The 107,579-nt window shown below is 45.2% G+C and overlaps 2 protein-coding genes across 9 annotated transcripts; one reads left to right on the top strand and one right to left on the bottom strand.

Annotated features, from left to right (window-relative positions):
- Window positions 1-4,170: 4,170 nt before the first annotated feature.
- Window positions 4,171-32,465, top strand: LOC306644250 (ashwin). 4 transcript variants are annotated; one of them, XM_079111026.1, is made up of 5 exons: window positions 4,171-4,360; window positions 6,295-6,461; window positions 9,272-9,704; window positions 11,289-11,363; window positions 32,447-32,465. In XM_079111026.1, exons 1-4 carry the CDS (start codon window positions 4,262-4,264, stop codon window positions 11,343-11,345), a joined length of 756 nt encoding a protein of 251 aa, XP_078967152.1. In that variant the 5' UTR covers window positions 4,171-4,261; the 3' UTR covers window positions 11,346-11,363; window positions 32,447-32,465. The 4 variants fall into 4 exon arrangements, with proteins under 4 accessions (XP_078967152.1, XP_078967151.1, XP_078967154.1 ...); XM_079111025.1 differs by lacking the exon at window positions 32,447-32,465 and adding an exon at window positions 16,383-18,562; XM_079111028.1 differs by lacking the exon at window positions 32,447-32,465 and having other exon boundaries at window positions 4,184-4,360; window positions 9,329-9,455; window positions 9,582-9,704; window positions 11,289-15,022.
- On the bottom strand, window positions 21,153-92,905 carry FHL2 (four and a half LIM domains 2). 5 transcript variants are annotated; one of them, XM_079111021.1, is made up of 7 exons: window positions 92,723-92,884; window positions 67,219-67,299; window positions 48,826-49,004; window positions 36,964-37,138; window positions 28,629-28,798; window positions 25,939-26,125; window positions 21,153-21,775 (listed from the first exon to the last, which is right to left on the bottom strand). In XM_079111021.1, the coding sequence occupies exons 3-7, from the start codon at window positions 48,979-48,981 to the stop codon at window positions 21,624-21,626; spliced, it is 840 nt and encodes a 279-aa protein (XP_078967147.1). In that variant the 5' UTR covers window positions 48,982-49,004; window positions 67,219-67,299; window positions 92,723-92,884; the 3' UTR covers window positions 21,153-21,623. The 5 variants fall into 5 exon arrangements, with proteins under 5 accessions (XP_078967147.1, XP_078967148.1, XP_078967146.1 ...); XM_079111022.1 differs by having other exon boundaries at window positions 67,219-67,311; window positions 92,736-92,871; XM_079111020.1 differs by lacking the exon at window positions 67,219-67,299 and having other exon boundaries at window positions 92,736-92,905.
- Window positions 92,906-107,579: the final 14,674 nt, after the last annotated feature.

Raw genomic sequence — 107,579 nt, 5'->3', positions numbered from 1 at the left:
CATTTATGAGGAATGGGCTCTCACCAGATACTGCATCTGCCAGCACCTTGGAGTTCCCACCTCGAGAAGCATGAAGAGTACATTTCTGTTGTTATGAGCCACCTAGTCTATAGTATCTCAGCATAGCAACCTGTACAGACTAAAACACTGGTTTATGAGAAAGCAAGTGGCTACGTAAGCACATCTATATTGTACCCTGATCGCAAAAGGGATGAGAAATGACAATAATCAAAAAATATGATTATCGTTTTAAATAGCAAAAATCACAAGTGCAAAATGTGAAGTATCCCCTAAACTGTTTCCTTCACGTTAAAACCCCTTATGTTCAGATATATTTCTGACAAAGGATGACAAATGTGTGACATAATATCTTAAATACTACACTAGCAGCAACAGATATCAGCACCCTAAGTCCTTGGTGTACATTTTGTTCATGACTTATTCATTCTTACAGTGAACAGACACGTGAGTGGTGGGACCGTGAGGGAATAATTCTACAAAATGGGTCTACTGCTTTCACTTTTAAAAAGCAATTTGCCTGCAGCCTTGCCTGGCCCAGGTGGACAGGATATGTCACATTCCTTAGCAGACTACTTGTTATATGCAGGAGAATTTTTAAGCCCCAAATAATGTTGATAAGAGGAACCCAACTTACCCTGAAAGCAGAGACTTTTGTGACTCAGATAGAGCAGATCTGATAAGGATAATTCTACCTATTGCAAAATCTGTAAGAATAGGTTCCAATTAGAACCAGTCAGCATGGGCCAAAGTGACCTAGAGTTGTCATGGTAGTGGGGACTTGAAAGTCTGATGTCATCCTGCTGTCAGTCAGAAGTCAAGAGGTGGACCTGGGCTGAACTCTCTGAAAACTTCCCTGTGACTCCCAATAAACTGTAGGGGGGGAGAGGTACACTGTCCCCCTCCTTTCTGAGGACCCACTCCCTCCTTTGAGAGTGTCCCCTTTCTGCTTTCCCATCCCTTCTAATAAACTCAGGCCTGTAACTCTGAGCAACTTGTCTGAAATCTCTGACTTCATTACAAGAGTCAATCAGTGTTGGAAGAGGAGCCTTCGTGCTGCCTGGGTTTCCTGGAAGGCCCCAGTGCTGTTCCTGAATACCTACTAAGTACAAGCAGGGTGACGCTGGGGGACCAGGTGAGGGATTCAGAGGAAATGCAGGGAACCTGCCCTGGAGGAACTTACCAGCTGGGAGGTGATGATTCCAGGGAGCTAAGGTTGGTTCCCCTTAGTTTTGTTCTTGTCATCTATAGCTACCAAAGAAAAATGTTAATAAAACCTCACCATCTGTGAATGATGTGAAAATTCTCATAATGCTTAGCTTCAAGTATAGAGTGACTTCTGGTTACTATCTAAAACTAGCAGATAACATGAATAAACTACAACCTACAAACTCAAATGTATAAAATAATTTTTTTCTGTAACTAAACCTTCCTTCTCTTCGAAGCCCATCTTCTGCTGCAGTGACAAAGATCACCTCAATGTGAGACTCTCCCCTTTCCTCAGGGTTATGTCTAGGTTGGCATAACCTTAAGAATTCAGATGAGAAGAGAGAGACATCAGGTCCTTGAATCACTGGTCCCACAGGAATCTGAGTTGTTCTGCCCACCCTGGGGTCTGGTTTCCCATCTTTCGGTTTCAGGCTTGAGGGTTGGGATGTCTGTGGCTTTCTTGCCGTGCGATATGGCTACCATCTCTGTGACGCAGCCTTTTCACCTGGACGTATTTAAAGAAATGCAAATTCTAGGGCCTCCTCACCAACCTCCTGAGACAGAAAACTCGGACTAAAACACAGTCAACAAACTTCAAAATTCTCCAAGTTTCCACTCGCAGAGACTCTGCCCAGGAAAGAGTGGGCAGGCATTACAAATAATTTCTTTCCTTTGAAGGTGGAAGGGGGGTATACAAAACTCATTCTAGTTCCTCTTTTCTTAAAATTATTATTTTGCCTCAATTAACAATGTCCTCTATACCTAGATTTTTGCTTCAGAGTCATTTAGAATAATATTAGTGGATTTGTTCTAAGCAAGGAAGTACTTTTAAACTGGAAAGTGCTGGGAAGGAAAAAAAAATAAAGACAGATTTGGCCTACCACAAAACATTTTAGAAGATGAAGAGGTTGAGGCTTTAGGTGAGGTGATTAGTCCAGAAAATCACAGGTAGAAAGAGTACAGCAAAGACTTATAACCACATTTTCAAACTATTAAATTTGTTTCCCTCTTATACCAACATCCTGCCCTTCTCTCCCTTGATGACAAATCTCTAGGTAGAGACAACAGGAGAAGCATTTGACATACTTCAGCTCCAACTATTACAACACGGTGAGGTGGCATTATAATTTCATCTCAGAGATAAGGACACTATGGCTAGGAGAGAGATGAAGAACTTGTCCTAATAAGAGCAACGCAAGTCTCGAAAATTGCCCTTTCTCCCCTTCTCTAGACTGGTTATCATCTGCTCTATAATGAAATTGTATCCTACAATTTCTGCTCTTTTGAGCATTCTTCACAGAAACACAGCATTATTCTGTGAAGCAATCAAGGTGGAGACAAACTCACCTAAGGTCTCTGTGCAGCAGAACAAAATTTGAACTGAGACCTACTTTCAAGTCCAGGCTGTCTCAAGGTTTTTTACCACTAAAACAAAATGTTTCCCAGTGAAGGAAATGGGGATAAAAATACCGCTCATGTCAATTTCACTATTGCTGTTGTTATTATTATTACCAGGGCAATTAACTACCGATCCCCAGTCCTTTTTATTTATTTCTTAATATTAAGACAGGGTCCTTACTAAATTGCTGAGATTGGTTTTGAACTTGTGATCCTCCTGCCTCGGCCACCTGAGCTGCTGGGATTATAGACATGCACCATCACACCCGGCTCACTACTGTTATGAAAGTATTAAACCAGATTTGGATATGGACTGTCTTGATGTTCACACCATGAAGCTAATACACAACTCCAAGTTAGGACATTCAGTGCAGTTTTAAGGCTCTGGTCAATTTGGTGGAAGTCACTTAAATTATTACTTTTTTCAGATTAGTTTCTTCTGCACTGAAATGAAAGAACTAGACTTTTTCTTTAAGGACTGAGTAATTTATCTCAGCTCTGAAATTGTTTCTATAAAGTACCACAGACATAAATGACTCAGAAAAACTGCAAATCTTCTGTTTTATTTTGTTGTTTTGATTTAGCGTCCCACTTATTTTCCAGTATTCTTTCCAGGTTTATCTTTTGGCATCCTCAGAGTTGTTCACATTTCTGTAGTCAACGAAAGGAAATTTTCCAATAAAATGATACATCAAAGAGGATGCAAATAAGCACCCAGAACATGTTTGCAAATGTTAAGTCATAAATGTGCAGAAAACTGGGAGAGTTTTTCGTCAATTAATTAGACCATAATTGACATCTACAATTCGTTTAAACTAAAAACTGCTACTTCGTTACAGTTAAGAATAAGTGTACAGGAAATTTACGTGAATCTTAGTCTTGCTGCTTCCTCATTCTGGGATCTTGAGCAAATTATCCTTTCTGTGCCTCAATTTCCTCGCCTGAAAAAGGGCCATCTAGGAATATATGCCTTACAAGGCTACAGGGAGGGTTTGGATAATCCATGTAAAATACAGCAGCAGGCACGGAATGAACAGACGTCTGGTTGCCACTATGGGCGCTTCTCAGCTGGTTAATTCAGATTATCAAGTACTTGAGTGCTTATTAAGTCCGAGGCGCTGGGGTTACAGGAAATCAACGAAAATGTCTTTGGCCTTATTGGACTAACATTATTTAGAGGACGAATAAGAAATAAATGGTAGGGAAGTTGAATAAAAAAAGAAGGAAAAAACAAAATTTCGCGGACATGACTCGCGTCACATCTGGAGCAATGCATATTTGCCCTCCCGGCTTGATTCCTCGACAATCCCTTTGGCCTCTGCCACCGGACGTCACGGGAGGCGCGACCAATCGTGTCCGGCTGCGTGAACTTCGCTACCCCTCCCCACCCCCCCGCTTCCTGCAAGACTCGACGTGCCATTTGTTTCTCTGTCTGGCTTCCCTTTCTCGTCCCAGCTTCCAGGGAGCTTCTGCTGGGAGGCGCCAGGCCCCACACCCTACCTGGCAGCATAGGTTGTGGCGGGTTCCGGACGCAGAGTGACGACACGCGCTAGTCTCCGCCCCTACACGTCATTTCCGGGACGCTTCTCGCGCGCAGCCCTGTGGGTAGCCGGCCAGGGGTCTCCTGGCGACGACGATGGCGGGGGATGTGGGCGGACACAGCTGCACGGACTCGGAGCTGCTGCTGCACCCGGAGCTGCTGTCCCAGGAGTTCCTCCTCCTCACCCTGGAGCAGGTCGGGTGCGCCGGGCGGAGGGCGGCGCGGGGTAGGCCTGCCGGGGAGAGGCTCGCGGCTGGGCTCGCCCCCAGCAGCCTCGGCCGCGGCGGGCGTGTGTCTCCTCCGCTGGGGTTTGGGGCCACTTTCCGTGCACACAGATCAGTCAGGTCTCCCCTCGCTCCCATCCGGAAAAGAGACGTCCCTAGAGGGTCAGGAATTCCCAAGAAATAGGACTTGTCCTTAAGGAGCCATGAAGACTCGGGGGGAGGAGTCGCAGGTACCCCGCGGCCTGTGTGTAAGCATGGGGCTGAGGAAGCGGCTTAGGAGGGACACGGAGGGTGCAGATCCCGGCACGTGGGGGCTGGAAAGCTTCCGAGAAGTCGCCTATTTGCACACCGTCTCTTCTCGTTTCCAGAGGCTGAAATAGCCCCAAAGAGATGAAGTGGTTTATTTAAGGTCACACTGCCTGTAAACAGTACAGTTGGCAGGATTGAAGACTCCCGGATCTCCATGTAGTACTTACTCGTTTGGGGCGGGTGTGGTTTCTGATAGGAGAAAAATTAAAAAAATTTAAAAGTTTTCGGTTTATTTAAAATGAGGATTACTGAAAGTTTCCTCAGAGATTTATGTGGCGTGTTTTGTTGTTTTCCACGTGACTTTCTCTGGTTGCCTCAGGTTCTCCTGCTAAACGCATTATTTGGATGAAATGACCTTTTTACCTTTGTTTTTCAAGCTTCTAAGTGTATCAGAATCTTCCAAAGGTTTAATACACAGATTGATGAACTCCATTCAGTTTCACATTCAGTAGGTTTGGGATGTGGCCTGAAATTTTGCATTTTTAACCAGTTCTTTCTTCTGGTCCAAGGACTGCACTCTGAGAATCACTGCCCTAAGCCAGTGCTTCCCAAAGCCTGTGAATCCTCTGGACATGTTGTCCAAGAGAGTCACCAGGTTTTCCCCCACCTCTGAGTGAATGCGTGGTGAAAATTGCAGTAGTTCACTATACGTGGGGAAGAAGAAAAATATGCTTTTAATTTTTAAAAAAGTTAAGTTTATCATAGTAGTGATTTGTTTTGTCAGGTTTTACATATGTTTTCCAGCCTTTCTGAATCAAAGTAAAAGAAACTTCTCATTTTCATTCTCATTTTTCCTTCTTAAATCCAAATTGTCTTCATAACTATTCCGTTTCTAATTATGCTGTATATTTTCCCTGATGTCAAGGACAAATTGAAAAGGGAGGGAGAATGAGGTTATTTCGATGGGGATGGTTGGGCAGTGACTGTAAGCTCCTTGAAAGGAACAGTGAACATATAGGGGAAAGTCTCTTTGAATGTGAGGGGACTGTAGTTTCCTTCTGCAGTGCTATTTTAAATCTTGGTAGGTAAGCTCAATTAAAGAAATAGGACAGGGACTGAGTAATATGTGCTAGGCCCTGAGTTCAGTCCCCAGTAACAACAACAACAACAGAAACACTGCAGTAGAGAAATGAAAACTAAAACAGGGGGAAAGGCCTCCATCTCACCAACTGATCATAATAACAACATTTAACGTCACTTATTGGTGAATGTGGAAATCGTTAGCTTACTTTTATCTGTATTCCCCAGGCAGTCCCCCATTTTCAGTCCCCTTTATAGATTAAGATGATGTTCTGGAAATGGTCTTCATGCCTGGAGTTTTAGCTGGAGTTGTGGGCAGCAGTCCATGTCACACTGTGGGCATATGACCATTGTTTTTCAGATAAAGCTGAGCCTAATATTTCCAGTTAGCAGGAGAATTGACCTATCAATAATACCACATCTAACAGAAACTTATAGGACTTTGAAGTTTGTATGTGATTATGAAAAATGGTTTTATAATTTGTTATTTAAGAAATAATGTCTTGCCATATTAGGTAGGTGTTATTAAAATGAAAGATGTTGTTTTAAAATTACTTTTTTTTTCTTTTTCCACAGAAGAGCATAACTGTTGAAAATGACGTAAGAGTAAACAAAGACGATCTTACTGATCTTTATGTTCAGCATGCCATACCGTTGCCTCAGAGGGATTTGCCAAAGAATAGATGGGGGAAAATGATGGAAAAGAAAAGAGAACAACATGAGATAAAAAATGAAACAAAAAGGTATTTGTTAGTGGTTCTGGTTTTCATTTTATCTTATATGCCTAAACAGTTTTGGTTTTACCCCAGGTGAACTTAAGTTTAAAAAAGAAAAATCTATTTGAATAAATAAATATTGAATAATAACAATACATTGAACACCAGGCACTATGCTTTATAGCAGTGAGTAAAGCTGATAAAATTCCCTGCCCATATATCAGCTGGGAGAAACATAATAATTAAACAGTTCAGTGTATGGTATGTTACGTAGTGACACATGCTAAGGAGAAAGATAAAACAGGAAGAGGAATTATAATTTTTGGTAAAGTGGCCAGAAACAACCTTACTGAGAAGTGACATTTCAGTAGGGAGACATGTAGGAAATACAGAGCAAGCTAGCATTCCAGCAGAATCTAAGACCCTGCATTGGGAATGTGCCCAGGAGAGCAAAGTGGCCATCAGACTGGAGAAGAGAAGGCAGGAGGCAAGAGGTGTATTAGGGGTGATAGGGGAAGATTCAGATCATGGAAAACTTGTAAGGGCTTTAATTTTATTCAGAGATGAGAAACCACTGTAGGATTTTGAGCCAGTGATGGTGGTAACCCTGTCACTGATGAGATTTTAACCAGACCACCTCTGGCTGCTATACTGTGAAGTGATTGAAGAAGGGGGAGTTGCAGGGGTGGAAGCTGCCAAACCAATTAAGAGTCCGTGCTGTAATTCTGACAATAAGTAGTAGTAGCTTTAACTAAGGTAGTGTTTGGGTAGGCTAGGGTCTGGATGTATTTAGGAGGTAGAATCAGTAGGATTTCTAAATTTTGAGAAAAACCAGTCAAGTAAAACCCTAAGGTCTTTGAGCAGTGCAGAAGTGAAGAGTGTTGTCCTGTTTTTGGTACACTATTTAAGGTCTTTAAATTTCAGGAAAAAAAAAATTATGAAACCCACAAGCCAATGACTTTTCCTCTTTTAAAGAAAATTACATTCAAGTGATCAATAGTAGTGGCTACTTAATGTGGACAGAGTGTCCTAAGATTCCAAAGTGACTGTTATCACCAATGGGTGTTATTGTTATATTACTTTCATGGGCGATGCAGTGGGAGGTGACAGAGCAGGAGGGCTGGGGTAAGAGGGAATACGTTGCTCTGGGTGATTTTAATCTGATTGCCAAGACAAACTCACAACTGAGATTATTCCCCAAGCATGAAAATAGTTGAGGGGGACATATATGCTCATAGTCATTTTGAAAAAAGAAATACATGTAAGGACTGGGGATGTAGCTCACTTGCCTAGCAATGTGCAAGGCCCTGGGTTCAATCCCCAATACCTAAATAATATATGCACAGTCTCACTTTTGGAACATATTTCAATTCAGATTAAGCATCATTTTAGTTTGATTGTTAAGTATGAAGTACAGACTGCACTAGTGTTAGCTTTTGCAAGCCTATGGGTTACGTGGCACATACCTTTTCATTTACTTTTTTCTTTTTTTGCTTGTTATTCAGGCAGTATTTTCTTTGTTAGCTCTCGTAGGCACATTGTCCTAGTAAACAAAATTTTCAAGTCTGGTTATACTTCTCTTGGAAGCAAGTTTACAGGACAGTCCTTCAGTATCATTTTGGAAATGATCTTTGGCTCTATCTTAAAAAATTGTAGTTTCTCATTCTTGAATCAGCAAGCATTGAAATTGGGAAGCCCTAAGAGAGATCTTCCACTGTCAAGCAGCATACACCTGGCCCCTGACAGAGATAGAGAGAAGGACTATGGCATGCCTAAGGTCACACCCAGCTCGAACTAGCTCCCTAGTGCCAGGCTTCTCCAACTTCAGTGTGCCCCTTGAGTCTTAGGCTGAATGCTCCCTTGCCGGTGAGCCCGGCTCTCCCTCCCTCTCTTTCTTTTCTACAATGGCATTGGGTAAACAATGAGCTTATTTTTTAATCATCTACAAAATGAAACTCATTGGTGACCGAAGGATTGGTGAGTGGCCAGTCACCTAGGGATCTTGTTAAAATGCTAGTTTTAAGACTTGATTCCGTAGTTCAGTTTGAGTCCCTGGATTCTATGTTTCTTACAAGTTCCCAAAATGGCACTGATGTTGCTGATCCCTGGATAGCACTTTAGTAGAGTTAAAGTGTTTTGCTAGTAACTGACTTCTCAAATTAAATTAACATTTAATGTTTTTTTCATAGATCTGCTTTATAACTTGAGTTTAATGAGAAATAAATGCATTTACCTTTACTTTTAAAATGCAAATTAGATTTTGAGAAGCAAAACATGAAGACTATTGCCAAAACTTATGGCTAAAATTGTACAAATATTACAGTTACAATTTAGGAGACACTGTGGCCTTAGAGACTATTAGTAACTAGAATAGAACGTTCTTCATTGTTCGTGGGGTGCCGTTGTGGTAGTCTTCATGTAGTTTTTGAAATAATAGCATTACAGTAATGTCATTATAACTGTCAGCAATCTGGTGATTTGTTGTTTGGAAATCCTGTTTTAAGACTAGGGTTAGATGTTCAATTGCTGTTTTAAAACTAGCTGTGTCTTGTATATATTTTAAATCTAACTGAATTTCTTGAAACACTTCACACTTTGAAATAGAACACTGTTATTAATGATAAGTGATTGATATTTTAAAATTGAGAATAAATATCATAATGCCATCCAACAAAATAAAAATAAAGCAGAACTGATAAAATACAAAAAAAGAAAACACAGAACACTAGAAAATTATCTTTTAGAGTGAACACCAAATTTCATTTCCAATAGTCCTCCGTACAGTAGTCTTATCAGTAATCTTGTTGCTTGTTTTTTGTTTTAACTTTGAATTCCAGTGAATTGGTTTGCCATTCCACACAGTATTTTTCAAAAGTGCTTCTCTTTGATTTCAGGAGTAGCACTATAGATGGATTAAGGAAAAGACCTCTCATTGTATTTGATGGAAGCTCAACAAGTACAAGCATAAAAGTGAGAAAGACAGAGAATGGAGACAATGATCGACTCAAGCCTCCCCCTCAGGCAAGCTTTACCAGTAATGCCTTTCGAAAATTATCAAATTCCTCTTCAAGTGTTTCACCTCTAATTTTATCTTCCAAATTGCCTACGAACGATAAATCGGAACACAATAATAATGACACTAAACAGAACCATGACTTAATGCATAAAAAAAGTCCTTCAGGCCCTATGAAGTCGCCACCTTTGTCCCCTGTTGGAACTACTCCTGTGAAGTTAAAGCGAGCTGCTCCTAAAGAAGAAGCAGAGGCTGCAGTAAGTATGGGGTGATTTCTGTGCCAGTAGGTGGTGTGACTGAAACCTGAGCAGTTCTCTTACAGCTTGAGCTGGCCCATCTGTGTGCTTGCTCCTCTTAAACCCTTTCATCTCCTGCCGGATTTTTCTATCTTATCACTTACATGTTGGTACCCTGAAGTTTTAAATCATTATTATTTTTTAAAGTTATTATTACATGTCTTATTTTAAAATCCAGTGTTTTTAAAAGTTCATTCAATTTATTTCTGTTTAAAATATAAATATGGAGCATTAGGCACTTTTTCTAGATTTTTCTCATCTAGTTTTTTTCACTGTCTTGGAACTAAAAGGAGAGAATACTTACTTATTTGTAAGGCTCAAAATGTTAAATAATTTGTCCAATGGTCATTTATTTGTTAAACAGCATTTGTGCCCTGACTTCAAGTCTGTTCGTGCTTACCTTGAAACCATACTAGAATCTCTCCAGTTCCTAATGGTCTTCCCTACCCCTCAAGTGTACCTGACTTTGGATAGATAGAGGAAGTTTGGGGAGAATCTGTCATGCATGCTCTCATTGTCTTTCCTTAGACTCCTCAGAGAAGTGATTTTACTTTTAAACACCTAGCAGTGTTATAGTTATTATTCCTGTAATATACTTTGGCTTTATTATCATCTTCTAATGTCAGAGGGATCAAAACTCAGAGTAGTTCAGATCAGAGTAGTTCAGACATTCTGAAATATAGATCCTGAAAAAAGAAAGTTACATAACCAGCCTTTACTTATTCATTGAATCCTCTCAGCGATCCCATGAAGTAAGCACTGTTGTTATTCCCTTTTCATGGGCAAGGGTACAGAAGTTTAGAGAATTTAAATAAACTTGTGCAGGATTTCAGAGTTAATAAGTGACCAAATTGCAACTTGAACCCATGTCTGCTTGATCCCAAGGCACACATTTAAGACGCCATGCTGCCTCCAAACTTATGTACCCACCTTTTTTGGAGAGGAGAAGGGTGTGGGATAAGAGTAGGAAGCATAAATCCTGCAGTAAGAAGTAAGCCTTGAGGGTTTTTTTTTCCAGTCTCTTAAAGAGCATTTCTCCACCCAAAGGAATTTTACTCTTTCAGAGGTGTGAGATAGCTATAAATGATAAATGTTTTCTTGTATTGTTCGTGTTTCCCACCACTTTTGAACTGTGAAGTTGGGGAGGCGATGGGCTAGCCAAGGAGAAAGTGGGTTTGGAGCTGTCAGTGATTCTCAACTCTGCCTTATTAGAATTACCTGAGGAGCTGCCAAAAAATCAAAAGAAAAGAAGCGATATCCTCATCCCTCTAGCTTTTATGGATATATTGGTTTTGGGTAAGGCCCATGCTTGGGCATATTTTTAAGTTCTCTTATTTATTCTGATGTGCAAACATTTGAAAACCACAGAGCAGAGACCAGAGTCTCAGAGGCCTATTTTTTCCTAATGTTCTGAACTACATTCCCACCAGATGGCAGCAGCGATCTTCCTTTAGTATCTTAATAACCATTGGTGCTTCAGTGTTCTTTTTAGCTGTTCTGAGACATTTCTGTAGGTATCAACTGGTTTCCGTTCATGTTTTTTAGAATAACCTGAAGCCCCCAGAAACGAAGAGGAAGATACAACACGTTACATGGCCATGAAGGGAAGTTTCCAAAAATGTAAATATAACTGTAATTGTAGTTTTTCAAACAAGTTCACATATATTGACACTATTTACAAAAATCCTGATTATTGTGGAATTTTCCTAAGAGGTTTAAAACAGGTTAAAAAAATAGTCATTCCTTCTCACCTTCCTTCCCTTCTTTCCTTTTTAAAATTTGTTTTTCGTATCCTGATTATGAAAGAATTTCTTTTTAAGTTAATGGCTTAATATATGTCATTTATATTGACCCTAGTCAGATCATTAGCTGCAAATCTGGCATAAAGCATCTAATGACTTTTAAAAATTATTCTCATTTAGTCTCTTTCAGAGTCTTTGGGGACATTTGACCATTTTAAAAAAAATTCAAATACTGGTTTACCATTTTTATTAATTTCTTTCTCTAAGCAGAAGCATATAACAGCTCATCACAGTATTTTAGTAAATATTGCCACACTCATCTTCAAGGGTTCACTAAGAAGAGGATCTTGGTGGTATTGTTGGAAACTATTTCATATATACAAATAAAATTGCTGTACTTCAATTGCTACATTGCTTCTTCCCATAAAAAACAAAAGGGAAGTCAGTGCTTGCTATTGCTTCCTCCCTTGAAGCATAATGGAATTGATTGATCAGAAGCTGACTGGTCCATCCTTTAGAATGTTCTTGTCATGCAGCAGTCCTGCCTACTCTTTTCATAATCAGTCTATGATCTCACTCTGTGAGTTCAGCCATTACTCCCTCCTGGGAGCTTAATCTTTTAAAAATGAAGTTCATTTAAAAATCTTCAGGCTGAATAATCATGTTAGAGGTGGTACTTGATGGGGAAAAGTTGAGAGGAGAGGAAGGGGCATAAAATTCTAGAACATAGTAGAGTCCAGGAAGTATGGCAGTAAGCAGGAGAACTCGGCTCTGGAGTAGACAGTGTAGGGGCTATGAAGGCGGAATTCACTGCAGAGTGCAGCACAGGAAAAATGGGCTCCTAGCTGGATGTGGCTCCCTGTAGTATAACATGGCTGTCCCATGTAGAATCATCTACAAATTTTTTTTTATTATTATTATTATTTTATTATTTTTGTTTGAGTAGTATCACTCCAATTGTATAATGAAAGCCAGTGAGAAAATAGGCTTATGACATACATATTCATGGGTCAGGTGTCTACTTTTTTGCTATATATTTCTAACCAAGAGCAAAGAATATACTTTTTTTCCATGTATGATTGATCTTCAAATTGGGATTTGCCTTTTTCAGTATGCTTTTAGAGGAGCCTCATTTCTCTTGATTTGTTAAACCAAACATTTTAGTTCAGCTATTAAATAGCCTTACAAAAACATTCAGCCTTGCAGGTAAGTACTGTACTAAGACTTTAATTCTGTAGTTTTTAACCATTCTGCCTTTATTCCAGACTGTAAATTTGTACGTGTAAGACAAAATCGATGTGTACTAAGTGTTGCATAAATTGCTGATGTTACAGTAAATTTTTAAATATATTATTATCTGCAGGGCTGATATAATATTGGGAACTGTGATCCTATAGGTAAATATATGTTAAGGGAGATTTAAAGTAAAGTACAGATTTTAGGGTAGAATGACAAATTATATTTTCTATTTAGTTGTCCCCTCTGCTTCCACCTGTATTTCTCTCTTAGTTAAGAGAGTTAGCCATCTGACAATTTTAAGTCAGTGGGAACTTTTTTTTAGTTACTCAGTGAAATTAATTTTTAATTTGTATATTTAACTTACAGAGTAGGTTGGTAATAACAGCTGAACTGTGTAACATTGTTGCTTCAAATTGAAGTTTATATTATGAACATTCAGAATCAGTGCTCATATAGCAGCATATTATTGAGCTATCTTGAGTTTGAAAGGTGAAGTGCTAAACCATGCCCTGTGTATTACATACTCCCGCCATCTTAGAGCGCTGTGCCATCTGAAGGTATATGGATAGAGCTTGTCTCAAAATGACTTTCTCTACATAACGAAGCTTGCCGAATGCTGGGAATCAGGAGGCAGCAGCACTGGGAGTCTAATTTTGAAGTGATGTTTCGGTTTGCTTGACAGTTTAGGAGGACTTGATTTGAATGGTGTACAACTTTAGAATAATTTATACTCACTACATTGGGTTGGTAGTGTTGCTTTTGATTCTGTGTTCCAACAAAAACATTTATTGTTGGGCTAGGCAAACTAAAGGCATTAGAGTCAGTGGGTGGCTTGAGGTATAGTAAGAGGCACCACTTCTGCCATCAGCAGGTGGGCCTTGCTCTTTTTTTCCTCTCATTTTTGTTCCCTGTTCTCCCTTTCTCTTCTGTCCCGAATGGTTTCTTTCCTCCATTCTTGTCCTTTCTGAGATCCTAAGTTTCAGGCTTATGTTCGCAAGTCATATTGCCTGACCCTACTCATTCTCTAAGGGGCTAAGATAGGCTAACCCCAGTCCTTTTGCACTTAAAGGATCATAGACTGCCATGTGAATTCTGCAGTCTCAAGACCCTGCAGCTCCAGGGCACTAACTTGCTTCCTAGTGGCTGTAAAGGCAGTGCAGTTTTCCAAACTAGCCTTATTACTCTAGACAGCTACCAGGCGCATTGGAAAGTTGGTTTACTACTACTATGAGGCTATATTTGCTAGTGTTAAAATTCTTCAGAATTGAAGTTTTTATTTGAAATAACATTTTGATTGACTTGAGTTTTGAGAGAAAATTCTAAAACTGATCTAAAGACTCATTCAATAGCAATGACTTTTAAAAAACTTACATTAAGTAAAACTGCCAGTAGAGTAAATCATATATGTACGTAAGAGCTTCCTCTATTTACTACTGTGGAACTTCAGTAATTTTTAGAGGCTACCAAATGGTCAAAATGTTTTTAAGTGTGCTCTTTTATTAAATGCTTGTGCAAGTTTTGTAATTCAGTACAGAAAAGTTTGACCTTGTAATGTACATTTTTGTATGTAAAAAGTCTTTTAAGTAGCCTTATCATTATTTAAATAAACTGAGTAAAATTATCTTGAGTAGGTCTGTCATTCATAAAAATAAAATGAAAAAGTAATGACTCATCTTTATTTGAATAAGCTAAATGGAAAGTATTATTTTTTCATTGTATGACCTATACGTGGGTTGATTGGGATCAGGCAGGATCCAGATAGTCCAGCCTCATCTTGGAGTCCCTACAATGAGTGGAAGCTCAGAGTGGTGTGGTATTTGGGAACATCATGGTGCTATAGAGACTGACGTGTTGACTGTCACTATGCCCTGAAAGATGAAAACAGAAGTCCCCAAACTTTCCCAGGTAGAAAGTTTTCCTAACAAAATGGGACGAGCCAGAGACTGAATTGAGAGATTGTTGTTGGGGTGATCTAAAAAATAAAAACCACTGACTTTTAAACTGGTATCAATGTTGTTACATGTGCAGACTAAGCTCTAAAGTAACTTGGGAAAGATTCAGGTAATTTTCTACTTAGGATCTTAAAATGTAGATCTTCCATTATTTTCTCTGGACAGAAGAAACAAATCCATTGAGATTATGAAGTGCAATTGACTAAAGTGCTTTACTCTTACAGTTTTTTAATAACTTGATTGTCTTCCCTACAGTAGAATAAAAAATAAAGATGCGAATTGCCTATATATTTTAAGTACCGACTGTTAAAGATCTTAGGAGTGAACAAGGCAGGTTAAGTTTCTGCTTTCAAGGAGAAAGCAGACAAACAGTGAAATAATGGATAATTGTAACGATGGAACGGAAATAATAAAATGGAGTCATGAAATGGGAAGGGTTGAGGAAGAGAGGGTGAGGAGCTGCTGTGAATATTGTGGTTAGGAAAGGTTTCTTGGAAGAGAAGATAAATTAAAGAAGAATGACTGAGGGACAGCTATGGAAAGCTTTCAGGAAAAACATCCTACATGTGGTCAGATTTAGATGGTGGAGCCTGTTTCCTACCACTTGCGTATGGATGGCCTTGTAACTTTCTTTGGTCAGATGAGTACTTCTACTTTTACATTTGGACCCCTGCTACAACCTGGTGAAAAAGCCCAGGCGTGCCCACAGGAAATATGTGGCCCAGCCAACAGCCAGCACTAACCACAAGACATGTGACCACTAGTCACCAGTCCCCAGTCTAGCTATAAGCTGTCTGGCTGCATTACTGCCCCAGGTGAGACCAGTCTGGTGGTTTACAGAATCAACGGTAAGTAAGAGATGAAGCCAGTAAGTGTTCAGGGTGATTTGCTCCCCAGCATGGAGAGATGATGGATACCGGGCCAGCCAAGATGTGAAATCCCTGAGGTTTAACAGGTTTTCAAAACAGAAAGACTGGCGTGACCCAAGTTGGTGAAAACAGGCAAAGGTGGCACAAAATGAAGTTGGAAAGGGTAGGTGGGAGCCGCATTATGCGGGAACTAACACAACCTCCGTGTAAGTACTTTGGATTTGAGTCTAAGAGCAATTGGAAGTTGTTAACTGTTCAGATTTAACTAAAAAGTTTCATTTTAAAAAGTAAGCCCAATTAAATAGGCATGTAACAGCCTTAAAAATCTTTTTTCTCCTGTGAAATTGTTTTTTTGGTCTTTGTGTAAATAGTTTGAATTAAAATATTGGTATTCATTTAACTCATAGTTAAACCTTTAAGAAACTGTAAGGGCCCAGGTTGTGGCTCAGTGCCTCGCATGTGTGAGGCACTGGGTTCAATTCTCAACACTGCGTGTAAATAAATAAAAACAAAGGTCCATCAACAACTAAAAAATATTTAACAAAAAAAAGAAACTGTAAAATACTCTACCATATCATAGAAGACAAATATTTTCAAAAAATATAGAAACACCATAACTATGCCTCTATTATGTCCATTCTGCCTTGCTATATAATTCTTTAGCTTTTTAATAATAAACTTAGGAGTTTTTATATACCTCACCCCCAAGTTTCCATATTAACATAGATAGTATGGAATATTTGTCAAAAGAAATCAATCTCAATGGTATTGTTAACTAAAGTCCATACTTTGTTAAAAAAAAAAAAAAAAAAAAAAATTTTTTTTTTTTTTCCAAAGGAGTTCTGGGCCTGACCTATTCCTCAAGGGCAGCCCTCTGCTGACACTTGGATTGGGTCTAGCTATGGCAGGTCAGTGATGTGTTCAGCATGCATGTAGCCTGGGCTTCATCTGTGTGATGACCAGGACTTCTGTGCTGATCTCTAAGGTTATGCTCTACTAACAGCACAGTTCTTTTGCAGAGGTGAAGCTTTCACTAAGGACAGTGTTGAGAGATTAGTAACCAGTGTAGTTCCAGGGCACATGGCATTACAGCAAACACATGTACGGAGCTTTCTATGGTCACAGTTCACCTGGAGTGATGGTTAACGTGTTTCTTCAACTAGTGACTGGATTTTCAGTTTTGGTTGAAGTTAGACTAGTTCTTAAGAGCTTTACAGTATCCTGAATATCACTACAAAATTTATGTGACTTATTATATAGGATTGTTTAGATTTAAATTATAGTTTAACATACTAAGAGGAAAAATAATCTTAATTTTGTAGAATGTGTAACAGGAAGTAACTAATACAATGTTTATAGTTGTTCATATGCTAAACATTAGAGAAAAAGGCTTACTCTGACTTCTTAAATGTAAGGAGCAATTATACTGGAAAAAATATGTATTTAAATCTTGAAAGCACCAAAACCTAAGAGAAAAGGCAAAACCTTAGAGAAAGCCAGAACACAGAGTAGGCCATTTTCTTTGATGCTTTGTCCAAACTATAAGGAAGAGATAAATGAAAGGAAGAGATAAATGAAATGAAAGCTCAGCCATCCGAGACACAACCTGCTAGGTATGACTTCAAAGGACAATGCCACATAATATGAGTGAATTAGAACAAAACCAGGGAGGGAGGGAAGAAAAGGAAGTGGAAGAAGAAAGAACAGGAAGACAGGAAGAAAGAATAAGAAAGTAGAGGGATGAGGTGGGATGGAAGCAAGGTCTCATAGGATTTGAACCCAAAATTTACAGCCCTAGAATGGTAAAAGTGAGGAAGTGTGTTGGGAGTAGTTCCAGTCTTGGTGGTAGTCTAAGACGCTAGCACGGGCAATAGAAATCACCTCTGCAGGAAGACACCCTCATTCTGAGTCTCCGGAGACACCCATAGACAAGAAGGCAGAGATTAGCTGGCAGCGGTAGTGTGCACCTGTAATCATCTACTCAGGAGGCTGAGGCAGGAGGATTGCAAGTTCGAGGCCAGCCTGGCCAACTTAGCAAGACTGTTCCAAAGTAAAATTTAAAAGGGTGGGGATGTAGCTTAGTGGTGGAGCATTCATATAAGGCCCTGAGTTCCATCTGCAGTACCACAGTGGGCTGGGGGCAGGGGGAAGGCAGTGATTAGCACAATCCAAGTTAAACAAGCATGCAAGGAAGCAGTGTACCCAGTGTGACCTCCTGCAGCAACATGCAGTAGAGACACACCCCTGAAGTTTTTATATATGGGAGTAATCAGAGATCAAGAAAGATCAAACATGTTTGCTCACTGTGTTTAGAGAAAAAAATAAGCTTTAAAATGACTACCCAGTAAAGGACACTATAAAAAAGCACAATGTACATGTTTTAATTTATTTTTATTGGGGTATAAGTTGAAAAATAAACATACAGCTTGGTGAAAATATATACGTTTGATGTGTACATATACCCAGTACATAAATGAAAAGGCGTGGCTGTGTTCTAATACGACTTTTTTTTTTTGTTTGTTTTTTAAAGAAAACAGGTAGTGGGCAAGATATAGCTCACAGAGAACCCCTGAAATCTCATTTATCCCTAAGGATGTAAAAGATTGTGCATAAGCTGTGCTGCAGCCAAGAAGCAATCAGAGCGGGATGCAGAGTAGACATGAAGGAAAGAATCCTTCAAGCCCCACAGGCATCCATCAGCAAAGGCAGAGAAGTCTTGTTGGTTCAAGGTGCTTTTAAATAGAACCTCCCACCAAATGGGGGCTAAGCATATTAACACGTGTATTCAAAAACTAATCTTTTGTTCCATGTTTAAAGAATTAGAGGTGTGATAATTACCAAACAAAATAACAATAGAAAGTACAAAAAAGAATCAAATAGAATTCTAGAATTGAAAAGTACACTCATTGAAATGAAAAACGCACTAGAGGTGCCCAAGAGTAGATATGACCTGGGAGAAGGGAAAAAAATACGTGATGTTAAAGCAACAGAGATGATGAAATCCGAACAGAGAAGAATAAAGAAAAGTGAATAAAGAGAAGTGTGACAGACCATTAAACACACTGACATAGGCATAATGGAATTACCAGAAGAGAAACATGGACAGCAAAAACATTTTAAGAATTTTCATGGCTTAAAATGTCCCCAAATTTGATGAAAATACTAATCAACAAACTCAGAGGAGCATTAAGTGTAGAGATTCACACCAGGTCACGTTGACTTTTACAATGCTGAAATTCAGAGATAAGGAGCACATTCTAATAGACTGTAAGACAATACAGTTCTTTTAAGATTTTTTTTTAAAACTGAAATTGAACATACATGCAAAAAAGTGCACAAAACAGGAAAAATTGACTATGGTGACAGAAGTGAGAATCCTTTTTGGAAGGAGAAACAAGGGAGTCTTCTGAAATGTAAGAAATGTTCCCTGTTATAGGTTGGCAACCCATAATTAGTTAAACTTCCGGATGGTCTGTCATTTCGCTTTTCCCACAACCATCAAGGAGTTATCAACCCCACTTAATTAGGTCATCAAGATCTGTTTTGTTTCTGACAATCCCTTAGGCAGATTTCTGTGATCTTGGAACCAAATATCAGTCCCCCCAGGCATGGCTGCTGAGCTAAGTCAGGAGCCGGGGTGCACACTGTGATCCCTACAGCTCAGGAGGCTGAGACAGGATTGCAAGTTTGTTGGAGGCCAGCCTTAGCAGAGGCTGACTCTTTACCGCAACCCCTCCCACTGCACCCTCTGCCCCACACCCCCTTTCTCCTCACCCCTGGGCTTAGCAGTAATATCCCTTCTCAGTGGGTTGGTAGTCTTGGTCTTTCAGATCGCCCCTTCCCATATGGAAGCTCCACCCTATGGCAGAGCGGGGCAGGGGTAATTAGGAGCCCAGTGTTCTCAGTCTGTTCCTCCTGGGGCAGAGGGAGCCATTACCTTTTTGGTTGCACTCACACAGAGCTGGTCACATGAGGCTGGGGAGTGGGAGTGGTTTAGGACCAGGTGTGGCCCGAGTGCCGTGGACTGTCACTGCGTGCTAAGAGTTAGCTTAGTTAGCACGTGTTTCTCTGTTGTATGCCTTGAGGGCAACTTTCAGAGGAGACTTAAGTGATGGGTTTCTGCATATGTCATTTCACAGCAGGAAAGAGGTTCAGACAGAGAACATGGGGCTCTTTTTTGCAGGATTTTCTCTTTCCTACTCCAGGAGCTGTTTATCCCAAACTCTGGCCTCTGATTTGTCAAACCAGCAAGGATAAAGGTTTGCTAACAGTTTTAGCTGTTCTCGAGACCTGCCATAGCCATAAAAACAGGACAATTACCCAGCGCCATCCTCTTCTCCCAAGATCCCACTCCCCTCCGACCTCTGCCTACTTTGGATCAAGCTTCAGTTTTTCAAAATATTTAAAAATATTTTGTTCAAAATGATTATTTGATCATTAGTCCAGTTGGAGCTACTTACTCAAAGTGGAACTCCCCTGATTTTGGATCAGGTAAGATGGCATATCTGAAGCTTCTTTAGGAGTGGGTAAGATGCTCTGTAATGAAATCTGGAGTGCTTTTATTTTTCTATTATGAGATAGAAAGTGGCATTACAATTGACAAGGGATGGAGTTATCTGCGTGTGTGTCTCACTGGAGATTGAACCCAGGGATACTCTACCACTAAGCTATCATGGAGTCTCACTGAGTTGCTAAGGCTATCCTCGAATCTGCGATTTTCCAGGCTCAGTCTCCCAAGTTGCTGGGATTCTGTAATCTCAGCATGGTGTGTAGCACATGCCAGCTCAGAGTTACTCATTTAAATCTTAACCTGAAGTCAACTATACATCCAGAAGACCCATTTCACACCTTAGCAAGTACTTCCGACGATGCTGCCACCCCTGGATTGTTCTGTTGCACAGCTGATCATTTTATCACGTTGCATTATCTTAGAAAACTAAAGGATGAAAGGTCATTAATGCTACCATTCTAAAGCAAAATGTGCAATGTTCCATGCTAGAAAGTGGCTCAGTGTTTCCCAAATGTGTACTGTGCTAGCCAAGATTATTTTACACACTACTGGCAAACTAGGAGCTCAGAGGATTATTTTTACAGCAGTGGCTCTGTCTCTGTCTCCTGTCTTTTATATGCTGAAGGATCCCAGAGCCCTCACTTGCTAGGACATTGAGAATGTAAAGAGGAATAAGATGTTGTCTCTGGCCTCAAGTCCGCTTCTGTCCTTCGGGGAAGAGAAGGCGGGCCTAGGACAGCGGAACAAAACGGAGCTCTCCTGATACAAGTCCTCCCAACAGAAGTAACCCCCAAATCGACTTGACTGTCCTTAGCCTCCTGTTCCACTCTCATGGAGCCCATGTTACTGCATCAAAGGGAGAGCATTATAGTCCAACCAAGAGAAAGAGCTCTAGGGGTTTGGGAGAGGAGAAAAGGGGCAAGGTAAAATATGCTGCTGATTGAAGGCTCCCTCTAAATAGATGGTGCGATGCAATTTCAGTTAACACCGGCCCAGCCCCTTAGAACGTGAACTTCATACAGTGATCGCTGGACCATGTGATAAAGTGTAACTTAGACCCAGAAACTCAACATTTAATCATTATTTCACACACTGTGTCTGGCAAAACATTTTGTTCCGATTAACTTTATTGTAAGTCACATAACCTTGCTTTAGGCTTTAGATGACAGAAGTTACAGAGCTGCAGATACCAACTCTTCTTTACCCTATTTATAGTTTGGAAAACTTTCAAGTTCGTGACAAATGTCAATTGCACTTAAAAATTAAATAGCAGTGGAAGAAGATGCATTTATAAAGATATCATTCAAAAGGATTTTTTTATGCTTGGATTTGTCTTACTTGATTACAAAAATTCCAAACCTCCTCCCACCTAGTGTTTAAAAAAGGGTTTTCTCCTTCCCCAGATTGAACTAGCACAAGGATTAAAGGATTTAAACAAACAGGAAGATCACTGGAAAGCGAAAGAGGAAGATCTCGAGGTGGCGGTGGGGACCAGAATACCATATTGCCTAGTGGAGAAAGAAAACACAAATCTGCGTGGGGTCACGAGCCGCAGCCGCTGCGAGCCGTCAGATGTCTTTCCCACAGTCGGGGCACAGGATGTCGTCCCTCTCGGTGAGGAAGCCTCGCCCCACCAAGGACAGGGAGCACTTCTTGCAGTTGAAGCAGTCGTTATGCCACTGCCGTTCCTCAAAGGAGATGTACTTGGTGCCGCCCAGGCCTGTGAACAGAGGACAGCACACGTGAAGGAGGGAGGGAGTGTGAATGGGGGACTGGCACCGGACACTGGCAAAGGACTCCAGGCTGAGGCATCTCAACGTTCCCGACCTGTGACGTGCACAGTGTGACCTTCTAGCCCAGGGACGCCTGCGAACTGAGAATTCATATCTAATAAGCCACTACGCACAGCCTCAAGGAGCTCACAAAGTGTCAGAAGAAGTAGCCATAGCAACTGGCTCCACACGGTGTGCGCAGCACTGTGAAGGAAGCGCCTCCTGTCGGAGTACTTGCTTACTGCATGCTTCCCCAGGAAACGCCGCTTTCGCTGGGCGCCTCAGTCCCGTGCTCACTTGTGATGAGCCCTGAAAGCCCAGGCTAGCAGTACAGGAAAAGGAGGCGGGGTTAGCAAGGTGAGGTGTCATGCTGGAAGATGGGGCCAATGTAGTTGGAGCAGACTATGAAAAAGGGAGTGGACAAGTCCTTTTATTTTTTACTGTATTTTTTTGTGGTGCTGGGGATTGAACCCAGGATCTCATGCATGCTAGGCAAGTGCTCTACCACTGAGCTACATCCCTGGGTGTGTGTATTTGGTACTGAGGACTTAACCCAGGGGTGCTTTACCACTGAGCTATATCCCCAGTTCCCCAATCTTTTCTATTTTTTTATTTTGAGACAGTGTCTGGCTACATTGTTGAGGCTGGCCTCAAACTTGTGGTCCTCCTGCCTCACACCTCCCCATTTGCTGGTATTACAGGGGTGCACCACTGCGGCTGGCCACAGCCCCAACATTTTCAACCAAGACAAGTAGTAACTTGTTTTCAGTTCGACTGCTTGACTTGTGTTGGATGACTAATCCCCGTCAAATATTTAAGGTACAATGGTTGCTGATTATGGTATCAGGGGCAGGTGGTGTGTACACTGCTGCCCACCCGGAAATAAAACAGAACTTATCTCACAGTTACAGTCTGTTCTGTTGAAATGTAGATCATGAATTCCAGTTAGATTTCTTTCCAGAAATAATGGTGTGTGTGATCAGCCATATTAAAGACAAAGTAACTACACTGACGGCTCCGTTTCTAAGGGTCTGAGTCCTCAGACATGGGCGCATGAAGAGTCTTGACTCCATCAGGTAGTTTCTGTTATAGCTTAAGCCTTCAGGCCGACCTTGGACATTTGATCCACGTGGGGGAGGCCTTAGAGCTGCTCTCCCCAGTAAGTGAGTGACAGGGCTGGGACTGGAACCCAGGCCTGTCCTGCAAATTCTTGTACACCTTCTAATACCACAGTGCGTCTGCTACTGATGCAGTACAAACCAGAAAAGCTGCCAACGCTCTTTTTCCTAAAGATTGTATAGCTTTAAAAAAAAAAAAAAGTCACTGGAGCTGGGGGGTTGTAGCTCAGCGGTAGACCACGTGTCTAACATGCACGAGGCCCTGGGACTGCTCATGAGAACCACCCACCTCCCCAACACAACCAGTTATGTCAAATAACCAAGGCTTCCACATTGTCTCCTCATTCTAGAGTCAGACCACAGAGGCCATGCTGGCCCAGGGCAGAAGTCACTGGTACTTTAGACCAGTAGCTCTGACTTTTCTGCATATCAGAACCAGCTGGGAAGTTTTTAAAAGTTCCAATGCCAAGGTCACTACTCATATCAATTCAATCATCAGTTGTTTGTGACCCTCCTCAGCAGTTTCCATGGCACAGCTAAGCTTGGGAACCAGTGGTGAAGGCCACACTTTGATTGACGGGCAAGGCTCCTGAAGGGCTGGAAGGGGTTATTTTTCTTTTAGGCGTATACACCTCCGAGCAAGCCCCAGAGCATGGGAAAGCTTCTCAGGTGCCCCAGCATCGCTGCCATTGCATGTTCCTCCTTTCTCTTACTCCTGGTAAGCCCTGCAGCGTAGAGCTGGGGGCAAGGAGGAGGGTTAGCAGTGGGAGGGGAGGAGGAAAAAGGATGTGACAGGTGCCATGCAGCGCAGAAAGTGTCCTCCTAGAAACTCCACTTTTGTTCTGCAATGCCCCAAATCGGGTGAGTGAGAGACATGAGAGCCAGCAACAGCCAAAGTGGACGAAGGAAGGAAGTTGTGTGTACAGCAGATCGCAGTTGTTCACAGCAGTTTTATCCTATGGTGTCTTCTGAATGCCGAGTTATCAAACGCTGAACCCTCACTCCAAAGAAGACACTCAGGGTTAGATTCCCACTAGCCTCTCTGGTCACAGCATTTTAATCAACTGATTAATACCTGGTGTTATTTTATGTGTATCTTACTTAAATAATGTAGATGCATCAACACTGACTTTGTGGCCCAGCCCTGTAACTCGGGCTTGTATGAAGCTCATCTAACATTTATTTTCTTTGTAAGGCATATCAGACTTTCCATGCTCAGGGACACTAGATGGAAGTAGTGTCCGTGTTAAACAGTGGAGGTGCCAACAAAAATCACAAAAAATATGTCACTAAAGACTGATATTTGTACTATTAGCACTGAAACCAGAGAGCAGGGCATCACCTAAGCTGAAATAGGCATCATTCCTCAGCTGGAAACGTGTGTGTCTGGCAACTCAAATTTGTCACTGCCCTGTGCCTGTCTGTGGCTGCCTGTGAAAGCACCAAGGTATCGATCTGGGGTCACAAATCAATTTTTAGCAAGTAAGCAAGTTTACAAGTTTGGCTTCTGAACAATGATGAACGACTATATTTATATGAGGATGAAGCATCACTGCACATAAAAAAGTTGGAAAATACCAACTTCAATTTATTTACAAAAATAATTTAAATTTTGTTAAAGAGGAAAAGTAAAAAATAAGGATCTGTTTGAAACAATCTAAGCTCTTGGCCTTTGCAATTCTTTGGAAATCTAGCTAGAAGTATATTTGAGCTGCAAAGTTCCTCTATATGTTCTTTGAAATTAGTCACTGCTTCTCAGAGAATTCATTCTCCAGTTTTAAAGTTTTCTGTTTCATTTTCCTAGTGTTTTTTTTTCAGTGCTATGATGATAATTGCATTTATTTTCCATATCTAGTTATTAGATTCAAAAGTGCTTTTCTGTGGATGAATGTTTCATTTTCTAAACATTTACATTGACAGAAGTCACTATGTAAACAACATTTGGGATGAGTATGTTAGGGTAGAAGACTGAATTTTCCCCTCTAAATGATTCTAAGAGAAATATGGTAAATAAATGGCTATAATTGGAGTCTTAACATAGGTAAATGTAGGTTCTGTGATTTTTTTCTTTATATTTTATTTTTAATTGGAAGTGTAATGAGCTCTGGATTCTACACCAAAGGACTGTTTTAATGGTAGGAAGTTAGGTGAACTTGGTTCTAGGCCTGAGGAAAAGGAAAGTCAAGGAAAACTGCATAGGAACAGGGGTGCATACATGTGTCTGTGTAATTACATTGCCAAGCTCCACAGGGAAGTCATGTGGCCAGGCCACTGTGTACTAGATGTGTCTGCCATCTTCCTGTGAGATCGACTGAAAGGGGGGGTTTGGAAAATCACTTCATAGAACATTTCTTATGCCATGATGGGATACTCTCGCTTTTCTCTCCCCACTGGGTCACTGGTGTGGCAAAATATGGTGGACACTTAAAGGACTTCAGTCTGAAGCTGTCTATTCTCCACCCCGAATTTCTTTGGCATGTTCAATTCCTTAGTCCACGGCCCGATCTACCAGCCAATCTGAGTTTGGACTCTTCTACCAAACTCTTTGGGAATGGTCGTAAGAAAAAACAACGAAGGCCGTGCCCTCTGCCATCATCTACCTGTGGCCTGTCGTGGCAGAAGTGTCCACTAAGAGGCCACTGTGCTCTTCTAAGGCCCAGGTCAGCGGCTAAGCCTGAAAACGGCAGGTTTCACGGTGCTCGTGGTTGTCGCAGACTTGCAGACTTCAGTTTTAAGGATACTCCAGCACCAAGCAAAGCCATCGACTTGAGAGCAGGGCACATGTTTTTGTGCAGATGTGCTGGAGCATGAGCACGGGACCAAGGAGTGGAAAGCGGGGAGACAGGCCTGCTGAGCAGAACCCTAGCGAGGCCTGGAGGCGCTCAGGGTTTCAGCGCCATCACGTGCCCAAGTGCTGGGCTCGCTCCGCCTTCAGGAGGCTCCGTGAAGCCCATGGCCCATGCCCTGGCTGTGGGCCTTCCTGGGACACTCACCGCTGATGGGGTTGGTACAGCCCGCGCACTTCTTGGCATACAAGTCGCAGAAACAGGTCAGGCAATAGGCAAACTCATCCCGGGCAGTGAAGCGCTGCCCCGACAGCTGCTTCTTGCAGGCAGTGCACACAAAGCACTCCTTGTGCCAGGGCTGGTCTCGGTAAGTGACCCCTCCTGTGGTGATGGGCTGGGGAGCAAGCGGGAGAGTTAGTGGCCTCCATTCCCACCAACCATCCTCCATCCCACTGTTGCCACTGGACGATGCAGATCACGCCCAGGAAAGATCAAGTCCTAAAAAAAGCTGCTTTGCAAACTCCACTGTTACCCTCCATGCACTGTCACTCCAGTGTTATGGCTTCCGCTTCTGCTAGTGACACTGCTCCTGTGTGTCTGCCTTCAGCTCTTCAGGGGAGTGGGGACCTAAGGCACAGATGTCATGGGGACATTGCCACCTGCCCAAGTGGGGAGGCAGTGTGGCAGAGAGGGCACCACAGAGACCACATCAAGGACACTGGGGTCTGAATCCTAGTCCTACTCCTTACCAGCCCTGTGGCTGGGGGCCAGTCACAGCTAAAGAGCTCAGCACCTCAGTTCTCTCACCGTGAAGCGGAACTGCTGAGGACAAAGGAACAACCTCTGGGGTGCCTCATCACAAAACCTGGCCTTGTCACTCCTCCCACACTGCTCTCCACTCAGCCCATGCAGGTCAAGAAGAAAGAGACTGAAAAGACCCCAGACAGCATCTGCAGATGCCACAGGAAGGGACCGGCATCCCGGAAGCTTTGGGAAAAATAGGCCTAAAGACTCTTGTCCTCACCCTGTCTTCCTGTCTTGGAACATTTGTGAGTAGAAGCTGCAAACTGATGAACTGGTTATCAATACCTCAATTTTATCTAGTATTTTCCTCCAAATGTTGCTTTTCATGTTCATGGAAATAATGGATTCATAATGGCGTGAGATATCAGAGGCGGCCAGGTGAGTCTCAGCGCCACAGAACCACGGCAGCAGAAGATGGAGCAGAAACACCTGGGCACCTCGGATTTGCTCTTCTGTGCGTTTTGTTTTTTGAACAGTGTGACCGAATTTGGAGCTTCCTTTGATCCTTATCTAAGGCTTATGAAGGAAGATATATTTCCTTTTACAGATAAGTAAACTGAGACCCAGAGAAATTTGTAAGTGACTTGCCCAAGAATTCATTCACAGCTGGTTAATGACAAGTGAGGAACTAGAATTCTGGACTCCCCTTCTATCCTACTTTCTTTTCATTCAATCGTAGATCATCAATAGCCTGCCTATAAAATTACCCCTGTCCCCAGAAAGGACTGATGGAAACATGTTTGGTCTGGATAGTTCTATGGGGAATGCAGAGGGATGCCACGTCAGCTCTCCTCCCTCGGGGCTCCCTCCCAGCTCTGGATTCTGGGCCCTCCACTCCTTTCTCTGCACTTCAGCGAACTCAGATGCATCTCAGCCTCAGTTTCACTGTCTTAGAGAATCCTTCCTCAACACCACCTGGCGCCCGCTCCTCAGATGAGCCAGGGTCGTCCTTGTCACCCACTCTCTTAATGCTCCATTAAAGCTCCCCACCAGCACACAGTGTCAGCAAACACCTGGCGGGATGGACGGTGCAGTGCATTTCTCCTGGGACTGGGTATCAAGTGTCTGGGGCAGGCTTGTCTGCCATTGGATTCCTGGTGTCCCAGGGCCTCGGTCCCAGCCTGAGAAATGACACCTCTGGGTCATTTCTGTATGGGTTTAATGAACATTCACACAAAGGCCTATTGTCATGTCTGCCACTGAACAGATCACCGGATGGACAGGATGGCAGGAAGAGCCAGCAACCGCCCTCGGATCTTGATGAGAAAAATAAAAGGGATGAACAGAGAAGAGGAATCCGCATAAAACCAGGAATCGAAGGACAAAGAGAAGAGTAGTGCTCTTCCTGGGCACAGCCTGTCATCGGGGCCAGGAAACCCCACAAGACCACACAAGCCGAGAGGTTCAATTCTTTGTGTGCCTGAAAGCTGTCCCGTTGCAGAATCAATAGCTGCCACTCAGCAGTGCGGTGGCAGAGCTAGCAGGTGTGCCCAGGTCAGGGAGCGGGGCTAGACTCAGGGCCAGTGTCCCCCACAGTGTTTACTCACATGCTTACAAAGGCAGAGAGCAGTACTGAACTCAAGGGCTGACATGGAGATTCTCTGGGCTTCAAACGCACCCGGTTTAATGAACAGTCCCTGTCCACGCGCAGACCTTTTCTCCTTTACTTCTCACATCTTCTCTCTCCTCTTTCCTTCCTTTCTCTCTTCTCTTCTCTCCCATCCCCTCTCCCACCCCCGCCTTCCCCGCTCTTCTTCTCCCTCAAGTATAGCAGCTGGTTTCTTGTTCATTCCAGATCAGCTTTAAAAAGACAGCTTCTCCTTCCCTCTAACATCAAGGGCGTATTTGGAAACATTCTGGAAAGCAGGGCTAAAGGATTTTTAACCACAGAAAACAGCAGTGCTCATGTCTTTGAAAGAAGGACCTGAACACAGATGCAGCAGATCAAAGGCACAGGAACCCATGAGACTACAGCTGTAGCAGGACCAGCGACCATCCCAAGCCACTCAGGTACTGCATACAGGGAGACCTGACAGAAGGCCATGGAGGCAAACCAGCTAGAACACGCAGGGCCCAGGGGGACCTCGAGATACCTTTTTGCACTGAACACACTGCAGGGCATACTGCTTCTCGTAACAGGGCACGCAGAAATTCTGATTGTCTTTAGGGATGAAACTCTTGGTTCCTATGGGCTGTTGGCAGCGATGGCAGATGAAGCAGGTCTCATGCCAGCTGCTGCCTTTGTACTCCATCTTGCGGGTACCTGTTGTCAGAGCCAAGAGAAAACAGCCTGGTTAGAGCCCTGTGCAGAGTTCTGGTCCTCTGCTTTCAGAGCCTGTGACAGAAGCAAGTCACTTCGGCTCTTAGGCTCCCTTCTAACTGGACAATTCCTATTTGTGGAGGGTGGGGATTTTGTCTTTGCTATACACCCCGCTCCTAGAGCAATGCGTGCACATAGTAGGTACTTGACGTTTATTAAATATGGTGGTTAGGAATGTTAAGTGAAAAAAAACTAAGACTCTCTCAGCATCATAGAGCAGTAAGAGAAACCCGGCCCAGCAGAGGCCAGGTCTCATGGCGGATGACAGTACTAGGAGCTCAGTCATCTCTCTTTACCTGGAGTGTCACTTTCCATGGTGTCCGTTACCTATAGTCAACCTCAGTCTGAAAATATTAAATGAAAAATTCCAGAAACCAACGATTCAGTGATTTTAAATTGAACACCATTCTGAGTAGTATACTGAAATGTCACATCCTGCCCAGGATGGGAACATCCCTTGACCAGTGTGTCCTTGCTGGATGTGCTGTTCACTCATCAGTTAGTAGCCATCTCACTTGTCAGGTGGACCATCAAGGTATTGTAGGGCTTGTGTTCAAGTCACCCTTCTTTAATATCGGCCTATTTCATTAGTCTATTAATAATTATTCAATTATTAGTTACCGTCATGAAACTCTTACTGTGCCTAATTTACAAATTATACTTTGTATCATAGGTTTGTATCTAGAGGGAAAAAAGATATATTTAGAGTTGGCTACTATCCATAATTTCAGGCATCCACTGGGGGTTTTGAAATACACACCCCAAGGATGCGGAGACTACTGCACATTCTCCTGTTTGAGTGTACGAATAAAAAGCCCCTCTGGTTCTCAGAGAGATGAAATGACTGTTGTGGCTGAACCTGGAGCCTCAAGCCCAGTTCCCCAAGGGTCTTCTACAGCACTCACTTTATGCACCTGGCTGAGTAAACCAAGTTGTGATGTACCTTTGTGGTTTTATGCACTGTGCTATGTGCTGTGACTGAAGTCAGCACATGGCACTTGTACACCCCATTTAGCAGTCCCCTAATCTGATCTTGTGCTATCCTGTTTTCTTTGGAATACTATTATCATTTGATAGCTTCCTACCATTCCTCCAAGGCAACTGAGTGAGCGGAAACTCTTTCTGGCTCACTCCACCATTCACAGGGAATCAACATCTGTGAACTCATTTTTTGCATACGTTCCCCTAAACAGCATATGATTATGGAAAGATCTAATTGAAGACAGAAGATACATGCAGTCACTGTTCACATAATCACAGAAGTGAAAGAAATAGACTGGAGAAAAGAAATGTAATGGATACAGAGGTAGAAAAGGGGCAGCTCAGGGTGCGGTCCACTGTGTAACCCAGAGGCCAAATCCAGACTGCTGCTGTTTTCTAGATGAACTCTATTACTCTTTATTATTGTTATTAGTTTCACAGTTCTTGATGGAAGAATTTGCCAGTCCCAGGGTCAGGTGAAGGATGGGGACACAGGCATGATGGGTACATCCATCAGACTTTGATCCAGAGTCAGGGAGTGAGAAGGATGAGCCTGGAAGGAGAGCGCCTGTCCCAGACCAGGGGAAGCACTCTGAGATAACGCGGGCATACCCGAGTCTATGAACAAGTCTCTGGCTCCGACTCCAAACATAATAGATATGGTCCAGACAATAAAGTGCAGGCCTGTATTTCAGCCAGCTGGAAGTCTGGTCAGGAGGCATCCCTGTCTCAGGTAATTAGGAATGTGCTAAGAATTATTACCTGACTTAATGGATGTCATTCCCAGGCCACTTTCTCAGCTTCCCATTCCCCCCAAACCAGACATTTGGGTTCTGCCTTGCATAGATTTTATAAAATATGCAGGGATGTGTGTTGGGAGGAACTCAGGGTAGTGACCCATAATGATTTTCAAAGCCAAGCTACAGAATCTACGGAATTCAAACCTGGGATGGATCCTGAGACAAAAACTACATTAAGCCACTGAGATTCAGTAAAGATGGTGGGAGGAATTTAACACATACGTTAGAATTATTTTCCTTGGCCTCCAGGTGTTCTTTACCCGTACATACTTTTATCACTTGCTCCTTTTAAAATTTTTTCTTAAGTTGTAGATGGACACAATACCTTTATTTTCATGTGGTGCTGAGGATTGAACCCAGTGCCTCACACATGCGAGGCAAGCACTGTACCACTGAGCCGCGACCCCAGCCCTCCCTTGCTCTTAATGTGGGACCTTCATTCTGATCAAGCAGGCCGGAAGCCAAAGGATTTTGTCAGTGGACACGGGGACAAGTCACTGAAGTGAATTCTCGGCATGTTCTGAAATAAGTCTTAAGTGAACACTAGTGCTCGGCGAACTGCCCACACGGAGAGTTCACTGGGTACCTGGAGCCCAGGGAGATGGTGACTACACATCTGACTGCAGTGGCCACAGTCCTATAGAGTTATTATACAACATGGCCAGCAGGTGGCAGCAGAGCTCCCTGCAAAGGGAATGGGCTCAGAATAGCCTCGTGGGCAGGAGGAAGTGCAGGTAAGAGGAAGGGTATCATTCTGATTCAAGCAGACAAATGAGGAATCAGACCCCTGAGTGCAAGATTTGTCACCGCCCCCCCTAGAACTTGCTCAGAGGTTGCAGCACATCTGTGAGAAAACTTCCAAGGAAGGCTCTGTATTTGGTCAGTGAGAGCTGGTGAACCCCAGAACTGGGTTTTTCCTCCCTAGGCATCAAGAGACTGGCTTGTGTGGGGCGTGGGGCCCACGGGGAAGTTTTTCACTTGAGACTTGCCCTATAAATCTAAATTCACTGCACAAGCTATGCTGATGCTCTGTCTGCTATTCATATTATTATTTTAATTATTTTGAGTGCTGGGGATTGAACTCAGGGGTGCTTTACCACTGAGCTATATCCCCAGTCCTTAAATTTTGAGACAAGGATTCACTAGGTTACTGAGGCTGGCCTTGAACTTGAGACCCTCCTGCTTTGGCCTCCGGAGTTGCTGAGATTACAGATGTGTATCACACGCCCTGCTTAAATTTACTTTTTACTCGACATATAATTATCTGTACTTATTTATAGGGTTCAGTATTGTAACTCAATACATGCGAACAGTGAACAGTGATCCAATCAAGGTAGCTGGCATTTCTATCTCCCCAAATACCATTTCTGTGTGTCAGGACTCTGCAAACACTAATTTAGTTATTTTGAAATGTAAAATGAATTGTTGTCAACTATAGTTTTTCTGTTTTTCTGTTGTGCTACAGAATTAGAACTAATTCCCCTCCGATGATCTTTTAAAAATCAAACCAAGGTCAGGTATGGTGGCATATGCCTATAATCCCAGTGGCTCAGAAGACTGAGGCAGGAGGATTGCAAGTTCAAAGCCAGCCTCTGCAACCCAAGTGAGGCCATAAGCAACACAGCAAGACCCTGTCTCTAAATAAAATATTTAAAAAGGGCTGGGGATGTGGCTCAGTAGTTAAGTGCTCCTGGGTTCAATTCCTGTTACCAAAAAAAAAAAAAAAAAAAAAAATCAAACCCCTGTAAACAAGTGCTCTAACCTAGTGCTTGGTTTTTGGTTTTGGTTTTTTGGTTTTTGCACGCCCCAGGCTGCTTCTAGACACCCGCCGTTAGTGCCAGCCCTCTTCTCCTGGCAGGGGCACCTGCAGCATGGGGATAAAGCCATGTCACCCGGAGACTCCGCAGAGCCAGGCCAGCGATGGGACCGCGTCATGCTGTCGTCACTGCTACCGGGCAGTTCCTACCACTGAGCCTGAAGTCCGGAGCCTCGCCGCCCAGCTTCTCTTATTCCTTAGTAGAAGAGACCGCGGGACAGTTACGTCAAAATATCTGTTCCTCACCTGAGAGGAGCTGAAGTGCCTGGTTTCGATCTGTGATCTGATCAGGGTTCTTGCTTTTCCCTCTTCCCGGTAAACTCCATGAGAAACGGAAGGTGTGGTGACTGATTTATGTGTCATTTTGGCTAAGACATGGACCTGGTTGTCTGCTCAGAAACAAGTCCAGCTGGGCACAGTGAGTGGCCAGTGGGAACACAAGGCCAAATGGCTCAAGTGCCCAGTGGCCGGCACGTTGCTCCCCAGGGACACAAACACCAGGGGGCGTTAGGAGGGGCTGGGACGGCAGGGTGACCCGCTGCAGGTGGCGCGCCACAGCACAAAATCACAAAGTCGCATTTGCTGGACGGTGTTTGAATTCACAGTGATTCAGACTGGAAGGCTGGGGTGTCCAGGTGATGATGAGTGTGACTGAGGAATGCTTGAGGCCATGCGCCCCTCCTGCAGGTGAGGAGACTGAGACCCGAGGAGCTGCCATTGGCCGAAGTCCCTCGACTACTGGGAAGCCCAAGGACCACTGGGCCGCTGGCACCTGGGCCACGCCGAGATGCCTAACTGGAAGGATCCGGGTGCTGCATTCATCACCTCCCAGTGAGGTCAGAGCACTCAGCACCGGGGTGTGGGCCTCCGTCCATCCCTACGCATGACTCCACCTGAACAGTGACGCTTGGGGACCCAAGCGGAGGGAAGCTCCCTCTGCGGAAGCTCCCCGTCCGCTCTTTCCTTCATCTATTCTAGTGAAGTTCAAACCTCCAGGCCTGCAGCAGAGCAGGGCGAGGGACAGGACCTGAATCCTGCGGGGCATTGCGCTTCCAGTCCCTCACTGTAGGATGAGACAGGTGGACCGTCAGGGTCTTTAATTTCATTTAAGCTGAAAATCACAGAGCTTTTCCATTCTGGTTACAGGGGCCTCGGGGAGGCACCTTTCTTAACACTTGCTGGGTGTGGCTCACCCGGGCTAAGTGAGCAGTAAACTCCTTCCGGGGCCGGGCTGTGGCTCCGTGGTACAGTGCTGCCTAGCATGGTCCTGGGTTCCAACAACAACACACACACCCCAAAACCCACAACACACTCCTTCTGGAAGCGTTTGTAGCGACAGGCCCAGACACGTGTCTGGCGACACCTCTGCATCATCACTGTGCTCCTAAGCACCGGTCTCCAGCTGCCTGGCCCAGGGCCTCCCTCACCTCTCCAACTCAGGACGAGCCCTAGCATGACCTGGTCCCCCGGACGGGTAAGGAAGGACATGGAGACAGGGAGAAGACCGGGGGTGGGGAGGAAGGCAGGATTTACTGGGGAAAAGGCAGAAAGCTGCTGAAGACAAAAACAAACAAAAACAAAAGTGAGAGAGAGAGAGAGAGGACAAAGAAGTCAGAAAGCCTGCACCAGCGGGCGGCAGGAGGATTCTGGGGCGCGCTAGGGGAGGAGGAGGGTCTTTGGGGCCCTGCAGAGCTTGGGAGCTGTGTAATGGAGAGGGAAAGAGGATTCAGAGAAGTTTGCTATGAGTCCCCAGTGGAAGCCCCTTAGGCTCTTGTCAAGAAAACCAGAAAAAAGATTTCATTTGTTTTCCAGTTGCTGCTGTGGATTTTCTCACTCCAGGACGGCTGTGTCCTGCTCAGGGCTCCCTGTGGCTGGTGCCACAACTGGGCCAGGCTCTGATGCTGCCCTGTCCTTCTGCGGTGGCACTGCCCTGGAGCCCCGAGTGTGTGACATCCGCAGAGCTGGCCTGTCTCTAAGGGCCTTCCCACCTGACATCTCCAACTTCTGAGGCTGCCACGCAGCTCTGTCGCCCCCACGGCAGGCTGAGTGTTTTCGTCCTCGTCACAGGATGCCACCATTATTGTTACGTTGCATTAACTAGAGGGATGTAGTAGACCATCTTCTGAAGGCCTAACTATTTCCTTTTTCAAAAGTCTTAGCCAATATATCCTCCTGAAATATCCCCAGCTGCCTGTCTCTCACTTAAAGCTCTTCAGTATCTCTTCGCCACCAAAACACAAAGCAAACCCCAAATAAAGCCCAAACTCTGTAGCTTGCAATCAGGGTCTCCATAAAGGGTCAGAGTTCAATTCCAAATTCCCTCAGAATCACAAGGTTAATTTATTCGTTAGACCAAGTTGTCCTGAAATTTCTTGTAACCCCTGTCAACTCACTTAACTCAATAGTATTGCGGTGGGTCACAGTCTCCTAACATGTCTGCCCTTTATTCGCTTGGGCTTGATTCTCTTCACAGGTCCCTGGGAACTCAGCTACTGCACAACAGGACCATTTGGATGGCTTCTCTGGTTTTCCAAATCAGTACCGGCTCTATGGAAGCCACAAACTCAAGTTTTTTTACACATCTAATTATTGCATCTGTTTGATGGAATGGACGTTAAGAACCCCTTTTCAATCAGGCGTGGAAGTAGGAGCCTCTAGTCCCTCCCCAGCCACCGGGGATTCAATGCCAGAATTCAGCTGGAGCCCAGAAATTCAACGCCAGCCTGGACAGCATAGCAATAGCAAGACCCCATCTCAACAAATGAACAAAGCAAAAATCTTTTTCAGGGAATTGTGTTTGGTTCCATTTACCAACTGAGTGAACTGAACTTCCTTAAAACCACATTTCCACTGATCACAGTGGCTCAGAGGCTGAGGCAGGAGAATCAAAAGTTCAAAGCCAGCCTCAGCAACTTAGTGAGGCCCCAAGCAACTAGTGAGACCCTGTCTCTAAATAAAAAATGAAAAGGGTTAGGGATTTGGCCAGTGGTTAACCACCTGTGGGTTTAAGTCCTGATACCAAGACCAAAACCAAAACCAAAACAAACCCCAAAAAACAAAACAAACTAAACTACATTTCCAAATTGAATATACTTGGTATCCTCTTTAAGTGCTTCAATAAACACACCTGAAGTTCTTAAGTAATTGTTGAAATGTTACACTGATACAATGAACCATAAGATATCTTAAGTGTCAAAACAATTTTTATGAAAATTTCAATTTAAAACCAAAAGCCTAGATTCAATTGCATACTTTAAAAATCAGAATCACAAGATTAATTTACTCCTTAGATCAAATTTTCCTTAAATTTCACCTAAACTTAATTGGGTCACATAACCCAACATTGTTACTGTGAGTTAGAGTCCCCTAACATGCCTGTCCTTAATTCTAAGCCATCCCAGGGTTAAAGGATAAACTGCACCTAGTGAGGAAGCAGCTTTGAGGATGGATCACTCTCCAGGTAATTTGAGGGTTCACTGCTCTGCTGTACCCAGTTTGTCCTCTGGGGGCGCTGTCCTGGCTGTGTGTCTGGAATCCCACCTGGTCCCTCCCACCAACCATTCTGATATGTCAGTAAGGAGCCTCCTCCTTCCCTGCCACGTGGATCAGAGGTTCCAAGCCTGAGTTTCACTAAATCCTCATCTACTCATGGGCAGCTCTGTGCCCAATCAGCTTGTCACTCCACTTACCTGGTGACCGATGGCCTGCTTCATTTTATCATTTTCATGTGTGTGTGTGAGGGGTCACACTTCCTAAGGACATCCCACTGAAGAGAGGTTCTCTGCTGGCTCTGTGTGGCTCTCTGGGAGGAATCTCAGATTAAATAGGACCCAAGTGGGAGCCACACTAAAAAGTTCCCTGGCATTCAGATTTAACTGGTGTTCTGTGTTTGTATTGATTAAATGGGGCGATTCTAGGCAGAGGTCACCCTTTCGTTGGTCACACAAAGGATGTCCCTGACGGCAGATGGCTTTAGAAACAGCCACAGACCACCCTCCTGTCAGTCTCCAAGGTCAGGATCTTAGGAGCTACTCTCCCTCACCCTCATGTTTCACATGCATCTGACAAGATTTGTTTTTGTGATTCTTTTAAAAATCCCACATTTTGTTCATTAAAAAAAAAAAAAAAAAAAAAAAAAAGATTCCTCTTTCTATCAAAACGAAACAGAACTAACCATTTCTCCCCTCAAAAAATCAAGGGACATAATCTCATCCTCCTCCACCAAGGATCTTTGATCACCATCCCTAGCTCTGAACCTGGCTGAGGGGACTGCAGCACGGTGGATGTTGGTGTCTCCGGGTCCTCTGTGAATCCTGGGATGATCCAGAGGTTGGCTGCATAACCCGTCTCACCCGCACGCCCAGATGATCCGACTGCTCCCAGCGACCTGCCGCTTCCCCCCACTTCCCAAATCTCTAGACGCCTCCCTAAGCGCGAGGGGCCTCACGGGGGGTGCGCACCCCGTGCCCACGGTGGGGACTGGCTCCCGCGGGGAGGGGGAGCGTGCTGACCTGGCATGATGGTCCTCTGGCACTCCTGGCACTTGGACGAGTACTCGTGGGAGTAGCAGGCGGTGCACAGCAGCTGGTCCTCCTTGGCCGCGAAGGGCTTGTCCACCAGCGAGCTCTCGCACCGGGAGCAGTGGAAGCAGGCCTCGTGCCAGTGCCGCTCCTTGTAGGACAAGTCCTGCCGAGACAGACAAACGGGACGGTCAGGCGCAGGGCCAGGGTGCAAACCACCCGCGCAGCGCGGAATGAGGGCCGAGGCCAGCATGCCTCCCCGCACCACGACCACCTCGCGGTGACACTGGTGACCCCAGGCCATGCCGTCCTTGCTGGCGCTTAGAGCAGCGGGCTAGATGTGTGTTCATGTGCGTCCATGTGTGCGTCTGTGAGAGAGAGAGATGCTTTAAAGAATGGATGAAAATGGATCTCCCGCATGTGCTTCCTGTAAGAACGATCATCAGAAAATGGACCATCGTGGTCACAGGCATGGCAGGGAACCCCAGGTGTGGAGACGCACAGAGGCGGAGCCCTCCAGGGCGGGACCCAGGGTCAGCTGGTGGCAGGCTGTCAGGAGGGACTTCCCTGTGGGTGGCACCAGCTGGGTGGGGCAGGGTGGAGAGGGAATCTCGGCAGAGAAAGAGCATGAATGAGGATAAGCTGTGAGGGACGTGCTGGGCACAGTGGCGCCCGGGCTCGGGGACGGGCCCGGGGTGAAGTGACAGTGTGCATCTATGGGGTCCACTGGACACATGGCTCCCTCTCTTGTCCATGTGGAGTGTCGATCCCTCCTGAAGGCGATGGAGAGGGAGACGCTGAGACGGGCTGTGACAAAGGGCTAAGGGATGGGGAGGGAGGGGACGGAAGGACGGAGGGGCAGCATCTGCAGGAGACTCACACAGGGTGCAGATGGGAGGGCACCACCGAGCAGGGTAGCCAAGACGGAGAGAAGAGCACCCGGGAGAACACTGCTGATTCTGCACTCCCAGGGCCTCGTCTGAGGAACACTGAGACATCTTTTGATATCTGCCCTTTTAAAACAGCACACGGCATCTCAAAAGCACCAGAACAAAATTACAACCATTTTCTCCACACCCAGCGGTACTCAGAAAGATTGCTTCTCTGTTGCAGTCTTCACTGGCATTGCCCCACACCACCCATTTATGACTGAGGTGGAAAGAGAATTTCAAGCCACTGCAAGGTTCCCCGGCCAGCCTCCAGGTCTCAAGCATCCTGCACAGCACGAAGGAGGGCTGCTCATGCAGATGGCCATCAGGAATGATCTCCCCAGGACAGCTCTGCTCCCCATGCAAGTCAAGCCTGGCCATATGCCGAGTGTAGGATGTGAAAACACATCTGCTGGACTTGATTAGCAAGGCCTAAACCACCAGCTAAGCTCAGAGCCCAAACCAGAACAAACAGTTCTCTTGCTAAAATACCACTGTGTGTGTGTGTGTGTGTGTGTGTGTGTGTGTGTGTCTGTGTGTGTTTCCCAGAACTTCAGATCAACTAAAGCTATTTGAATTGATTCGATGATTTCTTTGCCCCCCTTTTTTTCCTTAGTTCAAGGAATTTAGAAAAACGTACCCATTGAAACACTTTGAAAACAGTCATGCCCAAGACCTCACCGTGGGGGGCAGGCTTTGTGCAGGTCGGTCCCTCCTGAGCCATCCCTGTTGGAGGCTCACCTCCCGAGACAGCTGCGGGCAGAGTCATCGTTGAGGCAGGATAAGATGAGACAAGGTCAAATTTTCCCAAAGCAGAACTGGAGGCTTTGTTTCTGCAAAACCGATTCTGCCCTGTGAATCAGTTTGGGGGCTTAGCGGGTTCTCTGAGGTGGGCACAGCCTCTTGGGGGACCGGAGGGAGATCTTACTGAATCCACGGCGCTCTCCAGCCTGCATGAACCTGAAGGGCAGGATGTACGTATGGGGGTGCTGGGGACAGTGCTGCTTTTGCATTTTAGCTTAAAATATTGTCAGAAAGTCTGGGGGAAATCACATGTGCTTTATTGGTTTTCAATATGTGAAATAAAGTGCAAACTGCTTTAATTTGTGTTGGTGTGTTTATACGTGAACTCATATGAATAGCAAAGCTCACGGTATGCAAACGCACATCATCATCATTCAGGATTAGGTATGGCCTCAGCTCTCTCCAGGTATGTATCCCATCTTCAGAGGAATCTGAGGGGCTGGGGTAAGGAAAAAAGGAAAACAAAACAAAACCCCAGAAATTTGAGATACTAATGACGATTATTTGACCATGGTGCACATTCCAGGCACCGATCAGCCCTGCAAGGTGAGTATTATTACTGAAGCTCAGAGAAGTTCATTACTTTCTCTGAAGTCACACAGCTAATAGGTAGCTGAGCCAGGCTTCAAGCTCAAACCCTAATACAAAAGCTGTTTTTTCAGAAAACCATACCGGTTGGAAACCTGTTCAGACCTGTGATGCTATTTGCTTTAAAAAATTGTATTATATGGATCCAGTGAAAAAAATTCAGTGACCACCAAGTTCTCATATCATTTAAGACTGTCCAAATGAACCAGTTCAGCACGCTTTTGCTTGGATTTTGAATAAAGAAGTTGAACAAACCATTTAGAGCCTTGTCCACCAAGAACACTCATCAACCTAATTTGGGTTGAGTTTTGCATTTTTAAATAGTGCAATCACTATTACAATGCTGATTGTGGAGTCCATATGTTTAAAAACTTGAATTTCATATGGAAAAGAGTATAATGGCTTCTTTAAAAATTGCAAACAGAATCACCAGGGGAACCAGCAATTTCACTCTTGGTTTTATATTCAGAAGACATGAACGTGGGGTCTTAAAGAGGTATCTGTGGACCCATATCAGAACAGCACGATTCACAACAGCCAAATGTAGCTGCTAACCAGACGTCCACTAAGGGATGGGTGGATGAGATAAACACAGTGTATCAGCGCAATGGCGCTTCACTCAGTTTTGGAAAGGAAAGGAATCCTGCCCGCTGCTGCAACACGGATACTCTGAGGATATCATGGTAAGTGCCAAACACACAGCACCTCCCTTATGGGACATAAGGACAGTAGTCAAGAGACTAGACACAGAAAGCAGAATTTTGGTCATCAGGGACAAAGGGGGAACGAGGAGTTAGTGTGAAATGGGTACAGAGTTTCAGTTCTGCAAGATAAAAAGTTCTGGAGATGGACCCTGTGATGGGGGTACAGGATGAATTTATCTGCTGCGCTGAGCACACTCAAACTTGGTTCACATGGCAACTGTATGCTGTGCCTATTTAATCACAACTTAAAAGATTAGGTGGTTCAATGATGGCACAGCAGGTGAAAAACACTTTTTTCAGAAGTTAGTAGGACGTTATCATAAAGAACTGTTTTTGTGGCGCACGCCTGTAATCCTAGCAGGTGGGAAGGTTGAGGCAGGAGGATCTCAAGTTCAAAGTCAGCCTCAGCAAAATCGAGGCACTAAGCAATTCAGTGAGACCCTGTCTCTAAATAAAATACAAAGTAGGGCTGGGGATATGGCTCAGTCGTTGTGTCCCTGAGTTCAGTTCCCGGTACCCTCCAGCGCACCCCAAAAAGGACTGTTCCTGGGTGAAAAGCTGCAAGGATGTTTTCCAGCATCAGCAAATCACTGCCACACTGTGGCAAGAGGGGACAGGAGAAAACTCAAAGGCTCTTCCAGGAAGATGCTCTCCGTATATGGCAGCGACTCTGCCCAGGGAAAAGCAACTCATGTGCACATTATTAGTGAGAACAGAAGGTGAGGAAACAAGCAGAAAATCTGCCTTGAGCGGTTGATGCTCAAATACGGGAAAATTGGAGGAAACTTCAAGGGTGACACGGAAAAAGTGAAGACACCAGATGTCCCCAGTCTCCTCCCTGGTCAGTGATTCCCCCGGAGGAGAGAGGAGTTGTAGGTGCAACTAAACAGTCAAGGAAAAGCTAAAACGCTCCTGTGACGCTGCAGAAACCCCTTTTTCCTGTGGTGGACGCTTCCGGCATAAAGACGCAATAGCTGTTTTGAGGCCAACTTGTTGATACAGACATTGGACACTTAAAAGTGTCCCCCTAAATGTGGGTACCGTCACGTCTTTCAGGCGTATAAATTAACGCAGGACTTCTAGACTTCTATGGCCCAGTCCATAACTTCCACCCACAGACCACGCCCAGGGCCATTCCTGCTGAGTCCCCCTGAGCACCTGCTCCAACCTTCCAGAATGGCCTGGCAGGGCCCAGGAGCCATTTTTCCTTGGCCTCTGCCTGAAGCTGAGCTTCTTCCTCAGGCTGGCGTAGAGCAATGCTGGGAAGGATCCCTCCTCCCACCAGGTCAGGGCTTGAGGAGGGACAGTGGCCTCAGAAACCTGAGACAGAACCCTTTCCACACACAGCCTTCTCATGACCAGGGTGCAGGGTCTTGTCATTCACTTCCTGGGGCCATCTTAGCTCACTGGCCATCTCTGTCCCACATGCACATTCCTATAAGAATAGGCAGAGTTCCTGAATTATTTATTCAAGGATGTTTGTTAATTCTCAAAACCTTCCTTGAAGGTAAGTATCAATCTCTGATTATGTTCCAAAGCTTGGTGGTGAACCATCAATCAAAATGCTCTGTTAACAAACTTGTATCCCCGTGGGTGGTGGGTCCTTGGTGGGGACAGAACTGGCCCACAGTCCTAGTTCAGCTAGAGATGGTGATGAACTTCCTGGGCCAACCACATTTGAGCACCCGGGGCATGCAGGCAGAACAGGAGACTGTGGGGGTTCCACACTCCACGTGTCCAGTGCCTCTGTGGGCGAGAAGTCATCGGCATCTCAACCTCATGGTTAAACTCAAGGGCCCTGGAGCCATGCTGCCTAAATTCAAATCCTGGCTCCATCATGCACCTGCTTGACTGGGAAAGTCATTTAAGGACTCTCAATCTCGATTTCTCCCCTGTAAGACAGAAATAATGTAGCTACTGTTGGCTGTGACAGTGAAATGAACTCATGCACATGAGGCATTTATGACAGTCACTGCTACACAGCAATCGTGCAATGACTGTGAGATTAAGCCGTCATTCAGATCATAGCTAATAATGAAGAGTTGCCTCCAACTGTCGCTTTCTGAAATTGCATTTCCTTATAAAGACAGTATTAAAAATGAGAATATCTGCCATCTGAACACCCCCGTGCTAATCACTCTCTCACTCTACCGCTCTGCTTTCCTATAGTGCTTTTTACTTTTCCTTGGATGTAAAATTATGTTCCTGAACTCATCTTACCTATTTTGAAACATATGATAACCCTATGACACAAGGTTTCATCCTTAAACATAAAAAAATGTTAACATAATGATATGATAAAACCATTTTCTGCAACATTCCCGGTGCCCTCCTGCCCTTGTTGATCCAACAGGACTAACAGGGTGCCTACGTTTCACCTGGCACATCAGCCTCTTTCCAGGTGGATCCCACCTTGCTGCCCTCGGCTGGTCTCACCTTGTCCCAGCCTCCACTATCCCACCTCCATGCCCTCCCCGTCCTCAGGCAACATCCGGCTCAGCTGTCCAGTTCAGCCCATATGAAGCTGCGGGTCAGATGGACGTGACTGCAGGGCAGCCATGAACCACCCTGGCCCACACAGCACTGAGAGAACCTGTGCATCTCTTTCCAAATCACAAATGCAAACCCACACCTCACGCGTCGTGCTATCAACAGTGCCGCCAAGCTCAGTTGGGAGCTCTCAGGCTATGCTCTGCAGCCTGGGCTCAGTCAGCTTCTTCCTGAACGCCTAGGTAACCAGGAAGCAGCAAGTGAGCGAAGGTGCTATGGCAAGGGAGAGGTCACTGAACACTGCCAATTTTGATTTCTCAAGAGCATCAAGAGGCTTTTGGCTAGTGCTGTGTTCTCCTCTGAGTCTCAGTAGGATGCAGGGCCGCAGCCCCAGGACTCCCTAGAGCTTAGAGGCCAATTGGAAAATGCCACTCAGTGGTGGAAGAGCTAGATTATAGTGGGTCAGGACCTGGTATTATCGTCACTCTCCACATACTGACCTGCAAAGACTTGGGGGTCAAGTGACGCTCTTCATCTCTCTCTCTCACAGCTCCAAACAGATTTTTAGTCGTAGTGATTAGCACCATGCTAGTCGTCTAGTTTAATTTTGTTGGTTTTTGTTGTTGTTGTTGTTTGTAGTTTAATTTTGCTGTTTTTGTTGTTGTGGTTGTTGTTTTGTTTTGTTTAGTACAATCAGCCGTTGGTATCTCTGGGTTCTCAAGCCTTGGATTCAACCAACCACAGATTGAAGACTTTTTTTTTTTTTAAATAATTGCACTAGACCTTTTTCTTAGCATTATTCCCTAAACAATAGAGTATAAAACCCTCTGCATAGCATGTACATTGTACTAGGTATTATAAGTAAACTAGAGATGATTCAAAGCTCACAGGAGGATGTGCGCACAATTTTACAGAAAGAGACCTGAGCACTTGCAAATATCCAACGAGGATCCCAGAGCCAAACCCCTGTGGATACCAAGGGACTGCATGTTAACTGCAAAAACGAGTTCAAGAGGTGGCCTTCAGATGCTGAGAGACACGAAGTTAAGAAACAAAGAGAGCTTTGGGGGCGGAGCTCAGTTGAAGAGGGCAAGGATGTGGGTTCAGGCCCCAGCACCACGGGAAGGAGAAGGAGAAGGAAGGAGGGGAAGGAGAAGGAGAGGAAGGAAGGAAAAAAAGAAAGATCTTTTACACTTCCCACAAGAAAAAAACATCAAAGATGATCTTATGCTCACAGAAATGTCATAAATTGCAGTAAAATTCCTTTCAGATCTTATATTTTTTTCATATCAGAAACATTCTCGACAAGGGAGGTGCTTGTTGGTAGCAGCAAATGTGTCCTTGTGACTGAGCCCAGGGGTCAAATGAGTGACCTGGAGGGCTCCTCGACCTCCAGCCAGCGGTGAGAGGGGGCTTTGGGCAGCAGGGTCGCCCTTGACTGTAGACAGATGCCCCGGGCCCCTGGGCTGGGAGAAATCTGGTTACTGACTCCCCAAAGCAACCATTTCTCGAATCCATACGGTTTTGGTTTGTGAGTGGATTCTTGCCTCAGTCAGGCCCAGCATTTTGACAGGATGTTCTGTGCTTCGAACTGTCGGGCGAACACATTTCCGACTGTATATTCTTTCAATTCCTTACGAAGTCTGGAAGTGTGGACAACAGCAGAAAGGACAGCACTGAATACCTGCCCTGTTCCAAGTGCTCCACAGATGTTAACTCATTCGAAACCCCAGACGGTCTTGTGAGATAGGCGACCCTGTCTCACAGACAGGGAAACAGGCTCATGGGTAACGTGACTTGTCTGCACCACAGGGCTTGTTTAAGGTGGAGCCAGATCTAAACCCAGACAGGTGTGGCCCAGGTGCTGCCCCCAAGCGTTCAGGGGCTGGGGGATGCAGCCCACCTGAGTACCTGGCAACTTCTGGGGACTTGTGCCAATCTGTTCATGGATTCAGTGTTTTCCACTTAACTGACGTAGAGAAACCAAGGGAAAACCTGACTGACTACCTGTTCTCAACTCCTGAATAAACCCTCTAGATGTCTCCTGTTCTTCATCTCTTGCTTTTAGTTGACTCTAGATAACACCCCTGAGCATGGGCCATGATGGGAAATGTTGACTAAGTTTGCTCCGATCACCCTTCCCCATGCCTCAGCCATATCCATCCCCAAACCCTCTCCTGGGGGCAGAGATTTGAAGCTTGCTCTGCCTTCTCTACATGCTTGGCTGTTTTGCAAGTAAAACTTCTCTTTTGCGAAACTGTTCCTTTAAACGATTGGCAGACTGCAGAGGGCAAAACGTCCCTGGTTCTGTAACAAGCAGGAAGTGAGAGTTATGGAAACAAAGGTGACTGCTTCTGCAGCACAAACATCGCCACCTGGAGGAACCCGGGAGAAAGGCAAAGGTCTTTCATTGACAGTCACTTGATAGAGGCGGGGCAGGCACCTCTCCCTCACCGGTCTAACCACCTGTGACCTGAAAGCCAAGGCCTGAGGCTGCAGGGGACAGGCCACACTGCACGCATCTGTATTCCAGTTCTGTCTCATCTGCTTCCCAGTCCCATAACCCTGGGTGAGATCCCCAACTCTCTAAACCTCAATGACTTCTCCATTAAACTGAGCGAGTGTTCCTCCTCCCCAGAGGGCATTAGGAACAATGTGGATCTTGCCAGGGGAACATCTCCAGATACCTGGAACTAGTGACCCCGCAACATGTGGCGCCTCTTATGACTACCATCGGAAGCGAAACCCTGAATGCACGTTTTAGATCTGAAATGTCCTTTTGTTCACTATTTTTTTCTCTTCCCAGCACCCTCTAAGGCACATGGGGTATGGTAGCCTTCCCATTTCACGGTATTGCTTACAGACATGTGGAAAGTTCAATCTGAGCCAGGAGTGAGACCCAGGGTTTGTTTGAAATCACCAATTTGGTAAAAAGCGAGGTACCCTGGAGTTACCTTTTCCTAGGCTCTAGAATTTCTGAAGCCAGAATTTAGGTAGATCCAAAACCAATCTGTCATCAGTCTGTGGAAATATTTTGCAAGTACCAGTCTCCAAGAAAAATTTCAGGAAGGGTGTAATGTTAAAGGATCACAAAGTTTTATTGCTTCTTCTCAACTATTCCACTGGCCAATGAAACTATTCCAAATCAATGATTTTTGCCCTTTGAGATCACAGCGTTTCCTCAGAGTAATTTAATAGAAATAAGGAGTGTAACTGAGTGAGTGCATAGAAAAAATATTCAAATATAAGTAAGCTAACTATGGGAGTGGCTCTCAGGTCTTTTCTTTCTCATTGAAAAGTCAGTCAACACTCTGAAAATAATCCAAATTCCCATAGGCTTGCCAAAATTTTAAAATTATACGCACAAACGTGTCCTTCAGAGAGTCAAGTGAGGCCCACAGTGGCCATGCTATTTTAAGAAAAGAGAGTGGCCGTAAGATCCACCTAATCAGTTGCTCTATCAAGTACATACCCCTCCGGCTGGGACATTCAGCTTTACTTCCTGAAACAACAACATTTTTTTCTGTCACTGCTTCCTCCATAAAGTTAACTAACTGCATAATTATTTTTGAAAGTCAAGCAAACCAGCACAAATATGCTAAAATTCCCCAAATGGCAAGGTCTGACTTCAGCTCAACATCCCTTTTTGTTTCAAAACGTAGAAAAATCACACTGTGTAACCCCGGATCTTAAAACATCCATCGGGGTTGAAAAGTTCAGCGGGATGAACTCCTGACTTGTGCAGTGGCCCTGCTGACTTTGTCCTCATTCAGGGGACTCTTGTTTATTTGCTCATGAGAAATCTCTGGAAGAATGGCGGGTTTTAGGATCTTTTCACAAAATCACACCAGAGAAATGCTAAGCAATTTTTGTTCTGTTTTTACTTCAGCCCCTGGTCAAGGATGATTAGCCCCAAATATTCAAAATCTTTACTTTAAACTGGAGTGGTTCTTTGTCAGAATGAGATCTGGACCTCTCATCGACTTACGTATGTCTCTTCCAGGTAAGACTTGTATTAAATAATTTTGTTTTTCTCTGCCTAGTATTTCATTCCCAGACTGGACACTTTTACTAATGTTTCCATCATGCAAACCGATAAAGAGAGAGGGTGAGGATTCTGAGAGTGTGGGATCCTTCCACAGGCCACTAAAAGAAGGGAAAAAGTGGAAGTTTGACGTTTATGACATCACAGCTGCTGCTGGGAACGCTGGGACTGTGTACCTAGATCAGTGACCCTATGAAGCAGGCACCTGATTCTCTCTCCGTTTTACAGAAGTGGAGAAGAGCACAGGAGTCAGGTAAGTGGATCAAGTTCACACAGCTGGTGAGACACTGACCATGGAATGGAACCAGGCCGTCTGGCATCTGCACACTTACCCTTGGTGTACTAAATAAACCAAAAGACACTACCATAGGTGGATCTTAAATACCCCCAAAGGCCCCAAAGGTGTTAAAGGCTTGGTCCCTAGGTGGGTACTTTGGGGGTGTGGTGAAGCCTTCAAGGGGTGGGGTTGAGAAAGCGGTCCTTAGGGTCATTGGGGTGTGCCCTTGAAGAGGGTTATGGGACCCTGGCCCCCTCCTCTACCCTGTTCCACTCCCTGGCTCATTGATATGAGTGGTTTTACTTTGCTAGACACTCCTGCCATGATGTCCTGCTTAGCCACAGGCCTAAAAGCAATGGATTCTCCCAATCACGAACCGAAATAAGCCTTGACTTATAAAGCATTTTGACATCCTGATGGAGGGCTGACCAGTACAGGGACTGGGAACATTCACCAGGCAAAAGAGGAGAGAGGAAGATACTCAATTTCAGACTAGCCAGTTCAGCTGTCTTGGCTCACAGTCACACCTCTGAACGAGTTTGTGCTACATGACTGCCGATTTTCCCTTTCTGACACTCAGCATGCCAGCCCTGATCTGAAGCCAATAGCAATGTGGCTGCAACTTGGTTTGGAGCAGCCAATGTTGCATGTCCTTCATTTCTGCTTCCGACAAAAGTCTCTCCCTGAACCAGATGGAAATCATCCCTCTACTGTCACTAAACACTTCACAAACGAATTGATGGTGCAGCCCTGACTACTGTCTGTCCCAGGAATGATGTGCTAAAAGAAAGAAATATAAGAAGCCTGCAATGAATGTGCTAGAACGATCCAACAGCAAACAAGGCCCAAGCAAAGCTGCAACAGTTAGGTGCCGATATTTACAAACATGGAGCAGAGAGGTCCAAATCCCCAAGGAAGACAAAGCAACGAGGGCAGAGAAGAGGAGGTAGCATGCCACCAACTGCCCTGCAGTCAAGCAAACTGGGAATTACCTGAGAGATCCCAAAGTGGTCCCATTTTGTAACCAGTTCTGTGGCTCTCCAAATGCCAGTCGCCCTGAAGAGCTTGTCAGTGTGTTTTTACCAGTGGGTTTTCAGGTAGAAGATATGAGACATCTTAGAGACATGGACAGACCCGCTACACTTTGGATCTGAAAGGTCCCCAAAGGCCTATTTGTTCAAGCTTGGTCCCCAGCTGGTGCTCTGGAGGCCTCAGCAAGGACTCAAAAGCAACAGAGTCAACTGATCATGGACTGAAACTTCTGAAACCATGAACTCAAATAAACCTTTCTGTAGGTTGCTTATCTCAGATATATGGTCACAGTAACGGAAAGCTGAGTAACTGACTCGTGGGTGTCCCTCCGTGGTCTAGGCTACACTAAGAATCTGTTGAGTACCAGGGTTTGACCCTCAATTACTGGTCCGTCACCCCAAATGACCAGGGATCTCTATTGAACCATGCTGTGATGTTTGTGGGTAGCTATTAATTCCTTATATGAAAGCCTTTGCCCATTTAAAAAAAAATACAATCCTGTTCTCCCACTAGAAGAGGAACCCATAATATCCCGTGGACTTTGGAGCTTTTATATGTTCATTTATCTAGGAACGACTCCGGTTCACTCGCATACACACTGACTCATCAGATATTTACTGAGCAGCACCTGCTCCCTGTTAGTCACCAGGAGACAGAAGCAGGAGCACAGTCCCCTAGGAAGGCGCAGTACCAGCTGGCAGGGTGGGCGGTGAGATAAGGGCACTAATAACTAGAAAAGGAAAAGTGTACTTGGAACATCGAGCACATGTCCTGCCAAGGTACTAACCAAAAGCAGGTGGGCAGAGACCAAACCATGGATCGAGAGGTGCAGAAAAGCTACTGGGGGTCCATGGCCATCAGAGGGGCCGGAGAGACAGGGTGACAAGGGTCAGGACTCACACACAAACTGTGCAGAAAGCTCCTGGGTTTGGGGGTGCACCAAGAGCCCAGGAGAGCGATCAGGGGAGGCCAGCAGGGGGGTACCTTGCAGTCACAGCCGATGGGCTTCCCACACTCCTCACAGGTGTTGGCGTAGAGCGCCTCGAAGCAGGCCACGCAGTGGGGGTTCTCCTCCCGCAGGATGTACTTCTTTCCAAAGAGAGACTCATGGCAGTGGTGGCAGTCGAAGCGCTCTGTCATGTTGACACTGGCTTCTCAACAGCCTATCAAAACACAGAGAGGACCCAGGTGTCAGCGAGAGCTACCCCGGGGGCCATGTGCACAGAGCCATCGCCTGGCCCGGCTGCTTCTTTAGCCAACGAGTGGCTGCTTTCTCTGGGTTAATCACTGAACTTCACCCTTTCAGTGCTCATCAGTTTCAATTTATATGCTTCTCTTCATTAGTTGGGGGAAGTTTTGCGTCTGTACATATGTACGTCTGTACTTATCCCACTTCTTTAACAGTACCAATTAGAGTTGACGTGTATCAGAATGTGGGATCTGAGTTGGCACGAGAGTCCCCACCCTGGCCAGCTGGGTGCATGCTTGCAACCTGTGATCCTGCAAGTGCATGCTTGCAACCTGTGATCCTGCATGTGCACGCTTGCAACCTGTGATCCTGCAAGTGCACGCTTGCAACCTGTGATCCTGCAAGTGCAAGCTTGCAACCTGTGATCCTGCAAGTGCATGCTTGCAACCTGTGATCCTGCATGTGCACGCTTGCAACCTGTGATCCTGCAAGTGCAAGCTTGCAACCTGTGATCCTGCAAGTGCATGCTTCCAACTGTGATCCTGCAAGTGCATGCTTGCAACCTTATCCCCTTCTCTCTGTCCCCCCAAACAGAAAGGCAGGCATAGAAACAATATGTCCATTTCTATTAAAAGGCTTTCCGTGAGCTCCCCTTAGTAAGGCATCTGCCTGAAGAGGAAGAAATCACAGCCGTAAAAGGGAGGGAAATCTGCCTGGGGAGATCTGCGGCGGGACCCCAGGAGAGTGCGGCCCTTGACCTGGATGTTGCTTGGGGAAGCACAAATGCCCACCAGAGATATCGCCAGTGTCCCCCCAGGAGCGTTGTTTCTCCCAGATGAAAAGATGGTCCTCCCGCAGCTGTCCAGGTACCCAGAGAGTGGAAGAAGAAGACTGGCCCGCTTCCTGGAATGAGGATTATTACAGGGTGGGAAACACAGGGCCCGCAGTCAATGGCTCTCCTGGAGCCTTGCAAAGCGGAACAAGAATGTGTCTTCCCAGCAGACACACTGTGTTTTTCCAGGATCAGTACACAATGTGCATGAGCAGAAAGAGACAGAAAGGTGGGGGCAGGGGTAGTGGGAGCGGAGATGTTCCTTGGCTCCCCTCTTCCTCTGGCCATTGCTATAAAGTGGTGTTAAAATTACTCCAGGTAGAAAAAGTCTCCTATGGCAGTACCTGGTGTGGACAAATGCCTCTAGGGCATTCCAATACAGTTGCTTTTCTATAGGAATAGTTTTTCCAAGTAGCAATAATTCATTTGCTAAGAAGTGGACTTTTTCTCCTCACTGTTGTTAAAGAGGCACGCCTCGTGGCCACGCAACTGAGCAATGTCTCACAAACTCTAAGCCAACTCAATTCAATTTCCAGTCATCTCAAGCCCTTTGAGGGTGAAATCCCAGAATTAGATTCTCTGACGCAAATCAAATATTGCTGCCTGGTTTGCGATTACGGCAAATTTGATAGTGTTTATTAACTTTATCCTCTTGTGTACACAAGGTCCTGACAACGGTAAGCAGAGACATGAATATCTTTCAAGCACCCATACTTGGTTATTTCTGTGTTTAGAGTATGATTTTCTTCCAAGAGCATTAAACACACAGCTGGATACATGCAGCAAGATCCACCCCTCTAAATCATTCTTCCTGGGGTTAAAGAAAACATCGTCTGGACATTCTTGTGATAACATCACAAGATGAGCCTCTTGAGCATTTGGATTATTTTCTGAAACCCAGCATCTGAAGCGCCTTTGTGCCGAGGCCATCTGGGGTTCCAGCAGCCATGCTGGAAGCTGATGCGATGCTTTCCTGTAATTCTCCAGTTCTTGACCTTGAGAGAGATGTCACTTATTTCATCCCCATCGAGAGCCAACCTTCCAACATATGTATTTTTCCAATAAAGGCTGCCATTTAGTTGTGGAAAGAGAGCCTTTTTGTGCATTCCATTCACACAACTAGAGAACATGATTTGGGGATTTAGAAGAACAATGAAAGGAGAGAGAACGAATTATAAATCATGGAATTTTAAAAGCTGGAAACAACTCTCGACATTATCTTCGGACAACTCCCTCATTTTATGGATGGGAAAACTGAAGCCCGGAAGTTTTGGTTAAATAAGGGGACCCTCCAGATTTATCCCCAGTAGCCATATAACTTTGAGAAAACAAACCACTGATCTAAATGGGAAAGTGATTCCATGTGGGTTTGGACAAGCACTGGCCCTGATCAGGGAAGGAGGAAGCCGTCTGCAGACTGTGCAACCGTCTCCCTGGGGCAAAGGGTCTGTCTGCAGCCAGTGAGGGGCACCTGCTTCCCTCCAAGGTCAAGATCATGCCCCTCATCTGAGGTCAAGGGTGGCATGTGTGTTTGCACCTCCTATGATGCTGTAGGTCCAGCATGGAAAAACCTCTAAGTGTGTAACCTCTGAGAATAACTTGGGCTTGTCAAATGTCATCTCTAAGACCGACTCCTATAGTGAGATGCACTTTTCCTGCTTTACCAAGGTTCTCTTAAGAATTTCCAAAGCATTATCAGAAGTGCAAACTCGGAGAGTCAGAATAAATAGTCCGTAAGCTAACGTGGAAGCTCAATGCTTCCCTTCTATCATGGAGGCCTGAAATCCCAATTCCTCCTTTAATTACATGAGACCCAAAAGAATATTCTTTTAGTTTTGTGTTTGGTGCTGGGGATTGAACCCAGGGCCTCACACATGCTCTGCCACTAAGCAACAGCCCCAACCCCATCATAATCTTTTTTTTAAAAATGTGTATCTCAAGTTATACTCTCAATCCTAAGCCTTTTTTTTTTTTTTAACAGGAAACATGTTTATAGTCTTTTGTGGGAAGTTTGCTTTCACTTTTCAGTTTTCAATCCTCTAAAATACCCACTGCTCGTTCATTCACTCGAGCGACATTGGCTGAACTGGAATGACATATCAGATGTCACACAAAGTGCTGGAGGACGAAGAGGAGCGAGGTACCGGCCCCTCCCTCAGGAACTGGTAGTTGAGACAGCAAAAGCACCATTGAACAAATGGCAAAGTTCCGTAGCAGAAGCGCAATGGAGACGAACAGGAATCTCAAGAACTCAGAAGAGTCCTCCCCGGAGGCCCGACTGGGCCCAGAGGAGGGACACCTGTGCTGGCAAAGGGTAGGCCATATGGTGCCGCAGGTCAAAGGTCAGAATAAGCAAGCCCTGGATATGAGAAGTGGTGTAGGGTGAGCATACCAAGAAGACCCAAATCCAGCTGGCAGGGATGGTAAAAAGGCTCAGCCTAAAGACAATCCAAGGCCAAGGCAAGGAAGACCTGAAGGCCTTGTTGGTGGACTTGGATAAGATGTCCCCGGTAGGCAATAGGATTTGCATGTGACACCGTACAACCTGCACATAGCCAGGGGCAAGGCAGGACTCATTAAGTGTCCATTGCATGGAAGCCTGGCCTTGCTATGTGAGATGGGGGAGACAGACCCAAGGGGCAATGACTCCTAAAAAAATGTTACCAGGCTGGGCCCCAGCACCAAAAAAAGAAAAAGAAACCTAAACATGTTACCATGTTGTCAGAGTCCAGGTCTGAATCATTTCTTCAAATAAATGTAGAACGTCTTGGTTCTATAGGGATTTTTAAGCTTAACTGCACAATCCACTTACCCTCTGTGAACTCCATACCCCTCCTGACAGGTTAGAAAGAACTCCTGCCCATCACCTGTGTACAGGAATGCTGATGGGATTAAGGAGGGACATGCAGGCAGACACCTGAACATGTGGCGTGACCGCTAACTTGTTATTCCCCTGAATCAACTCCAAATTAGAGTGTCCCAGAGTTCCTATCCCTTCCCAGGGCTAAGTCATTCTCTGATGTCATTCCCCCTTCGGCTGTGATCAGCCAGGGTATCTGAAAAAGCTCTATCTTCGGATACTGACTTGAGTTCAGGCCGAGTTACCCGCACTGGGCAAGGCAGGTAGCAGGTGCAGCTCGCAGGGCTGGGGCTGACCTGGGAAGCCCACGAAACGCCACCCACAAGCGCCGGGCTCGCTTCATGAACGTTCAGATGTAAAAGCTGTCGAACAAAGTTTGAGTAGGGGAAGTGTCAGAGGCACCAAGAGAGACAAGCATGAGATGGAAGGGAGGAGAAGACTGAAAAGGGAGGGAAGAGGAGGCGAGTGGCCAGAAGAGGAGCCGGGAGCCCGTTTCTGCGTGGCGGTCATTCATCTGTTTGTCGGTTTGCTTTTGTTCTACAAGATGTCTTGAGAGTCAAGGGAGGGACTGGCAAGGCGCCCAGCCCCTTTTTGGCCTGCTGGCGGAGGTCTTTGCGGTCCATCCTTCCCAAACGCACACCTGGGGGCCCCCACACAAGGCCAGCTCTGCCAGTGTCTCCAGCAAGAATCCTTTTCCAATGCTCCTTTTATCCAGCTGTCTACTTGAATCTGATCCCCAAGGGCCCATTTTCTCCTCCCCTTCCAAACTCCAAAGGCCCTGCTTTACGAGACTCCTCTAATACAGCCATTTCCTAAAGACCCATCTGTGCATGTCCCCAGGCATTTCCCAGAAGACCTACAGAAGCCTGTCCAGTCATCCCGTCCTTGCACAAAGCCATGTCTATCTTTAAATGCCACCAGGGATCCCGGTGAGAAATTTCATTGCTAACTGACCACCAACCAGAGCTCTTTAGAGAGAATTGGGTCTGTTGTATGTGGACTCTTCTTAAGAATATACCATAAAAATGCAATACTTTCATGATACCACCCCACACTGTGACTGCCTGTGTCCCCTACTGGCCCTAAGCACTGGTCAGGTGGGCAGTACCTGCTGCTGAGACATCCCCAGCAGCACAGGTCTTTGTAAGTACTGGAAGAATGAACAAACCAGCAGATGGGGGAAGAACAGGGATCCGAGAGTGCGCACACATGGGAAAAAATCAAGACCGAAAATGTGGAACATTGTGTGTGTACGATCCACTCTGTATGTCAAACCCCAAAAGCAATGTGGTTTGGCATCTGGTGTTGTTGAAATTTCTCGTGTCACAGATCCAGAGCTTCCCCATCACCATACCTCCATCCCTCCCTCCAGATAGACTGCTGCTTCCGCGGCAAGAATTTTACTTACTGTGTTTGAACTCTGAACCCACATGAACGTTCAACACAGCTACTCAGGCCAGGATGTGGACTGGCCAGATCAAGAAGCAAAATGTCAGGCAGAAGACACTCCCAAGCCCTGGGGGAAACATACTGATTCCCTCCTACACACACACACACACACACACACACACACACTGAACTCCAGGGATCAGCACTGGGTGTCCCATACAGACCACTACATCTGTCATCCAACATTCTCCACCCTAACTCAAAGGTGTGGGAGAGACTCCCACACCCAGAAACATGCTCAGAGAACACCTACCCCAGTTTGTTTCCTCTGCATAGAAGTATTGACAAGCAAACTTGGCTCACCTCAACACTGTTCTCATCTGCCAAGCTGAAATGCTTCCTCTAAATAGGATTGCTGGTGAAAGGGATGTCGCTGTGTCTAAAAACAGAATCGTGTATCTTGAATCTACTTGAAATCAACGTTTAGGTTTTTGGATCCTGAGGTGTGACACTGACCATGTTTGCTGCTATGCTTTATGGATTCTTTCAGAGGACCTTTACTGAGGGTATCTTCAGACAGGGGTCAGGGATGTGTTGTAATGTGCTACATACACTAGTAGCTCTCAAGAATTGTAAAATGATCTTGTCTGGGATCCTTTTAAGACATGCTTCATGTAAGATGATGCTAGGAGAGAGAAACTGCAGTCTTCAGAATTTTCCTTTGCATGCTGAATAAGGAAAGGCATAGGAAAACAGTAAATGCCAATGTCAAATGAGCTGAAGTCTACGGAATACAGGAATAGCTACGCGTGCTCCTGCTTCTTAATCCAGTCAAGAAGGTGTTGAGTAACCCCTTTTTCCCACGAATAGTATTAGGCACTGGGAACCTGAGATCAAACACAGTCTCCGGAGGAGTCTGAGTCTAGCTCCAGCTCTAACAAGTGTAAATCACCCTGAAGGTCCTATCTTGTCACTGAATCTCCAAACCTGCCTGTTCAGTTGATGCACGACAACCCCAGTTATACAGGCTAGATTGACAGGTTGCCTCAAGTTCATAAATCACACCAGCGTGGGGACCCGGGGAGGTTCCACCCTATGACTCCAGCACTGCCTTGCTAAGAATGCATGAGCAAGTTACCCAGGGAACAAACATCACCGCTGTCGTTCATCCATCTCGTTCCATCGCCAAGGGGCAGCTCGCTGCTCACTCTCCGGCTGCCTGGCCTTCCACTTCCTATGGTCCCTCTGGACTGGTCTATTCTTTTGGTGTCCCCCAACTTCCATGAACATCTGTCCTCTTCGCTCACGTCGGCTCTGCCCTTGGTGGTCCTGCGTGAGCACACCACCATCTGGACTGTCGGGATGACCTTGAACGCTTGCTTCCACTTCCCTCACTCTCTTCCTAATTCTACTGGTTCCAAACGGTGCCTCCACAAACAGAGCTCCGTTTTCTTTTTGACTGACAACCTCAATATCTGCGGGCTCCAAAGACACTTTCTGATACTATTTCTATTTACCCACCAAATCAAGGCAGCTGCTTCTTTTATGGCCGCGGGTGTCACATGCCTCGCCTGTGACCACAGCCTAGAGGACATCTTGAACTCCCAGACAAAATCACACAGCCAAGGATGAGTGTGGCAACACATATATACGTTCAGGCTCAGAGGAAGCACAAGAATCACTCGTGAGAACTCGGCTGGGGATGAGAGGCCAGATGCTGCCCAGGTAGAGAGCCATATTTTACAGCAAAAGGAAAACCTAGACCAAGGGTAACAGAGCAGAAAGAATGAGAGCGGATGAAAGAGTTTTGAAACAAATAAAACTTACAGGGACTGTGATAGGATTCTGCAGAGACACATGAATATAGAAGGGTCCTTGGCTTACAAAGGTTAGACTTGTGATCTTTCAAGCCCCACCATGGTGTAAAAATGATCAGTGTTCTGTAGACACTAAGCTTGAAAGTGTGAATCTGGCTCCTTATACAGGCTAACACTATGCAGTAGGATCCTCTTTCAATAGCTGGGCACTGGCTGTGGTCAGCCCCACAATCATGAGGGGAAATAAGCAACATGCTACAGAGTGCTCTGTGACTGAGCTGGGATAATACAGCAAGGCAGGCAGTATTTTCAACTTGCTATGGGTTTGTTAGGATTTACCCCACTATAAGTCAAGGGATCTACACAGGGATTTGGCTCACACAATTATGGAAGCTGAAAAGTCTCAAGATCTGCAGTTGACAGGGTGGGGACCCAGGGAAGCCAGTAAGTTTCAGTCTGGAAGTCAGCAGATGCAAGAAGAGCTGATGCTTCAATCACAGTCCAAAGACTGGGAAGGACCAAAGTTCTGCAGGAGGATGTCTTTCTTACTCAGCTTTTCTATTCTACTGAGGTCTTCTTCTGATTGGATAAGGGCCACATTTGTTAGGGAAGACAGTTGGTTTTGCTCAGACAGATGTTAATCTTATCCAAAACTCCCGTGTAGACATGTCCTGAATAATGTTTGATCAAATGTCTGGGCACCTGATAGCCCAGCCAAGTTGACACATCACAGGAACTAAAGTTGAAATCTATAATTCAGGATGACAGAGGAAATTCACTTAACTCACACCAAAGTCAAAATGCAAGCCTAGCGTCCTGAAAGAACAGCATTCTGTCACTGGAGAAAGTGCATACAGTTTGTTCAAGATGGTCATTTGGAGGAACTGGCCTCTCAGCTTAAAGCCACCTGAAATGGACACTTGATAAATGTGGTTGTGATAAAATTCTTAGAATAAAACTACACAGAAGCACCCAATCTCTAACAGTTTTATTCACCCAAGTTTCAGGAACTTCATGATGCATGGCAGCTGAGGCAAAGAGGAGCTTTTTTGTTACTATAATAAAATACCTGAGGTAGGCTAACTTTATAAACAAGAATTTGATTTAGCTCACAATTCTGCAGATTCAAGGACACGATGCTACCATCAACTTGGCTCTAGTAGGACCCATGGCAGTGAGAGAGGAAGAGCTCACATTACGAAACAGGAAGGAGAGAGAGAAACAGAAAGACAGACACACACAGACAGACTGGAGTTCCACAATTCCTCCCAAAGGAGGAACCCCCAGTTGACCTAAAGATCTTCCACTAGGCCTCACCTCTTAAAGGCTCCGCCTATCAACATTGCCAGACAGAGGACCAAGCTCCCAATATGTGAATCTTGAAGGGCAAACTGCATCCAAACCATCATTGGCCCCCTTATTGATAAATGAGGCAAGCTGGGTTGCAGAGGCTGGGTATCCCTCAGTGCAGAATAAGAATAGAAACTGGGCCTCTTGATGACCCAGTCTGATTTTTTCCCCATATTCTACTGGACATTTCTCTCTGCCATTTAGATCTCCCTCAGTACTACAAATGGTTTAACAAGCAATCTTGGGTCAAAGTTTGCAGTGCAAGTCCTTAATGAAATATTCAGGTGTGCACCTCATAGGGTATAACGTTCAGAACTCAGGCTGACAAGCTGTCTGGGATAGATTTCAGGGCCACCTTTTACAAGCTGGGAAACATTGAGCAAATTTTACTTTGATCTCTCCATGAACCAGTTTCTTTCTCTGTTAAAATGAGTCTATCAAATAAGTATGCATGGCTTATGGTGTGGAGGTTTTATAACAACCCACCATAAAAATGACAGTGTGACCCTATTTCCCAGCTGGGGAAAGTGAGGCACCAAGAGATTAGGTGACCTGACCAAGGCCACGCAGACTAAGGGACCCAGTGTGAATTCAGGAAGCACAACTCCAATTCAGGTGCATCCTGGAACCTACCATACTGCTGGTGGTGTATATGTGAGACTGAACTAAAATGAGGCTAAATATAAAAACGAAGCTGGTAAGTAGAAAGCCAACTTGACCTCTTATTGATGTGCTGCAGCATAAACACATCTGAAAGTACCACAGAACGATAAACACTCGGGAACCCAATTCTACATATGCAAAGTCTTAAACATTTGGAGTCAGCTAAATCTGAAAAGCTTGTGAAAATTTCTGTTAATGCATAATGAAATCTTTCCCTTTGTTGGGTTTTACTGACATTTAATTGCTGGACTCGGAATTCCTGTACTTCTAATACTTGCTGCATTTTTAAAAATAATTCTACATTATCTTTAGGATGCCATAAACCTCCTCTTTCATATATTATTATAGAACACACATAAACAGAGTTAGCACCAAAAATGCGAAACATATTTAAAGGAAGACCGTTCTTCCTGATTATAAGCCCAAATTATGATTTATTACTTCCCAGAATATGTGCAAGAGCTAGCATGCCATAAGTTGGGCCATGGAAGGCAGCGGTAACATTTCATCAAAATGGGTTAGACTAGTTCCAAGAGACCCAACTGGGATTCGAAAGTAAATACGACTGATTCCTCTTTTACAATCCCAAAAAAACATTTAACATTTTCTTCCTACAATTTCAGGTATGTTAAGACATCACACTAGTGCAACCTAAACATGACAATCTTTTTCATTTAGAATAAACCAATGTTCTTTTACCGGAGGGTTGTTTTTAAATTTCTGCTCTAGTCAAGGAGCGAAGTCACACCGCAAACTCCATACCTTTCTATGGAAGGGAAATGCCTGGGTCAGTCGCGCGCAGACCTGCCTGCCAGGACAATTCCCTCGGGCGTCCGGCCTGAGTGCGGGAGCGCGGGGACAGTGACCCCCTTTCCTCCTGGGGTCGGCGGCTGGAGCGACAGCGTTTGCCCGGGGCTCGCCCTTGGGTGATTCAGCCCTTCCCCGCCACCTGGCGGTGACCCACCTAGTGAGGACGCGTGCTGCTGTCCTCCTCCTGAGGATGGGTGAGTCTTTCAGGTGTTCAGGTCGGTGAGGTCGTCCCCGCCCGGTTCCGGGTCCCTGTACTCGGGTCCCCTCCACGGTTCTGGTTCCCTCTCCCAGGGGTCTCTCCCGCATTGTTTAGGTCCCCTGTCCCGTGGCCTTCCCCAGATTCAGCTCCCCTGTCTCCGGGGTCTCTGCCCTACCGCTCGGGTCCCCTCTCCCAGCGATTTTCACCCTCCTTCCCCACTGTTCGTCTCCCCTCTCCCGGGGTCTTCTCCCCCTACGACTCAGCTCGCCTTTCATCAGGGTCCCTCCCCTAAGGTTCGGACCCTCTGCCCGGGGTGTCCCCCCGAGTCTCTGCTGCCCTGTCCCGTGGTCGCCTCCAGCTCTCCCAGGTTCAGCGGGCCTCTGCCTTGGTCTCCGCGGGCCAGGCGCTTCTGTCTGGGTTGGGGGGCTCAGGGCGGAGGTACTCACCGCGCGGCACCGGCAAGGGGCTCCCGGACAGGGCGGGCGGGCAGGCGATCGCGCGGCGGTCGGTGGCGGCGGCTTTCAGCCCGCGGAGTGCAGCGGGCGCCGCTCCGCCCTAGAGAACCCCCGCCGTGTCATTTGACCATATAAGGAGACGCGCGCCTCGGAGCGCGGGCGGCGCGGGCTCTGCGCGCTGGCACCCGGCGCGGGGCGCTGGGGGCGGGCGCCCCTCGGCCTCCTGGTCGCCGCGCCCATTCAGCTCGGCGATCCACCGCCCCGACCCTTTGTTTTGCTTACTCCCTCCTTCGCTCTCCCCAGTTCTTTGGCGCGTAGGGTTTGCAGAGCTTTGCCCCCCGCCAGGGCTCCAGGGGCCCGTGCAGGGTGAGGGCCAAGGCTGCCCACCCAGGACTGCCCGCCCGTTCTCGGGAAGCGGAGGCGGATCGCAGCCTTATGGAACCGATGGGCCACTTCTTAGTTTTGAGGAAGGCAGCAGCGCGCGTCTGGGACGCATTTGCACGGTGGGCTTTTCTCTGCCCTACCCTGATGACGCCTGCCTCCGTCCGTCACAAAAGGAACTCAAGAGATGAGGAAGAATTGATGATGGTTCTTTGTTCCAGTGGAGAGGCTACTAAGGGAAGCTCCCTCCCCAACCCTCCGGGTCGAAGGCTTTTTAGCCATGCGCATCCCCCTCCGAGGTGGGAAAACAAAAAAGTGAAGAGGGAACGTACCTTCCACACTAAAAGTCGTGGTCCTCTGGAAGAAGCCCGCCCTCGGTAGAGACGGAGGGCACCGTCCAGCAGGGTAGCAGAGACAGCGTGGACAGAGTCCCATGCCCGGGAAAGGTGGGCATCGCTATCGCAACGCTGGCTCTTGAGCAGGGATCCCTTCCCCAAGCAGACTTGAAGATGAACAAGTGACAGCAAAAGCCCCGGTGGGAGGTTTGTGGGCAGGAGTGTTATTTTGAGCGTTGAGGGAAGCTCGGGGTCAGACATTTTTCAGAAGAGCCAGGAAAAGCTATTTGCTGGCTTTCTTTTGGTTAATAATCCATCTGGTGCTACCCATGGATTCATGGTGGAATCACCAATCTTGAGAGTCAAGGGCATCCTGGTATTAGCTGCCACTTCCTGGGCTCTTCCTGGTCTTTCTCAGAGATCTTTTAGGTAAGGATTATTACCCCAGTTTTATGGTAAGGAAATTTCAGTTTAGGAAGATTTGTTCAAGGCAGGGCAATGATCACTATTCAGTTACTATACCTGCGGAGATTTGAACTGGAGTCTGTAACATGGCAAGACCTAGCAAGCTCTTGATAGGATGAGAAGTGCCCCATCTCCCTACAGTCACTCAGGTGACTCTTAGAGGGCTGAGGCTTGCCACACAGACAGGAGCCAAGCCAGACTTGAATGTGGGGAGTCTAGCCCACTCTGCAACCTTCTCTGCAACCTCACCCCACCTTGTAGTCCCTGAACTTGGAGATATCTCACCAAGAATCCAAGTAACTAGCACCCCACCTGAATTCCCACTGATAGTCAAAGCAGGCCAGTATCTTGAAATTCTGAGTGAAGTGTGTGTGATGCTGACAACTATTTAGATTTATTTATTGTCTCTCTGTCTAGTTGCAAAGTACAAAATGATCCTCTAGTTATCAAATGATGAGTCTTATGCTCCAGTTTGTAAAAACAGATTTACAAAGTGATGAAACATTGTTTCTGCATTTTTCCTCTTTCTGCTTTCTTTCGTCCTACTTTTGAACAGCTTTCTGAGTTGTGTGTTTATTTATTTTGATTTTATTTTTATTGGCATAGTTATTTAGTTCTTCTTCTACTAATGTCTCTGTCTGCCAGACAGATTTTTGGTGTATTTTTTTTTTTTTTTAATATTAAGAAAGTCTCCAATTTAACTTCGTATTTCCCTTTTGCTCTTAGGAATATTTTAAATGACTCTACAGGGATATAGTCAGCAAAATCTAGTCTCTGGAAACAAACTTACCATGTTTCTACAAATGCAGCAAAAAGAAGGAAAAAAAAACATTAGAGGGAGAAACCAATAGATAAAAAAAAAAAAAAAGACTTAACCAACTACAATATATGGAACTTATTTGGATTCTGATCAGAAGAACAAACCATTAAAAAAGGAAACTTTTATGAGACTTTCTATGAAAATGTGACTTTAACAGGATATTTGAAAGTACTAATAAAGTATTAGTTTACTTTAGGTGTCACGAGGAAATTATGTGCACACACATTTTTTTTTCTTTTTTCTTTTCTAAGGCCTTATTTTCAGGAACAGTGCCAAAATATTTACCAGTGAAATAACATTATGTCTGGGATTGATTCACAATAAATTGACGTGGGGGAAATGGATGGGGACAATATATGCCTGTGAAATAGCATCAGCCATGGATTATTGGCAATCATTGAAGTTTGATGAGGGATGGGAGGGTTCATTTACTACTCTTTCCTTTGTAATGCTTGAAAAATTCCATAATGAAATAAGTTTTTATGTTACAAATGCACATACTATTTTCAATTCCCAGCATTTCCCCTCACAGGCAATTATCTTGTGGATATACTTGCTCATGGGTAAAATGATATACATACAAGAGTAGTCACTGTAGAATTGTTTCTAATAGCAAAATATTGAACCATATTATATGTTCATCAACAGGGGCCTAGTTAAATGCAGTATGGTACATTTTAGAATCATTTAAGCTTGTAGATGTTAAAAACAAGGAGGTAACTACATGTGCTGATTCGGTGTGGTCTCCGAGGTTGGGAGTGGGAGAAGGGGACTAATATTCACTCTATCGCCCTTTTGTTTCTTGTGACTTTTCAGTTAGAAAATGCATTATCTGTTCCAAAAATAAAAAAATAAAAAGCAACACATACATTCTCCTTTAATGAAAATAGAAAACAAATTTGTTAGACCGAGGTTAAAAAAAAAAAAACAGTGGAAGTTTGCAGGAAAGGGGGAATGCAATGTCTTGGTTTAGTAACATGCTCATATGAACAATTCAAAGGACAAACCATTAAGATATTTTCATGAGACAACCCTGGGAAAATGTGTTTGGAAAAGTTTCATCTTGTACACCACACTCTTCCCAGGACTTAACTATAATGCATAGCACATCATATGTGCTTTGTAAATACATGTATTGAATGAATGCCAGATCATTGTAAGAGTTGCTTGTGACAAGTCTTCCATCTCTATGAGTATTTCATATTGTAGCAGATGGAGTATGAGAAAATGAAATACCATCTAGAGGAGGACAGCTTGAACCCTGAAGTCAGGCCTGGCTCTGAATATCTTACTTCTGACCAGCTCTATGACCTCAGGTAACCCCCAAACTTCCCTAACCCTCAGTTTGCTCATTTGTAAACTAACATTTGAGTTCATATGTATAAACCTCTTAGCACCAACAGCTCCATATTTGGCACACAGTAGGTCCTCAGTAAATATTTGCTCTAGTTCAGGGGAAAAGGGAAGATGATTCCAGAACAAGAAGGAAATGGACTTCATTCTCATAGGAAGAAAGAATTACAGCTGAAGTCGTCTTCTAAAGATAAAACTGTCTTCTTGGTTGGAGGGAACTGCTCTAGGTTGAAGATTAGTTCACGGAAGAAAAAAATATATATATCAGAATTAGTTTCCTGAACCAAGCTGTGATTGTAATAGGTTATTCGAGTTCTTATATTTTCACATTAAAAAATTGGTGCCTTATAGTTGTACCTACTGATGGGATTTGTTACATATTCATACATGCACACAGTACAACAGTATAATTTGGACAGAATCACTCCCAGTATTTATTTCAACTGTCCTGTAATTCTTTCGCCAAACAACACGCCCTGTAACTTCTCCCTTGCCTGTGACCTGTCCAGGTCACCTAGCTGGGAAAGAGAGGAAAGGACATGTAGCCTGCGGTTCTGGAAGCCTGGTTCCACCCACAGCCTCAGGATCCCCTGGAAACTTGTCAGAAGTGCACATTCCCAGGTGTACCTGTCTTCACCTGCCCTCCAGGTGATTCTGATGACTGAGTGCTCGGGAGGTCAAACACCCTCTGGGGATTCCAATGCAAGACGTGGTATATAAACCTGCGAGGTGTCCAGTTTCAGAAGCAGGGGACAGAGTCAAGACAGACTAAACATAGACCAGACTCGGGAACTCTGCACTCCAGTTCATGTACTTCCTATTCTGTCCATTGCTTCATGGGACGGAAACTGAAAATTTTCAGCATACAGTCGAAGCGATCCATCCAAATGATGCAATAAAATTCTTTCGGAGAACCCAAAGTGAAGGCAGAGCGACAGTCCGTGCTGCTCTCCATTGCCACCTTGTGGCGGGGTCGCTGCCTGCGGGAGGCTGGCGGCCAGGCCTACCTGTGCAGGGGGGCGGGTAGGGGTCTCCTTGCGCAGATGTGTTGTGGTCGCCCAGGGGAACTAGGAGACCTCGTCGTCACCGGGAAGAAATGGAACACATAAAAACAGGACCTGGTGACCAGACTTCCCTACAGGGGTTACACACGGTGACCACTGCCTTGAAGATTTTTTAGATCACATTTGTTTCAGGATTCACACCAACAGTTCCTCCCCCTCAACCCTTGGGCAGGAAACTGGTGGATGATTCGCTCTTGATTCAGAGCTAATCGTTTTTAATTACGTCACATAGTTGGAAGGTGAGTAAGTGTCTTAAGATCGTAAAAACTGGTGGGAAGGGACAGCAGTCTTCAGTTCATACCCCTCCCCGCATCTGGATCAGGAGGCAGGTCTCTGCGTGCCTTGGCGAGACATGGTACCAGAATCGAGTGTGGTGTCTGGCTGGACCCACTCTTTCTAAAAGAACTTTTTACTTGAATCAAGCAGGAAAAATTCCACAGGACTCTGTAGGTGGGGTGCCTACCTGCCTGCCCCAGAGTTTGTGCAAATGCAGAGCCCCAAGGCCGCCTCCTGCAAAGGAAGCCGACCTGGTTACAGCTGAGATCTCATAGAATCGAAGCTTTTCCCCTTTGCCTGCCAGACTTTCAGGAAAAAATCAGCTCTCCACGAAAGGCAAGCTCTGTGCCTCCCCTTCTGCCTGTCTCTGGTTAGGAGGAAAGCAAGGCTTGGTTCTCTGCTGAGACACAAAGTTTCCATATCCCATTTGTTTGCTCTCTCTCATTTTCATGAGCTGATTTAATGGATGCAAATAGTCAGTGTTGAAAGCTTCAAAACATGTCTGACTTGGAGCCAAATCCACAAACGACTCTATGATTCCGAATTTCCCATGGGTGGTTAGAGCCTACTTGGAGCATTGGACACAAGTTTCCACTGTGGCTTTGATGCCTCATTTAGAAAGGCTGTTTGGTAGCTGAGGACCAATGAAAGGAAGACAGCTGACACCCACAGTCCATGTTGGTCACTAAACATTCCCCCACTCTTTCAGATGAGGACTCTTTCTAAAGTAGACCCTGAATTTGCTTCTTGTATATTGAATTTTTTTTTTAATTGACCCAAACGATTGTGCATCTTGAGATCTCTTTGTCTCTGATTCCACTCCTTTTGTAAATAACCTACTCGTTTCTCTGTTTGCCTGGTTTGTCAGTTCTACCCTCTTTTATCCTTTGTCAACTATTTCAAAACCCACTTAAAAGAAGTGTGACTGTCTAAGGTCATTGCAAACCTGGTCAAATCCTGTTTCTGTGTGAACTCTGCTTCTCTAAGATACCTGAAAACCCTTTTTACCTGTGGCCTTTGACGCTGTTTCTGGCATATCTGAAATAGAGCTTCATGTCTCATTTGGTTCCTCCGAAGGTTTATTTAAACCACCCCGATTTCTGCTACTCGTCATGAATTAACTTTATGAGTAAATGCTGCAAGTTTAAAATCTCCGACTTGAGTTCTTTTGTACTATTTCCGCTTTGATCAAGGTCATTAACAGAAAATCAAATGTCTACTTGGGCAGGGTGTGGGCCAGCCTGGCTGGAGGGGGAGGGGGCTGAACTCAAGACCAGGAATTCCTCCAGAGTGGTGTCAGCTTTCTGTCACTCTGAAAAAATGCCCGAGATGATCAACTTTGAAAGAGAAAAGTTGACTTTGGCTCACGGTTTTGTAGGTTCCAGTCCATGACTAGGTGGCCGTATTGTTTTGAGCCTATGGTGAAATAGTATATCATAGCCAGGAAACAAGAGACAGACAGAGAGATAGAGCGCGGGGAGTCGGGGAGCCTGAGATTCCACTATCACCTTCAAATGCCTGCCCTGAGTCACCCAAAGACTTCCCAAAAGGCCCCATCTCCTAAAATTTCCACAACCTCTCCATAGGACCAAGTGGGGCCTAAACTTGAACCACATGGGCTTTTAGGGACCTTTAAGATCCAGTCTTAATGTGTGTGTGACCACAGGTAAATTCTTCACCTTTTTGTGTCTTCTTACCCTGTGAAATAAAAGTTTTAATTCCTCTCATCCTTCTTTTCAAGCATTATTTCAAATTACTTATTTTTTTCTCAAGCCATTTTTATGGTTCATTGGCAATTGCTAATCTTCTGGAATGTTTTCCTCTGCGCTATGATACAGATTTGTGTGTGATGAAAAGCTAGACTTTAAGTTCTTCCAGAGAGCCTATTTAAGACTTTCTTTCATCTGTTTGAGAATGTGCTTTAAAATTGGGGCTCAGACTCATGACAGAGCTTTCTGGAACCATCGCACTTCTTTCTACATCATTGCAGTGGTAGTTGACTATTGAAATACCAGGAAAGAGTTCTGAAATGTCTCCTGCAAGTACTATTTGCCAAAATTTTTTTTTTTTAATGAAAAATTCTAGGCCCTCCTAACTGTACAAATATTTCTGGAATCTTCTGCATCATTAGAGATACTGAGCAGTTACTCTAACATTAGTTACCGAATTAGTCACCCTCTTCCCTGGAGGGCAAGATGGGGTCCCAGTGCAAAGCACCGTCTGTGGAAACACTTGTTTAGCTGTCTTTAAACTCAACAGGGCTTTCTAGTTTTTCTTTTCTTTTCTCTATTACCTTCTTCTCCACCACGTGAAATTGCATTTCCATTTTGCACTTGGCCTGAAGGTAGCCTCGCTCCCTGGCCTTGTTAACAGGGTATGGACTCACTTCCTACTCCCACCCTGCTGGATCTGAGTGTCTGTTTCCTCTGACGCTGTACCACTCTTTGTCGCTTGTATTTACAGGTCACGCTAAAGGTAGATGAAGAAAGTACACGAGAGATTTTCTTTTTTTATAAGAATATGTTTGGAAAGTGACCAAGTCAGAGGGGCAGAGATGGAAACCCTGAACAAGGAGAGGGTCTCTCAGAGGCAGGCTCCTTTCTGCTCATGCTCAGTGGTCCCACGGGTTCTGCCTATGGCCAGTGGGGAAAGAACTCTTTTTGGTTTTGCTTTGGTGCTGGGGATTGAACCTGGGGCCAGGAGCATGCTCAGCGTGCATTCTGCCACTGAGCCACAGCCTCAGCCCTCCATCTTGGAACATTTGGAGTCTTTCCTGACTCTGTCCTTTCTGGAAAAAATCCTCCTTTCCTTTAGACCGGATAAACTACCTCCAGCACAGAGGCCCTGTGGGCGAGGCCAGCCTTATTTCTGATGATTTTATGCTCTCTCCCTAACTCATAACAACAGGGGATGAGTGTGGGCTCCTCTGGGCAAGGATTGAGACGTTTGTTTCTGTATTTGCAGGGCTTTGCAATTTGGTGAATATTGACTGAATTTAATTCAGATTTCCTGGAAATGCCCAAGCTAACATGAGGGAGGCTGTTCTGCTTGCCCCGCTTCCATCAGGTCCATTTCCCACTCGGGCCATTCAGTTCCCTGGGCTTTGCCTTGTCACTCACCTTGCAGACAACTTGAATCCAAGCAAAGCCGAAGGCTGGGGCTGTTAGCTGGCTCACTGGTGGAACGCTCTCCTCGCATCCCTGAGTGGATCCCTGGCACCACAAGGATAAATAGAGAAAAGGAAAGGTGGAGGGCTTGACCTTCCAGAAGGCAGCAGATGTGGAGGTAGGAACTGCTGTTCCTGCAGTGAGAGAAGGGACCCCCGGGTTGCAGCACCGGCAGGTGCTGGGAGGAGCAGAGAATGAGGCTGCAGGGACACCCACATGCAGAAGTTCCTGGGGTCAGGCTTCTGCCTCCAAGAGGCTCGCCTTGCTTTGGTAGGGCAGGGCTGCTTCTCTTGACCCACTTCTGCTATCGCTGCCTGTGCCTTGTCCCACCTCGGGCACACTGAGGGACTTCTTTGATGTCTCCACCCTGCAAATGAACCCGTCTTTATTTTGGAGATAGGAATTCTTGTCTCTCAATTCTACAGCTCTGTCTCTGCTGTGCTTTTTTTTTTTTTTTTTTTTTTTGGTAGGGGTGGGGTACTGAGGATTGAACTCAGGGGCACTGGACCACTGAGCCACATCCCCAGCCCTATTTTGTATTTTATTTAGAAACAGGGTCTCACTAAGTTGCTCAGCATCTCACTTTTGCTAAGGCTGGCTTTGAACTCGTGATCCCCCTGCCTCAGCCTCAGCCTCCCAAGCTGCTGGGATTACAGGCATGCACCACCACACCCAGCTATAGCTCTGCTTTACTTCTGCAGAGGAAAGTTCACCTTGTAAGGAGGGTGCACCTGATGGAGCCCGTTCCTACTTCCCTTCACCATACCTATGCTAAGTAAGGCGGGCTTACTTCGACTGGGAAACTAGTATAGCTTCTTCATTCACTCATCTTGTCAAGTACAAACATTCCCAAAGGTAGAACAGGCGAACAGATTCACACCTTGCTTGATTGTGATTATCCATGCCCAAGGCGATGACCGTGGAGATTTCCAGTTGCACAGTCCTGTGACTTAAACATCTGCAGGCTGTCTCAGAGCATTTCCAATCCAGACCAGAGCCAGCACTTTGGCATTTGCAGGAACACAGCCTTCATTTTACCAGAGTTACACCTTTACCCACCAGTTGGGTTTGCAGCAAGCATTAGTTTATTTTGGTCATTTGCAGGTGATGTGCACAAGTGGAGAAGGAAGCAGCTCCTGGCTTGGGTGGAACTAATCGGGCTGTTAGTCAATGAATGGAAACCCACAGGCAAGGATTTGGATCTGGAATATCTCCCAAAAGTCCTTGTGTTAAAGGCTTGGTCCCTGGCTTGGCGTTACTGGGAACTTTACCAGGTGGGGCATAGTGGGAGGCCCCTAGGTCATTGTATGCAAAGCATCAAAGGGATTGGGAGACTCGGCCCCTCCTCTTCCTTTTTCTTTTATCTGGGCCACACGGTGAGCGGCTCCACTACATGTTCCCTGCCACGCACTATAAGCTGCCTTGCCACAGGCCCAAAGCCAAAGGGCCAATCAGCCATGCACTGAAACCGCCCACACTATGAACCTCTCTCTTTATAAGTTGATTTGCTCAGGTTTGTTACAGTACTGGAAAGCTGACCAACACTCATCTGTTCCTCATCCTGGAATGTGGAGTTTAGAAGACCAATATTCCTTATCACATTCCACCATTTTTTTTTCTTATTATTTTTTGACTGCTGATAGGGTACATTTTTGGTATGGAAAAGAGCGACCAGAATGGGTTTAGATTCGAGGTCCTGGAAGATGAATTTTCTCCCCTTTCTATCTGATACTCTAGGAGCAGAAGCAGTGTTAGAGGACTCCACATCTAACATGGTGTCATCAGGCAGCAGCTGGCAGAGGAGACGAGGCAGAGTGGGGGCAGCTACCAGGAGCACAGAGCTCTCTCTGTGGGCAAGAAAGCCATGGAGCGGGGTGGTAGGAGGACTGAGGGGGCCTGTGGCCCAGAGGGAGAGAATACCTGTGTGCAACAGGTTTTCCGACACAGAGGCAGTCCCTCAGAGGCCTGCTGGGTGAAACAGTCTCTACAGGAACAAAAGAAGACCATCCACAGGAAAAACAAAGGAAGCTCGGGTTTGGGAACCCTGCCAGGAGTCTGCATTTGGTTAGTTAATGTATGTGCTCAAACAAAGCACTCGATATGATTCACCTGCCAGTTCCCGGATGTCGGGAATAGCCTCAGGAGGAAGATGACGTTACCCCTAAGCTCTCCCAAGACCCCTACTTGGCCCCAGCCATTCCAGGTCAGGCCCTGGCTGACATCATGAGCCCAGAAAGATAACCAGGTAGGGAAGGGAGAGAGTGTGCTGGCTTCCGGCCAAGCCCCCACACTGATGGTTAATTTAAAATTTTTGTTCAATAGAGTCGTAAATGTAATTTGGTGCCTGTTGAAATATATGTAAGTGCTGAAGGCCAATCAAAACTGCCATGCCCTTTACTGTGTAGAGTCCTGTTTCTGATGTAAATAATGAAATGTTGTTCCAAGGCCTGGCTAGTCTCTTTGTTCCAGAAAGAGGTGTGAGAGGCACTGATAGAAAACCCATCCTGGGGCCATCTCAGAGCCGTCAGGGACTCCACCAGGGTCCCAAGCTGCCTGGGTGAATCAGACTGAAATAGCATGCGCTGCACTTTTCCATGCTTGGTCACCACAAGGCACACCGTCGGTGCCTGGGAACCCGCCCCGGTGTCTCTGCCAGGAGAGCAAGCCCACGCCTGCCTGGTCCCTCCACCAGGGCTTGTGTCAAGCCAACCGGAATGAAGGGACATCGCAGAGGATCGGGGACCCCAGCTCGGTTACTGCGTGCACTCAGCTAGAGCTGGAAGCAAAGTCTGCAGCCCCGAAGGAGGCAGTGCCCTGAGTTCAGGGGTCGCACAGGGTCGGGCACAGGAAAGCAGTTTGCTGACCTCAGCCCAAATCAGAATCCGATTCAGAGCAGGAGGTGGGAGTGAGAGTTTTGTCTCCCAGATGGAATCAGGGCGAGGCCTTAGAGGCAGCTTCACCAGCTGGGAAGTCTTAAACCCGGGGCGACTTCACTGGAAATATTTCCTTTCACAGTCTTGACAGTGACAGGGGCGTGTAGCTGGTACTGCAGATTGCCCCAGAGAGCCACAGAATGAATCGTTTTCTCTTCTGTGCATCTGGAGGGTCCAAGAGGGGTCTTCAGGCCGTGGGGGAGGAGAGGGTTAAACTGAAATTGAGTCCATTTGGATCAAGTGTCTATTTTAATCAAACGTCTCCTGTGGCACCTGTCCCTGGGTAGGTCTTACTCGGAATGTTGGAAAGCTACCTGCTAGATTTATTAGGGCGATGCCTTTTGAAGTCGACTTTGACTTCTAATCTCTGGGAAACATGTCACATATGCCGTGAATTGGTGGCAGTGTCCAAAACTAACAATTGGGCTTGTGCTGCTCAGGCAAGGATTCTTGGCGCAGACGACTGAAGGGAAGTGTGTGGTATGCCCGACTTCTTGTATCAGCTTGTTTTTCTATTGTGCTGGCAACCAGAGGGGTCCACATAGGTGGACTAAAATGCCCCAAGATTGAAGGTGAGGAGTGGCGAAATGAATAATCCTATCAAAACACGCCAACAGTGCCACAAAGCCAAGCACAGGCAGCGGCAGTTACAGCCTCCAGTGGTTAGAAAACCTTCACGGAAGAAACAGGCTTTAATTCTTGCTGAAAGCCACACACTGCATGTCAAATCAACCTCAGCGAGATACCATGGGGCAGGTTACAGAGAAGGTGTTTACGATTCTTGGTATGGTTTGGATCTGGAACATGTCCGCCCCAAACTCACATGTTGAAAGCATGATCCCCAATGTAGCAAGGTGCAGAAGTGGGACTCTGATCTCTTCAGTGGATTAATCCACAATGCACTGGATTAATCCACTTGATGAATTAGTCCATTGACCACTGGGAGGTAGGACCTCGCTGGAGGAAGTAGGTTACTGGGGCATGTGCAGCAAGGGCTTTTCTTCACCCAGCTTCTTCCTGTCTCTGCGTCTCGGCTGCCATAAGCCCAGAAGCTTTCCTCCACCACACCCTTCTGCCATGATGTTTCTGGCTTGAAACCAGACCACTACGGACCGAATCCTCTTAAGCCATGAGCAGAAATAAAATTTTCATCCTCTAAGTTGTGCTTGTCAAGTATTTTGGTCAGAACGACCAATTCAATTCCCAAGGTACATTTCATCCTTTACAACACCTCCACCATTTTGACCCTAAACATGTAGCTGGGTTATTTAATCCTCATGCAATCCAGAGGGGGAGGCGAACAATGATAAGAGTCACTGCAAAAGAATTCCAATTTATTGGCACAGTGCCACCTCTGCTTTAGAAGTTCAGGTCCATTTGTTCTAATTTCAGTTCTAAAACTGATCCTAAAATTAAGGCAGACTGACATCCAGTCTATTCCAAAGTGTACACAAAATTAAAAGATATTAGCACAATGTCCTAGTACTGTCTTTGAGTTAGTTTTAAAATTCAACTTTTAAAAATAAAATAAATTATATGTGGAAAGCCTGGGTTCAAATTTCCACCCAACCAACTCCTCAAATTATAACTTTAGAAAGAGTATTGTCAATGATCAATGCTGTCACATTTAGGGTTAATTTTAAAAGAAAAATCACAATTATTGTACAATATTTCTTTCTCATTAATTCTTTCCCAGCACAGTTTAATAAACCATATGCCTTATTCCGGGTTCTGGTTAGAATCTTTTTCTTTTCCTGGTGTATCCAGAATGCTGAACTTTGAAATGAAGAAGATGTGACCAATTCTGGAACTCAGGGCTATTTTGAGATGAAACACGCTTCTAGAGTCTGTAGGGTGGCCAAGAGGAAGCTATTAAGAAGGACCTTGTTATTTGCTAAGTGATTCATCCTCACAGTGCCACCAAGATGAATAAATCTCAGTCTAATCTCTATAGAACTTAAGGTCTAGCCTCACCAGAGGGAGAGAGCCAGGTGGATAAAGATGGAATCCCAACAAGTTCTGATCAGGGTTAAGATAAGGAAAGTATATCCCATTTGTAGGCATGTATCTGAAAGAACTGAAAACAAGTTCTCGGAGAAACATTCACCCATGTCCACAGCAGCAGGGTTCACAACAGTCAAATGGTGAATAAAATTCAAGAACCCGTAGGTAGACAAATAGATAAACCAAATGTAGTATGTACATACAAATGGAATATTATACAGTCTTAAAAAGAAGGAAACTCTGATATACGCCACAGCATAGATGACACTTGAGGGCACTATGCTAAGCACTCTAAGCCAGTCACAAAAGCCAGAAAGTGTCAAATTCTTATTGACTGGAAGTAGAATGGTCGTTTATAGGAGCTAGAAGGAGGAGGGAATAGGAAGTAGTTGTTTAATGGTTAGAGAGTTCCATTTTTGTGAGATGAGTAAGTTCTGGAGATTGATTACACATTAATTTATTGCACATAAATGCTACCGAACTGGACATGAAAAGATGATTAAGATGGTAGGGAAAAAGTGATATAGCAAATATATGTGTAGGAAGTCTGAAGACCCAGGAAAACTCTCAACCCAACCTGTGGGTTGGAGATGGTTAGTTTTACCTGTTAACTTGACTGGGCCATAGGCTGCCCAGATATTTGGTTAAACATGATTCTGGTGCTTCTGGTGCTTCTGTGAGGATGTGTTGGGATGAGAGTAACATTGGAATTGGTAGATTGCATAAAGCAAGTGACTCTTCACAGTGTGGGTGGGCCTCACTCAGTTGAAGGACAAATAGAGCTAAGGCTGACCTGCCTCCAGTAAACAAGAATTCTTCTGCCCGACTTCCTCCAAGCTGGGACACTGGATTTTCTCTGCCTTCAGACTCAAAGTGAGGCATCAGCTCATCCAGAGCCCTTAGCCTGCCAGTCTTTAGATGCGAACGACCTCATCAGTTCTGCTGCTCTGAGACTTTTGAACTTGGACTAGAACTAAATCATCCATTCTCATGGGTCTCCAGCTTGTCCACTTACTCTGCAGATCTTGACGCTTGTCATTTTTCATAATCCCGTGAGCCTGTGTGTATGCGTGTGTGTACATACAGTTGTCCCTCAGTCTCCACAGGGGACTGGTTCCAGGACCCCACAAATTCCGACATTTGCTGATGGCCCAGTCTCTCACATACAGTGGTATAGTATTTGCATATAATCTGCACACACCCTCCTGTTTACTTCATCTCTTGATTACTTACAATACCTAATACATAAAAATGCTATTGAATGAATTATATTATTCAATATAATTATGTAATTGTTACACTTCAGGGTTTAGGGAGTACTGACAAGGAACGGAAGTTTATGTGTAGGCAGTATGGAAGCAAGTTCAAAAATATATTTTCAATCATGGTTGGCTGAATCCATGGTTGGGGGAACCCAAAGATACAAGGGTCATAGACATCCCCCACCAGCAACAGAATCCTGGAAGGGGTGCCTTCTGACCTGAGCTCGACAGAGGGCCAAGAGGTAGCCAGTAGGGTAGCACAAAAGGGACCCCAAGACCCAGTGCCACCTCTAGGACTCTTCAGGACCTGGCGTGTGGGTTCAGTACTCAGGGCCAGGGATGAGGCTGGAGAGAAGCGGGACTCAGGACATGGAAAACTTTATGCACCACACTGGGGAGCTTCCCCCCTCCCATAGGCCAGCATGTCCACTCGGGTCTGCAGACTGCAATGTGGACAAGGGGCTATACCCACAACACACAGGGGCAAACCCTCCAGGTCAAGGGCAGGTGGGGCTGGCACTTCCCAGGTGAAACAAAGTTGAATAGTTTTCTTTACTGGTGGATTTCTCAGAGCCCTTGAGGAGTCGGGGTGCTGCAGGAGCTTCGGAGGGCTCAAGTACTTCAACGCAGACCTCTCCCTGTCTGACGGACACCATGGAAGGAAGCCAGTTTCCACAGTGCTGTCGCGAGTTTGGAGGTCATTTAAAGGGGAAAATGTGGGACAGACATGGCCAGTGCTTTGTTTTGGGAGGATGAATCTGGATCAAGTATAGGAATACACCTGGGGCTCAAGTGGGAGGCTGGGGTTGCCGTGAAGTGCTATCCAGAGCCCCTTGAGTGCCCGGGAGGGTGGCCCTCACTCCTGGGGCTGCCTGCCCCGTTCTCCTGGGCTGGGGCACGACTGGAGTCCTAGGAGGGTGCCCTCCTGAGCACCTCCCCTTCCCTCTTCCGTTCTCCGCCTTCTTATTAGAGACACTTTCTCAATACTCAAGCTGCTGCAAATCCAGCTGCCTGCCACCAGCAGAAGTGGTTTCTGTTTTTCCTTTTCCTTTCTCTCCTTTTTATTTATTTTTTTTATTTTTGAGCAGGGGTCTCACTATGTTGCCCAGGCTGGCCCTGAGTTCCTGCTCTCAAATGACCCCCACCCCCCGCCTTAGCCTCTTGCAACTACAGGCACGATTTTTAAAAGTTGTACAATCGATAGAAATTTTGACCCCTGCTTGGGTATGGACGACCTAGCCTGCTGGTCAGGTCATCTGAAGGTGTTATTATCAGGAAAAGAGAGAGAGAAAAAAAAATATTAAAAAGCAAGTTTGTGATGAGGGTGAATCCGTTTTTGAAAGGGAAGTGCCTGGGGACCAGCCATCCAAATAGAGGAATTTCCTCAACTTGTAGTAACATGAGATTCAGCGGGAGAGCAGAGAGGGCGGTGCTGCAGATGGAGGGGCCTTTTGCCACGTGGTGGCTAAAAACTAGTGGAGCAAAAACGTGAAATAATGAAAGAAACCAGTCAAGTGAGTGACGTCCGGCAAGAGAGTGAGGATGGTCAGGAGGGGTCAGAGGTCAGTTCCAGGAGGTTGATGGGCAGGTGGGGGAGGGAGTGTCCTACAGCTGGCTGAGAAGGGGCTCTCAATAAAGGATAAGCAGAGCCAGGAGAGAGGGTGGGGAAGCCAATGGCTAGCATATATCCAGAGGAGAGGCCAGGTGCTCCTGAGAGTCCATTTGGTGTGGCAACATTATGGTTGCTATCATGGTCACTTCTGAAATATGTTGCAGTGGAATGATGGGGCCAGAAGCCAAATTCCAGTAGGTTGGAGGTCAATGTCAATTGAGGACTTGGAGAAGGTGCTGTAAGGAACCTAATGGGGTAAAGGGAAGCAATATAACAGGGTTGGACAGATCAGGAAACCGAGGCCCAGAGAGGTTCAACAATGTTCCCAAGACCAGAATGAACGGCGTAGCTAGGATTCAAATCAGGAGAAAGTTACATTAAAAATCTGCTCATGTTCTCTGGGTCTTTGCTTCTAATTTTGTCTTAGTCTAGTCTTTCCCTTAACCAGCCTGCAACCTGATAAGGGCTGGGACCTCCCAGCCACCAATTAACCCATTCATATATAAAAACATTCAACAATTCTTGGAGACTCCAAGATTTTAGGTGCTGAACACAAGGAAACTCAATGAAGACTCAATATTTATTTTACAGTATCAATGGCTTCTTCATGATTTCTTGGTAACCTGTGACTTAGGACTTTCTCTGATGTAATTGTAGTCTAAGAGATGTTGTCTTCCGCACCCTTTGATCCAGAAAGTTATGGTTGTATATATTTGTTGTACACAAAGATACACAGATGTTAAAGCATTGTTTTCAGTAGTAAAACATGGGTGATAACTCAACATCTGTAGATGGGAAAGAGTGGAATGAATCATTCACCCATAGAGTGGAATTCTATGCAGCTGCAAACAGTGCTAAGTGAAAAGAGTAACATGAAAATCATTATCACCATTTGTAATAAAAGAGCACATTTCCATTACATAGTCATGTACCACCAAACACTGGTTTGGTCAGTGATGGTTGTTTATACACAATGGAGGTAAGATTAAAATGAAGCTCAAAAATTTCTATCACCTGGTGATGTGGCAGTCATTCTAACATCGTACAAAAGCCTAGCATATGCAATTATATATGGTACCTAATAATCATGACAGTATATGACTGTAACTGGTTTATGCTTTTACTATAATAGGCTTTTTACCATTACTGTGGCATGTCCTCCTGCCATGAAAGTCTCCTGTCAAACAATACACTGTGGCTCCCTGGAGCAGCCTCAGCCACTGCCTGCTGACTTGTGTCACCATCTCTTGTGCTTGATTTAATACCCTGCTGTTTTGTCCACCCAGCTGGAGAACAACAGGTTATCCTATAGAGTCTAGGGGTGTGGTGGTCCCTGCTCTCTAGGTTTGAGCAAGTGCAAGGATGAAATCGCCCTGCAGTGCGTTTCTCAGAACTCTTCCTGATGATGTCACATGTGGCTGGCTGTCTAGAAGGTCTTTGGAGGGACAGACCTGCCCTTTTCGGCAGGAGTTGTTCTGGGAGCACCGGAAGACCCCAGCATGGAAGCTGGGAGGAGACTGATTTTCATGTCTCCTTTTTGCCATTTTGAATTATACACCATGTGTGTTGATTATTCAGTTAATAAATAAAATAAACATCTGGCATGTTCTGTCACAGCAAAGGCTGTTTAAATAATGCCTACAAGTCATAGAATTTGGTAATGCTTGGAAGCAGAGGCTGTAGGTAGCTTCACAATAGGCAGTGGAATCATCCATGTGCAAGAACAAAAACTTATGCGTGTGAAAATCACATTATAATGTGTTGGGAAAATGAGCCTTGTGAAAAGCTGCTCCTAAAATAGAACTAAAAGGGGGAAAAGAAAAGGAAAAGAAAAAAAAAAGCAAAGCAAATGCCTTCAAAGCACAGAGATTTGTGTACCTCTAGCTCATTCTCTGCTGCTCTAACCCCAGGTTAGGCAGTGGGATCTCCTTTGAATAGAACCATCCTTCATGGTAAGAGTACCACACATATGGTAAAATTATCTAGACTATTTAAGCCAAAAAAATGCATCTTTGCTGGGGTGTCACTTAGTGGGAGAGCCCCTTGCCCAGGTAGCATGAGGCCCTAAGTTCCATCCCCAGTACTGCAAATAAATAAGTCTATCTATCTATCTTAGACTCATTATTTTATTATACAATGGGGATAAATGGGGACTATTAAGTGGAATCAAAACTGTACTGAGAATCAAAAAGCAATCAATTTCAAGTTTAACTAAACTACCTTTTCCCAACCTTTTCTTCCCGTCCACATCCCTTTAATGTTATTAAAGATCCCAAAGGATTTCTGTTGATGTGGGTTGCATCTACTGATATACTAGAGTGAAAATGAAAACTTAGAAACTAAAAAATAATAATGCATTTAAAAATAGCCATATTAAACCATGTTACCGCAAATTATTTTTAATAAAAATAACTATATTTTCCCACACTAAACAACTGGTGAAAATGAGTGGCTTGGCTTTATGCTTCTGCAGATCTCCTTAATATTTAGCTCAGTAGAAGAACCTGGAGAGCTAGACCCTCCTGTCTGCTTCTGCATTCAACCCCTTGAGGTATGTGGTGTGGCTTGGATATGTGGTAAGAGCACAGAGGTAGAGCCCTTGCCTAGCATGTGTGGGGCCCTGGGTCTGATCCCCAGTCTCTCCAAAAACAAAACCAAACATATTCATATATATAAAGGAAATGCAGAAATGTAATGTGTTAGAACTGGCCCAATTCACAGCCCATGACTGAGATCCATTCCACGTCCCCCTCTTCTAGCTCCAAGCTTTCCTTGGTTCACAGACTCATTAATCTCCATCTTCATGTGGACCTGGTGTACTCCATGTGTGTGTCTCTCAAATATCCCTTTTTTATGAGGACACTAGTAATACTGGGTTGGGGTATACTGTAATGACCTCATCTTTACTAATTATACCTGTAACAATTCTATTTCCAAATAAGGTTTCACTCTGAGTTATTGAGGGTTAGGCCTTCAACATACGAACCCGAGGAGAGGCATGTTCAATCGATAGCCTATTTGGTAATAATAGGAGCAGCTTATTCATAACCAATGGTAGCATGAGGAAGAATCTAATGGACATGGCACAGAAAGAGGGATGACTCAGGGAGGGACTGGAGGGGCAAGACTTTGGAGAAGAGGGAAAGTGTGTCTCTCAGAACCATCGAGCCATCCAGCTCTAGGGGCTCCATCCAGACCCTGGGCATGGGACCCCTGGAGTTTTACAGAACCAGTGGCAACCCAGTGTCCCTGTGCTCCTGTACTACACAGGCCAGATTCATGGGAGAGATGTAGATTAGGGTCAGATTCCATGTGGTCCAGACATTCCCTGGAAAACAGGGCCATCCAGTGGGAATCCAGTACACACAGTCCCAGTCCATCACCACCAACTTTTCCCTAGCTTGGAGGGATGGGCAGATTCTCGTGGCATGTTGGGAGGGTCCTGTCAAATTTGGTTGGGTGCCAGTGACCTGGAGCTTTGTGGTGGTATTCTGCTGTGCTCAAGGTTATGGATCGGGTTCCAGAGCCAGTGGTTCAAATGCCTAGTCCTTAGATGGTGGGTGTTGGGTGGGCTATTCCTAACTATGATTGGCTTTCCATATCTGTGGGTTCCACATCCAATGGTACAACCCTCTGCAGATCAAAAATATGTAAAAAAGCATTTCAAAAACTTCCAAAAAGCAATACTGAATTTGAGTGTGCTGAATATTACGCTGGTACCATGGGAATGAAGTACTGTGTAGGCATTACATTAGTTATAAGTCCTCCAGAGACAACTTAAGTTCATGAGGATGTGCATAAGCTATATGACAATACTATGCCAATTTTATATAAGGAACTTGAGCATTCATGGATTTTGGTATTCTTGGGGTTCTGGAACCCATTTCCTGTGCATACCAAGGGACAATCGTACTATACAGAAAGCTCGATGCCTAAGATAAATAAAACGAACTCAGTTTTCTGATCAACAAGACAAAATTATCCTACCTCATTGCTTGAGGTCATAACTGTCACATCAAAGCATGTCTACCAGGGAGAAGGCACAGTTGTGTGCTGGGCTCACAAAGCACAATCCTCACCATCGGGGACTCAACTTCCTAGGATTTAGTTTTCTACATCTGCTTCTTTGATTTAATAGAAAACGTGCCTCTATTTCCTCGTCGTGCTATTTTATATTTACATCAGCATTCAGCAGTAAGACCTTTTGTTCCCTCAGCTTTTTGTCCCCTTTGGGGTCCTGTAGTGTGTGCCTTGGCAACAGAGCCCAGGGGAGTTGCCCCAGGGAAGGAAGACAGTGAGGGCGGCTCTCCCTGGCCCTTGTGCGGGTCCACCAACCGGATGCTGGCTCGGCGGTGACCCAGCGTCTGGGTGGCAAAGTCAGAGTGAAAACAGCTGTTTGGCTTAAAGATGTGTGGGTTAGCTCAGGTTTGTAACGTGTTTGCTTTTCCGCTCTGGGTTTTCAGTATGCCGATGTCATGGTGAGGACAGGGGTGGCCTCCCCTGTGACCTCTCTCCAGTCTCTGGCTTTCTCAAGTTGGCAGCCTGCTGGGTGTGGAGATGAACAGCTGGTGCCTGTGGACGCAGGGGCCCCGTGAGGAAGGATCGTCGGTCCTTCCCAGAGAAAGCAAAGCCACTGAGGAAGTACGCCTGCGGTGGGAACAAGGGGTCACTCAGAAGACAAATATTTTCTGCTTGATTTATAGTTTCCTCCTGCTTTGATTTACTTTTTAATTACAGAATTATAGCTCTAGATGACACATGATCTACAAACCAAACCGCGAGCCACAAGGAGACATAGTGACAATTAAAATTAATTTTCAGATAACATTTTTGTCCTGACAGATGTGACCTATCATTAACAACAAATCTCTCCAGATGAAAATAATCTAAATTAAAAACTGCAGTTTAACTGCGCCCCCACGTTGTGTCTTTAGGCCATTTTTTGTGTTCTCTTTCATTGATCGATCGATTGAATGGTTGAGAAAATGAGTGTCGAGGTCAGTTATAGTATAGATTGCTTTGGCCAAGATACCAAAATCATTGCAGAATGACTATTTTTCAAACTGATATTTTCACTCAACAAACCTCGTGTCGCATAGCTAATTAGGAAACTAGAGTAAGGCCACAGTCAACAATGCCACAACCCCAATTTTCTCTCCCACTTCTGGTCCCTGCCTGCAGCTCTGATCACTTGGGAATCAAGCAACGTCCCCTGGACACATGGGAGCACGTGGCCGTGGTGCTAGGACCTGGGGAAATGCTTCTCTTCCACTCCCTGATCTTTGCTTCCGAGGAATGAGGGGCTTCTGGATTTTACCACAGGAGGGAGGCCATCAGTGACACTCAGAGGTCAGAAGAGCCCAACAAAACAACGGTGTCTCCCACAAGGGCAAGACTCCACATTTGGAATGATTTGAAAACACAGCCCGACTTTCTGTTATTGGAAAGTCACTTAAACATTTCAGAACGTACTTCATAAACTCTATCAATGGCCCTTTATAAGTGTAAATATGTGCACTGTAGAATGCAGGCGAGTGAAACACAAAGAGAGGAAGGACTTGCTGGAGACCTCAGCGAAACTGTGACAATATGAGGAAGAAACCTTTACCCGTGGCAGAGTTTCAGTATTTTTAGCTAATCAATGGACAACACCTGCTCTTTTTGTTTTTCTTTTTAAATTTAAGGCCACAGCCATTGAGCAAGTCACCATATTTCTGTGGGAAGAAGGTTTGTCCTTTATCATTGCCCTCTATCTTGCCCTCTGGTTAAAGGATATTTGTTTTCCACACTGTTTCATCGTCCGGGAATATCTTTCCTGCCGGATGTGATGTTTTACCAATCACATTAGTCAAAGTGCTCTGGGCTCTTAGAAAAAGACTCTCCACTCCCATAAGGAAAAGGGAAGAGAAGAATTTTCCAGCTTTCTGGAAAGGCAATGTGTGTTCTGTCTTAGCCACTTACTGTCATTCCCTCGTCCCACCCCAAACAAGTCAGTATTCGTTTTTGATGTCTCAAAGCAATTGCATCCAAGTTACCTCAACCAAGCTCCATAATTCAAGCCAAAAGTAACCAAAATGGGAATGAAAAACATATGGTAAGGAATGGAAACAGCATGTCTACTCAAGTACCTTTGCAGTTTGCTCCCCTCTGCTTCCAGACATCCTCCTGAGGGTCACTCCCTTCCGCTCTGCATGAGGGTCCCCTTCTCTCCCCTCCCCCACAGCAGTCGCAGAAAGCCTGCCTTTGATGTGGGATCTACCCTTCCCAAATCTACCTTCTGCCCAATCACAGGAAAAAAGCTGGAAGCGCCAACCCCCAGCCACAGAGACCCTGAAACAATGAAGAAGAAGAGTCAAATCTTGGACTGGGATATTTTCCACTTATTTTGTGGCACAAAGGGAGGTGCATCAGAACACACACACACACACACACACACACACACACACACACACCACCTGGTACTCCCACATTTAGGCATAAATTAGGCTGGGCCACAGATGCTGCAGAAGAAGCTGGCATTGCTAATAATTAACACTGCTGCTTTTAAGCTTCTCAGACATCGCTGCTGCCGTGACCCTACAATTTTTGGTGATAGGTGTACGGTTTTGGTGTTCTTTATTTTTCCTTTTTGATAAAGAGTCATGTCGATAGAATGGATCAAGCAGGAAAGCATTTTATCATCTCTGGCTTCAAGGATGCATTTCTGCCATCTGCAGAGGGAGGATGCCTGAGAGGCAGGAGGAAGAAGTGAGGCATCACACAGATGCAGGCAAGAGGAAAAAGGAAACCTGCAGATGCAGGTCACAGCAGGGGGTCGCACACCCTGGGACAGGCAACCTGCACTGGACAGTGCAATTTTACACCACAACCACTTGCACGCCCCCTCCCTCTGCAATGAAAGAATTCTTATCCTTGCTACGTGAGAAGCAATGCTGCGATTTGTTTTTCCTATATAGGTGATCTAATTTAGGAATATTCTGGCCTCCCTATGCCAAACTGATTTCATAGCTCACTACGCATCATGAGACTGAGATGGTTGCCAAACTTTTTTTTTTTTGGTACTGGGGATTGAACCCTGGGGCACTTAACACTGAGCCACATCCCTAGCCCTTTTTATATTTTATTTAAAGACAGGGTCTTGCTGAGTTGAGTGGCTTAGGGCCTTACTAAGTGGCTGAGTCTGGCTTTGAACTCATGCTCCTCCAGCCTCAGTCTCTCGAGCTGCTGAGATTACAGGCGTGCACCACCATGTCCTGGGAAAGTTGTAAAACTTAGGTTAAAACTCAGATGTGGAAGGACTCCTTATGAACTTGAGTGGTGGACAGCAGAGCAGAAAAGCAGTACATCTTAAGACAATGTCACAAAAGCAGAGCAGGCTAGCAGAGGGACTGCAGTTCCCGGATGTCAATAGCTTATTGGGGAGGCACTCTGGCTTCCCACCTGAGAACTGTGGAAAGCAGGTTGCAGGCAAGCCTATGGAGGTTGAATTCTCTCTCTGCACTCTTACGCTTGCAGCCAAGACAGCTCTACTGGGGGTCTTGGTGCCTATGTTATGAGACTTTGGACCCAGAGATGGGATCTGCCTCCAGCAGAGGCACCAAGGACTCGGTTACACCTATAAAACTGACAGTCACACATAGCTTCATGATGGGGACATGTTCTACGAACTATGTCATTAGGCAATTTTATCTCTGTGGAAACATCATAGCATGTACTTACCCAAATCTAGATGGTCTGGCCTGCTACGCACTCATGCTGTGTGAACAGCCTGTGGCTCCTAGGCTACAGACCTGTATAGCATGTCAACTGTTATGGTTTGGATGTGAGGTGTCCCCCAAAAGCTCGTGTGTGAGACAATACAAGAAGGTTCAGAGGAAAGTCTTAACCCAGTTAGTGAATTAATCCCTGATGGGATTAACTGATGGTAACTAAAGGCAGGAGCGGTGTGGCTGGAGGAGGTGGTTCATTGGGGGCGTGGCCATGGAGAGTGGAGTCTCTCCCTCTGCTTCCTGATCACCATGTGAGCGGCTTCCTCTGCCACACTCTTCCTCCATGATGTTCTGCCTCACTTCAAGCCCTGAGGAATGGAGCCAGCTGCCTATGGATTGAGACCTCTGAAACCATGAGCCCCAAAGAAACTTTTCCTCCTTTACAGTTGATCTGGTTGGGTCCTTAGTCATAGCAGAGAAAAAGCTGATTAAAACATTATTGTAGTGAATTCTGTAGGCGAAGGCCACTTGTTATTTAAGACATCAAAACATTGAGAAAGTGGAATAAATAGGGGCTGGGTTATAGGTCAGTGGTAGATTTCCTACCTAGCAAATGCACAGGCCCTGGGTTTGATCCCAGCATTACGAAGAACAAAAAACAAAGCAAAACAACTGGGTAATGAGTATTTTAGCTGTTTTATAACCTCATGGAACCACCGTCATAGGAAATTATTATGTGACACTAATCATATTGATGAAAGTTCTCTCACAGCTGCCTGCTTGGACCATAAATTTTATACACCCTACAGTCACCATGTGTGTGGACAGCTGAGCAAAGAGTACCCACAGCTCAGTTTGTGATTATTGCTCGGCCACAAACACACACAGCCTGTATATATATTTAATTTTAATTTCTAACACTGACACACACATTAAGGAAAGGTTGGAAATAATGCAATGTGCCAGGTAAGTACTCTCGTCCCTGGAATTCATGCTCATCGCATCTTCCTGCTGTCCAGGAGCTTGCTGAGGGTGTTCTCCAGTCCTCCCCACCTGGAGGAATGGAGGTCCCTTCAGACACTTGAAGCACTAGAGGCTCCTTCGTGTCCCCAACTGGGAGAAAGGAGCGTATTTCTACGTAGGGGCAGCCCCTTGTTGCTCGAAGGTGAGGTCTGGACAGAACTCAGCTGATAGAGATTTGGGGAGCCAAGAGCCTTGCTGAGCTAATGTTGGGGCTTAGAAAATGAAATCCCAAACTGCAGATGAGATTTCTCCATGCCCTTCCCCATCCCTCCTGGGTCTCATTCTTTGTTCTCTCCATGGAGACAGGCCGTAAAAACTAGAATCCTCTTCTCCAAAGCTAATCATAGAAACCAGAACCTGTTTGCCCCTAAGCCAGCCATAAAACCTATACATCATGTTCTAGCTCATCCCCATCTTGGTGCATAAGAGGCAGCCATGAAGCAATTCTCTGGCCTCCTCTGGCTGAGAGTAAGCCATCAGAACCCACTTCTAGAAAAGGTCCTGTCTCGTACCCGGGAGCAAGGAATGCTGGACAGAGGGGACAAGAAGAATCTGAACAGACAGGCCTTGCTGGGTTCCCCACTCAATTACCTTCAGTTCACACCCTCTTGGCCAATCACATTTCTGCATGGCTATCTATGTTTCCTTGAACCTTAGCATAAAAATGGGTTGGATCACGCTGGGTCCCTACTCTTCCATCTGAAGGATGTTACCTAATGTAAAACTACTATCAAATGTTAATGTGTTTCTGTTGTTAACCAGCTGCCAGTTTATTTCAGGTATTTATTTAATATTGAACCCGTGGAGGGAAAGTTTGAATTTCCCCTCATCTCATTTTCCCAGACTACAGCTTGTCTCTGACTTCCTGTCTCCCCCTCAAACTAATTTCTTTCATGACCAGATAAAGCTTCTGTCTTTTTTCGTGTGCCTCTCTTCCTCCTGGATTAGATCTGTCTTAGGTATCTCGTTGGCTGAGCCTTGAAACAGCCTTTGGTTCTTTCCAGTCCTGGGAGGTTGGGATTATCACAGACCCCCAGCCAGAGTTCAAGGCCCACCCAGACCATCACCGCCTGCTGCAGGCAGGGCCCTACTGCTGATGCAGGATGTGCCTGCCTTTCCTTTGTCCCTGTGCATCAGCTTGCTCTGCCACCCTGCTAGGCTGGTTCCTAGAGTCCTGTCTGTCCTGCCCCGGCCCACCGCCATTCTCCGGTTACTCAGGCCCTGTGTGCCCTGGAACGTCCTGAGCCAGGTCACCATGTCCTGTCCTGGCACCTCAGGTGCTAATAGGCTCCGCCTCACCAGCTCCATTTACCTCATGGGTTCCCTGTTCTGGGTGGCCCCAGGCTGCTGCTGGGCATTCTGTGTGAGCACGGCACAGCCCGTCTCCAGACAGAGCCATCATTTCCCTTTGCAGCCTACTTTTATCACATTTCTGTGGTTTCTTGGAAGTCAACAACAGGTTTGGGGCTGCAGTGACACTGGTCATTTTAAAGCTTACTTTGATGAGGTAAAATACCATTTAAAGTAACTGTGACTCTTTGGCATCCTACATTGCAGAACAGCAGGACGGCAGGGCATGAGCTGTCTTGTTCAATGTCACATGTGAATTCCGAATCTGGAATCCAGAGCACTCCATCCTCCTGTCATTACAACAAGGCGGGAAGAGAATGTACTAAACACCACGGGCTTTCTGAACAGTCTGGGGGTCCAACGTCAACTGGGTCTGAATCCCAGTTCTGCCTCCCAGTGACTGTAGAAGGATGTCCCCCCAACACGTGCACTTCCCAATCCCCAGGAGCTGTGGACCTGTCATCTCACATGGCGAAACAGACTTCACAGATGTGGTTAAGGATCATGGCACAAGGAGATTATCCTGCATTGTCTGGGTGGCCCAAGTGTAATCCCAGGGGTGCATACATGGGATAGATGGAGGCAGGAAAGTCGGAGTCAGAGAGAGATGGGCAGATGCTATGCAGCTGCCTCAGAAGGTGGAAGCAAGGGTTATGAGTCAAAGACACAGGCCGCTGCTGGAAGCTGGAAGAGTCAAGGAAACAGATCCTCCTCTTCAGTCTTGCTGACTTTGATTTTAGCACAGAGAGACCCACTGCAGACTTCTAACTTCCAAAACTGCCAGATAATAAACTCATGTTACTTTAAGAGGCTTAACTTTGCAGAAATTTGTTACAGCAGCAGTGGATAATGTATACAGCAGCTGTGTCTCCTTAGTTAAGCTACTTCTTAGTTCTTAAACTAAGACTTAGCATACTACATACACCATCGGGTTGTTGCGAAGATGGGACAACTGTTTGCATAGCATTTATGTCTTACATTTTATTTGGTATTACAGTTAATCCAGAGATGATTTAAAGGATATGGGAGGATATCTACAGCCTATATGCAAATACTATGATATCATTTGATATAGGGAACTTGGGCATCTGCAGATTTTAGTATCCATGAGGAGTCCTAGCACCAATTCTCTGCAGATACTGAAGGATGATTCTGTGTGTGCACATATGTATGCACATATACAGGTATGTGCATACACATATACACATGCATATATATGAATATTCATACATGTATAGTTGTATGTATTTTGCAAGTGTGTATGTGTATGACAGTAAGCACCTTAAATAACAGTAAATTGGGATAAGAAAGAAATAAAGCCAGGTGAGGAAGTAGTAAATGGCAGTATAATTTTAGATGGGTATTGAGGGGTAGCTCTCAGATATTGTGTGTGTGGAACAGGGAGTAAGTTGTGTGCTTATCTTCAGAAAGAGTGTGATTAATACAAGAACCACCGAGTGCAAAGGCCTGGGGGAGGACAGCGTGACTGGAGGCCCCTAGGTGGAGAGGGAGAGAGGGAAGAGATGAGGTCAGATTCCTGGGGTTTAGATCTTGCAGGGCTCTGTATGTAGGTTATACTTAGAAGTTTGGATTATATTGATTTGGAAAGCTGCTGGAGAATTTTGAGCAGGAAAGAGCTGCATTTTAACTTACAAATCTAAGAGTTTCAAAAAAGAGCCTTTGGCATTAAACTGAGCTCACACTGGCCTCTGTGAAGCTGCCTAGCTGCTCCTGCCCAAGGTTGGCAGTTTGCTGGCACTTCCCAGGAAAGAGTGAGGCGTTGCATACAAAAGTAGAAACAGTTCAGGGCAGGGAGCCAGGATCCTGCCAGAGCTGATCAATAGCCAGACTAGTGGATTTGTTGCTGCTACTGCTTAATAATGGGAACTGAAGTTTTATCAATTCTCCTATCCAAATTTCATTATTTAAATGATGTTGAACTTGCCACTATGAATTTCCAAACCTCTGACTTGTTGAGAACCCTGTTTTAATTACAAGATCCTTACCCCACCCTTCCCTGCTGCCTGCAGAGGTTTTTCCCTCTGAGAGAATTGATAGAAGTGGTGCTGTAGATGTGAATATTTCTTTCCCACTTGAATAATTGCCTAGGCTGGTTAATTTGAGTGCCAACGAATTTGCACCTGCTTATATGAATTTTGTATTTTCAATTTGCAGGAATGGAGATAAAGGAACCTAAGAGAAGCCTGTCTCATATCCATCCTGAATCTCTTAGCTCTTTGTATGCTGCACAGACACTACCATGCTTTGCCATAACTGGTTGACCTCTGTCTTTTGATTTAGGAATTGGAAAAGCATAATATTTGGCCACTGGGTCTCATTTCAATGTAATTAAAATTGGGCTTTTGAAATATGGAGACTACTGTATTCTCTCCCATCTGGGTGTTTGTTTCCTAAACTGTGTTTAAAGAGAGATATAGATGTTGTTTCCTAAAAAATTATTTAAAAGATTCTGGGTAAAATGAGCAGCGGTTCAAAAAGTAAGTTTATGGAGTTGAGAACTTATCCCACATCTTTGTCTTTTCTCTCTACACACCCTTGTGCATGCACATACCCTCACGCACACAGAGGCTTCGATCAAGGACACTTCCAAGTCAGAGGATCTACTCCTTAAGCCAATATCATCATCACATATTGGTATTTATTGCCCACGGAGCCAGCAACCCGGAGTCTAACCCAGAGGATGAGCACCCTTCCGGGGGGCTGGAACTAAAGGAAGAACTTAACAGGAAAAAAACAAATATAAATGGGAAGCTAGCATTTGTTTTTAAGATGAGGTCCTTTCTGCACTGCTTTTCCAGCAATTTCTGATTGGACGAGTGTCAGTGCTGTCACTGCAGGTCTGGGCTCAAGCCCAGCTTCCCCACACACGGCACCCGTACCCTACACGACGAATGGCAGCGAGCCTCAGGGTCGCCGGGTGGATCGCAAGTGTGCGCATGCGTACAACGCGCTCACCAGCGCCTGGCACACTCGCTCGTGCCACCTCTGTTGCCTCCCTACCCAGACTTTCATTTTATTTTACCTTTGGAATTCAAATTAGTCAGATTCTTTACATAGAAGATTTTTTTTTTTTTTTTTTTTTACCTTTACCTTGGCGATACAAGACACGTCTTTCTCTTCTAAAATGTTGGTTTTTAGTAATGTCCCATAGGGCACAAAGCTACGGGAGGCAGCCCTGTCCCCTGAGTAATTGTCTTTCTCCCCAACACACATTCAGCCTATTTCCTAGAACCTTAGGATGGATCGTATTCATATCTCCATGTCTTCACATTCTTCTCCATCTATAAAGTTCTCACCTTGGCTGAGTCCTCCCTTTCCGCAGGCTACATACCTGCATCCATGCAGACTTTATCCCAAGCACTTCCTTCCTTTATACTCAGTTCCTGTAGTGCTCATAAGTGACACTGAAGCCCACTGTCCATTGCACATGGCCTAAGGATTGCTCTTTCGCTATCTAAATCTAATGCCAACTAGATCACAAAGTCCTTGAACAAAGAGACCATCTTTAGCTTGACTTTCAAAGTATATCACAGGGTTAGAAACCTCAATTACCTTATCTGGAAATAGGAATAATAATAACAAATAATAATAATAATACTTACCTATTGGGCTATTTTGTTAAATGAGTTGATTCTGTGTTCCCAGATATAGTCATCATTCAATAATTTTTAGCTATTGTTTTAAGGAGCTAATAATTCTGATTGCTTATTTACCGTTTTTTATAATAGATGGTAATAATTGGAATGCTTTTGAGTTGCAGGGAATTTCTCAATTCAAAACTTTCACAGTCACGGTGTAGAAAATTTAGTAAGCCATTTAAAATGTAGAGAAAAATATAAAATGACTTCTAATCTTATCTCTCAGGTATAATAATTTTATATATTTCAGTGGTTTTTTTCAGCTAGGATAATATATTTTGACTATTCATTGTATGCTTTGTTGCTAATTTTTTTAAATTAAAAATTTTGTGAAGCCTGTCTTGAAGGCATGTGCCTGTAGTCCTAGTTCCTCAGGAGGCTGAGGCAGGAGAATTGCTTGGGCCCAGGAGTTCAGGGCCAACCTGGGAAACATAGCCAGAAATTGCTGTCCTCTTTAAAAAAATTCTATGCAAACTTTGTTTTTCATCCCATACTATGGCTATATTGTCAATTAGAGATAATTATGTTCCTTATTGTCAAATATATCAAAATAGTAAAATAACACCAGACTAGATAGGACCACACTGGTTATAGTTGCACAATGGCCTAAAACCGTACTGAAATGGTTTCAATACTTTAGAACAATTATATTGTTCACTAGTTTTAGTTATGGCAAATTATTAAATATGATTGTTCACTTAACCCTTTGTATCTGTTCCTTATCCACCTTATCATCTTACAGAGAATGTGACTTGGAATAGGATAACTGGCATGGTCATTTTCTACTTTGTTTATACTAAACCATGAACTGACATCTTGGAATTAGTCTAGGCTGCTCTGGCCAGCACTGAGCCCAGGCACAAAACACTACAGTGGCTTTTACATAGAGCTACAGAGGTCCCCACGGTCCCTTCAGCTACCACACACTCCCAGTTATACCATTTAGCTGGGCCCAGGCACCAAAAGAACCCTTTTTTCTTGAGACCAAAGTAAAATTCTTGCACTTTCCCCTTAATATCAAATTAAAGCCTCCTTAATAGACATCAAACATTTCACAACATGGAACTGGCTTGATACTGGTTTCTTTCAATTTGAATTTTTTCAGTATTATCGTTTTGTGATACTGGAGATGGAATTTTTTCTTTACTCAACAGTGAGGTACAGCCCCAGCCCTTTTTATTTTTCACTTTCAGACAGAGTCTCCCGAAGTTGCCCAGGCTGACCTTGAACCTGGGATCCTCTTGTCGCCTGAGTTGTTGGAATTCCAGGAGTGCACCATGCTTTTTCCCATGTTACTCTTTAACTACAGCAGAATTTCTATGTTAAAATGGAACTTTATTCCTCTTCTATCTAAAATGTATCTTTTAAATTAACAGAGGCCTCAGGTTTTAAAAACTTCCTCAAAGTTAAATTCGATTAAAAAAAAAAAAACAAGTGGTAAAGCATATGTTTAGCATGGGCAAAAAAGCCCACTGTTCAATCCCAGTCGATCTTCTTTCTAATTTATACTTTAAAAATTATAATATTTATGAAATATATTCTGTTCTACACCAAACTGCTCAAAACTTTAGTTTGTTCCTATTTTTCATCCATATTTTAAAATAATGGCAGTAAGTGATGAATTGCTGAGAAATCAATAGCGATAAAGAAAACATCAGCTTGGCACACTCTGCTAGGAGCAGGCCAGACAAGACACAGGTAGTTGAGTTTTTTTTGTGACTCAAAGGGAGTGATGATAGTATAGAAATCATCGCACAAATCAGACGTTGAAATAAGTTGTTATAGAATAATAAAATGTTTTACCTAAATCTCCATTTATGAAACCATTATGAATACTTTACCGACTAACTGAAAGGAGTCATAAAGTCATATTGAGATAACCAATTTTCAAGGAATCCAACTTTGACAAGACTGTAAAAGTAGGTTGACCGTAAATTGCACAAAAAGTAGGTTACCAAATAACCTGGTTACATATACTATTTTTAAAAGAGAAAAAGAAACCTCACTGTGTTGTATAGGTTGGTGTATTTTAAGATGAACCCCCAAACATAAACCTGTACGTGGGGGGAGGACTCTAAATTATTAAAGGTGTTAACATATCTCTTCTCTTTTAAAACTCCTATTATAGTAATGATTGCTCTTCTAGTCAAGGATAGCTTAGAATCAAGAACTAGTTAAGATAAACCATAAAAAGCTAAGGGTGGTTATCCTGGTTATCCATGGATAATGGAACTACACTACACATAGTTTTCCATTTTCTGTTCTCTACCACTGTGTCATTTCTAAGGTGAACTTACATTATTTGTATGAAAAGGAAAAAAAAAAAAAAAAAACAGAAGAAAATATAAATGCTGTGAATATAATTTCACCTCTTTTTCCAGTGGGGAAAGGACAACTTAAAATCAGTATCTCTGGCCCATAGATTGTAAATGTTGGCTATTTTGGAGATGGGTAGGAAGGCATAGGTCCTTGTACTTCAGGCTATGGGAATACTGAGCCATATAACTCAAGGATCTGAAATTGACTGAGAACTCTGGAAGCACTAAACAGAATGCTCTGGAAGCGTTAAAGGGAATGATGAAATCTCCAAGTGCAAAAGATGCTTCAAGTCAGGCAGGATGGTGAGTGGCCATTCAGGGAACCCTGGATGGGAAAACTGCCACTTTTCATGGCCCTTCCACTTTATGATATTCTCCTAAGGCCGAGAGTATAGCACAGTGGTAGAGCATTTGCCTAGCACACACAAGGCCCGAGTTTGATCCCAGTACCAAACAAACAAATCTTTTTTTTTTCTCAATATTAGAAGAAGCCTCCAAAATAAAATCATTTGAATTGGTTATCCTGCCCCTCATTTAAAAACGAACAAACAACTTTTGTAAGATAGGAAGAATCTCAATGCATAATAGACTTGATTACAGTACATCTTCTCAAGAGCCGAACAATAAGACAAAATTAAAATAGCATTCCTTAAAAACAACAATAACAAAACAGCAACAGCAATCTGTAAATATGAGATAAAATATCATCATCAGCTGGGAAATAAGGTGTTAATACCATATTTAGACTTCAAAATTAGTTAAAAGAGAAAACAACTGGCCTGACGATTTCTTTTTTCCTTCCCTGCTTCCCTCCCTCTCTCCTTCTTTCCTTAGACTTGAGCCAGTGGAGTTGGCTGGAGTATGTTTACATATAGGATATCTACTGTCACAGTGTCACTCTATCAGTAGTGAGATCATTCACAATTGGTCAGAGCGTTTCTCAGGACTATGTATCTTAGTGTATGCCCAGCTCTAGAAATTAGTAAAATATCCATGAATTTCCTTTCCAAAGCAGCAACAGCTTTTTGGACTTTCAAACCATCAGCTGTAACAAGTCATCTTGTCTAAACATTCTTTCCCAGCATAACCAGATTCATTGGTAATGTGCCTTTTCACCCCAGGCCATCCGGAAATACTGTCAGAGAGAAAAATCTCAAGTGCACTGTGATATTTTCCTCCCTTTGGATGTTTATTTTATAATTTTTCTCCTTTTCCTTTCCCTTAAAAAAAAAAAAAAAAAAAAAAAAGCACCTAGTTTTCAGTTCAGAACTGATTCCCACTGAGAGAGGGCAAGATGCATGAGGGCTCTCTCCCAATCTCTATTTCCAGGTGGGCACCAGGGTAACTCTGTGCAGGGCAGATTCCGTTCTGTCCCTGCAGCCTGGGGTAGAGGGCTTTGCTGCTGGTGGGAGACAGCTGCCAGTGCCACCTGGGTCTCTGCTGGGATTTGCCCACCCACAGTGCCCGGGCCTTCCCTCCCAGGGCTGGGACACTCTGCACAGAGCAGGATGCCCATACATCCTGGTGTCCAACCTGCCTGCAGGCACAGGCTGGGAAGATGGCACGGAAGAGAAAAGGACAAGAACCTGTGGTTCTTACCTGCGGAGTCAGAGCCCTGTCTTCTACCCTGCTGCCTGACCAGCAGAGACGCGTCCACACAGGCAGACTACACAGGCAGACTGCCTTGGTGGATTGCCCCAGCCGCATGGGCACTTGTTAGCAGCGCTATAAATAAGGCATATCCAGAACACCGGCCCAGCCCCAGAGATAAGAACCCAGTCCCTGGCTCCTGCAAGCCTTTTAAGGTCTCCAAAGGCAAGAAGCCTCAGGGCCCAGATGGGAAGGGGCTGCCCTGTCCCCATGTGGCCGACCTGCCTCAAGGACATCTTAGACCTGACACATATCCCAGAGTCCAAAGAGCAGCTGAAAGGGGAAGGCCACCTGCGCCAGGAATGGGTGTCACCATGCCAAGCTACTGGCAGAGCCTGCAAGAATGGAGCCCGGCAGCTCCGTGGCTGCGTGTCCCTTAGATGAGGCCACAGTCATTGAAGCGCAGGAGAAGGAAGGCACTTCTCCCAGGTCACACAGCACTTCTGTGGTTGTGAAAGGGAGATCTCCCTGTGTGGGTCTCCAGTGCTCCTCTGGGCAGAGCTTACCCATCTGCTTTCCCTGAGTTGGCACGGCATTTGCTTGGGTGAGGAGGATTCTAGAAAGCACTGAAGGATCTGTTCCCTGCCTGCCAGGCTCATGGGCAGCCATGGAGTGGAACACACTTCCAGAAAGTCCCTGCTCTTCTCGTCCTGCCCATTCTTGCACAATTGTAGGGTTTCTTGAGCCGCAAATCATTTTCTCTATGGGACTAAAACACAGAAATCTTACTGGAGCCTTTTTAAAAGCCACATGCTGTAAGAGGAGAGAAGGGAACTTGAGGGAGCAGCAGCTCCCAATTCCTCCCTGAATTTCCTACTTGCGAGTTTGCTGAAAAGGCATCTCGGGCACAGCCCCTCCCCAGGGCGGGTTGGCAGCGATGTCTGAGTCACCACAGTGGCTCCAGGTCTGGGAATTCATCCCAAGGAACCGGTCATGGAGGTGGGCGGTGACCTAGCTAAGGATGATTCCTGCCAATCTTCTTTTATTAGGAAGCAATCTCAACGCCCAGCAAGCAGACCTGCAAAATGATGTAAGGGAGGGGAAGATGGCTTCCCTCCATCCTTCTAGGCTCACTGGGTTGCAAGTTAAAGTGACATCAGACAGATTAACAGGAGGAAAGCCATCTTAATTATATGCATACATACTAGAGTCCCACAAAATAGGAGAGTAAAAAAAGATCACGTGGCTCAAAACTATAGTGCATCCTCAGCCACAGAAAGGAATGAGGGATGGGGGTTTGGGAGGCCACACAAGCAATGGAAGGGTGAGGGGAGGAAACATGGGGAATAAAGGGGCTATCATGCAGATAAATCTCTCAGGTAACAAATCTCCCAGAAGGAAGCCCTCTGTGTCTGTGGGTTCACGTCTGCAGATTCATCAACTGCAGACTGAAAACATTACAAAATAATTGCACTTCCACTAAGCATATATAGATTTTTTTTTTTTTTTTTTTTTGCTACTGGGGATTGAGCCCAGGGATGCTTAACCACTGAGCCACATCCACAGTCCATTTTTTAATTCTATTTAGAGATAGTGTCTTGCTGAGTTGCTTGGGGCCTTGCTAAGTTGCTGAGTCTGGTTTTGAACTAGCTATCCTCCTGCTTCAGCTTCCTCAGGTGTTGGGATTACAGGTGTGCACCACCATGCCTGGCTAGACTTTTTCTTGCCCTTATTCTTTACACAATACGGTATCACAACTCTTTATATAGTATGTACATTTTATTAGGTATCATAAAAAATCTAGAGACAATTCTAAGTGCAGAGGAGGATATGCACAGGTTTTATGTAAATATTATGCCAGATTATGTAAGGAACCTGAGCATCTGCAGATTCTGGTATCCTCGGAGTCCTGGAACCAATCCCCCCAGGGATAGATACTAACTATACTTCGGTGCAAATTTCTTGTATAGATATAAATTTTTTAAAGCAAAAGGACAGCTTTTAAGAGCTACTCTGATAGCTGTGATTTCTCAGAATAATCTGCTGAAAATAGGCCGCAGAAGTATATTTTGGTTTGGTATGTCCTGGGCACCAAGAATGAGAAATAATGTTTCATACAAGGAAATGTTTTGCAAGCTTTAAAAACATCATAGAACAATATTAAATGACATGGAAACAATATGCATGACATACTGGTATTAGAGAAGCTGGTCGCTGTAAAGGAAGGGGAAAATGGTGTGTGACATGAACTCAGCACATGCAGGAACCTGCCCCCAGACCCCGAGGGGTGTGCACCAAACGGGAAGAGGTGGTGTTGGCCACATGGCGGATCTGGATGACCTGATTTTCTTTGTCTGATATGCGATTTCCAAATCACTTACCAAAACCTTGTGTGGTTTTTAATAAGCAAATTGACTTCATTAAACGTCTAAGTTTCTGTGACTCAGAAGGCAGCTTTCTGTATTTCTTCATTAAGGAACCTAAATTTTGTTTAGGGTTCCAGAATTCCTTGAGGATCTCCCTAGTCTTTGGAAAGATCTAAGTTGGGACAGTTGTATTTTTTTTTTAACCATATGATGTAACTGTCTATAGAAGCCCCCAAGTCCCCCTGTCAAGGCAAATGTAAGCAAGAAGGAAAAAAGGAAGGAAGGAAGGAGGGAGGGAAGGAAGGGGGGAAAGAAGGAAGGCAGGGAGGGAGGAAGGAGAAGGAAAGGAAACAGGAAAAAGAAAAAAAAACCAGGAGGAGTAAAAGAAAAGGGGGAGAGAAAGAAGGCGTATTGAGAGAAAGAGGAGGAAGAATATATGAAACTTTTTGTAATATCTATAATAGCCACAGTTATTTTATTTATTTGTTTCTTTGTTTGTTTTTGGTACCAGGGATCTAGCCCAGGGTACTTAACCACTGTGCCACATCCAGCCCTTTTTATGTTTTGAGACAGGGTCTCTCTAAGTTGCTGAGGCTGGCTGGAACTTGCAGTCCTTCTGCCTCAGCCTCCTGAGCTGCTGGGACTTAGGCATGGGCCACGGGGCCGGAACACAGTTACTCTTATCACAGATTAAAGTGGGGTCCCTGCCTGGGTGATACAGAGGAGTTCGTCTTTTACTTAAAGCCCATTTTCATTGCTAACTCTAAGAGCGTGATCTCCCCTCCTGGCTAGTGGTGTTGCTGGCACAGAGGCCCCTGAGTCCTTCCACCACCTGCCTTCTGCACACAGACGAGGCATGTTCTGCACACAGAACCTCCTGTTCTTACCCCAGAGGCAACCCGTAGAAACTAGAGTTCCTTTTCCCAAGTGGGTCGTAGAAACCTGAACCCCTTTCCCTAAATCCATGAAAGTTAAAAATAGTACACTAACCTTCCACTGCCTTTCTCTGTCAGAGGTGGCCATGAAGAAATTCTCTGAACTACTGTGTCTGAGAATAGGTCACAAGACCCCCATTCCATACAGGTTCTGCTCCATCCCTAGAAGGACAGAATGCTGCCCAGAGGGGCGAGGAGGAACCCTAACAGAAAGGCCTTACTGGGTCCCTACTCGACCTGTTTTCATTAGCTCACGCCATTTTGTCTGGTCACATCTTTACATGGCTGCCCAGGCTTCATCTGACCCAAGCGTAAAAATGGGTCTTGGGGTCTTCAGTGTAAAACTATGATCAAATAACTTGTCTTTTATTATAGTGGTGCCTGCCCTGACCCTTATGATGGACAGGAAAGGAATCACCCTGTCCCCATTGCCCGCCTCTGTGTCCTTCAATGTCTGGTACAGAAGGGGAGCACTTCCTTGGGGTTTACTCCAGGTCAGCCCCCCTATGAGGCAGAGTTTCCTTAAGTTGAACCTTGGCCTCAAAGCCCATGTTTTCTGAAATAAAAATAGGGTGTAGGGAAAGCTCTGTTGTGGGGTGAAGGTCAGGGAAAATGCAGAAGATGGGGGAGACTGGTTACCCACTCTGAAGTCAATGCCGTAGCCGAGGAAAGGCGGGTCCTTTCCCTTCTCATCACGCTGATGCTCTATAAGAAAAGACAGACGAACAAGAGAAAGTCTTAACAGATTCACTTAATCAAGGTTTTACATGCTCTGGAATCTTCAGAAATGAAGACCCAGAGATCCAGGGAAAACTGTTGTATGCTTAGGTCAGTGACGCATGGACAGCCAAGTAGAAATTGGCTGGGCCAAAAGGTTCTGATTCACTGCCGATAGCCTTGCTGGTGCCCACGTGCTTCTTGGCCTCTCTGGGCAGCATTCCTTCCTCCCGGGTGTGGGGCAAGGCCCCTCCTGGAATGGGGGTCTAAGTGTCTCCTATCAGACGATTATAAGTCAGAGAATTTCTTCGTGACATGTCCAAGACAGAAAGGTAGCCTGTTTTTATGCCTTATGGCTGACTTGGGAGAAAGAGGTCAATGGTTTCTATGACCTGCGGTGGGGAAGAGCAATTCTGGCTTCTATGGCTATGTCGAGAGGAAGCGACCAGAGAAAGGGCAGGAGAAGGTCAGAGGGATACTGCTTTTTGAGGTTGCTTCTGAGACTTGAAGTGCCCATTTCATTTTCTGAGTCCTCACAGTGCCTTCTCCACTGAGATGCTTCCAGTGATACTTCCCCTCATGCTTCCACATGACATGTTCTGGTCTCCAACAGTAGCATCCCCGTTTGATGTCTCCCTGTTCCGCACTGACTCTGTCAGACAGGGCTGGAGTGGGTGGGAGACCACGGTGGAGGAGACTGCCTGACATTCGTGCCCACCCCGCAGCAGACACTGGCTGGAAGAAACCGCGTCAGAGGGTCCGGGGGCTGAGGCCCAGCATTCTGGGCTGCCATCAAGACCTGGCATGTCAGGGAGAACTGGTCACAAGTGTGGCACTTTCCTCTCTTTCACAGTATCACAGAGGAAAGGCTGACAGCTCTTTCTTGGTTGTGTTTTCCAAAACTTGGAGACCAAAACCAAAAGTCAGATAGGTCCAGAATGAGCATTTTGATTCAACTTGGGAAACATGTACTCTTAAAGAACAAAATTACAATAATCAATGTCGTTTAAAGATTTTAGTTGGGTTTATTTGTAATTCTAACATAGAACTAACAGTTTATTTCATGTAATAGAATAAGTGTTCTTGATGGACTGAGAAGAAGAGGTTGTTTTTATAGACAGAGTGGAACTGAAGAAAGCAGAAAGAAAGAACAGAAAGCAGATTGGTTATTTCAGACAGGAGTAAGGAGACAGAGCAATAGAAAAAAATTGATTCATTAACATCAGGTCACTTCGGGTTACCATTTTTTGTGTAAAAACGAATGCCAAGGGAACTTCATAATCATGCCAATTCCAAGTGTCTTGTTTGGAAAATCTGGCTGTTATCCCTTTAACCCTGACTGCTTGGAAGGTCAGAGAGCCTAGTTTCAACTTGGTGATATGGAAATTTAGTGTGAGTGATTCTATTTTGATTCATAGTCTCATCTGGGTAGGAATTTAGTCCAAATCAATGACCTCCTATAATTTTCATTTAATAGTACTGAGCCCCTGCAGGAACCAGATACTGCAAGGGCGAGAACCGAAAGATCAGGAGACAGTTGGCCATGAGGTCCCGCGGTGTATCCCTGTCCACCAGGTGAGGACAGCCCTCTGTGGTCTTCTATTACAGGAGTGCTGGCTGTGTCCCTGGGTGAAGGAAGGGGTCACCTTTCTGTCCCTACACTTCCACCCTGGACAGATGTTCCCTTGGCAGACTGGATCCGTAGATTTCATGATAGAGGAAGATGAACTTGCCAGGAAGCCAGAGAAGAGCAAGCGAGAGGTGGTAGGAGAAATACTGCTGGGGCCAACGGGAACAGTTTGGAGAGACATCACTACTTGGAAGCAGAGAAGAGGGGACAAAGCAGAGCTGTGCTTTTCTGGACCAGGAGGTCCTCAGATGCAGGACCAGTGTGTGTCAGGGTACAGAGGGTGAGTTGGTTATGAAATCTGTCGCCCACCAAGTGTCTGTCTGCAGGAACTGGGAGGACAAGCCCGCCCCCCTTCCCAGTGACTGCCTTTCACCGTCAAACCACTCCATTGGATATTACCGAAAGCTCTACATAAACATTCCTTCTGCACTTTCCAGAACAAGAAACAGGCAGGGATGACTGCATAGCTGTCGCAGAGTGTAAATACATCTATGAACAGCTCTGGAAAGTTTCAACCTGAAAAAAACAGCACCACCATTTGTTGGTGTGACAGAATCCAGATACCTCTTTCTTTTGAATACGACTTAGGCGGAACTTGTCTGGTGTGGAAATGAACCAAGTTACCCTGTTGGAGAACTAACTCAATAATGACCGGAACCGCAGTATCATGTTAAATAATCATACTGTTGGAGCACAGAAAGCAATATCCCAAAGTTAAGGCCCTGAAGCAAAATTCTTCCCTGACCACCTCCTGTCTTCCTGTCTCTCCCCTCGCTCTGCCCCAAGGAAAGCCATAGAAACTAGGGTTCCCCTTCCCCAAGGCAAGTCATAGAGACCAGGATCCCCTTTCTCCAAAGTCAGCTACAAAGTTAAAAATTGTATTCTAACTGCCTCTCCTTTCCGTGGAAGGGGTGGCCATGAAAAAATTCTCTGACCTATCTTGTCTGAGAATAGGTCTTATTTTAGTCAGCTTTTTTTGCTGCTGTGATTGAAAGACCTGAAAAGAACAGTTTTAGAGAAGGAAAAGCTTATTTTGGGGCTCACAGTTTCAGAAGTCTCCATAGAAGGCTGACTCCATTCCTCAGGACTCCAGGTGAGGCAGAAGATCAAGGTAGAAGAGTGCGGCCCAGGAAGGAGGCTCAAGGCAGGATCCGCAAGTAGAGAGAGTGCTCTCTGCTCAAGGACAAAATACAGGCACACCCCTCAAGACCCTCTTCCTCCAGCCACGTTCTATCTGCCTACAGTTACCAACCAGGGGATTAATGCACTTATTAGGTTAAGACTCTCATAACCCAGTCATTTCACCTCTAAACTTTCTTGCACTGTCTCACACATGAGCTTTTGGAGGACACCTCTCACCTAAACCATAACAGGTCTTAAGAATTCCTTCCCAGAAAGAGTCCTACCCCTCACATGGAAGAGCAGAAAGCTACATAGAGAAACCAAGGAGAATCTGGACAGACTGGCACTCAGTCTGTTAGGCCACTCCCTTTAATCCAATCATATCTCTATGTGAACACACATGCTTCATTAAACCTAAGCATAAAAATGGGTAGTTCCCTTTGGGTCTGCAATCTGAAGGCCCCTGTGTTACATAAAACTGTTAGAAAATAAATTTGTTCTGATTCTCTCTTGTTCTGTTAGTCAGTTTTCCATTACTGTGACAAAATCCCTCAGATAAACAGAAGGAAGAAATCTTTATTTTGTTTCATGGTTTCAGAGGTTGGCCCCATCATTTTGGGCCTGTGGCAAGACAGAACAACATGGTGGGGAGAGCATGGTGGAGCAAAGCTGTTCACCTCAAGGTGAACAGGAAGCAAAAAGAGAGAGAAGGGACCAGGGTCCCACTGTCTCTTTCAAGGAAACACTCTCAATGACCTAACTTGCTTTCACTAGGTCCTACCTCCCCCAGGGTCTCCCAACAGTGCCATCAGTTGGGGGACCAAGTCTTCAATATATGAGCCTTTGGGGAGATATTTAAGACCCAAACCACAGCACTGTTAACTTATATTTTATTATGGGCTGTCAGTCATAACCCTTGGTGCTGGGTGGGACAGTGACACTTTCAGGAGGGCTGAACTTTCTGCAGTTCAGATCCCCGGGACTCAGTACTTTATTTTGCTTCAAGTTCTACCAAAAGTACACAAAAGATGTAACGCTGTAGATGCCAGCAGGTCAGCGTCACCCACTGCCCTGCTGATATCGTGTCTTCTTATTTTCTCTCCCTTCCATCCCTAGCCCACCTGCTCCCCCAGTCTTCCTCCACACCAGTTCATTTGACTGTCAACAGCACGGTGGTGGCTTGCCTGAAGTTATTTGTACCCCAGGTATCAGTCAGCATTTTTAATGAAGAGGATAAAACCTTAACTAGAGACACGTCAGGCTTCCCTAAGGAAATGAGGGAGGGTTTGGAGGGGACTGCGTGCCTTGCTGGCCTCTGAGTTGACACATGAAGCCACTTCCAGGAGTGGCCATCTGTCTGTGTGTCTTGTGTCCCATTGACCAGCTGATTGAGGTGACGATTGATTGTCAAAGAACTCCTCAGTCGTCTGTCTTGGGGTTGGTTTAGCCAATGGAGGAATGAGTGGGAGGCCAGAGCACAGGAAGAGGGGGCTCAGGTCCTTAGGAGCCCAGTACCTCCCGCTGGATGGCTGTACTCCACCTCCAGGAAGGCTGCAGCTCCCTTCGGGGCCCTCTCCTTGTCCCTAAGTCTGGGGTGAGATGACTCGCACAGTTGCCATCTGAGCCTTGCACTGTCCCTTGTACTTTTCCAAATGCTGCCCACACCTTTGTTCATACACTCCTCCAATTACCTAGGTTGGGCATGGCATCTATTTCATACCTGGAGCCCTGCTAGGGTTTGAATGTGTCCCCCAAGCTCATGTGTTGGAAACAGAATCCCCAATACAAGAGTGTTAAGGGATGGAACCTTCAAGAGGTGATCAGGTCACGCGGCTCCGCTCCCTTGCAGAATGGATTAACATCTTCACCATGAGACTGGGTTTGTTATCAAAGGGCGACCAGCCCCCTCTCTTTCTCTCTCACATGCTCCTTCAGCCTGGGTATCCCCACCATGGTAAGAAGCAAAAGGTCCTCCCCACATGTGGCCCTGTGATCGTGGACTACCCAGCCTCCAGAACCATGAGCCAAATGAACTGCAATTTATAATTGTTTATAAATTATCTGGTCTGTGGCATTCCATTACAGCAGCAGAAAATGGACTAGGAGAGACCCTGATAGAGGCAGAAGGGAAATCGAGGTGTCTTCAGAAGCAGCTCAAGAGAATCAAGGTCCCACCCATTCTCTACTGCAGCTGAGTGGAAGGAAGGGTGTGATCGCTGCAGGTGGGGCCCCTGCACCGCAGCTGCTGCTTTCCACTGCTTTGGACCTGCGATTGCCAACCACCCACTGTGCACATCCCATTAGCCTCCAGATTCTGATACTGTACTGGTTCTGGTAGGAGCCAGGGCAACCCAACAACACCAGGGAGAGAATTTCTGCCATGCTGGTGGAGTGGGTGCCCAGAGTTCTAATTAAGTGAGTTCAAAGGAAATGAAGAAATCAATATTTCCTGCATACCTGTGTTCTAGGCTGAGATACACACATGCCTTAATAACAATAATACCTGCCATTTATTGAGAGCTTCCTATGCCTGAAGCACCATCCAAGGGGGTACAGCCAGGACATGGTAGGGCAGGACTCGAAAGCCATGCTGATTAACTGCAAAAGCATACTGTGTTCTTTGCCCCTCTTCTCAAAGGATACGTAGGACATGCCATGATTTTGATGGTAGAACAGGCTTTGGGGAGCATCGGCAAACGCCCTCTGTAACAGAGTCCCTCCTTTTCACCTGTGGACACAATGTCCCACGGAGGTGGATATGGGGAGGACAGGGAGTCTGAAGGCAGATCCTGTGCTTCATTTCTGCTCCCTCTTCTACTCATGAAAATTGAAACTAAAGAAAGAGGAAGCAAGTCACGTGTTTTCCATTTCACACTTTATCAGATGAGCAGGGTCCTCATTTCCTTTCCGGATGACTAATGTGCTGATGGGTTCTGCTCCGATGGCCAGCAGTCGTTTGCCCTTGCTCAGCCCTCCCTGCAGAGAGCCCCCACCACCAGCTGGCCTCCCCGGGGATCAGGGGCAGCTCACCTTATTCCAGAGCCAACTGATTGTTTTATGAGTCATGCAAAGCACAACCCTATGACTCATGCTACACTTGCAAAAGTTAACTTTAAAATGTCCTCAAGACCCAGGCTTCTGGAGGAAAAGCCCAAGGTAAAAATGTTTTGAGCAAAAAAAAAAAAACAAAACAAAATTTATTATGGTAAATATGTATGTGACATAAAAGAGACTTTGGGCTGGGGAGATAGCTCAGTTGGTAGAGTGCTTGCCTTGCATGCACAAGGCCCTGGGTTCGATCCCCAGTACAGCAAAAAAAAAAAAAAAAAAAAAAAAAGAGAGAGACTATTGTATCCACTTCATGTGAAGATCTCGGTGGCAGTACGCATATTCACATTGGTGTGTAACCCTTGCCCCCATCCATTTCTAGAACTTTCCCAACCCCTCAAACTGAAGCTCTGTCTCCTAAACAGCCTTTCCCCATCTACCTGCCAACTAGCAGCCACCACGGGAGTTTCTGCCTATGAATTTGTCCTAGGCACCACCTGTAAGTGGCATCATGGAGTGTTCCTCCTTTGTGAGTAGTTTTAGTCACCTAGTGTAATATCCTCAAGGTCCATGCTGCAAGGTATACCAGAATTTCCTTCCTTTTATTTTTTGGAACTGGGAGTCAAACCTAGGGGCACTTTACCACTGAGCCACATCCCCAGTTTCTTTTTAGTTTTTCTTTTGAGACAGGGTCTTGCTAAGCCTTGCTAAGTTGCTGAAGTTGGCCTCAAATTTGAGATCCTCCTGCCTCAGCCTCCAGAGCCTCTGGGATTACAAATGTGTGCCACCAAGCCTGACTTTTTTTTTTTTTTTAATTTTTTTGAATGTGAAGTCTTTTTTCTTAAATTCATTTATTTATATATGGTGCTGAGAATTGAACCCAGTGCCTCACACGTGTGAGGCAAGTGCTCTACCACTGAGCCACAACCCCAGCCCCAAGCCTGACTTTTTATATAAGGGACACCCCCCTCAGATTCCAAAGATGATTTCTTGAAAAAGTGACATGCGTGTGAGGATAGAGTCATGGGGAGGTGAAGAGGGGCAGGGGACCAGGGAAGCACAGCATGCCAAAAGCCAAGGAAGTATTTCCAGAGGGAGGGGTGGACTGGGGGTATCCAGTACTACAGAGGTGTGGAACAGGGACCGAGAAATCAGAGATGACAGGGTGGAAGGCTTCGGCAACATGAGCAGAGAAGTCCTGGCGGGTTTGAGTGTCCTTGGATTTTGATATCCACATTGAGTTCCCACTGATCCTGCAGGAAAACTGTACTTAGCCTAAATCAGTAAATAAAATGTTGTACAGGGGATTAGCTAAATGTGTCCCAAAGGGATAGTGGTGAAGAGCACATGGAAATTGGAGTATCAGTATCCTAGCCATTCATTTCATTAAGTCCTTTGATGGGTATTGTAAGCAAAAATAACCAACACGGTTTCGTCACCTTTCTGAACACACAGATAACCCGGATGGAAATAGACCTCAAAGGAGCAGCAAGCTTTCCTTTATTCTGTAGAGGTGTCAATCAGGCATAGGAAGGGCTCATTTTCTGGGTAGAAAAATGGTTGCCAGTTACAGAAGGCAGCTGAGTTTTATGGTTTATAGGAGGGTGATTCAATCATTGGAGACTGAGGCAGGATGTGTCAGTTTGGCCAGTCAGGTAAAAAGTTTTAAAAAGTTACAAACTCATTGTCGCTGGGGAAAGCTCACGGCTCCTGTGTTCACTGCCTAGCTCCTTCCTCCTCTGGGACCCACTGTTACTCAGAGCGTCGCTGTTTGCTCTTCTCCTTCCAGGACTCATCAGCAATGGGAAAGGTTGAAAGTCCGGGGCCCAGCGTTTCAGTGTCCGCCTCCTCCCGTCAGGATGCATCGTCTTTGGGAAGGGATGGATGTTTGCTTTTGGTGGAGATGCTGGGAATCGAACCCAGGAAGGGAGGAAAGTTTGCTCTTTTTCTCTTGGAGCCCATTGTTACTAGGAAAGGATTTACTGGGAGAGGATTCATGAATGCCTTCTTCCTCCCTCTTCTTCCAGGTCAGACCGTTTTGAGGGATTGTCATTTTCCATATCCTTAAGGCATACTAATTAGAGGAAAATTTGATTGTGTTGAAAGAAAAGGTGCATTAAATTTAGTTATTGGTAATAAAATGGTTTAAATCTGTGGATTGCAGACACTGTGCCCGTTATCAAGGGAGCTGAGGGCTGGGTTGGGCAGTTGAAGGTGTGACTAAGCCCTTTCCACGGAAGTTCAGCAGGGAGGGGCTGGGACAGTAGCATCCAGGCCAGTTCCCAGGGCTTCCTTGCATGTCCCCAGGGACACAGGTCCATGTGACAAGCTGTCCTCATGAACACCTGTTGATTTATAGCACTCTGAGTCACATGAGCTGGAGCGATAACAGGTATTGAGCACCCAGGGCTTCCTGAGCATTTTCTGTTGCTCCACCCTCTGTGGATTCACTGTGAGGAAATCAACAAGCAAATAAGATTGAGGGATGAGGGCTGGGCAGCTGGGAAATTCTGTGCACAACTTTAATGGACAAAAGGTGAGCGCTCACGGGAATGCCCCAGGCTGCAATGCCCCAGTCTTTGAGTGACGTCATCAAAGGAGCAATGGCTACTTAGAGGATCAGAAGCTCCAAATGAGCTGGAGAACGGGGGAGCAGGAAGCAGGGGTGTGCTTAGTTTAGAAAAGCTGCTCAGGTGGTCCCAGGGGTCCCTCAGCCTCCACTTCTCCAGTCTCCATCTGAGAAGTGCTCTCAAGGTGTGTGAAGAAGCTAGAGATGGGAATTTCTTGTGTTGGCTCCATTATCATGACCTGCCACAGTGTATTATTGTTTTTTTATTTTTAATTTTGGGGGGTTCTTGGGATTGAACTCAGGAGCATTCGACCACTGAGTCCCATCCCCAGCCCTATTTTGCATTTTATTTAGAGACAGGGGTCTCACTGAGTTGCTTAGGGCCTCACTTTTTTGCTGAGGCTGGCTTTGAACTCTGGATCCTCCTGCCTCAGCCTCCCGAGCCACTGGGATTACAGGCGTGAGCCACTGAGCCAGGCACAAGTGTATTATTGAACAATAATGAGAGTTTCCTTCCTTCCTTCCTTCAATACACCCTTACAGATGCCTCTTAAGTGAAAGAGTTATTTCCCACAACCCCAGGTCAACAGTGACTTCTCACCACCTTAAAAACACATTGCTTCTGCTCTATTGAGGAGAGAATTTCAGACAAAGTCCATATTTGGTGATTCCTTCTGATCCCCTGTTTGACTTTCTATCACTGTTTCAGCTTCAGCTACTCTTTAGCTTTTTTTTTTTTTTTTTTTTTTTTGGTAGGTAGTACAATTCAAAGTTTGGGTGCAGTACCGTTTGGAAGCTTTTGTCTCCTGAAGATGAAACTGTTAAAAAAACAATCAAAACCCATTAGGAGCTTTCAAGTCCCAGGCAGGTTAGCTTTTCAGATGTCAGATACCCACATCAGCCTGTGCTCCGTGCTTGTGCACAACTGAAGATCTGCGAACCCAAGTGAGGAAGGAGCCCTGGGAGTCCAGCCACACAGCTGCTGCTGTGATAACTGATGTTTATTTTCTGTGATCATGTCAAAGTTACTCCTGGCACCTCAGTGGTAACCCAACCCCTGGTACTGGCCCGGCCAAGTGCTGACGGAGAGCTTCTATAATTTCAGTAAGAGGGGTGGGTTCATTTCCACCCCTTTAGCACTATGAAGAGAATTTGGAATGGGGGTGGAAACTGGCTCTGCAGGCAGAGAGCAGGCTGAACCAGGAAAACACAGATTTTTCTGAATTCAGAAGCCAGGTATTCCCTCAAGTGTCAGAAGCTGAAACTCTCCAAAGAAAATTTTTTTTTTTAATAATCTTGAACAAAGGGAAGATATGGAAAATCAAAGTTATGCAGGGAAACATTGAACCTTGAATAAAAATTAAATGGCATACAACATTTCATGCCTATGCTCCTCTACTTACGATGGAGCTGTGTCCTGATAAATCCATCGTAAATTGAAAATGTTGTTAGGTCAAAAATGTGTTCAATACACCTAACCTACTGAGTATGGTTCCTTAGCAACGTGGTATGCTGTGGAGCGTTGTTTGCACCTGTGATTGAATGTGTCCCCCAAGTTCAGGTGTTGGAATCTTAATATCCAGAGCAACAGGGTTGGGAAGTAGGGTCTTGAAGAGGGATTGGGTCAGGAGTCCTCATTGCAGGAGTGAGATGTTGTGGTGAAGGAGGGATTATTTTAAGTGCAGCACTCTCTGGAGCCCTTCAGTCTTGGACATCTCAAACTCAGAACCATGAGTCTAATAAGCTTGTATTGTTGAGAAATCACCCCCAGTCTGTAGGATTCTGTAACGCAGCAGAAACTGAACTAAGACAGTTGTGCACCTCATGATTGCTTGACCAACTGGGAGCTGTGACTTGCTACCATTTCTCAGCACCATGAGAGAATATTATACCATGAATGGATCACCTGGGACAAATCCAAAATTTCAAGTGTAGTTTTTACAGCATGCATATTGCTTAGCATCAGTAAAGTAAAATATCAGGGTTGAAACATCCTAAGTCAGGGCCCAGCAACACAAGGGTTCAAAGGCAAATATAAACTGGAGAACATATATGAAATATATATGACAAAGTATTAATGTCACTAGTAAAGAGTTTTATACATTAGCATAACAAAGGCAAATAATCCAATAGAAAATGAGATCAGGTACATAGAGCTGGAAATTTACCAAGCAAAAAATAAAACAAAAATGTTGATGATCTTATTAGAATAAGCCTGAACTGGGCTGTAACGCAGTGGTGAGCACATACCCAGCATGCTTAGTCCCCAGCACTACACAACCCCAAACAAAACCAAACGGGCCCAATTGCACTAGAGAAAGAAATGGAAAGCAATACTGTCGAGACCTCGCTTTTTTCTATCAGGCTGGTGAAAGTTAGAAGGTGGTGGTACCCAGTGTTGGTGACACTGGAGGCAAACAGCAGCCCTGAGGTCTGCAGATGGGCATGCGAATTGGGTCAAATTTC

This window comes from Sciurus vulgaris (assembly GCF_902686455.1).
Source record: "Sciurus vulgaris genome assembly, chromosome: 14".
NCBI lineage: Eukaryota > Metazoa > Chordata > Mammalia > Rodentia > Sciuridae > Sciurus > Sciurus vulgaris.
The sequence above is the reverse complement of the archived record's forward strand: the minus strand, read 5'-3'. Positions and strand labels throughout refer to the sequence as shown.

Coding starts and splice junctions, on each gene's coding strand:
- LOC306644250 (XM_079111026.1), top strand. CDS start 4,262: ATGGCGGGGGATGTGGGCGGACACAGCTGCACGGACTCGGAGCTGCTG. Junction 6,462..9,271: donor ATAAAAAATGAAACAAAAAG/GTATTTGTTAGT, acceptor TTTGAATTCCAG/TGAATTGGTTTGCCATTCCA. Junction 9,705..11,288: donor AAGAAGAAGCAGAGGCTGCA/GTAAGTATGGGG, acceptor CATGTTTTTTAG/AATAACCTGAAGCCCCCAGA.
- FHL2 (XM_079111020.1), bottom strand. CDS start 48,981: ATGACAGAGCGCTTCGACTGCCACCACTGCCATGAGTCTCTCTTTGGA. Junction 26,126..28,628: donor AGTGTGTTCAGTGCAAAAAG/GTATCTCGAGGT, acceptor CTTGCTCCCCAG/CCCATCACCACAGGAGGGGT. Junction 21,776..25,938: donor CTGTACCAACCCCATCAGCG/GTGAGTGTCCCA, acceptor CTCTGTTCACAG/GCCTGGGCGGCACCAAGTAC.